A 144179-nucleotide genomic window follows, 5' to 3' on the forward strand; every position below is an offset into this window, starting at 1 on the left:
TCCGATTCCCTGCCTCTGATTCCCCGCCTCTGATTCCCCATCTCTGATTCACCACCTCTGATTCCCCACCTCTGATTCCCCATATCTAATTCCCCGCCTCTGTGTTCCCGCCTCTGATTCCCCGCCTCTGTTTCCCCATATCTGATTCCCCGCCTCTGATTCCCTGCCTCTGATTCCCCATATCTGATTCCCCGCCTCTGATTCCCCAACTCTGATTCCCTGCCTCAGATTCCCCAGCTCTGATTCCCCGCCTTTGATTCCCCCCGTCTGATTCCCAGCCTCTGAATCCACGTGTCTGATTTCCTGCCTCTGATTCCCAGCCTCTGATTCCCCATCTCTGATTCACCGCCTCTGATTCCCCACCTCTGATTCCCCATCTCTGATTCCGCACATCCAATTCCCTGCCTCTGATTCCCCAACTCTGATTCCCCACCTCTGATTCCCCAGCTCTGATTCCCTGCCTCAGATTCCCCGCATCTGATTCCCTGCCTCTGATTCCCCGCCTCTGATTCCCTGCCTCTGATTCCCCATATCTGATTCCCCGCCTCTGATTCCCCAACTCTGATTCCCCGCTTCTCATTCCCCAGCTCTGAATCCCCGCCTCTGATTCCCCGCGTATGATTCCCTGCCTCTGATTCCCCGCCTCTAATTCCCCATCTGTGATTCACAACTTCTGATGCCCCACCTCTGATTCCCCATATCTGATTCCCCGCCTCTGTTTCCCCGCCTCTGATTCCCCTCCTCTGATTCCCCATATCTGATTCCCCGCCTCTGATTGCCCACCTCTGATTCCCCGCGTCTGATTCTCTGCCTCTGATTCCCCGCCTCTGATTCCCCATATCTGATTCACCACCTCTCATTCCCGGCCTCTGATTCCCCATCTCTGATTCCGCACATCCGATTCCCTGCCTATGATTCCCCACCTCTGACTCCCCGCCTCTGATTCCCCATATCTGATTCCCTGCCTCTGTTTCCCCGCCTCTGATTCCCCACCTCTGTTTCCCCATATCTGATTCCCCGCCTCTGATTCCCCAACTCTAATACCCTTCCTCTGATTCCCCAGCTCTGATTCCCCGCCTCTGATTCCCCGCATCTGATTCCCTGCCTCTGATTCCCCGCCTCTGATTCCAGGCCTCTGATTCCCAGCATCTGATTCCGGCCTCTGATTCCCTGCTTCTGATTCTGATTCCCTGCCTCTGATTCCCCATCTCTGATTCCGCACATCTGATTCCCTGCCTCTGATTCCCCACCTCTGATTCCCCATATCTGATTACCCGCCTCTGTTTCCCCGCCTCTGATTCCCCGCCTCTGTTTCCCCATATCTGATTCCCCGACTCTGATTCCCCAACTCTGATTCCCCTCCTCTAATTCGCCAGCTATGATTCCCCGCCTCTGATTCCCTGCGTCTGATTCCCTGCCTCTGATTCCCAGCCTCTGATTCCCCTTCTCTGATTCACCACCTCTGAATCCCCACCTCTGATTCCCCATCTCTGATTCCGCACATCCGATTCCCTGCCTCTGATTCCCCGCCTCTGATTCCCCGCCTCTGATTCGCAACCTCTAATTCCCCACCTCTGATTCCCCATATCTGATTCCCCGCCTCTGTTTCCCCGCCTCTGATTCCCCGCCTCTGATTCCCCAACTCTGAATCCCCGCCTCTGATTCCCCAGCTCTGATTCCCCGCCTCTGATTCCCCGAATCTGATTCCCTGCCCCTGATTCCCCGCCTCTGATTCCAGGCCTCTGATTCCCAGCATCTGATTCCGGCCTTCGATTCCCGGCCTCTGATTCCCTGCTTCTGATTCTGATTCCCTGCCTCTGATTCCCCATCTCTGATTCCGCACATCTGATTCCTTGCCTCTGATTCCCCACCTCTGATTCCCCATATCTGATTCCCCACCTGGGTTTCCCCGCCTCTGATTCCCCGCCTCTGTTTCCCAATATCTAAGTCCCCGCCTCTGATTCCCCAAATCTGATTCCCCACCTCTGATTCCCCAGCTCTGATTCCCCGCCTCTGATTCCCCGCATCTGATTCCCTGCATCTGATTCCAAGCCTCTGATTCCCTGCCTCTGATTCCCAACCTCTGATTCCCCACCTCTGATTCCCCATATCTGATTCCCCGCCTCTGTTTCCCCGCCTCGGATTCCCCGCCTCTGTTTCCCCATATCTGATTCCCGGCCTCTGATTCCCCGCCTCTGATTCCCCGCCTCTGATTCCCTGCCTCTGATTCCCCATCTCCGATTCCGCACATCTGATTCCCTTCCTCTGATTCCCCGCCTCTGATTTTCCGCCTCTGATTCCCTGCCTCTGATTCCCAACCTCGGATTCCCCACCTCTGATTCTCCATATCTGATTCCCCGCCTCTGTTTCCCCGCCTCTGATTCCCCGCCTCTGATTCCCAACTCTGATTCCCCGCCTCTGATTGCCCAGCTCTGATTCCCCGTGTTTGATTCCCTGCCTCTGATTCCCTGCCCTGATTCCCCATCTCTGTTTCACTGCCTTTGATTCGCCACCTCTGATTCCCCATATCTGATTCCCCGCCTCTGTTTCCCCGACTCTGATTCCCTGCCTCTGATTCCCAACCTCTGATTCCACACCTCTGATTCCCCATATCTTATTCCCCGCCTCTATTTCCCCATATCTGATTCCCCGCCTCTGATTCCCCAACTCTGATTCCCCGCCTCTGATTCCCCAGCTCTGATTCCCCGACTCTGATTCCCGGCATCCGATTCCCTGCCTCTGATTCCCCGCCTCTGATTCCCCATCTCTGATTCCCCGCCTCTGATTCCCCGTGTCTGATTCCCTGACTTTGATTCCCCACCTCTGATTCCCCGCCTCTGATTCCCTGCCACTGATTCCCTGCCCCTGATTCCCCACCTCTGATTCCCCACATCTGATTCCCGGCCTCTGTTTCCCCGCCTCTGATTCCCCGCCTCTGATTCCCCATATCTGATTCCCTGCCTCTGATTCCCCAACTCTGATTCCCCGCCTCTGATTCCCCAGCTCTGAATCCCCGCCTCTGAATCCCCGCGTCTGATTCCCTGCCTCTGATTCCCCGCCTTGATTCCCCATCTCTGATTCACAACCTCTGATTCCCCACCTCTGATTCCCTATATTTGATTCCCCGCCTCTGTTTCCCCGCCTCTGATTCCCCGCCTCTGATTCCCCATATCTGATTCCCCGCCTCTGATTGCCACCTCTGATTCCCAGCCTCTGATTCCCAACCTCTGATTCCACACCTCTGATTCCCCATATCTGATTCCCCGCCTCTATTTCCCCATATCTGATTCCCCGCCTCTGATTCCCCAACTCTGATTCCCCGCCTCTGATTCCCCAGCTCTGATTCCCCGACTCTGATTCCCGGCATCCGATTCCCTGCCTCTGATTCCCCGCCTCTGATTCCCCATCTCTGATTCCCCGCCTCTGATTCCTCGTGTCTGATTCCCTGCCTTTGATTCCCCGCCTCTGATTCCCCGCCTCTGATTCCCTGCCACTGATTCCCTGCCCCTGATTCCCCACCTCTGATTCCCCACATCTGATTCCCGGCCTCTGTTTCCCCGCCTCTGATTCCCCGCCTCTGATTCCCCATATCTGATTCCCTGCCTCTGATTCCCCAACTCTGATTCCCCGCCTCTGATTCCCCAGCTCTGAATCCCCGCCTCTGATTCCCCGCCTCTGATTCCCCGCCTCTGATTCCCCGCCTCTGATTCACCGCCTCCCTTTCCGCGCAACTTTCCTGGCCTACGTTTCCCCACATCTCTTTCCCCACCTCTGATTCCACGCCTCAGATTCGCCGCCTCTGATTTCCCGCCTCTGATTCCCTGCCTCTGATTCCCTGCCTCTGATTCCCCACCTCTGATTCCCCCCTCTGATTCCCCGCCTCTGATTCCCAGCCTCTGATTCCCCACCTCTGATTCCCCGCCTCTGATTCCCTGCCTGTCTTTCCCTTCCTCTATTTCCGTGCCTCTTTCTCTGCATCTCGTTTCCCACATCTCATTTCCCCCTTCTGATAACCCGCATCAGATTCCCTGCCACAGATTCCCTGCCTCAGATTCCCTGCCTCAGATTACCTGCATCAGATTCCCTTCATCTGATTCCCTGCCTCTGATTCCCCGCCTCTGATTCCCCACCTCTGATTCCCTGCCTCAGATTCCCTGCCTTTGATTCCCTGCCTCTGATTCCCTGCCTCTGATTTCCTGCACCTGATTGCCCGCCTCTGATTCTCTGCCTCTGATTCCCCGCCTCTGATTCCCCGCCTCTGATTCGCCACCTCTGATTCCCCACCTCTGATTTCCCACCTCTGATTCCCTGCCTCTGATAACCTGCCTCTGATTCCCTGCCTCTGATTCCCGGCCTCTGAGTCCCCACCTCTGATTCCCCGTGTCCGATTCCGCACCCATGTTTCACCACCTCTGTTGCTCTGCTTCTGATTTCCCGGCTCAGATTCACCGGCTCTGATTCCGCACCTCTGATTCCACGCCTCTCTTTCTGTGTCTCTGATTCCCCGCCTCTGATTCCACGCCTCTGATTACCCGCCTCTGATACACTGCCTCTCTTTCCCTGCCTCTATTTCCGTGCCTCTTTCTCTGCATCTCGTTTCCCACATCTCATTTCCCCCTTCTGATAACCCGCATCAGATTCCCTGCCACAGATTCCCTGCCTCAGATACCCTGCCTCAGATTCCCTGCATCAGATTCCCTTCATCTGATTCCCTGCCTCTGATTCCCCGCGGCTGATTCCCTGCCTCTGATTCCCCGCCTCTGTTTACCCGACTGTTTCCCCGCCTCTGATTCACCACCTCATATTCGCCATCTCAGGTTCCCTGCCTCTGATTCCCTGCCTCTGATTCCCTGCCTCTGATTCCCTGCATCTGATTGCCCGCCTCTGATACCCTGCCTCTGATTCCCCGCCTCTGAATCCCCGCCTCTGATTCCCAGCCTCTGATTTCCCACCTCTGATTCCCCACTTCTGATTCCCCGCCTCTGATTCCCCGTCTCTGATTCCACGCCTCTGATTCCCCGCCTCTGATTCCGCGCCTCTGATTCCCCGCCTCTGATACCCCGCCTCTGATTCCCCGCCTCTGATTCCCTGCATCTGATTCCCCGCCTCAGATTCCCCGCCTCTGATTCCCCGACTCTGATTCCCCATCTCTGTTTCACCGCCTTTGATTCGCCACCTCTGATTCCCCATATCTGATTCCCCGCCTCTGTTTCCCCGCCTCTGATTCCCTGCCTCTGATTCCCAACCTCTGATTCCACACCTCTGATTCCCCATATCTGATTCCCCGCCTCTATTTCCCCATATCTGATTCCCCGCCTCTGATTCCCCAACTCTGATTCCCCGCCTCTGATTCCCCAGCTCTGATTCCCCGCCTCTGATTCCCGGCGTCCGATTCCCTGCCTCTGACTCCCCGCCTCTGATTCCCCATCTCTGATTCACCACCTCTGATTCCCCACCTCTGATTCCCCATATCTAATTCCCCGCCTAAGTTTTCCCGCCTCTGATTCCCCGCCTCTGTTTCCCCATATCTGATTCCCCGCCTCTGAATCCCCAACTCTGATTCCCTGCCTCAGATTCCCCAGCTCTGATTCCCCGCCTTTGATTCCCCCCGTCTGATTCCCAGCCTCTGAATCCCCGTGTCTGATTTCCTGCCTCTGATTCCCCGCCTCTGATTCCCCATCTCTGATTCACCGCCTCTGATTCCCCACCTCTGATTCCCCATCTCTGATTCTGCACATCCAATTCCCTGCCTCTGATTCCCCAACTCTGATTCCCCACCTCTGATTCCCCAGTCTGATTCCCCGCCTCAGATTCCCCGCGTCTGATTCCCTGCCTCTGATTCCCCGCCTCTGATTCCCTGCCTCTGATTCCCCATATCTGATTCCCCGCCTATGATTCCCCAACTCTGATTCCCCGCTTCTGATTCCCCAGCTCTGAATCCCCGCCTCTGATTCCCCGCGTCTGATTCCCTGCCTCTGATTCCCCGCCTCTAATTCCCCATCTGTGATTCACAACTTCTGATGCCCCACCTCTGATTCCCCATATCTGATTCCCCGCCTCTGTTTCCCCGCCTCAGATTCCCCGCCTCTGATTCCCTGCCTCTGATTCCCAACCTCGGATTCCCCGCCTCTGATTCCCTGCATCCGATTCCCCATATCTGATTCCCCGCCTCTGTTTCCCCATATCTGATTCCCCGCCTCTGATTCCCAACTATGATTCCCCGCCTCTGATTCCCCAGCTCTGATTCCCTGCCTCTGATACCCCGCGTTCTATTCCCTGCCTCTGATTCCCCGCCTCTGATTCCCCATCTCTGATTCACCGCCTCTGATTCCCCACCTCTGATTCCCCATCTCTGATTCCGCACATCCAATTCCCTGCCTCTGATTCCCCAACTCTGATTCCCCACCTCTGATTCCCCAGTCTGATTCCCCGCCTCAGATTCCCCGCGTCTGATTCCCTGCCTCTGATTCCCCGCCTCTGATTCCCTGCCTCTGATTCCCCATATCTGATTCCCCGCCTATGATTCCCCAACTCTGATTCCCCGCTTCTGATTCCCCAGCTCTGAATCCCCGCCTCTGATTCCCCGCGTCTGATTCCCTGCCTCTGATTCCCCGCCTCTAATTCCCCATCTGTGATTCACAACTTCTGATGCCCCACCTCTGATTCCCCATATCTGATTCCCCGCCTCTGTTTCCCCGCCTCTGATTCCCCGCCTCTGATTCCCTGCCTCTGATTCCCAACCTCGGATTCCCCACCTCTGATTCCCCATATCTGATTCCCCGCCTCTGTTTCCCCGCCTCTGCTTCCCCGCATCTGATTCCCCGCCTCTGTTTCCCTATATCTAATTCCCCACCTCTGATGCCCCAACTCTGATTCCCCGCCTCTGATTCCCCAGCTCTGATTCCCCGCCTCTGATTCCCTGCATCCGATTCCCCATATCTGATTCCCCGCCTCTGTTTCCCCATATCTGATTCCCTGCCACTGATTCCCAACTATGATTCTCCGCCTCTGATTCCCCAGCTCTGATTCCCTGCCTCTGATACCCCGCGTTCTATTCCCTGCCTCTGATTCCCCGCCTGTGATTCCCCATCACTGATTCACCACCTCTGATTCCCCACCTCTGATTCCCCATATCTAATTCCCCGCCTCTGTTTTCCCGCCTCTGATTCCCCGCCTCTGTTTCCCCATATCTGATTCCCCGCCTCTGAATCCCCATCTCTGATTCCCTGCCTCAGATTCCCCAGCTCTGATTCACCGCCTTTGATTCTCCCCGTCTGATTCCCAGCCTCTGAATCCCCGTGTCTGATTTCCTGCCTCTGATTCCCCGCCTCTGATTCCCCATCTCTGATTCACCGCCTCTGATTCCCCACCTCTGATTCCCCATCTCTGATTCCGCACATCCAATTCCCTGCCTCTGATTCCCCAACTCTGATTCCCCACCTCTGATTCCCCAGCTCTGATTCCCCGCCTCAGATTCCCCGCGTCTGATTCCCTGCCTCTGATTCCCCGCCTCTGAATCCCTGCTTCTGATTCCCCATATCTGATTCCACGCCTCTGATTCCCCAACTCTGATTCCCCGCTTCTGATTCCCCAGCTCTGAATCCCCGCCTCTGATTCCCCGCGTCTGATTCCCTGCCTCTGATTCCCCGCCTCTAATTCCCCATCTGTGATTCACAACCTCTGATGCCCCACCTCTGATTCCCCATATCTGATTCCCCGCCTCTGTTTCCCCGCCTCTCATTCCCCGCCTCTGATTCCCCATATCTGATTCCCCGCCTCTGATTGCCCACCTCTGATTCCCCGCGTCTGATTCCCTGCCTCTGATTCCCCGCATCTGATTCCCCATATCTGATTCACCACCTCTGATTCCCGGCCTCTGATTCCCCATCTCTGATTCCGCACATCCGATTCCCTGCCTATGATTCCCCACCTCTGATTCCCCGCCTCTGATTCCCCATATCTGATTCCCTGCCGCTGTTACCCCGCCTCTGATTCCCCACCTCTGTTTCCCCATATCTGATTCCCCGCCTCTGATTCCCCAACTCTAATACCCTGCCTCTGATTCCCCAGCTCTGATTCCCCGCCTCTGATTCCCCGCATCTGATTCCCTGCCTCTGATTCCCCGCCTCTGATTCCAGGCCTCTGATTTCCCGCATCTGATTCCCTGCCTCTGATTCCCCGCCTCTGATTCCAGGCCTCTGATCCCAGCATCTGATTCCGGCCTCTGATTCCCCAACTCTAATACCCTGCCTCTGATTCCCCAGCTCTGATTCCCCGCCTCTGATTCCCCGCATCTGATTCCCTGCCTCTGATTCCCCGCCTCTGATTCCAGGCCTCTGATTTCCCGCATCTGATTCCCTGCCTCTGATTCCCCGCCTCTGATTCCAGGCCTCTGATCCCAGCATCTGATTCCGGCCTCTGATTCCCAGCCTCTGATTCCCTGCTTCTGATTCTGATTCCCTGCCTCTGATTCCCCATCTGATTCCGCACATCTGATTCCCTGCCTCTGATTCCCCACCTCTGATTCCCCATATCTGATTACCCGCCTCTGTTTCCCCGCCTCTGATTCCCCGCCTCTGTTTCCCCATATCTGATTCCCCGCCTCTGATTCCCCAACTCTGATTCCCCTCCTCTAATTCGCCAGCTATGATTCCCCGCCTCTGATTTCCTGCGTCTGATTCCCTGCCTCTGATTCCCAGCCTCTGATTCCCCTTCTCTGATTCACCACCTCTGAATCCCCACCTCTGATTCCCCATCTCTGATTCCGCACATCCGATTCCCTGCCTCTGATTCCCCGCCTCTGATTCCCCGCCTCTGATACGCAACCTCTAATTCCCCACCTCTGATTCCCCATATCTGATTCCCCGCCTCTGTTTCCCTGCCTCTGATTCCCGGCCTCTGTTTCCCCATATCTGATTCCCCTCCTCTGATTCCCCAACTCTGATTCCCCGCCTCTGATTCCCCAGCTCTGATTCCCCGCCTTTTATTCCCGGCCTCTGATTCCCTGCCACTGATTCCCCGCCCCTGATTCCCCACCTCTGATTCCCCATATCTGATTCCCCGCCTCTGTTTCCCCAGCTCTGATTCCCCACCTCTGATTCCCCAGCTCTGATTCCCTGCCACTGATTCCCCGCCCCTGATTCCCCACCTCTGATTCCCCATATCTGATTCCCCGCCTCTGTTTCCCCAGCTCTGATTCCCTGCCTCTGATTCCCTGCCCTGATTCCCCATCTCTGTTTCACCGCCTTTGATTCGCTACCTCTGATTCCCCATATCTGATTCCCCGCCTCTGTTTCCCCGCCTCTGATTCCCTGCCTCTGATTCCCAACCTCTGATTCCACACCTCTGATTCCCCATATCTGATTCCCCGCCTCTATTTCCCCATATCTGATTCCCCGCCTCTGATTCCCCAACTCTGATTCCCCGCCTCTGATTCCCCAGCTCTGATACCCCGCCTCTGATTCCCGGCGTCCGATTCCCTGCCTCTGATTCCCCGCCTCTGATTCCCCATCTCTGATTCACCACCTCTGATTCCCCACCTCTGATTCCCCATATCTAATTCCCCGCCTCTGTGTTCCCGCCTCTGATTCCCCGCCTCTGTTTCCCCATATCTGATTCCCCGCCTCTGATTCCCTGCCTCTGATTCCCCATATCTGATTCCCCGCCTCTGATTCCCCAACTCTGATTCCCTGCCTCAGATTCCCCAGCTCTGATTCCCCGCCTTTGATTCCCCCCGTCTGATTCCCAGCCTCTGAATCCCCGCGTCTGATTTCCTGCCTCTGATTCCCAGCCTCAGATTCCCCATCTCTGATTCACCGCCTCTGATTCCCCACCTCTGATTCCCCATCTCTGATTCCGCACATCCAATTCCCTGCCTCTGATTCCCCAACTCTGATTCCCCACCTCTGATTCCCCAGCTCTGATTCCCCGCCTCAGATTCCCCGCATCTGATTCCCTGCCTCTGATTCCCCGCCTCTGATTCCCTGCCTCTGATTCCCCATATCTGATTCCCCGCCTCTGATTCCCCAACTCTGATTCCCCGCTTCTCATTCCCCAGCTCTGAATCCCCGCCTCTGATTCCCCGCGTATGATTCCCTGCCTCTGATTCCCCGCCTCTAATTCCCCATCTGTGATTCACAACTTCTGATGCCCCACCTCTGATTCCCCATATCTGATTCCCCGCCTCTGTTTCCCCGCCTCTGATTCCCCTCCTCTGATTCCCCATATCTGATTCCCCGCCTCTGATTGCCCACCTCTGATTCCCCGCGTCTGATTCTCTGCCTCTGATTCCCCGCCTCTGATTCCCCATATCTGATTCACCACCTCTCATTCCCGGCCTCTGATTCCCCATCTCTGATTCCGCACATCTGATTCCCTGCCTATGATTCCCCACCTCTGACTCCCCGCCTCTGATTCCCCATATCTGATTCCCTGCCTCTGTTTCCCCGCCTCTGATTCCCCACCTCTGTTTCCCCATATCTGATTCCCCGCCTCTGATTCCCCAACTCTAATACCCTTCCTCTGATTCCCCAGCTCTGATTCCCCGCCTCTGATTCCCCGCATCTGATTCCCTGCCTCTGATTCCCCGCCTCTGATTCCAGGCCTCTGATTCCCAGCATCTGATTCCGGCCTCTGATTCCCTGCTTCTGATTCTGATTCCCTGCCTCTGATTCCCCATCTCTGATTCCGCACATCTGATTCCCTGCCTCTGATTCCCCACCTCTGATTCCCCATATCTGATTACCCGCCTCTGTTTCCCCGCCTCTGATTCCCCGCCTCTGTTTCCCCATATCTGATTCCCCGACTCTGATTCCCCAACTCTGATTCCCCTCCTCTAATTCGCCAGCTATGATTCCCCGCCTCTGATTCCCTGCGTCTGATTCCCTGCCTCTGATTCCCAGCCTCTGATTCCCCTTCTCTGATTCACCACCTCTGAATCCCCACCTCTGATTCCCCATCTCTGATTCCGCACATCCGATTCCCTGCCTCTGATTCCCCGCCTCTGATTCCCCGCCTCTGATTCGCAACCTCTAATTCCCCACCTCTGATTCCCCATATCTGATTCCCCGCCTCTGTTTCCCTGCCTCTGATTCCCGGCCTCTGTTTCCCCATATCTGATTCCCCTCCTCTGATTCCCCAACTCTGATTCCCCGCCTCTGATTCCCCAGCTCTGATTCCCCGCCTTTTATTCCAGGCCTCTGATTCCCTGCCACTGATTCCCCGCCCCTGATTCCCCACCTCTGATTCCCCATATCTGATTCCCCGCCTCTGTTTCCCCAGCTCTGATTCCCTGCCTCTGATTCCCCGCCTCTGATTCCCCATCTCTGTTTCACCGCCTTTGATTCGCCACCTCTGATTCCCCATATCTGATTCCCCGCCTCTGTTTCCCCGCCTCTGATTCCCTGCCTCTGATTCCCAACCTCTGATTCCACACCTCTGATTCCACATATCTGATTCCCCGCCTCTGATTCCCCAACTCTGATTCCCCGCCTCTGATTCCCCAGCTCTGATTCCCCGCCTCTGATTCCCGGCATCCGATTCCCTGCCTCTGATTCCCCGCCTCTGATTCCCCATCTCTGATTCCCCGCCTCTGATTCCCCGTGTCTGATTCCCAGCCTCTGATTCCCCGCCTCAGATTCCCCGCCTCTGATTCCCTTCCACTGATACCCTGCCGCTGATTCCCCACCTCTGATTCCCCATATCTGATTCCCCGCCTCTGTTTCCCCGCCTCTGATCCCCCGCCTCTGATTCCCCATATCTGATTCCCTGCCTCTGATTCCCCAACTCTGATTCCCCGCCTATGTTTACCCGCCTCTGTTTACCCGCCTGTTTTCCCTCCTCTGATTCCCCACCACAGATTCCCTGCCTCAGATTCCCTGCCTCAGATTCCCTGCATCAGATTCCCTTCATTTGATTCCCTGCGTCTGATTCCCTGCCTCTGATTCCCTGCATCTGATTGCCTGCCTCTGATTCCCCGCCTCTGATTCCCCGCCTCTGATTCCCCACGTCTGATTCCCCACTTCTGATTCCCCGCCTCTGATTCCCCGCCTCTGATTCCCCACCTCTGATTCACCGCCTCTGATTCCCCGCCTCTGATTCCCCGCCTCTGATTCCCCACTTCTGATTGCCCGCCTCTGATTCCACGCCTCTGATTCCCCGCCTCTGATTCCCCACCTCTGATTCCCCACTTCTGATTCCCGACCTCTGATTCCCCGCCTCTGATTCCACGCCTCTGATTCCCCACCTCTGATTCCCCACTTCTGAATCCCCACCTCTGATTCTCCGCCTCTGATACCCTGCCTCTGATAACTTTTTACTGATTCCCTGCCTCAGATTCCCTGCCTCCGATTCCCTGCCTCAGATTCCCTGCCTCAGATTCCCTGCATCAGATTCCCTTCATCTGATTCCCTGCCTCTGATTCCCCGCCTCTGAATCCCCGCCTCTGATTCCCCACCTCTGTCTCTACGCCTCTATTTTGACTGCACTCTTTCCCCTCCACTCTTTCTGTGCCTCTCTTTCCCTCCCTCAATTTCAACAACTCTGTTTGATCTGTTCTGTGTACCTAATTTTCAACACACAAGTTCCAACCACTATGTTTCGCCCATCTCGTTCGCTGCCTCTATTTATGCAGTTATGTTTACCCGCTTCTGTTTACCCGCCTGTTTCCCCACATCTCTTTCCCCACCTCTGATTCCACGCCTCTGATTCCCCGCCTCTGATTCCCCGCCTCTGAATCCCCGCCTCTGATACACCACCTCCCTTTCCGCGCAACTTTCCTGGCCTACGTTTCCCCACATCTCTTTCCCCACCTCTGATTCCACGCCTCAGATTCGCCGCCTCTGATTTCCCGCCTCTGATTCCCTGCCTCTGATTCCCTGCCTCTGATTCCCCACCTCTGATTCCCCCCTCTGATTCCCCGCCTCTGATTCCCAGCCTCTGATTCCCCACCTCTGATTCCCCGCCTCCGATTCCCTGCCTGTCTTTCCCTGCCTCTATTTCCGTGTCTCTTTCTCTGCATCTCGTTTCCCACATCTCATTTCCCCCTTCTGATAACCCGCATCAGATTCCCTGACACAGATTCCCTGCCTCAGATTCCCTGCCTCAGATTCCCTGCATCAGATTCCCTTCATCTGATTCCCTGCCTCTGATTCCCCGCCTCTGATTCCCCACCTCTGATTCCCTGCCTCAGATTCCCTGCCTCTGATTCCCTGCCTCTGATTCCCTGCCTCTGATTTCCTGCATCAGATTCCCCGCCTCTGATTCTCCGCCTCTGATTCCCCGCCTCTGATTCCCCGCCTCTGATTCGCCGCCTCTGATTCCCCGCCTCTGATTTCCCACCTCTGATTCCCTGCCTCTGATAACCTGCCTCTGATTCCCTGCCTCTGATTCTCTGCCTCTGATTCCCGGCCTCTGAGTCCCCACCTCTGATTCCCCGTGTCCGATTCCGCACCCATGTTTCACCACCTCTGTTGCTCTGCTTCTGATTTCCCGGCTCAGATTCACCGGCTCTGATTCCGCACCTCTGATTCCACGCCTCTCTTTCTGTGTCTCTGATTCCCCGCCTCTGATTCCACGCCTCTGATTACCCGCCTCTGATACCCTGCCTCTCTTTCCCTGCCTCTATATCCGTGCCTCTTTCTCTGCATCTCGTTTCCCACATCTCATTTCCCCCTTCTGATAACCCGCATCAGATTCCCTGCCACAGATTCCCTGCCTCAGATTCCCTGCCTCAGATTCCCTGCATTAGATTCCCTTCATCTGATTCCCTGCCTCTGATTCCCCGCCTCTGATTCCCCACCTCTGATTCCCCACCTCTGATTCCCCGCCTCTGATTCCCTGCCTCTGATTCCCCATATCTGATTCCCCGCCTCTGATTCCCCAACTCTGATTCCCCGCTTCTGATTCCCAAGCTCTGAATCCCCGCCTCTGATTCCCCGCGTCTGATTCCCTGCCTCTGATTCCCCGCCTCTGATTCCCCATCTGTGATTCACAACCTCTGATGCCCCACCTCTGATTCCCCATATCTGATTCCCTGCCTCTCTTTCCCCGCCTCTGATTCCCCACCTCTGTTTCCCCATATCTGATTCCCCGCCTCTGATTCCCCAACTCTAATACCCCGCCTCTGATTCCCCAGCTCTGATTCCCCGCCTCTGATTCCCCGCATCTGATTCCCTGCTTCTGATTCCCCGCCTCTGATTCCAGGCCTCTGATTCCCTGCTTCTGATTCTGATTTCCTGCCTCTGATTCCCCATCTCTGATTCCACACATCTGATTCCCTGCCTCTGATTCCCCACCTCTGATTCCCCATATCTGATTCCCCGCCTCTGTTTCCCCGCCTCTGATTCCCCGCCTCTGTTTCCCAATATCTAAGTCCCCACCTCTGATTCCCCAAATCTGATTCCCCACCTCTGATTCCCTAGCTCTGATTCCCCGCCTCTGATTCCCCGCATCTGATACCCTGCATCTGATTCCAAGCCTCTGATTCCCTGCCTCTGATTCCCAACCTCTGATTCCCCACCTCTGATTCCCCATATCTGATTCCCCGCCTCTGTTTCCCCGCCTCGGATTCCCCGCCTCTGTTTCCCCATATCTGATTCCCGGCCTCGGATTCCCCGCCTCTGATTCCCCATATCTGATTCCCTGCCTCTGATTCCCCAACTCTGATTCCCCGCCTCTGATTCCCCAGCTCTGAATCCCCGCCTCTGATTCCCCGCATCTGATTCCCTGCCTCTGATTCCCCGCCTTGATTCCCCATCTCTGATTCACAACCTCTGATTCCCCACCTCTGATTCCCTATATTTGATTCCCCGCCTCTGTTTCCCCGCCTCTGATTCCCCGCCTCTGATTCCCCATATCTGATTCCCCGCCTCTGATTGCCCACCTCTGATTCCCAGCCTCTGATTCGCCAGCTCTGTTTCCCCGCCTCTGATTCCCCGCCTCTGATTCCGCACATCTGATTCCCTGCCTCTGATTCCCCACCTCTGAAACCCCATATCTGATTCCCCGCCTCTGTTTCCCCGCCTCTGATTCCCCGCCTCTGTTTCCCTATATCTAATTCCCCACCTCTGATGCCCCAACTCTGATTCCCCGCCTCTGATTCCCCAGCTCTGATTCCCCGCCTCTGATTCCCTGCATCCGATTCCCCAGCTCTGATTCCCTGCCTCTGATTCACCGCGTTCTATTCCCTGCCTCTGATTCCCCGCCTGTGATTCCCCATCACTGATTCACCACCTCTGATTCCCTACCTCTGATTCCCCATATCTAATTCCCCGCCTCTGTTTGCCCACCTCTGATTCCCCGCCTCTGTTTCCCCATATCTGATTCCCCGCCTCTGAATCCCCAACTCTGATTCCCTGCCTCAGATTCCCCAGCTCTGATTCCCCGCCTTTGATTCCCCCCGTCTGATTCCCAGCCTCTGAATCCACGTGTCTGATTTCCTGCCTCTGATTCCCCGCCTCTGATTCCCCATCTCTGATTCACCGCCTCTGATTCCCCACCTCTGATTCCCCATCTCTGATTCCGCACATCCAATTCCCTGCCTCTGATTCCCCAACTCTGATTCCCCACCTCTGATTCCCCAGCTCTGATTCCCCGCCTCAGATTCCCCGCGTCTGATTCCCTGCCTCTGATTCCCCGCCTCTGATTCCCTGCCTCTGATTCCCCATATCTGATTCCCCGCCTCTGATTCCCCAACTCTGATTCCCCGCTTCTGATTCCCCAGCTCTGAATCCCCGCCTCTGATTCCCAGCGTCTGATTCCATGCCTCTGATTCCCCGCCTCTGATTCCCCATCTGTGATTCACAACCTCTGATGCCCCACCTCTAATTCCCCATATCTGATTCCCCGCCTCTGTTCCCCGCCTCTGATTCCCCGCCTCTGATTCCCCAGCTCTGATTCCCCGACTCTGATTCACGGCGTCTGATTCCCTGCCTCTGATTCCCCGCCTCTTATTCCCCATCTCTGATTCCCCGCCTCTGATTCCCCGTGTCTGATTCCCTGCCTCTGATTCCCCGCCTCTGATTCCCCGCCTCTGATTCCCTGACACTGAATCCCTGCCCCTGATTCCCCACCTCTGATTCCCCATATCTGATTCCCCGCCTCTGTTTCCCCGCCTCTGATTCCCCGCCTCTGATTCCCCATATCTGATTCCCTGCCTCTGATTCCCCAACTCTGATTCCCCGCCTCTGATTCCCCAGCTCTGAATCCCCGCCTCTGATTCCCCGTGTCTGATTCCCTGCCTCTGATTCCCCGCCTTGATTCCCCATCTCTGATTCACAACCTCTGATTCCCCACCTCTGATTCCCTATATTTGATTCCCCGCCTCTGTTTCCCCGCCTCTGATTCCCCGCCTCTGATTCCCCATATCTGATTCCCCGCCTCTGATTGCCCACCTCTGATTCCCCGCCTCTGATTCGCCAGCTCTGATTCCCCGCCTCTGATTCCCCGCATCTGATTCCCTGCCTCTGATTCCCCGACTCTGATTCCCCATCTCTGATTCACCGCCTTTGATTCGCCACCTCTGATTCCCCATATCTGATTCCCCACCTCTGTTTCCCGGCCTCTGATTCCCCGCCTCTGATTCTCCATATCTCATTCCCCGCCTCTGAATCCCACTCTCTGATTCCCGGACTCTGATTCCCCACCTCTGATTACCGGCCTCTTATTCCCAGCATCTGATTCCCGGCCTCTGATTCCCGGCCTCTGATTCCCCGCTTCTGATTCTGATTCCCTGCCTCTGATTCCTCATCTCTGATTCCGCACATCTGATTCCCTGCCTCTGATTCCCCGCCTCTGAATCCCCGCCTCTGATACACCACCTCCCTTTCCGCGCAACTTTCCTGGCCTACGTTTCCCCACATCTCTTTCCCCACCTCTGATTCCACGCCTCAGATTCGCCGCCTCTGATTTCCCGCCTCTGATTCCCTGCCTCTGATTCCCTGCCTCTGATTCCCCACCTCTGATTCCCCCCTCTGATTCCCCGCCTCTGATTCCCAGCCTCTGATTCCCCACCTCTGATTCCCCGCCTCCGATTCCCTGCCTGTCTTTCCCTGCCTCTATTTCCGTGTCTCTTTCTCTGCATCTCGTTTCCCACATCTCATTACCCCCTTCTGATAACCCGCATCAGATTCCCTGACACAGATTCCCTGCCTCAGATTCCCTGCCTCAGATTCCCTGCATCAGATTCCCTTCATCTGATTCCCTGCCTCTGATTTCCCGCCTCTGATTCCCCACCTCTGATTCCCTGCCTCAGATTCCCTGCCTCTGATTCCCTGCCTCTGATTCCCTGCCTCTGATTTCCTGCATCAGATTCCCCGCCTCTGATTCTCCGCCTCTGATTCCCCGCCTCTGATTCCCCGCCTCTGATTCGCCGCCTCTGATTCCCCGCCTCTGATTTCCCACCTCTGATTCCCTGCCTCTGATAACCTGCCTCTGATTCCCTGCCTCTGATTCTCTGCCTCTGATTCCCGGCCTCTGAGTCCCCACCTCTGATTCCCCGTGTCCGATTCCGCACCCATGTTTCACCACCTCTGTTGCTCTGCTTCTGATTTCCCGGCTCAGATTCACCGGCTCTGATTCCGCACCTCTGATTCCACGCCTCTCTTTCTGTGTCTCTGATTCCCCGCCTCTGATTCCACGCCTCTGATTACCCGCCTCTGATACCCTGCCTCTCTTTCCCTGCCTCTATATCCGTGCCTCTTTCTCTGCATCTCGTTTCCCACATCTCATTTCCCCCTTCTGATAACCCGCATCAGATTCCCTGCCACAGATTCCCTGCCTCAGATTCCCTGCCTCAGATTCCCTGCATTAGATTCCCTTCATCTGATTCCCTGCCTCTGATTCCCCGCCTCTGATTCCCCACCTCTGATTCCCCACCTCTGATTCCCCGCCTCTGATTCCCTGCCTCTGATTCCCCATATCTGATTCCCCGCCTCTGATTCCCCAACTCTGATTCCCCGCTTCTGATTCCCAAGCTCTGAATCCCCGCCTCTGATTCCCCGCGTCTGATTCCCTGCCTCTGATTCCCCGCCTCTGATTCCCCATCTGTGATTCACAACCTCTGATGCCCCACCTCTGATTCCCCATATCTGATTCCCTGCCTCTCTTTCCCCGCCTCTGATTCCCCACCTCTGTTTCCCCATATCTGATTCCCCGCCTCTGATTCCCCAACTCTAATACCCCGCCTCTGATTCCCCAGCTCTGATTCCCCGCCTCTGATTCCCCGCATCTGATTCCCTGCTTCTGATTCCCCGCCTCTGATTCCAGGCCTCTGATTCCCAGCATCTGATTCCGGCCTCTGATTCCCGGCCTCTGATTCCCTGCTTCTGATTCTGATTTCCTGCCTCTGATTCCCCATCTCTGATTCCACACATCTGATTCCCTGCCTCTGATTCCCCACCTCTGATTCCCCATATCTGATTCCCCGCCTCTGTTTCCCCGCCTCTGATTCCCCGCCTCTGTTTCCCAATATCTAAGTCCCCACCTCTGATTCCCCAAATCTGATTCCCCACCTCTGATTCCCCAGCTCTGATTCCCCGCCTCTGATTCCCCGCATCTGATACCCTGCATCTGATTCCAAGCCTCTGATTCCCTGCCTCTGATTCCCAACCTCTGATTCCCCACCTCTGATTCCCCATATCTGATTCCCCGCCTCTGTTTCCCCGCCTCGGATTCCCCGCCTCTGTTTCCCCATATCTGATTCCCGGCCTCGGATTCCCCGCCTCTGATTCCCCATATCTGATTCCCTGCCTCTGATTCCCCAACTCTGATTCCCCGCCTCTGATTCCCCAGCTCTGAATCCCCGCCTCTGATTCCCCGCATCTGATTCCCTGCCTCTGATTCCCCGCCTTGATTCCCCATCTCTGATTCACAACCTCTGATTCCCCACCTCTGATTCCCTATATTTGATTCCCCGCCTCTGTTTCCCCGCCTCTGATTCCCCGCCTCTGATTCCCCATATCTGATTCCCCGCCTCTGATTGCCCACCTCTGATTCCCAGCCTCTGATTCGCCAGCTCTGATTCCCCGCCTCTGATTCCCCGCATCTGATTCCCTGCCTCTGATTCCCCGCCTCTGATTCCCCATCTCTGATTCACCGCCTTTGATTCGCCACCTCTGATTCCCCATATCTGATTCCCCACCTCTGTTTCCCCGCCTCTGATTCCCCGCCTCTGATTCCGCACATCTGATTCCCTGCCTCTGATTCCCCACCTCTGAAACCCCATATCTGATTCCCCGCCTCTGTTTCCCCGCCTCTGATTCCCCGCCTCTGTTTCCCTATATCTAATTCCCCACCTCTGATGCCCCAACTCTGATTCCCCGCCTCTGATTCCCCAGCTCTGATTCCCCGCCTCTGATTCCCTGCATCCGATTCCCCATATCTGATTCCCCGCCTCTGTTTCCCCGCCTCTGATTCCCCGCCTCTGTTTCCCCATATCTGATTCCCGCCTCTGATTCCCAACTATGATTCCCCGCCTCTGATTCCCCAGCTCTGATTCCCTGCCTCTGATTCACCGCGTTCTATTCCCTGCCTCTGATTCCCCGCCTGTGATTCCCCATCACTGATTCACCACCTCTGATTCCCTACCTCTGATTCCCCATATCTAATTCCCCGCCTCTGTTTGCCCACCTCTGATTCCCCGCCTCTGTTTCCCCATATCTGATTCCCCGCCTCTGAATCCCCAACTCTGATTCCCTGCCTCAGATTCCCCAGCTCTGATTCCCCGCCTTTGATTCCCCCCGTCTGATTCCCAGCCTCTGAATCCACGTGTCTGATTTCCTGCCTCTGATTCCCCGCCTCTGATTCCCCATCTCTGATTCACCGCCTCTGATTCCCCACCTCTGATTCCCCATCTCTGATTCCGCACATCCAATTCCCTGCCTCTGATTCCCCAACTCTGATTCCCCACCTCTGATTCCCCAGCTCTGATTCCCCGCCTCAGATTCCCCGCGTCTGATTCCCTGCCTCTGATTCCCCGCCTCTGATTCCCTGCCTCTGATTCCCCATATCTGATTCCCCGCCTCTGATTCCCCAACTCTGATTCCCCGCTTCTGATTCCCCAGCTCTGAATCCCCGCCTCTGATTCCCAGCGTCTGATTCCATGCCTCTGATTCCCCGCCTCTGATTCCCCATCTGTGATTCACAACCTCTGATGCCCCACCTCTAATTCCCCATATCTGATTCCCCGCCTCTGTTTCCCCGCCTCTGATTCCCCGCCTCTGATTCCCCATATCTGATTCCCCGCCTCTGATTGCCCACCTCTGATTCCCCGCGTCTGATACCCTGCCTCTGATTCCCCGCCTCTGATTTCCCATCTCTGAATCACCACCTCTGATTCCCGGCCTCTGATTCACCATCTCTGATTCCGCACATCCGATTCCCTGCCTATGATTCCCCACCTCTGATTCCCCGCCTCTGATTCCCCATATCTGATTCCCTGCCTCTGTTTCCCCGCCTCTGATTCCCTACCTCTGTTTCCCCATATCTGATTCCCCGCCTCTGATTCCCCAACTCTAATACCCCGCCTCTGATTCCCCAGCTCTGATTCCCCGCCTCTGATTCCCCTCATCTGATTCCCTGCCTCTGATTCCCCGCCTCTGATTCCAGGCCTCTGATTCCCATCATCTGATTCCGGCCTCTGATTCCCGGCCTCTGATTCTCTGCTTCTGATTCTGATTCCCTGCCTCTGATTCCCCATCTCTGATTCCGCACATCTGATTCCCTGCCTCTGATTCCCCACCTCTGATTCCCCATATCTGATTCCCCTCCTCTGTTTCCCCGCCTCTGATTCCCCGCCTCTGTTTCCCAATATCTAAGTCCCTACCTCTGATTCCCCAAATCAGATTCCCCACCTCTGATTCCCCAGCTCTGATTCCCCGCCTCTGATTCCCCGCATCTGATTCCCTGCATCTGATTCCAAGCCTCTGATTCCCTGCCTCTGATTCCCAACCTCTGATTCCCCACCTCTGATTCCCCATATCTGATTCCCCGCCTCTGTTTCCCCGCCTCGGATTCCCCGCCTCAGTTTCCCCATATCTGATTCCCGGCCTCTGATTCCCCGCCTCTGATTCCCCGCCTCTGATTCCCTGCCTCTGATTCCCCATCTCCGATTCCCTGCCTCTGATTCCCCAGCTCTGATTCCCCGTGTTTGATTCCCTGCCTCTGATTCCCTGCCCTGATTCCCCATCTCTGTTTCACCGCCTTTGATTCGCCACCTCTGATTCCACATATCTGATTCCCCGCCTCTGTTTCCCCGCCTCTGATTCCCCTCCTCTGATTCCCCATATCTGATTCCCCGCCTCTGATTGCCCACCTCTGATTCCCCGCGTCTGATTCTCTGCCTCTGATTCCCCGCCTCTGATTCCCCATATCTGATTCACCACCTCTCATTCCCGGCCTCTGATTCCCCATCTCTGATTCCGCACATCCGATTCCCTGCCTATGATTCCCCACCTCTGACTCCCCGCCTCTGATTCCCCATATCTGATTCCCTGCCTCTGTTTCCCCGCCTCTGATTCCCCACCTCTGTTTCCCCATATCTGATTCCCCGCCTCTGATTCCCCAACTCTAATACCCTGCCTCTGATTCCCCAGCTCTGATTCCCCGCCTCTGATTCCCCGCATCTGATTCCCTGCCTCTGATTCCCCGCCTCTGATTCCAGGCCTCTGATTCCCAGCATCTGATTCCGGCCTCTGATTCCCTGCTTCTGATTCTGATTCCCTGCCTCTGATTCCCCATCTCTGATTCCGCACATCTGATTCCCTGCCTCTGATTCCCCACCTCTGATTCCCCATATCTGATTACCCGCCTCTGTTTCCCCGCCTCTGATTCCCCGCCTCTGTTTCCCCATATCTGATTCCCCGACTCTGATTCCCCAACTCTGATTCCCCTCCTCTAATTCGCCAGCTATGATTCCCCGCCTCTGATTCCCTGCGTCTGATTCCCTGCCTCTGATTCCCAGCCTCTGATTCCCCTTCTCTGATTCACCACCTCTGAATCCCCACCTCTGATTCCCCATCTCTGATTCCGCACATCCGATTCCCTGCCTCTGATTCCCCGCCTCTGATTCCCCGCCTCTGATTCGCAACCTCTAATTCCCCACCTCTGATTCCCCATATCTGATTCCCCGCCTCTGTTTCCCTGCCTCTGATTCCCGGCCTCTGTTTCCCCATATCTGATTCCCCTCCTCTGATTCCCCAACTCTGATTCCCCGCCTCTGATTCCCCAGCTCTGATTCCCCGCCTTTTATTCCCGGCCTCTGATTCCCTGCCACTGATTCCCCGCCCCTGATTCCCCACCTCTGATTCCCCATATCTGATTCCCCGCCTCTGTTTCCCCAGCTCTGATTCCCTGCCTCTGATTCCCCGCCTCTGATTCCCCATCTCTGTTTCACCGCCTTTGATTCGCCACCTCTGATTCCCCATATCTGATTCCCCGCCTCTGTTTCCCCGCCTCTGATTCCCTGCCTCTGATTCCCAACCTCTGATTCCACACCTCTGATTCCACATATCTGATTCCCCGCCTCTGATTCCCCAACTCTGATTCCCCGCCTCTGATTCCCCAGCTCTGATTCCCCGCCTCTGATTCCCGGCATCCGATTCCCTGCCTCTGATTCCCCGCCTCTGATTCCCCATCTCTGATTCCCCGCCTCTGATTCCCCGTGTCTGATTCCCAGCCTCTGATTCCCCGCCTCAGATTCCCCGCCTCTGATTCCCTGCCACTGATTCCCTGCCGCTGATTCCCCACCTCTGATTCCCCATATCTGATTCCCCGCCTCTGTTTCCCCGCCTCTGATCCCCCGCCTCTGATTCCCCATATCTGATTCCCTGCCTCTGATTCCCCAACTCTGATTCCCCGCCTATGTTTACCCGCCTCTGTTTACCCGCCTGTTTTCCCTCCTCTGATTCCCCACCACAGATTCCCTGCCTCAGATTCCCTGCCTCAGATTCCCTGCATCAGATTCCCTTCATTTGATTCCCTGCGTCTGATTCCCTGCCTCTGATTCCCTGCATCTGATTGCCTGCCTCTGATTCCCCGCCTCTGATTCCCCGCCTCTGATTCCCCACGTCTGATTCCCCACTTCTGATTCCCCGCCTCTGATTCCCCGCCTCTGATTCCCCACCTCTGATTCACCGCCTCTGATTCCCCGCCTCTGATTCCCCGCCTCTGATTCCCCACTTCTGATTGCCCGCCTCTGATTCCACGCCTCTGATTCCCCGCCTCTGATTCCCCACCTCTGATTCCCCACTTCTGATTCCCCACCTCTGATTCCCCGCCTCTGATTCCACGCCTCTGATTCCCCACCTCTGATTCCCCACTTCTGAATCCCCACCTCTGATTCTCCGCCTCTGATACCCTGCCTCTGATAACTTTTTACTGATTCCCTGCCTCAGATTCCCCGCCTCCGATTCCCTGCCTCAGATTCCCTGCCTCAGATTCCCTGCATCAGATTCCCTTCATCTGATTCCCTGCCTCTGATTCCCCGCCTCTGAATCCCCGCCTCTGATTCCCCACCTCTGTCTCTACGCCTCTATTTTGACTGCACTCTTTCCCCTCCACTCTTTCTGTGCCTCTCTTTCCCTCCCTCAATTTCAACAACTCTGTTTGATCTGTTCTGTGTACCTAATTTTCAACACACAAGTTCCAACCACTATGTTTCGCCCATCTCGTTCGCTGCCTCTATTTATGCAGTTATGTTTACCCGCTTCTGTTTACCCGCCTGTTTCCCCACATCTCTTTCCCCACCTCTGATTCCACGCCTCTGATTCCCCGCCTCTGATTCCCCGCCTCTGAATCCCCGCCTCTGATACACCGCCTCCCTTTCCGCGCAACTTTCCTGGCCTACGTTTCCCCACATCTCTTTCCCCACCTCTGATTCCACACCTCAGATTCACCGCCTCTGATTTCCCGCCTCTGATTCCCTGCCTCTGATTCCCTGCCTCTGATTCCCCACCTCTGATTCCCCCCTCTGATTCCCCGCCTCTGATTCCCAGCCTCTGATTCCCCACCTCTGATTCCCCGCCTCCGATTCCCTGCCTGTCTTTCCCTGCCTCTATTTCCGTGTCTCTTTCTCTGCATCTCGTTTCCCACATCTCATTTCCCCCTTCTGATAACCCGCATCAGATTCCCTGACACAGATTCCCTGCCTCAGATTCCCTGCCTCAGATTCCCTGCATCAGATTCCCTTCATCTGATTCCCTGCCTCTGATTCCCCGCCTCTGATTCCCCACCTCTGATTCCCTGCCTCAGATTCCCTGCCTCTGATTCCCTGCCTCTGATTCCCTGCCTCTGATTTCCTGCATCAGATTCCCCGCCTCTGATTCTCCGCCTCTGATTCCCCGCCTCTGATTCCCCGCCTCTGATTCGCCGCCTCTGATTCCCCGCCTCTGATTTCCCACCTCTCATTCCCTGCCTCTGATAACCTGCCTCTGATTCCCTGCCTCTGATTCTCTGCCTCTGATTCCCGGCCTCTGAGTCCCCACCTCTGATTCCCCGTGTCCGATTCCGCACCCATGTTTCACCACCTCTGTTGCTCTGCTTCTGATTTCCCGGCTCAGATTCACCGGCTCTGATTCCGCACCTCTGATTCCACGCCTCTCTTTCTGTGTCTCTGATTCCCCGCCTCTGATTCCACGCCTCTGATTACCCGCCTCTGATACCCTGCCTCTCTTTCCCTGCCTCTATATCCGTGCCTCTTTCTCTGCATCTCGTTTCCCACATCTCATTTCCCCCTTCTGATAACCCGCATCAGATTCCCTGCCACAGATTCCCTGCCTCAGATTCCCTGCCTCAGATTCCCTGCATTAGATTCCCTTCATCTGATTCCCTGCCTCTGATTCCCCGCCTCTGATTCCCCACCTCTGATTCCCCACCTCTGATTCCCCGCCTCTGATTCCCTGCCTCTGATTCCCCATATCTGATTCCCCGCCTCTGATTCCCCAACTCTGATTCCCCGCTTCTGATTCCCAAGCTCTGAATCCCCGCCTCTGATTCCCCGCGTCTGATTCCCTGCCTCTGATTCCCCGCCTCTGATTCCCCATCTGTGATTCACAACCTCTGATGCCCCACCTCTGATTCCCCATATCTGATTCCCTGCCTCTCTTTCCCCGCCTCTGATTCCCCACCTCTGTTTCCCCATATCTGATTCCCCACCTCTGATTCCCCAACTCTAATACCCCGCCTCTGATTCCCCAGCTCTGATTCCCCGCCTCTGATTCCCCGCATCTGATTCCCTGCTTCTGATTCCCCGCCTCTGATTCCAGGCCTCTGATTCCCAGCATCTGATTCCGGCCTCTGATTCCCGGCCTCTGATTCCCTGCTTCTGATTCTGATTTCCTGCCTCTGATTCCCCATCTCTGATTCCGCACATCTGATTCCCTGCCTCTGATTCCCCACCTCTGATTCCCCATATCTGATTCCCCGCCTCTGTTTCCCCGCCTCTGATTCCCCGCCTCTGTTTCCCAATATCTAAGTCCCCACCTCTGATTCCCCAAATCTGATTCCCCACCTCTGATTCCCCAGCTCTGATTCCCCGCCTCTGATTCCCCGCATCTGATACCCTGCATCTGATTCCAAGCCTCTGATTCCCTGCCTCTGATTCCCAACCTCTGATTCCCCACCTCTGATTCCCCATATCTGATTCCCCGCCTCTGTTTCCCCGCCTCGGATTCCCCGCCTCTGTTTCCCCATATCTGATTCCCGGCCTCGGATTCCCCGCCTCTGATTCCCCATATCTGATTCCCTGCCTCTGATTCCCCAACTCTGATTCCCCGCCTCTGATTCCCCAGCTCTGAATCCCCGCCTCTGATTCCCCGCATCTGATTCCCTGCCTCTGATTCCCCGCCTTGATTCCCCATCTCTGATTCACAACCTCTGATTCCCCACCTCTGATTCCCTATATTTGATTCCCCGCCTCTGTTTCCCCGCCTCTGATTCCCCGCCTCTGATTCCCCATATCTGATTCCCCGCCTCTGATTGCCCACCTCTGATTCCCAGCCTCTGATTCGCCAGCTCTGATTCCCCGCCTCTGATTCCCCGCATCTGATTCCCTGCCTCTGATTCCCCGCCTCTGATTCCCCATCTCTGATTCACCGCCTTTGATTCGCCACCTCTGATTCCCCATATCTGATTCCCCACCTCTGTTTCCCCGCCTCTGATTCCCCGCCTCTGATTCCGCACATCTGATTCCCTGCCTCTGATTCCCCACCTCTGAAACCCCATATCTGATTCCCCGCCTCTGTTTGCCCGCCTCTGATTCCCCGCCTCTATTTCCCTATATCTAATTCCCCACCTCTGATGCCCCAACTCTGATTCCCCGCCTCTGATTCCCCAGCTCTGATTCCCCGCCTCTGATTCCCTGCATCCGATTCCCCATATCTGATTCCCCGCCTCTGTTTCCCCGCCTCTGATTCCCCGCCTCTGTTTCCCCATATCTGATTCCCGCCTCTGATTCCCAACTATGATTCCCCGCCTCTGATTCCCCAGCTCTGATTCCCTGCCTCTGATTCACCGCGTTCTATTCCCTGCCTCTGATTCCCCGCCTGTGATTCCCCATCACTGATTCACCACCTCTGATTCCCTACCTCTGATTCCCCATATCTAATTCCCCGCCTCTGTTTGCCCACCTCTGATTCCCCGCCTCTGTTTCCCCATATCTGATTCCCCGCCTCTGAATCCCCAACTCTGATTCCCTGCCTCAGATTCCCCAGCTCTGATTCCCCGCCTTTGATTCCCCCCGTCTGATTCCCAGCCTCTGAATCCACGTGTCTGATTTCCTGCCTCTGATTCCCCGCCTCTGATTCCCCATCTCTGATTCACCGCCTCTGATTCCCCACCTCTGATTCCCCATCTCTGATTCCGCACATCCAATTCCCTGCCTCTGATTCCCCAACTCTGATTCCCCACCTCTGATTCCCCAGCTCTGATTCCCCGCCTCAGATTCCCCGCGTCTGATTCCCTGCCTCTGATTCCCCGCCTCTGATTCCCTGCCTCTGATTCCCCATATCTGATTCCCCGCCTCTGATTCCCCAACTCTGATTCCCCGCTTCTGATTCCCCAGCTCTGAATCCCCGCCTCTGATTCACAGCGTCTGATTCCATGCCTCTGATTCCCCGCCTCTGATTCCCCATCTGTGATTCACAACCTCTGATGCCCCACCTCTAATTCCCCATATCTGATTCCCCGCCTCTGTTTCCCCGCCTCTGATTCCCCGCCTCTGATTCCCCATATCTGATTCCCCGCCTCTGATTGCCCACCTCTGATTCCCCGCGTCTGATACCCTGCCTCTGATTCCCCGCCTCTGATTTCCCATCTCTGAATCACCACCTCTGATTCCCGGCCTCTGATTCCCCATCTCTGATTCCGCACATCCGATTCCCTGCCTATGATTCCCCACCTCTGATTCCCCGCCTCTGATTCCCCATATCTGATTCCCTGCCTCTGTTTCCCCGCCTCTGATTCCCTACCTCTGTTTCCCCATATCTGATTCCCCGCCTCTGATTCCCCAACTCTAATACCCCGCCTCTGATTCCCCAGCTCTGATTCCCCGCCTCTGATTCCCCTCATCTGATTCCCTGCCTCTGATTCCCCGCCTCTGATTCCAGGCCTCTGATTCCCATCATCTGATTCCGGCCTCTGATTCCCGGCCTCTGATTCCCTGCTTCTGATTCTGATTCCCTGCCTCTGATTCCCCATCTCTGATTCCGCACATCTGATTCCCTGCCTCTGATTCCCCACCTCTGATTCCCCATATCTGATTCCCCTCCTCTGTTTCCCCGCCTCTGATTCCCCGCCTCTGTTTCCCAATATCTAAGTCCCCACCTCTGATTCCCCAAATCTGATTCCCCACCTCTGATTCCCCAGCTCTGATTCCCCGCCTCTGATTCCCCGCATCTGATTCCCTGCATCTGATTCCAAGCCTCTGATTCCCTGCCTCTGATTCCCAACCTCTGATTCCCCACCTCTGATTCCCCATATCTGATTCCCCGCCTCTGTTTCCCCGCCTCGGATTCCCCGCCTCAGTTTCCCCATATCTGATTCCCGGCCTCTGATTCCCCGCCTCTGATTCCCCGCCTCTGATTCCCTGCCTCTGATTCCCCATCTCCGATTCCCTGCCTTTGATTCCCAACCTCTGATTCCCCACCTCTGATTCCCCATATCTGATTCCCCGCCTCTGTTTCCCCGCCTCTGATTCCCCGCCTCTGATTCCCAACTCTGATTCCCCGCCTCTGATTCCCCAGCTCTGATTCCCCGTGTTTGATTCCCTGCCTCTGATTCCCTGCCCTGATTCCCCATCTCTGTTTCACCGCCTTTGATTCGCCACCTCTGATTCCACATATCTGATTCCCCGCCTCTGTTTCCCAAACTCTGATTCCCCGCCTCTGATTCCCCAGCTCTGATTCCCCGACTCTGATTCACGGCGTCCGATTCCCTGCCTCTGATTCCCCGCCTCTGATTTCCTGCATCAGATTCCCCGCCTCTGATTCTCCGCCTCTGATTCCCCACTTCTGAATCCCCACCTCTGATTCTCCGCCTCTGATACCCTGCCTCTGATAACTTTTTACTGATTCCCTGCCTCAGATTCCCCGCCTCCGATTCCCTGCCTCAGATTCCCTGCCTCAGATTCCCTGCATCAGATTCCCTTCATCTGATTCCCTGCCTCTGATTCCCCGCCTCTGAATCCCCGCCTCTGATTCCCCACCTCTGTCTCTACGCCTCTATTTTGACTGCACTCTTTCCCCTCCACTCTTTCTGTGCCTCTCTTTCCCTCCCTCAATTTCAACAACTCTGTTTGATCTGTTCTGTGTACCTAATTTTCAACACACAAGTTCCAACCACTATGTTTCGCCCATCTCGTTCGCTGCCTCTATTTATGCAGTTATGTTTACCCGCTTCTGTTTACCCGCCTGTTTCCCCACATCTCTTTCCCCACCTCTGATTCCACGCCTCTGATTCCCCGCCTCTGATTCCCCGCCTCTGAATCCCCGCCTCTGATACACCGCCTCCCTTTCCGCGCAACTTTCCTGGCCTACGTTTCCCCACATCTCTTTCCCCACCTCTGATTCCACACCTCAGATTCACCGCCTCTGATTTCCCGCCTCTGATTCCCTGCCTCTGATTCCCTGCCTCTGATTCCCCACCTCTGATTCCCCCCTCTGATTCCCCGCCTCTGATTCCCAGCCTCTGATTCCCCACCTCTGATTCCCCGCCTCCGATTCCCTGCCTGTCTTTCCCTGCCTCTATTTCCGTGTCTCTTTCTCTGCATCTCGTTTCCCACATCTCATTTCCCCCTTCTGATAACCCGCATCAGATTCCCTGACACAGATTCCCTGCCTCAGATTCCCTGCCTCAGATTCCCTGCATCAGATTCCCTTCATCTGATTCCCTGCCTCTGATTCCCCGCCTCTGATTCCCCACCTCTGATTCCCTGCCTCAGATTCCCTGCCTCTGATTCCCTGCCTCTGATTCCCTGCCTCTGATTTCCTGCATCAGATTCCCCGCCTCTGATTCTCCGCCTCTGATTCCCCGCCTCTGATTCCCCGCCTCTGATTCGCCGCCTCTGATTCCCCGCCTCTGATTTCCCACCTCTCATTCCCTGCCTCTGATAACCTGCCTCTGATTCCCTGCCTCTGATTCTCTGCCTCTGATTCCCGGCCTCTGAGTCCCCACCTCTGATTCCCCGTGTCCGATTCCGCACCCATGTTTCACCACCTCTGTTGCTCTGCTTCTGATTTCCCGGCTCAGATTCACCGGCTCTGATTCCGCACCTCTGATTCCACGCCTCTCTTTCTGTGTCTCTGATTCCCCGCCTCTGATTCCACGCCTCTGATTACCCGCCTCTGATACCCTGCCTCTCTTTCCCTGCCTCTATATCCGTGCCTCTTTCTCTGCATCTCGTTTCCCACATCTCATTTCCCCCTTCTGATAACCCGCATCAGATTCCCTGCCACAGATTCCCTGCCTCAGATTCCCTGCCTCTGATTCCCCGCCTCTGATTCCCCACCTCTGATTCCCCACCTCTGATTCCCCGCCTCTGATTCCCTGCCTCTGATTCCCCATATCTGATTCCCCGCCTCTGATTCCCCAACTCTGATTCCCCGCTTCTGATTCCCAAGCTCTGAATCCCCGCCTCTGATTCCCCGCGTCTGATTCCCTGCCTCTGATTCCCCGCCTCTGATTCCCCATCTGTGATTCACAACCTCTGATGCCCCACCTCTGATTCCCCATATCTGATTCCCTGCCTCTCTTTCCCCGCCTCTGATTCCCCACCTCTGTTTCCCCATATCTGATTCCCCACCTCTGATTCCCCAACTCTAATACCCCGCCTCTGATTCCCCAGCTCTGATTCCCCGCCTCTGATTCCCCGCATCTGATTCCCTGCTTCTGATTCCCCGCCTCTGATTCCAGGCCTCTGATTCCCAGCATCTGATTCCGGCCTCTGATTCCCGGCCTCTGATTCCCTGCTTCTGATTCTGATTTCCTGCCTCTGATTCCCCATCTCTGATTCCGCACATCTGATTCCCTGCCTCTGATTCCCCACCTCTGATTCCCCATATCTGATTCCCCGCCTCTGTTTCCCCGCCTCTGATTCCCCGCCTCTGTTTCCCAATATCTAAGTCCCCACCTCTGATTCCCCAAATCTGATTCCCCACCTCTGATTCCCCAGCTCTGATTCCCCGCCTCTGATTCCCCGCATCTGATACCCTGCATCTGATTCCAAGCCTCTGATTCCCTGCCTCTGATTCCCAACCTCTGATTCCCCACCTCTGATTCCCCATATCTGATTCCCCGCCTCTGTTTCCCCGCCTCGGATTCCCCGCCTCTGTTTCCCCATATCTGATTCCCGGCCTCGGATTCCCCGCCTCTGATTCCCCATATCTGATTCCCTGCCTCTGATTCCCCAACTCTGATTCCCCGCCTCTGATTCCCCAGCTCTGAATCCCCGCCTCTGATTCCCCGCATCTGATTCCCTGCCTCTGATTCCCCGCCTTGATTCCCCATCTCTGATTCACAACCTCTGATTCCCCACCTCTGATTCCCTATATTTGATTCCCCGCCTCTGTTTCCCCGCCTCTGATTCCCCGCCTCTGATTCCCCATATCTGATTCCCCGCCTCTGATTGCCCACCTCTGATTCCCAGCCTCTGATTCGCCAGCTCTGATTCCCCGCCTCTGATTCCCCGCATCTGATTCCCTGCCTCTGATTCCCCGCCTCTGATTCCCCATCTCTGATTCACCGCCTTTGATTCGCCACCTCTGATTCCCCATATCTGATTCCCCACCTCTGTTTCCCCGCCTCTGATTCCCCGCCTCTGATTCCGCACATCTGATTCCCTGCCTCTGATTCCCCACCTCTGAAACCCCATATCTGATTCCCCGCCTCTGTTTGCCCGCCTCTGATTCCCCGCCTCTATTTCCCTATATCTAATTCCCCACCTCTGATGCCCCAACTCTGATTCCCCGCCTCTGATTCCCCAGCTCTGATTCCCCGCCTCTGATTCCCTGCATCCGATTCCCCATATCTGATTCCCCGCCTCTGTTTCCCCGCCTCTGATTCCCCGCCTCTGTTTCCCCATATCTGATTCCCGCCTCTGATTCCCAACTATGATTCCCCGCCTCTGATTCCCCAGCTCTGATTCCCTGCCTCTGATTCACCGCGTTCTATTCCCTGCCTCTGATTCCCCGCCTGTGATTCCCCATCACTGATTCACCACCTCTGATTCCCTACCTCTGATTCCCCATATCTAATTCCCCGCCTCTGTTTGCCCACCTCTGATTCCCCGCCTCTGTTTCCCCATATCTGATTCCCCGCCTCTGAATCCCCAACTCTGATTCCCTGCCTCAGATTCCCCAGCTCTGATTCCCCGCCTTTGATTCCCCCCGTCTGATTCCCAGCCTCTGAATCCACGTGTCTGATTTCCTGCCTCTGATTCCCCGCCTCTGATTCCCCATCTCTGATTCACCGCCTCTGATTCCCCACCTCTGATTCCCCATCTCTGATTCCGCACATCCAATTCCCTGCCTCTGATTCCCCAACTCTGATTCCCCACCTCTGATTCCCCAGCTCTGATTCCCCGCCTCAGATTCCCCGCGTCTGATTCCCTGCCTCTGATTCCCCGCCTCTGATTCCCTGCCTCTGATTCCCCATATCTGATTCCCCGCCTCTGATTCCCCAACTCTGATTCCCCGCTTCTGATTCCCCAGCTCTGAATCCCCGCCTCTGATTCCCAGCGTCTGATTCCATGCCTCTGATTCCCCGCCTCTGATTCCCCATCTGTGATTCACAACCTCTGATGCCCCACCTCTAATTCCCCATATCTGATTCCCCGCCTCTGTTTCCCCGCCTCTGATTCCCCGCCTCTGATTCCCCATATCTGATTCCCCGCCTCTGATTGCCCACCTCTGATTCCCCGCGTCTGATACCCTGCCTCTGATTCCCCGCCTCTGATTTCCCATCTCTGAATCACCACCTCTGATTCCCGGCCTCTGATTCCCCATCTCTGATTCCGCACATCCGATTCCCTGCCTATGATTCCCCACCTCTGATTCCCCGCCTCTGATTCCCCATATCTGATTCCCTGCCTCTGTTTCCCCGCCTCTGATTCCCTACCTCTGTTTCCCCATATCTGATTCCCCGCCTCTGATTCCCCAACTCTAATACCCCGCCTCTGATTCCCCAGCTCTGATTCCCCGCCTCTGATTCCCCTCATCTGATTCCCTGCCTCTGATTCCCCGCCTCTGATTCCAGGCCTCTGATTCCCATCATCTGATTCCGGCCTCTGATTCCCGGCCTCTGATTCCCTGCTTCTGATTCTGATTCCCTGCCTCTGATTCCCCATCTCTGATTCCGCACATCTGATTCCCTGCCTCTGATTCCCCACCTCTGATTCCCCATATCTGATTCCCCTCCTCTGTTTCCCCGCCTCTGATTCCCCGCCTCTGTTTCCCAATATCTAAGTCCCCACCTCTGATTCCCCAAATCTGATTCCCCACCTCTGATTCCCCAGCTCTGATTCCCCGCCTCTGATTCCCCGCATCTGATTCCCTGCATCTGATTCCAAGCCTCTGATTCCCTGCCTCTGATTCCCAACCTCTGATTCCCCACCTCTGATTCCCCATATCTGATTCCCCGCCTCTGTTTCCCCGCCTCGGATTCCCCGCCTCAGTTTCCCCATATCTGATTCCCGGCCTCTGATTCCCCGCCTCTGATTCCCCGCCTCTGATTCCCTGCCTCTGATTCCCCATCTCCGATTCCCTGCCTTTGATTCCCAACCTCTGATTCCCCACCTCTGATTCCCCATATCTGATTCCCCGCCTCTGTTTCCCCGCCTCTGATTCCCCGCCTCTGATTCCCAACTCTGATTCCCCGCCTCTGATTCCCCAGCTCTGATTCCCCGTGTTTGATTCCCTGCCTCTGATTCCCTGCCCTGATTCCCCATCTCTGTTTCACCGCCTTTGATTCGCCACCTCTGATTCCACATATCTGATTCCCCGCCTCTGTTTCCCAAACTCTGATTCCCCGCCTCTGATTCCCCAGCTCTGATTCCCCGACTCTGATTCACGGCGTCCGATTCCCTGCCTCTGATTCCCCGCCTCTTATTCCCCATCTCTGATTCCCCGCCTCTGATTCCCCGTGTCTGATTCCCTGCCTCTGATTCCCCGCCTCTGATTCCCCGCCTCTGATTCCCTGACACTGAATCCCTGCCCCTGATTCCCCACCTCTGATTCCCCATATCTGATTCCCCGCCTCTGTTTCCCCGCCTCTGATTCCCCGCCTCTGATTCCCCATATCTGATTCCCTGCCTCTGATTCCCCAACTCTGATTCCCCGCCTCTGATTCCCCAGCTCTGAATCCCCGCCTCTGATTCCCCGTGTCTGATTCCCTGCCTCTGATTCCCCGCCTTGATTCCCCATCTCTAATTCACAACCTCTGATTCCCCACCTCTGATTCCCTATATTTGATTCCCCGCCTCTGTTTCCCCGCCTCTGATTCCCCGCCTCTGATTCCCCATATCTGATTCCCCGCCTCTGATTGCCCACCTCTGATTCCCCGCCTCTGATTCGCCAGCTCTGATTCCCCGCCTCTGATTCCCCGCATCTGATTCCCTGCCTCTGATTCCCCGACTCTGATTCCCCATCTCTGATTCACCGCCTTTGATTCGCCACCTCTGATTCCCCATATCTGATTCCCCACCTCTGTTTCCCGGCCTCTGATTCCCCGCCTCTGATTCTCCATATCTCATTCCCCGCCTCTGAATCCCCATCTCTGATTCCCGGACTCTGATTCCCCACCTCTGATTCCCGGCCTCTTATTCCCAGCATCTGATTCCCGGCCTCTGATTCCCGGCCTCTGATTCCCCGCTTCTGATTCTGATTCCCTGCCTCTGATTCCTCATCTCTGATTCCGCACATCTGATTCCCTGCCTCTGATTCCCCACCTCTGATTCCCCATATCTGATTCCCCGCCTCTGTTTCCCCGCCTCTGATTCCCCGCCTCTGTTTCCCTATATCTAATTCCCCACCTCTGATGCCCCAACTCTGATTCCCCGCCTCTGATTCACAAGCTCTGATTCCCCGCCTCTGATTCCCCGCATCCGATTCCCCATATCTGATTCCCCGCCTCTGTTTCCCCGCCTCTGATTCCCCGCATCTGTTTCCCAATATCTAAGTCCCCACCTCTGATTCCCCAAATCTGATTCCCCACCTCTGATTCCCCAGCTCTGATTCCCCGCCTCTGATTCCCCGCATCTGGTACCCTGCATCTGATTCCAAGCCTCTGATTCCCTGCCTCTGATTCCCAACCTCTGATTCCCCACCTCTGATTCCCCATATCTGATTCCCGCCTCTGTTTCCCCGCCTCGGATTCCCCGCCTCTGTTTCCCTGCGTCTGATTCCCTGCCTCTGATTCCCAGCCTCTGATTCCCCTTCTCTGATTCACCACCTCTCATTCCCGGCCTCTGATTCCCCATCTCTGATTCCGCACATCCGATTCCCTGCCTATGATTCCCCACCTCTGACTCCCCGCCTCTGATTCCCCATATCTGATTCCCTGATTCTGTTTCCCCGCCTCTGATTCCCCACCTCTGTTTCCCCATATCTGATTCCCCGCCTCTGATTCCCCAACTCTAATACCCTGCCTCTGATTCCCCAGCTCTGATTCCCCGCCTCTGATTCCCCGCATCTGATTCCCTGCCTCTGATTCCCCGCCTCTGATTCCAGGCCTCTGATTCCCAGCATCTGATTCCGGCCTCTGATTCCCTGCTTCTGATTCTGATTCCCTGCCTCTGATTCCCCATCTCTGATTCCGCACATCTGATTCCCTGCCTCTGATTCCCCACCTCTGATTCCCCATATCTGATTACCCGCCTCTGTTTCCCCGCCTCTGATTCCCCGCCTCTGTTTCCCCATATCTGATTCCCCGACTCTGATTCCCCAACTCTGATTCCCCTCCTCTAATTCGCCAGCTATGATTCCCCGCCTCTGATTCCCTGCGTCTGATTCCCTGCCTCTGATTCCCAGCCTCTGATTCCCCTTCTCTGATTCACCACCTCTGAATCCCCACCTCTGATTCCCCATCTCTGATTCCGCACATCCGATTCCCTGCCTCTGATTCCCCGCCTCTGATTCCCCGCCTCTGATTCGCAACCTCTAATTCCCCACCTCTGATTCCCCATATCTGATTCCCCGCCTCTGTTTCCCTGCCTCTGATTCCCGGCCTCTGTTTCCCCATATCTGATTCCCCTCCTCTGATTCCCCAACTCTGATTCCCCGCCTCTGATTCCCCAGCTCTGATTCCCCGCCTTTTATTCCCGGCCTCTGATTCCCTGCCACTGATTCCCCGCCACTGATTCCCCACCTCTGATTCCCCATATCTGATTCCCCGCCTCTGTTTCCCCAGCTCTGATTCCCTGCCTCTGATTCCCCGCCTCTGATTCCCCATCTCTGTTTCACCGCCTTTGATTCGCCACCTCTGATTCCCCATATCTGATTCCCCGCCTCTGTTTCCCCGCCTCTGATTCCCTGCCTCTGATTCCCAACCTCTGATTCCACACCTCTGATTCCACATATCTGATTCCCCGCCTCTATTTCCCCATATCTGATTCCCTGCCTCTGATTCCCCAACTCTGATTCCCCGCCTCTGATTCCCCAGCTCTGATTCCCCGCCTCTGATTCCCGGCATCCGATTCCCTGCCTCTGATTCCCCGCCTCTGATTCCCCATCTCTGATTCCCCGCCTCTGATTCCCCGTGTCTGATTCCCAGCCTCTGATTCCCCGCCTCAGATTCCCCGCCTCTGATTCCCTGCCACTGATTCCCTGCCCCTGATTCCCCACCTCTGATTCCCCATATCTGATTCCCCGCCTCTGTTTCCCCGCCTCTGATCCCCCGCCTCTGATTCCCCATATCTGATTCCCTGCCTCTGATTCCCCAACTCTGATTCCCCGCCTATGTTTACCCGCCTCTGTTTACCCGCCTGTTTTCCCTCCTCTGATTCCCCACCACAGATTCCCTGCCTCAGATTCCCTGCCTCAGATTCCCTGCATCAGATTCCCTTCATTTGATTCCCTGCGTCTGATTCCCTGCCTCTGATTCCCTGCATCTGATTGCCTGCCTCTGATTCCCCGCCTCTGATTCCCCGCCTCTGATTCCCCACGTCTGATTCCCCACTTCTGATTCCCCGCCTCTGATTCCCCGCCTCTGATTCCCCACCTCTGATTCACCGCCTCTGATTCCCCGCCTCTGATTCCCCGCCTCTGATTCCCCACTTCTGATTGCCCGCCTCTGATTCCACGCCTCTGATTCCCCGCCTCTGATTCCCCACCTCTGATTCCCCACTTCTGATTCCCCACCTCTGATTCCCCGCCTCTGATTCCACGCCTCTGATTCCCCACCTCTGATTCCCCACTTCTGAATCCCCACCTCTGATTCTCCGCCTCTGATACCCTGCCCCTGATAACTTTTTACTGATTCCCTGCCTCAGATTCCCTGCCTCCGATTCCCTGCCTCAGATTCCCTGCCTCAGATTCCCTGCATCAGATTCCTTTCATCTGATTCCCTGCCTCTGATTCCCCGCCTCTGAATCCCCGCCTCTGATTCCCCACCTCTGTCTCTACGCCTCTATTTTGACTGCACTCTTTCCCCTCCACTCTTTCTGTGCCTCTCTTTCCCTCCCTCAATTTCAACAACTCTGTTTGATCTGTTCTGTGTACCTAATTTTCAACACACAAGTTCCAACCACTATGTTTCGCCCATCTCGTTCGCTGCCTCTATTTATGCAGTTATGTTTACCCGCTTCTGTTTACCCGCCTGTTTCCCCACATCTCTTTCCCCACCTCTGATTCCAGTCCTCTGATTCCCCGCCTCTGATTCCCCGCCTCTGAATCCCCGCCTCTGATACACCGCCTCCCTTTCCGCACAACTTTCCTGGCCTACGTTTCCCCACATCTCTTTCCCCACCTCTGATTCCACGCCTCAGATTCGCCGCCTCTGATTTCCCGCCTCTGATTCCCTGCCTCTGATTCCCTGCCTCTGATTCCCCACCTCTGATTCCCCCCTCTGATTCCCCGCCTCTGATTCCCAGCCTCTGATTCCCCACCTCTGATTCCCCGCCTCTGATTCCCTGCCTGTCTTTCCCTGCCTCTATTTCCGTGTCTCTTTCTCTGCATCTCGTTTCCCACATCTCATTTCCCCCTTCTGATAACCCGCATCAGATTCCCTGACACAGATTCCCTGCCTCAGATTCCCTGCCTCAGATTCCCTGCATTAGATTCCCTTCATCTGATTCCCTGCCTCTGATTCCCCGCCTCTGATTCCCCACCTCTGATTCCCTGCCTCAGATTCCCTGCCTCTGATTCCCTGCCTCTGATTCCCTGCCTCTGATTTCCTGCATCAGATTCCCCGCCTCTGATTCTCCGCCTCTGATTCCCCGCCTCTGATTCCCCGCCTCTGATTCGCCGCCTCTGATTCCCCGCCTCTGATTTCCCACCTCTGATTCCCTGCCTCTGATAACCTGCCTCTGATTCCCTGCCTCTGATTCTCTGCCTCTGATTCCCGGCCTCTGAGTCCCCACCTCTGATTCCCCGTGTCCGATTCCGCACCCATGTTTCACCACCTCTGTTGCTCTGCTTCTGATTTCCCGGCTCAGATTCACCGGCTCTGATTCCGCACCTCTGATTCCACGCCTCTCTTTCTGTGTCTCTGATTCCCCGCCTCTGATTCCACGCCTCTGATTACCCGCCTCTGATACCCTGCCTCTCTTTCCCTGCCTCTATATCCGTGCCTCTTTCTCTGCATCTCGTTTCCCACATCTCATTTCCCCCTTCTGATAACCCGCATCAGATTCCCTGCCACAGATTCCCTGCCTCAGATTCCCTGCCTCAGATTCCCTGCATTAGATTCCCTTCATCTGATTCCCTGCCTCTGATTCCCCGCCTCTGATTCCCCACCTCTGATTCCCCACCTCTGATTCCCCGCCTCTGATTCCCTGCCTCTGATTCCCCATATCTGATTCCCCGCCTCTGATTCCCCAACTCTGATTCCCCGCTTCTGATTCCCAAGCTCTGAATCCCCGCCTCTGATTCCCCGCGTCTGATTCCCTGCCTCTGATTCCCCGCCTCTGATTCCCCATCTGTGATTCACAACCTCTGATGCCCCACCTCTGATTCCCCATATCTGATTCCCTGCCTCTCTTTCCCCGCCTCTGATTCCCCACCTCTGTTTCCCCATATCTGATTCCCCGCCTCTGATTCCCCAACTCTAATACCCCGCCTCTGATTCCCCAGCTCTGATTCCCCGCCTCTGATTCCCCGCATCTGATTCCCTGCTTCTGATTCCCCGCCTCTGATTCCAGGCCTCTGATTCCCAGCATATGATTCCGGCCTCTGATTCCCGGCCTCTGATTCCCTGCTTCTGATTCTGATTTCCTGCCTCTGATTCCCCATCTCTGATTCCGCACATCTGATTCCCTGCCTCTGATTCCCCACCTCTGATTCCCCATATCTGATTCCCCGCCTCTGTTTCCCCGCCTCTGATTCCCCGCCTCTGTTTCCCAATATCTAAGTCCCCACCTCTGATTCCCCAAATCTGATTCCCCACCTCTGATTCCCCAGCTCTGATTCCCCGCCTCTGATTCCCCGCATCTGATACCCTGCATCTGATTCCAAGCCTCTGATTCCCTGCCTCTGATTCCCAACCTCTGATTCCCCACCTCTGATTCCCCATATCTGATTCCCCACCTCTGTTTCCCCGCCTCGGATTCCCCGCCTCTGTTTCCCCATATCTGATTCCCGGCCTCGGATTCCCCGCCTCTGATTCCCCATATCTGATTCCCTGCCTCTGATTCCCCAACTCTGATTCCCCGCCTCTGATTCCCCAGCTCTGAATCCCCGCCTCTGATTCCCCGCATCTGATTCCCTGCCTCTGATTCCCCGCCTTGATTCCCCATCTCTGATTCACAACCTCTGATTCCCCACCTCTGATTCCCTATATTTGATTCCCCGCCTCTGTTTCCCCGCCTCTGATTCCCCGCCTCTGATTCCCCATATCTGATTCCCCGCCTCTGATTGCCCACCTCTGATTCCCAGCCTCTGATTCGCCAGCTCTGATTCCCCGCCTCTGATTCCCCGCATCTGATTCCCTGCCTCTGATTCCCCGCCTCTGATTCCCCATCTCTGATTCACCGCCTTTGATTCGCCACCTCTGATTCCCCATATCTGATTCCCCACCTCTGTTTCCCCGCCTCTGATTCCCCGCCTCTGATTCCGCACATCTGATTCCCTGCCTCTGATTCCCCACCTCTGAAACCCCATATCTGATTCCCCGCCTCTGTTTCCCCGCATCTGATTCCCCGCCTCTGTTTCCCTATATCTAATTCCCCACCTCTGATGCCCCAACTCTGATTCCCCGCCTCTGATTCCCCAGCTCTGATTCCCCGCCTCTGATTCCCTGCATCTGATTCCCCATATCTGATTCCCCGCCTCTGTTTCCCCGCCTCTGATTCCCCGCCTCTGTTTCCCCATATCTGATTCCCGCCTCTGATTCCCAACTATGATTCCCCGCCTCTGATTCCCCAGCTCTGATTCCCTGCCTCTGATTCACCGCGTTCTATTCCCTGCCTCTGATTCCCCGCCTGTGATTCCCCATCACTGATTCACCACCTCTGATTCCCTACCTCTGATTCCCCATATCTAATTCCCCGCCTCTGTTTGCCCACCTATGATTCCCCGCCTCTGTTTCCCCATATCTGATTCCCCGCCTCTGAATCCCCAACTCTGATTCCCTGCCTCAGATTCCCCAGCTCTGATTCCCCGCCTTTGATTCCCCCCGTCTGATTCCCAGCCTCTGAATCCACGTGTCTGATTTCCTGCCTCTGATTCCCCGCCTCTGATTCCCCATCTCTGATTCACCGCCTCTGATTCCCCACCTCTGATTCCCCATCTCTGATTCCGCACATCCAATTCCCTGCCTCTGATTCCCCAACTCTGATTCCCCACCTCTGATTCCCCAGCTCTGATTCCCCGCCTCAGATTCCCCGCGTCTGATTCCCTGCCTCTGATTCCCCGCCTCTGATTCCCTGCCTCTGATTCCCCATATCTGATTCCCCGCCTCTGATTCCCCAACTCTGATTCCCCGCTTCTGATTCCCCAGCTCTGAATCCCCGCCTCTGACTCCCAGCGTCTGATTCCATGCCTCTGATTCCCCGCCTCTGATTCCCCATCTGTGATTCACAACCTCTGATGCCCCACCTCTAATTCCCCATATCTGATTCCCCGCCTCTGTTTCCCCGCCTCTGATTCCCCGCCTCTGATTCCCCATATCTGATTCCCCGCCTCTGATTGCCCACCTCTGATTCCCCGCGTCTGATACCCTGCCTCTGATTCCCCGCCTCTGATTTCCCATCTCTGAATCACCACCTCTGATTCCCGGCCTCTGATTCCCCATCTCTGATTCCGCACATCCGATTCCCTGCCTATGATTCCCCACCTCTGATTCCCCGCCTCTGATTCCCCATATCTGATTCCCTGCCTCTGTTTCCCCGCCTCTGATTCCCTACCTCTGTTTCCACATATCTGATTCCCCGCCTCTGATTCCCCAACTCTAATACCCCGCCTCTGATTCCCCAGCTCTGATTCCCCGCCTCTGATTCCCCGCATCTGATTCCCTGCCTCTGATTCCCCGCCTCTGATTCCAGGCCTCTGATTCCCATCATCTGATTCCGGCCTCTGATTCCCGGCCTCTGATTCCCTGCTTCTGATTCTGATTCCCTGCCTCTGATTCCCCATCTCTGATTCCGCACATCTGATTCCCTGCCTCTGATTCCCCACCTCTGATTCCCCATATCTGATTCCCCGCCTCTGTTTCCCCGCCTCGGATTCCCCGCCTCTGTTTCCCCATATCTGATTCCCGGCCTCGGATTCCCCGCCTCTGATTCCCCATATCTGATTCCCTGCCTCTGATTCCCCAACTCTGATTCCCCGCCTCTGATTCCCCAGCTCTGAATCCCCGCCTCTGATTCCCCGCATCTGATTCCCTGCCTCTGATTCCCCGCCTTGATTCCCCATCTCTGATTCACAACCTCTGATTCCCCACCTCTGATTCCCTATATTTGATTCCCCGCCTCTGTTTCCCCGCCTCTGATTCCCCGCCTCTGATTCCCCATATCTGATTCCCCGCCTCTGATTGCCCACCTCTGATTCCCAGCCTCTGATTCGCCAGCTCTGATTCCCCGCCTCTGATTCCCCGCATCTGATTCCCTGCCTCTGATTCCCCGCCTCTGATTCCCCATCTCTGATTCACCGCCTTTGATTCGCCACCTCTGATTCCCCATATCTGATTCCCCACCTCTGTTTCCCCGCCTCTGATTCCCCGCCTCTGATTCCGCACATCTGATTCCCTGCCTCTGATTCCCCACCTCTGAAACCCCATATCTGATTCCCCGCCTCTGTTTGCCCGCCTCTGATTCCCCGCCTCTGTTTCCCTATATCTAATTCCCCACCTCTGATGCCCCAACTCTGATTCCCCGCCTCTGATTCCCCAGCTCTGATTCCCCGCCTCTGATTCCCTGCATCCGATTCCCCATATCTGATTCCCCGCCTCTGTTTCCCCGCCTCTGATTCCCCGCCTCTGTTTCCCCATATCTGATTCCCGCCTCTGATTCCCAACTATGATTCCCCGCCTCTGATTCCCCAGCTCTGATTCCCTGCCTCTGATTCACCGCGTTCTATTCCCTGCCTCTGATTCCCCGCCTGTGATTCCCCATCACTGATTCACCACCTCTGATTCCCTACCTCTGATTCCCCATATCTAATTCCCCGCCTCTGTTTGCCCACCTCTGATTCCCCGCCTCTGTTTCCCCATATCTGATTCCCCGCCTCTGAATCCCCAACTCTGATTCCCTGCCTCAGATTCCCCAGCTCTGATTCCCCGCCTTTGATTCCCCCCGTCTGATTCCCAGCCTCTGAATCCACGTGTCTGATTTCCTGCCTCTGATTCCCCGCCTCTGATTCCCCATCTCTGATTCACCGCCTCTGATTCCCCACCTCTGATTCCCCATCTCTGATTCCGCACATCCAATTCCCTGCCTCTGATTCCCCAACTCTGATTCCCCACCTCTGATTCCCCAGCTCTGATTCCCCGCCTCAGATTCCCCGCGTCTGATTCCCTGCCTCTGATTCCCCGCCTCTGATTCCCTGCCTCTGATTCCCCATATCTGATTCCCCGCCTCTGATTCCCCAACTCTGATTCCCCGCTTCTGATTCCCCAGCTCTGAATCCCCGCCTCTGATTCCCAGCGTCTGATTCCATGCCTCTGATTCCCCGCCTCTGATTCCCCATCTGTGATTCACAACCTCTGATGCCCCACCTCTAATTCCCCATATCTGATTCCCCGCCTCTGTTTCCCCGCCTCTGATTCCCCGCCTCTGATTCCCCATATCTGATTCCCCGCCTCTGATTGCCCACCTCTGATTCCCCGCGTCTGATACCCTGCCTCTGATTCCCCGCCTCTGATTTCCCATCTCTGAATCACCACCTCTGATTCCCGGCCTCTGATTCCCCATCTCTGATTCCGCACATCCGATTCCCTGCCTATGATTCCCCACCTCTGATTCCCCGCCTCTGATTCCCCATATCTGATTCCCTGCCTCTGTTTCCCCGCCTCTGATTCCCTACCTCTGTTTCCCCATATCTGATTCCCCGCCTCTGATTCCCCAACTCTAATACCCCGCCTCTGATTCCCCAGCTCTGATTCCCCGCCTCTGATTCCCCTCATCTGATTCCCTGCCTCTGATTCCCCGCCTCTGATTCCAGGCCTCTGATTCCCATCATCTGATTCCGGCCTCTGATTCCCGGCCTCTGATTCCCTGCTTCTGATTCTGATTCCCTGCCTCTGATTCCCCATCTCTGATTCCGCACATCTGATTCCCTGCCTCTGATTCCCCACCTCTGATTCCCCATATCTGATTCCCCTCCTCTGTTTCCCCGCCTCTGATTCCCCGCCTCTGTTTCCCAATATCTAAGTCCCCACCTCTGATTCCCCAAATCTGATTCCCCACCTCTGATTCCCCAGCTCTGATTCCCCGCCTCTGATTCCCCGCATCTGATTCCCTGCATCTGATTCCAAGCCTCTGATTCCCTGCCTCTGATTCCCAACCTCTGATTCCCCACCTCTGATTCCCCATATCTGATTCCCCGCCTCTGTTTCCCCGCCTCGGATTCCCCGCCTCAGTTTCCCCATATCTGATTCCCGGCCTCTGATTCCCCGCCTCTGATTCCCCGCCTCTGATTCCCTGCCTCTGATTCCCCATCTCCGATTCCCTGCCTTTGATTCCCAACCTCTGATTCCCCACCTCTGATTCCCCATATCTGATTCCCCGCCTCTGTTTCCCCGCCTCTGATTCCCCGCCTCTGATTCCCAACTCTGATTCCCCGCCTCTGATTCCCCAGCTCTGATTCCCCGTGTTTGATTCCCTGCCTCTGATTCCCTGCCCTGATTCCCCATCTCTGTTTCACCGCCTTTGATTCGCCACCTCTGATTCCACATATCTGATTCCCCGCCTCTGTTTCCCAAACTCTGATTCCCCGCCTCTGATTCCCCAGCTCTGATTCCCCGACTCTGATTCACGGCGTCCGATTCCCTGCCTCTGATTCCCCGCCTCTTATTCCCCATCTCTGATTCCCCGCCTCTGATTCCCCGTGTCTGATTCCCTGCCTCTGATTCCCCGCCTCTGATTCCCCGCCTCTGATTCCCTGACACTGAATCCCTGCCCCTGATTCCCCACCTCTGATTCCCCATATCTGATTCCCCGCCTCTGTTTCCCCGCCTCTGATTCCCCGCCTCTGATTCCCCATATCTGATTCCCTGCCTCTGATTCCCCAACTCTGATTCCCCGCCTCTGATTCCCCAGCTCTGAATCCCCGCCTCTGATTCCCCGTGTCTGATTCCCTGCCTCTGATTCCCCGCCTTGATTCCCCATCTCTGATTCACAACCTCTGATTCCCCACCTCTGATTCCCTATATTTGATTCCCCGCCTCTGTTTCCCCGCCTCTGATTCCCCGCCTCTGATTCCCCATATCTGATTCCCCGCCTCTGATTGCCCACCTCTGATTCCCCGCCTCTGATTCGCCAGCTCTGATTCCCCGCCTCTGATTCCCCGCATCTGATTCCCTGCCTCTGATTCCCCGACTCTGATTCCCCATCTCTGATTCACCGCCTTTGATTCGCCACCTCTGATTCCCCATATCTGATTCCCCACCTCTGTTTCCCGGCCTCTGATTCCCCGCCTCTGATTCTCCATATCTCATTCCCCGCCTCTGAATCCCCATCTCTGATTCCCGGACTCTGATTCCCCACCTCTGATTCCCGGCCTCTTATTCCCAGCATCTGATTCCCGGCCTCTGATTCCCGGCCTCTGATTCCCCGCTTCTGATTCTGATTCCCTGCCTCTGATTCCTCATCTCTGATTCCGCACATCTGATTCCCTGCCTCTGATTCCCCACCTCTGATTCCCCATATCTGATTCCCCGCCTCTGTTTCCCCGCCTCTGATTCCCCGCCTCTGTTTCCCTATATCTTATTCCCCACCTCTGATGCCCCAACTCTGATTCCCCGCCTCTGATTCACAAGCTCTGATTCCCCGCCTCTGATTCCCCGCATCCGATTCCCCATATCTGATTCCCCGCCTCTGTTTCCCCGCCTCTGATTCCCCGCATCTGTTTCCCAATATCTAAGTCCCCACCTCTGATTCCCCAAATCTGATTCCCCACCTCTGATTCCCCAGCTCTGATTCCCCGCCTCTGATTCCCCGCATCTGATACCCTGCATCTGATTCCAAGCCTCTGATTCCCTGCCTCTGATTCCCAACCTCTGATTCCCCACCTCTGATTCCCCATATCTGATTCCCCGCCTCTGTTTCCCCGCCTCGGATTCCCCGCCTCTGTTTCCCTGCGTCTGATTCCCTGCCTCTGATTCCCAGCCTCTGATTCCCCTTCTCTGATTCACCACCTCTCATTCCCGGCCTCTGATTCCCCATCTCTGATTCCGCACATCCGATTCCCTGCCTATGATTCCCCACCTCTGACTCCCCGCCTCTGATTCCCCATATCTGATTCCCTGATTCTGTTTCCCCGCCTCTGATTCCCCACCTCTGTTTCCCCATATCTGATTCCCCGCCTCTGATTCCCCAACTCTAATACCCTGCCTCTGATTCCCCAGCTCTGATTCCCCGCCTCTGATTCCCCGCATCTGATTCCCTGCCTCTGATTCCCCGCCTCTGATTCCAGGCCTCTGATTCCCAGCATCTGATTCCGGCCTCTGATTCCCTGCTTCTGATTCTGATTCCCTGCCTCTGATTCCCCATCTCTGATTCCGCACATCTGATTCCCTGCCTCTGATTCCCCACCTCTGATTCCCCATATCTGATTACCCGCCTCTGTTTCCCCGCCTCTGATTCCCCGCCTCTGTTTCCCCATATCTGATTCCCCGACTCTGATTCCCCAACTCTGATTCCCCTCCTCTAATTCGCCAGCTATGATTCCCCGCCTCTGATTCCCTGCGTCTGATTCCCTGCCTCTGATTCCCAGCCTCTGATTCCCCTTCTCTGATTCACCACCTCTGAATCCCCACCTCTGATTCCCCATCTCTGATTCCGCACATCCGATTCCCTGCCTCTGATTCCCCGCCTCTGATTCCCCGCCTCTGATTCGCAACCTCTAATTCCCCACCTCTGATTCCCCATATCTGATTCCCCGCCTCTGTTTCCCTGCCTCTGATTCCCGGCCTCTGTTTCCCCATATCTGATTCCCCTCCTCTGATTCCCCAACTCTGATTCCCCGCCTCTGATTCCCCAGCTCTGATTCCCCGCCTTTTATTCCCGGCCTCTGATTCCCTGCCACTGATTCCCCGCCACTGATTCCCCACCTCTGATTCCCCATATCTGATTCCCCGCCTCTGTTTCCCCAGCTCTGATTCCCTGCCTCTGATTCCCCGCCTCTGATTCCCCATCTCTGTTTCACCGCCTTTGATTCGCCACCTCTGATTCCCCATATCTGATTCCCCGCCTCTGTTTCCCCGCCTCTGATTCCCTGCCTCTGATTCCCAACCTCTGATTCCACACCTCTGATTCCACATATCTGATTCCCCGCCTCTATTTCCCCATATCTGATTCCCTTCCTCTGATTCCCCAACTCTGATTCCCCGCCTCTGATTCCCCAGCTCTGATTCCCCGCCTCTGATTCCCGGCATCCGATTCCCTGCCTCTGATTCCCCGCCTCTGATTCCCCATCTCTGATTCCCCGCCTCTGATTCCCCGTGTCTGATTCCCAGCCTCTGATTCCCCGCCTCAGATTCCCCGCCTCTGATTCCCTGCCACTGATTCCCTGCCCCTGATTCCCCACCTCTGATTCCCCATATCTGATTCCCCGCCTCTGTTTCCCCGCCTCTGATCCCCCGCCTCTGATTCCCCATATCTGATTCCCTGCCTCTGATTCCCCAACTCTGATTCCCCGCCTATGTTTACCCGCCTCTGTTTACCCGCCTGTTTTCCCTCCTCTGATTCCCCACCACAGATTCCCTGCCTCAGATTCCCTGCCTCAGATTCCCTGCATCAGATTCCCTTCATTTGATTCCCTGCGTCTGATTCCCTGCCTCTGATTCCCTGCATCTGATTGCCTGCCTCTGATTCCCCGCCTCTGATTCCCCGCCTCTGATTCCCCACGTCTGATTCCCCACTTCTGATTCCCCGCCTCTGATTCCCCGCCTCTGATTCCCCACCTCTGATTCACCGCCTCTGATTCCCCGCCTCTGATTCCCCGCCTCTGATTCCCCACTTCTGATTGCCCGCCTCTGATTCCACGCCTCTGATTCCCCGCCTCTGATTCCCCACCTCTGATTCCCCACTTCTGATTCCCCACCTCTGATTCCCCGCCTCTGATTCCACGCCTCTGATTCCCCACCTCTGATTCCCCACTTCTGAATCCCCACCTCTGATTCTCCGCCTCTGATACCCTGCCCCTGATAACTTTTTACTGATTCCCTGCCTCAGATTCCCTGCCTCCGATTCCCTGCCTCAGATTCCCTGCCTCAGATTCCCTGCATCAGATTCCTTTCATCTGATTCCCTGCCTCTGATTCCCCGCCTCTGAATCCCCGCCTCTGATTCCCCACCTCTGTCTCTACGCCTCTATTTTGACTGCACTCTTTCCCCTCCACTCTTTCTGTGCCTCTCTTTCCCTCCCTCAATTTCAACAACTCTGTTTGATCTGTTCTGTGTACCTAATTTTCAACACACAAGTTCCAACCACTATGTTTCGCCCATCTCGTTCGCTGCCTCTATTTATGCAGTTATGTTTACCCGCTTCTGTTTACCCGCCTGTTTCCCCACATCTCTTTCCCCACCTCTGATTCCAGTCCTCTGATTCCCCGCCTCTGATTCCCCGCCTCTGAATCCCCGCCTCTGATACACCGCCTCCCTTTCCGCACAACTTTCCTGGCCTACGTTTCCCCACATCTCTTTCCCCACCTCTGATTCCACGCCTCAGATTCGCCGCCTCTGATTTCCCGCCTCTGATTCCCTGCCTCTGATTCCCTGCCTCTGATTCCCCACCTCTGATTCCCCCCTCTGATTCCCCGCCTCTGATTCCCAGCCTCTGATTCCCCACCTCTGATTCCCCGCCTCTGATTCCCTGCCTGTCTTTCCCTGCCTCTATTTCCGTGTCTCTTTCTCTGCATCTCGTTTCCCACATCTCATTTCCCCCTTCTGATAACCCGCATCAGATTCCCTGACACAGATTCCCTGCCTCAGATTCCCTGCCTCAGATTCCCTGCATTAGATTCCCTTCATCTGATTCCCTGCCTCTGATTCCCCGCCTCTGATTCCCCACCTCTGATTCCCTGCCTCAGATTCCCTGCCTCTGATTCCCTGCCTCTGATTCCCTGCCTCTGATTTCCTGCATCAGATTCCCCGCCTCTGATTCTCCGCCTCTGATTCCCCGCCTCTGATTCCCCGCCTCTGATTCGCCGCCTCTGATTCCCCGCCTCTGATTTCCCACCTCTGATTCCCTGCCTCTGATAACCTGCCTCTGATTCCCTGCCTCTGATTCTCTGCCTCTGATTCCCGGCCTCTGAGTCCCCACCTCTGATTCCCCGTGTCCGATTCCGCACCCATGTTTCACCACCTCTGTTGCTCTGCTTCTGATTTCCCGGCTCAGATTCACCGGCTCTGATTCCGCACCTCTGATTCCACGCCTCTCTTTCTGTGTCTCTGATTCCCCGCCTCTGATTCCACGCCTCTGATTACCCGCCTCTGATACCCTGCCTCTCTTTCCCTGCCTCTATATCCGTGCCTCTTTCTCTGCATCTCGTTTCCCACATCTCATTTCCCCCTTCTGATAACCCGCATCAGATTCCCTGCCACAGATTCCCTGCCTCAGATTCCCTGCCTCAGATTCCCTGCATTAGATTCCCTTCATCTGATTCCCTGCCTCTGATTCCCCGCCTCTGATTCCCCACCTCTGATTCCCCACCTCTGATTCCCCGCCTCTGATTCCCTGCCTCTGATTCCCCATATCTGATTCCCCGCCTCTGATTCCCCAACTCTGATTCCCCGCTTCTGATTCCCAAGCTCTGAATCCCCGCCTCTGATTCCCCGCGTCTGATTCCCTGCCTCTGATTCCCCGCCTCTGATTCCCCATCTGTGATTCACAACCTCTGATGCCCCACCTCTGATTCCCCATATCTGATTCCCTGCCTCTCTTTCCCCGCCTCTGATTCCCCACCTCTGTTTCCCCATATCTGATTCCCCGCCTCTGATTCCCCAACTCTAATACCCCGCCTCTGATTCCCCAGCTCTGATTCCCCGCCTCTGATTCCCCGCATCTGATTCCCTGCTTCTGATTCCCCGCCTCTGATTCCAGGCCTCTGATTCCCAGCATATGATTCCGGCCTCTGATTCCCGGCCTCTGATTCCCTGCTTCTGATTCTGATTTCCTGCCTCTGATTCCCCATCTCTGATTCCGCACATCTGATTCCCTGCCTCTGATTCCCCACCTCTGATTCCCCATATCTGATTCCCCGCCTCTGTTTCCCCGCCTCTGATTCCCCGCCTCTGTTTCCCAATATCTAAGTCCCCACCTCTGATTCCCCAAATCTGATTCCCCACCTCTGATTCCCCAGCTCTGATTCCCCGCCTCTGATTCCCCGCATCTGATACCCTGCATCTGATTCCAAGCCTCTGATTCCCTGCCTCTGATTCCCAACCTCTGATTCCCCACCTCTGATTCCCCATATCTGATTCCCCACCTCTGTTTCCCCGCCTCGGATTCCCCGCCTCTGTTTCCCCATATCTGATTCCCGGCCTCGGATTCCCCGCCTCTGATTCCCCATATCTGATTCCCTGCCTCTGATTCCCCAACTCTGATTCCCCGCCTCTGATTCCCCAGCTCTGAATCCCCGCCTCTGATTCCCCGCATCTGATTCCCTGCCTCTGATTCCCCGCCTTGATTCCCCATCTCTGATTCACAACCTCTGATTCCCCACCTCTGATTCCCTATATTTGATTCCCCGCCTCTGTTTCCCCGCCTCTGATTCCCCGCCTCTGATTCCCCATATCTGATTCCCCGCCTCTGATTGCCCACCTCTGATTCCCAGCCTCTGATTCGCCAGCTCTGATTCCCCGCCTCTGATTCCCCGCATCTGATTCCCTGCCTCTGATTCCCCGCCTCTGATTCCCCATCTCTGATTCACCGCCTTTGATTCGCCACCTCTGATTCCCCATATCTGATTCCCCACCTCTGTTTCCCCGCCTCTGATTCCCCGCCTCTGATTCCGCACATCTGATTCCCTGCCTCTGATTCCCCACCTCTGAAACCCCATATCTGATTCCCCGCCTCTGTTTCCCCGCATCTGATTCCCCGCCTCTGTTTCCCTATATCTAATTCCCCACCTCTGATGCCCCAACTCTGATTCCCCGCCTCTGATTCCCCAGCTCTGATTCCCCGCCTCTGATTCCCTGCATCCGATTCCCCATATCTGATTCCCCGCCTCTGTTTCCCCGCCTCTGATTCCCCGCCTCTGTTTCCCCATATCTGATTCCCGCCTCTGATTCCCAACTATGATTCCCCGCCTCTGATTCCCCAGCTCTGATTCCCTGCCTCTGATTCACCGCGTTCTATTCCCTGCCTCTGATTCCCCGCCTGTGATTCCCCATCACTGATTCACCACCTCTGATTCCCTACCTCTGATTCCCCATATCTAATTCCCCGCCTCTGTTTGCCCACCTATGATTCCCCGCCTCTGTTTCCCCATATCTGATTCCCCGCCTCTGAATCCCCAACTCTGATTCCCTGCCTCAGATTCCCCAGCTCTGATTCCCCGCCTTTGATTCCTCCCGTCTGATTCCCAGCCTCTGAATCCACGTGTCTGATTTCCTGCCTCTGATTCCCCGCCTCTGATTCCCCATCTCTGATTCACCGCCTCTGATTCCCCACCTCTGATTCCCCATCTCTGATTCCGCACATCCAATTCCCTGCCTCTGATTCCCCAACTCTGATTCCCCACCTCTGATTCCCCAGCTCTGATTCCCCGCCTCAGATTCCCCGCGTCTGATTCCCTGCCTCTGATTCCCCGCCTCTGATTCCCTGCCTCTGATTCCCCATATCTGATTCCCCGCCTCTGATTCCCCAACTCTGATTCCCCGCTTCTGATTCCCCAGCTCTGAATCCCCGCCTCTGATTCCCAGCGTCTGATTCCATGCCTCTGATTCCCCGCCTCTGATTCCCCATCTGTGATTCACAACCTCTGATGCCCCACCTCTAATTCCCCATATCTGATTCCCCGCCTCTGTTTCCCCGCCTCTGATTCCCCGCCTCTGATTCCCCATATCTGATTCCCCGCCTCTGATTGCCCACCTCTGATTCCCCGCGTCTGATACCCTGCCTCTGATTCCCCGCCTCTGATTTCCCATCTCTGAATCACCACCTCTGATTCCCGGCCTCTGATTCCCCATCTCTGATTCCGCACATCCGATTCCCTGCCTATGATTCCCCACCTCTGATTCCCCGCCTCTGATTCCCCATATCTGATTCCCTGCCTCTGTTTCCCCGCCTCTGATTCCCTACCTCTGTTTCCACATATCTGATTCCCCGCCTCTGATTCCCCAACTCTAATACCCCGCCTCTGATTCCCCAGCTCTGATTCCCCGCCTCTGATTCCCCGCATCTGATTCCCTGCCTCTGATTCCCCGCCTCTGATTCCAGGCCTCTGATTCCCATCATCTGATTCCGGCCTCTGATTCCCGGCCTCTGATTCCCTGCTTCTGATTCTGATTCCCTGCCTCTGATTCCCCATCTCTGATTCCGCACATCTGATTCCCTGCCTCTGATTCCCCACCTCTGATTCCCCATATCTGATTCCCCGCCTCTGTTTCCCCGCCTCTGATTCCCCGCCTCTGCTTCCCAATATCTAAGTCCCCACCTCTGATTCCCCAAATCTGATTCCCCACCTCTGATTCCCCAGCTCTGATTCCCCGCCTCTGATTCCCCGCATCTGATTCCCTGCATCTGATTCCAAGCCTCTGATTCCCTGCCTCTGATTCCCAACCTCTGATTCCCCACCTCTGATTCCCCATATCTGATTCCCCGCCTCTGTTTCCCCGCCTCGGATTCCCCGCCTCAGTTTCCCCATATCTGATTCCCGGCCTCTGATTCCCCGCCTCTGATTCCCCGCCTCTGATTCCCTGCCTCTGATTCCCCATCTCCGATTCCCTGCCTCTGATTCCCAACCTCTGATTCCCCACCTCTGATTCCCCATATCTGATTCCCCGCCTCTGTTTCCCCGCCTCTGATTCCCCGCCTCTGATTCCCAACTCTGATTCCCCGCCTCTGATTCCCCAGCTCTGATTCCCCGTGTTTGATTCCCTGCCTCTGATTCCCTGCCCTGATTCCCCATCTCTGTTTCACCGCCTTTGATTCGCCACCTCTGATTCCACATATCTGATTCCCCGCCTCTGTTTCCCCGACTCTGATTCCCTTCCTCTGATTCCCAACCTCTGATTCCACACCTCTGATTCCCCATATCTGATTCCCCGCCTCTATTTCCCCATATCTGAATCCCCGCCTCTGATTCCCAAACTCTGATTCCCCGCCTCTGATTCCCCAGCTCTGATTCCCCGCCTCTGATTCCCGGCGTCCGATTCCCTGCCTCTGATTCCCCGCCTCTTATTCCCCATCTCTGATTCCCCGCCTCTGATTCCCCGTGTCTGATTCCCTGCCTCTGATTCCCCGCCTCTGATTCCCCGCCTCTGATTCCCTGACACTGAATCCCTGCCCCTGATTCCCCACCTCTGATTCCCCATATCTGATTCCCCGCCTCTGTTTCCCCGCCTCTGATTCCCCGCCTCTGATTCCCCATATCTGATTCCCTGCCTCTGATTCCCCAACTCTGATTCCCCGCCTCTGATTCCCCAGCTCTGAATCCCCGCCTCTGATTCCCCGTGTCTGATTCCCTGCCTCTGATTCCCCGCCTTGATTCCCCATCTCTGATTCACAACCTCTGATTCCCCACCTCTGATTCCCTATATTTGATTCCCCGCCTCTGTTTCCCCGCCTCTGATTCCCCGCCTCTGATTCCCCATATCTGATTCCCCGCCTCTGATTGCCCACCTTTGATTCCCCGCCTCTGATTCGCCAGCTCTGATTCCCCGCCTCTGATTCCCCGCATCTGATTCCCTGCCTCTGATTCCCCGACTCTGATTCCCCATCTCTGATTCACCGCCTTTGATTCGCCACCTCTGATTCCCCATATCTGATTCCCCACCTCTGTTTCCCGGCCTCTGATTCCCCGCCTCTGATTCTCCATATCTCATTCCCCGCCTCTGAATCCCCATCTCTGATTCCCGGACTCTGATTCCCCACCTCTGATTCCCGGCCTCTTATTCCCAGCATCTGATTCCCGGCCTCTGATTCCCGGCCTCTGATTCCCCGCTTCTGATTCTGATTCCCTGCCTCTGATTCCTCATCTCTGATTCCGCACATCTGATTCCCTGCCTCTGATTCGCCACCTCTGATTCCCCATATCTGATTCCCCGCCTCTGTTTCCCCGCCTCTGATTCCCCGCCTCTGTTTCCCTATATCTAATTCCCCACCTCTGATGCCCCAACTCTGATTCCCCGCCTCTGATTCACCAGCTCTGATTCCCCGCCTCTGATTCCCCGCATCCGATTCCCCATATCTGATTCCCCGCCTCTGTTTCCCCGCCTCTGATTCCCCGCCTCTGTTTCCCAATATCTAAGTCCCCACCTCTGATTCCCCAAATCTGATTCCCCACCTCTGATTCCCCAGCTCTGATTCCCCGCCTCTGATTCCCCGCATCTGATACCCTGCATCTGATTCCAAGCCTCTGATTCCCTGCCTCTGATTCCCAACCTCTGATTCCCCACCTCTGATTCCCCATATCTGATTCCCCGCCTCTGTTTCCCCGCCTCGGATTCCCCGCCTCTGTTTCCCCATATCTGATTCCCGGCCTCGGATTCCCCGCCTCTGATTCCCCATATCTGATTCCCTGCCTCTGATTCCCCAACTCTGATTCCCCGCCTCTGATTCCCCAGCTCTGAATCCCCGCCTCTGATTCCCCGCATCTGATTCCCTGCCTCTGATTCCCAGCCTTGATTCCCCATCTCTGATTCACAACCTCTGATTCCCCACCTCTGATTCCCTATATTTGATTCCCCGCCTCTGTTTCCCCGCCTCTGATTCCCCGCCTCTGATTCCCCATATCTGATTCCCCGCCTCTGATTGCCCACCTCTGATTCCCAGCCTCTGATTCGCCAGCTCTGATTCCCCGCCTCTGATTCCCCGCATCTGATTCCCTGCCTCTGATTCCCCGCCTCTGATTCCCCATCTCTGATTCACCGCCTTTGATTCGCCACCTCTGATTCCCCATATCTGATTCCCCACCTCTGTTTCCCCGCCTCTGATTCCCCGCCTCTGATTCTCCATATCTCATTCCCCGCCTCTGAATCCCCATCTCTGATTCCCGGACTCTGATTCCCCTCCTCTGATTCCCGGCCTCTTATTCCCAGCATCTGATTCCCGGCCTCTGATTCCCGGCCTCTGATTCCCCGCTTCTGATTCCCTGCCTCTGATTCCCCATCTCTGATTCCGCACATCTGATTCCCTGCCTCTGATTCCCCACCTCTGATTCCCCATATCTGATTCCCCGCCTCTGTTTCCCCGCCTCTGATTCCCCGCCTCTGTTTCCCTACATCTAATTCCCCACCTCTGATGCCCCAACTCTGATTCCCCGCCTCTGATTCCCCAGCTCTGATTCCCCGCCTCTGATTCCCTGCATCCGATTCCCCATATCTGATTCCCCGCCTCTGTTTCCCCGCCTCTGATTCCCCGCCTCTGTTTCCCCATATCTGATTCCCGCCTCTGATTCCCAACTATGATTCCCCGCCTCTGATTCCCCAGCTCTGATTCCCTGCCTCTGATTCCCCGCGTTCTATTCCCTGCCTCTGATTCCCCGCCTGTGATTCCCCATCACTGATTCACCACCTCTGATTCCCTACCTCTGATTCCCCATATCTAATTCCCCGCCTCTGTTTGCCCGCCTCTGATTCCCCGCCTCTGTTTCCCCATATCTGATTCCCCGCCTCTGAATCCCCAACTCTGATTCCCTGCCTCAGATTCCCCAGCTCTGATTCCCCGCCTTTGATTCCCCCCGTCTGATTCCCAGCCTCTGAATCCCCGTGTCTGATTTCCTGCCTCTGATTCCCCGCCTCTGATTCCCCATCTCTGATTCACCGCCTCTGATTCCCCACCTCTGATTCCCCATCTCTGATTCCGCACATCCAATTCCCTGCCTCTGATTCCCCAACTCTGATTCCCCACCTCTGATTCCCCAGCTCTGATTCCCCGCCTCAGATTCCCCGCGTCTGATTCCCTGCCTCTGATTCCCCGCCTCTGATTCCCTGCCTCTGATTCCCCATATCTGATTCCCCGCCTCTGATTCCCCAACTCTGATTCCCCGCTTCTGATTCCCCAGCTCTGAATCCCCGCCTCTGATTCCCAGCGTCTAATTCCATGCCTCTGATTCCCCGCCTCTGATTCCCCATCTGTGATTCACAACCACTGATGCCCCACCTCTAATTCCCCATATCTGATTCCCCGCCTCTGTTTCCCCGCCTCTGATTCCCCGCCTCTGATTCCCCATATCTGATTCCCCGCCTCTGATTGCCCACCTCTGATTCCCCGCCTCTGATACCCTGCCTCTGATTCCCCGCCTCTGATTTCCCATCTCTGATTCACCACCTCTGATTCCCGGCCTCTGATTCCCCATCTCTGATTCCGCACATCCGATTCCCTGCCTCTGATTTCCCATTTCTGATTCACCACCTCTGATTCCCCGCCTCTGATTCCCCATATCTGATTCCCCGCCTCTGATTGCCCGCCTCTGATTCCCCGCCTCTGATACCCTGCCTCTGATTCCCCATCTCCGATTCCCTGCCTCTGATTCCCAACCTCTGATTCCCCACCTCTGATTCCCCATATCTGATTCCCCGCCTCTGTTTCCCCGCCTCTGATTCCCCGCCTCTGATTCCCAACTCTGATTCCCCGCCTCTGATTCCCCAGCTCTGATTCCCCGTGTTTGATTCCCTGCCTCTGATTCCCTGCCCTGATTCCCCATCTCTGTTTCACCGCCTTTGATTCGCCACCTCTGATTCCACATATCTGATTCCCCGCCTCTGTTTCCCCGACTCTGATTCCCTTCCTCTGATTCCCAACCTCTGATTCCACACCTCTGATTCCCCATATCTGATTCCCCGCCTCTATTTCCCCATATCTGAATCCCCGCCTCTGATTCCCAAACTCTGATTCCCCGCCTCTGATTCCCCAGCTCTGATTCCCCGACTCTGATTCCCGGCGTCCGATTCCCTGCCTCTGATTCCCCGCCTCTTATTCCCCACCTCTGATTCCCCGTGTCTGATTCCCTGCCTCTGATTCCCCGCCTCTGATTCCCCGCCTCTGATTCCCTGACACTGAATCCCTGCCCCTGATTCCCCACCTCTGATTCCCCATATCTGATTCCCCGCCTCTGTTTCCCCGCCTCTGATTCCCCGCCTCTGATTCCCCATATCTGATTCCCTGCCTCTGATTCCCCAACTCTGATTCCCCGCCTCTGATTCCCCAGCTCTGAATCCCCGCCTCTGATTCCCCGTGTCTGATTCCCTGCCTCTGATTCCCCGCCTTGATTCCCCATCTCTGATTCACAACCTCTGATTCCCCACCTCTGATTCCCTATATTTGATTCCCCGCCTCTGTTTCCCCGCCTCTGATTCCCCGCCTCTGATTCCCCATATCTGATTCCCCGCCTCTGATTGCCCTCCTCTGATTCCCCGCCTCTGATTCGCCAGCTCTGATTCCCCGCCTCTGATTCCCCGCATCTGATTCCCTGCCTCTGATTCCCCGACTCTGATTCCCCATCTCTGATTCACCGCCTTTGATTCGCCACCTCTGATTCCCCATATCTGATTCCCCACCTCTGTTTCCCGGCCTCTGATTCCCCGCCTCTGATTCTCCATATCTCATTCCCCGCCTCTGAATCCCCATCTCTGATTCCCGGACTCTGATTCCCCACCTCTGATTCCCGGCCTCTTATTCCCAGCATCTGATTCCCGGCCTCTGATTCCCGGCCTCTGATTCCCCGCTTCTGATTCTGATTCCCTGCCTCTGATTCCTCATCTCTGATTCCGCACATCTGATTCCCTGCCTCTGATTCCCCACTCTGATTCCCCATATCTGATTCCCCGCCTCTGTTTCCCCGCCTCTGATTCCCCGCCTCTGTTTCCCTATATCTAATTCCCCACCTCTGATGCCCCAACTCTGATTCCCCGCCTCTGATTCCCCAGCTCTGATTCCCCGCCTCTGATTCCCCGCATCCGATTCCCCATATCTGATTCCCCGCCTCTGTTTCCCCGCCTCTGATTCCCTACCTCTGTTTCCCCATATCTGATTCCCCGCCTCTGATTCCCCAACTCTAATACCCCGCCTCTGATTCCCCAGCTCTGATTCCCCGCCTCTGATTCCCCGCATCTGATTCCCTGCCTCTGATTCCCCGCCTCTGATTCCAGGACTCTGATTCCCATCATCTGATTCCGGCCTCTGATTCCCGGCCTCTGATTCCCTGCTTCTGATTCTGATTCCCTGCCTCTGATTCCCCATCTCTGATTCCGCACATCTGATTCCCTGCCTCTGATTCCCCACCTCTGATTCCCCATATCTGATTCCCCGCCTCTGTTTCCCCGCCTCTGATTCCCCGCCTCTGTTTCCCAATATCTAAGTCCCCACCTCTGATTCCCCAAATCTGATTCCCCACCTCTGATTCCCCAGCTCTGATTCCCCGCCTCTGATTCCCCGCATCTGATTCCCTGCATCTGATTCCAAGCCTCTGATTCCCTGCCTCTGATTCCCAACCTCTGATTCCCCACCTCTGATTCCCCATATCTGATTCCCCGCCTCTGTTTCCCCGCCTCGGATTCCCCGCCTCAGTTTCCCCATATCTGATTCCCGGCCTCTGATTCCCCGCCTCTGATTCCCCGCCTCTGATTCCCTGCCTCTGATTCCCCATCTCCGATTCCCTGCCTCTGATTCCCAACCTCTGATTCCCCACCTCTGATTCCCCATATCTGATTCCCCGCCTCTGTTTCCCCGCCTCTGATTCCCCGCCTCTGATTCCCAACTCTGATTCCCCGCCTCTGATTCCCCAGCTCTGATTCCCCGTGTTTGATTCCCTGCCTCTGATTCCCTGCCCTGATTCCCCATCTCTGTTTCACCGCCTTTGATTCGCCACCTCTGATTCCACATATCTGATTCCCCGCCTCTGTTTCCCCGACTCTGATTCCCTTCCTCTGATTCCCAACCTCTGATTCCACACCTCTGATTCCCCATATCTGATTCCCCGCCTCTATTTCCCCATATCTGAATCCCCGCCTCTGATTCCCAAACTCTGATTCCCCGCCTCTGATTCCCCAGCTCTGATTCCCCGACTCTGATTCCCGGCGTCCGATTCCCTGCCTCTGATTCCCCGCCTCTTATTCCCCATCTCTGATTCCCCGCCTCTGATTCCCCGTGTCTGATTCCCTGCCTCTGATTCCCCGCCTCTGATTCCCCGCCTCTGATTCCCTGACACTGAAGCCCTGCCCCTGATTCCCCACCTCTGATTCCCCATATCTGATTCCCCGCCTCTGTTTCCCCGCCTCTGATTCCCCGCCTCTGATTCCCCATATCTGATTCCCTGCCTCTGATTCCCCAACTCTGATTCCCCGCCTCTGATTCCCCAGCTCTGAATCCCCGCCTCTGATTCCCCGTGTCTGATTCCCTGCCTCTGATTCCCCGCCTTGATTCCCCATCTCTGATTCACAACCTCTGATTCCCCACCTCTGATTCCCTATATTTGATTCCCCGCCTCTGTTTCCCCGCCTCTGATTCCCCGCCTCTGATTCCCCATATCTGATTCCCCGCCTCTGATTGCCCTCCTCTGATTCCCCGCCTCTGATTCGCCAGCTCTGATTCCCCGCCTCTGATTCCCCGCATCTGATTCCCTGCCTCTGATTCCCCGACTCTGATTCCCCATCTCTGATTCACCGCCTTTGATTCGCCACCTCTGATTCCCCATATCTGATTCCCCACCTCTGTTTCCCGGCCTCTGATTCCCCGCCTCTGATTCTCCATATCTCATTCCCCGCCTCTGAATCCCCATCTCTGATTCCCGGACTCTGATTCCCCACCTCTGATTCCCGGCCTCTTATTCCCAGCATCTGATTCCCGGCCTCTGATTCCCGGCCTCTGATTCCCCGCTTCTGATTCTGATTCCCTGCCTCTGATTCCTCATCTCTGATTCCGCACATCTGATTCCCTGCCTCTGATTCACCACCTCTGATTCCCCATATCTGATTCCCCGCCTCTGTTTCCCCGCATCTGATTCCCCGCCTCTGTTTCCCTATATCTAATTCCCCACCTCTGATGCCCCAACTCTGATTCCCCGCCTCTGATTCCCCAGCTCTGATTCCCCGCCTCTGATTCCCCGCATCCGATTCCCCATATCTGATTCCCCGCCTCTGTTTCCCCATATCTGATTCCCCGCCTCTGATTCCCAACTATGATTCCCCGCCTCTGATTCCCCAGCTCTGATTCCCTGCGTCTGATTCCCTGCGTTCTATTCCCTGCCTCTGATTCCCCGCCTGTGATTCCCCATCACTGATTCACCACCTCTGATTCCCCATATCTAATTCCCCGCCTCTGTTTGCCCGCCTCTGATTCCCCGCCTCTGTTTCCCCATATCTGATTCCCCGTCTCTGAATCCCCAACTCTGATTCCCTGCCTCTGATTCCCCAGCTCTGATTCCCCGCCTTTGATCCCCCCCGTCTGATTCCCAGCCTCTGAATCCCCGTGTCTGATTTCCTGCCTCTGATTCCCCGCCTCTGATTCCCCATCTCTGATTCCTCTGATTCCCCAGATCTGATTCCCCATCTCTGATTCCGCACATCCGATTCCCTGCCTCTGATTCCCCAACTCTGATTCCCCACCTCTGATTCCCCAGCTCTGATTCCCCGCCTCAGATTCCCCGCGTCTGATTCCCTGCCTCTGATTCCCCGCCTCTGATTCCCCATCTCTGATTCCCCACCTCTGATTCCCCGCGTCTGATTCCCTGCCTCTGATTCCCCGCCTCTGATTCCCCATCTCTGATTCCCCACCTCTGATTCCCCGTGTCTGATTCCCTGCCTCTGATTCCCCGCCTCTGAATCCCAGCCTCTGATTCCCCATATCTGATTCCCCGCCTCTGATTCCCTGCCTCTGATTCCCCAGCTCTGATTCCCCGCCTTTGATTCCCCCCGTTTGATTCCCAGCCTCTGAATCCCCGTGTCTGATTTCCTGCCTCTGATTCCCCGCCTCTGATTCCCCATCTCTGATTCACCGCCTCTGATTCCCCATCTCTGATTCCCCACCTCTGATTCCCCATATCTGATTCCCTGCCTCTGTTTCCCCGCCTCTGATTCCCCACCTCTGTTTCCCCATATCTGATTCCCCGCCTCTGATTCCCCAACTCTAATACCCCACCTCTGATTCCCCAGCTCTGATTCCCCGCCTCTGATTCCCCGCATCTGATTCCCTGCCTCTGATTCCCCGCCTCTGATTCCAGGCCTCTGATTCCCAGCATCTGATTCCGGCCTCTGATTCCCGGCCTCTGATTCCCTGCTTCCGATTCTGATTCCCTGCCTCTGATTCCCCATCTCTGATTCCGCACATCTGATTCCTTGCCTCTGATTCCCCGCCTCTGTTTCCCCGCCTCTGATTCCCCGCCTCTGTTTCCCAATATCTAAGTCCCCACCTCTGATTCCCCAAATCTGATTCCCCACCTCTGATTCCCCAGCTCTGATTCCCCGCCTCTGATTCCCCGCATCTGATTCCCTGCATCTGATTCCAAGCCTCTGATTCCCTGCCTCTGATTCCCAACCTCTGATTCCCCACCTCTGATTCCCCATATCTGATTCCCCGCCTCTGTTTCCCCGCCTCGGATTCCCCGCCTCAGTTTCCCCATATCTGATTCCCGGCCTCTGATTCCCCGCCTCTGATTCCCCGCCTCTGATTCCCTGCCTCTGATTCCCCATCTCCGATTCCCTGCCTCTGATTCACAACCTCTGATTCCCCACCTCTGATTCCCCATATCTGATTCCCCGCCTCTCTTTCCCCGCCTCTGATTCCCCGCCTCTGATTCCCAACTCTGATTCCCCGCCTCTGATTCCCCAGCTCTGATTCCCCGTGTTTGATTCCCTGCCTCTGATTCCCTGCCCTGATTCCCCATCTCTGTTTCACCGCCTTTGATTCGCCACCTCTGATTCCACATATCTGATTCCCCGCCTCTGTTTCCCCGACTCTGATTCCCTTCCTCTGATTCCCAACCTCTGATTCCACACCTCTGATTCCCCATATCTGATTCCCCGCCTCTATTTCCCCATATCTGAATCCCCGCCTCTGATTCCCAAACTCTGATTCCCCGCCTCTGATTCCCCAGCTCTGATTCCCCGACTCTGATTCCCGGCGTCCGATTCCCTGCCTCTGATTCCCCGCCTCTTATTCCCCATCTCTGATTCCCCGCCTCTGATTCCCCGTGTCTGATTCCCTGCCTCTGATTCCCCGCCTCTGATTCCCCGCCTCTGATTCCCTGACACTGAATCCCTGCCCCTGATTCCCCACCTCTGATTCCCCATATCTGATTCCCCGCCTCTCTTTCCCCGCCTCTGATTCCCCGCCTCTGATTCCCCATATCTGATTCCCTGCCTCTGATTCCCCAACTCTGATTCCCCGCCTCTGATTCCCCATCTCTGAATCCCCGCCTCTGATTCCCCGTGTCTGATTCCCTGCCTCTGATTCCCCGCCTTGATTCCCCATCTCTGATTCACAACCTCTGATTCCCCACCTCTGATTCCCTATATTTGATTCCCCGCCTCTGTTTCCCCGCCTCTGATTCCCCGCCTCTGATTCCCCATATCTGATTCCCCGCCTCTGATTGCCCACCTCTGATTCCCCGCCTCTGATTCGCCAGCTCTGATTCCCCGCCTCTGATTCCCCGCATCTGATTCCCTGCCTCTGATTCCCCGACTCTGATTCCCCATCTCTGATTCACCGCCTTTGATTCGCCACCTCTGCTTCCCCATATCTGATTCCCCACCTCTGTTTCCCGGCCTCTGATTCCCCGCCTCTGATTCTCCATATCTCATTCCCCGCCTCTGAATCCCCATCTCTGATTCCCGGACTCTGATTCCCCACCTCTGATTCCCGGCCTCTTATTCCCAGCATCTGATTCCCGGCCTCTGATTCCCGGCCTCTGATTCCCCGCTTCTGATTCTGATTCCCTGCCTCTGATTCCTCATCTCTGATTCCGCACATCTGATTCCCTGCCTCTGATTCCCCACCTCTGATTCCCCATATCTGATTCCCCGCCTCTGTTTCCCCGCCTCTGATTCCCCGCCTCTGTTTCCCTATATCTAATTCCCCACCTCTGATGCCCCAACTCTGATTCACCGCCTCTGATTCACCAGCTCTGATTCCCCACCTCTGATTCCCCGCATCCGATTCCCCATATCTGATTCCCCGCCTCTGTTTCCCCGCCTCTGATTCCCCGCCTCTGTTTCCCAATATCTAAGTCCCCACCTCTGATTCCCCAAATCTGATTCCCCACCTCTGATTCCCCAGCTCTGATTCCCCGCCTCTGATTCCCCGCATCTGATACCCTGCATCTGATTCCAAGCCTCTGATTCCCTGCCTCTGATTCCCAACCTCTGATTCCCCACCTCTGATTCCCCATATCTGATTCCCCGCCTCTGTTTCCCCGCCTCGGATTCCCCGCCTCTGTTTCCCCATATCTGATTCCCGGCCTCGGATTCCCCGCCTCTGATTCCCCATATCTGATTCCCTGCCTCTGATTCCCCAACTCTGATTCCCCGCCTCTGATTCCCCAGCTCTGAATCCCCGCCTCTGATTCCCCGCATCTGATTCCCTGCCTCTGATTCCCCGCCTTGATTCCCCATCTCTGATTCACAACCTCTGATTCCCCACCTCTGATTCCCTATATTTGATTCCCCGCCTCTGTTTCCCCGCCTCTGATTCCCCGCCTCTGATTCCCCATATCTGATTCCCCGCCTCTGATTGCCCACCTCTGATTCCCAGCCTCTGATTCGCCAGCTCTGATTCCCCGCCTCTGATTCCCCGCATCTGATTCCCTGCCTCTGATTCCCCGCCTCTGATTCCCCATCTCTGATTCACCGCCTTTGATTCGCCACCTCTGATTCCCCATATCTGATTCCCCACCTCTGTTTCCCCGCCTCTGATTCCCCGCCTCTGATTCTCCATATCTCATTCCCCGCCTCTGAATCCCCATCTCTGATTCCCGGACTCTGATTCCCCTCCTCTGATTCCCGGCCTCTTATTCCCAGCATCTGATTCCCGGCCTCTGATTCCCGGCCTCTGATTCCCCGCTTCTGATTCCCTGCCTCTGATTCCCCATCTCTGATTCCGCACATCTGATTCCCTGCCTCTGATTCCCCACCTCTGATTCCCCATATCTGATTCCCCGCCTCTGTTTCCCCGCCTCTGATTCCCCGCCTCTGTTTCCCTATATCTAATTCCCCGCCTCTGATTCCCCAGCTCTGATTCCCCGCCTCTGATTCCGTGCATCCGATTCCCCATATCTGATTCCCCGCCTCTGTTTCCCCGCCTCTGATTCCCCGCCTCTGTTTCCCCATATCTGATTCCCGCCTCTGATTCCCAACTATGATTCCCCGCCTCTGATTCCCCAGCTCTGATTCCCTGCCTCTGATTCCCCGCGTTCTATTCCCTGCCTCTGATTCCCCGCCTGTGATTCCCCATCACTGATTCACCACCTCTGATTCCCTACCTCTGATTCCCCATATCTAATTCCCCGCCTCTGTTTGCCCGCCTCTGATTCCCCGCCTCTGTTTCCCCATATCTGACTCCCCGCCTCTGAATCCCCAACTCTGATTGCCTGCCTCAGATTCCCCAGCTCTGATTCCCCGCCTTTGATTCCCCCCGTCTGATTCCCAGCCTCTGAATCCCCGTGTCTGATTTCCTGCCTCTGATTCCCCGCCTCTGATTCCCCATCTCTGATTCACCGCCTCTGATTCCCCACCTCTGATTCCCCATCTCTGATTCCGCACATCCAATTCCCTGCCTCTGATTCCCCAACTCTGATTCCCCACCTCTGATTCCCCAGCTCTGATTCCCCGCCTCAGATTCCCCGCGTCTGATTCCCTGCCTCTGATTCGCCGCCTCTGATTCCCTGCCTCTGATTCCCCATATCTGATTCCCCGCCTCTGATTCCCCAACTCTGATTCCCCGCTTCTGATTCCCCAGCTCTGAATCCCCGCCTCTGATTCCCAGCGTCTGATTCCATGCCTCTGATTCCCCGCCTCTGATTCCCCATCTGTGATTCACAACCACTGATGCCCCACCTCTAATTCCCCATATCTGATTCCCCGCCTCTGTTTCCCCGCCTCTGATTCCCCGCCTCTGATTCCCCATATCTGATTCCCCGCCTCTGATTGCCCACCTCTGATTCCCCGCGTCTGATACCCTGCCTCTGATTCCCCGCCTCTGATTTCCCATCTCTGATTCACCACCTCTGATTCCCGGCCTCTGATTCCCCATCTCTGATTCCGCACATCCGATTCCCTGCCTATGATTCCCCACCTCTGATTCCCCGCCTCTGATTCCCCATATCTGATTCCCGGCCTCTGTTTCCCCGCCTCTGATTCCCTACCTCTGTTTCCCCATATCTGATTCCCCGCCTCTGATTCCCCAACTCTAATACCCCGCCTCTGATTCCCTAGCTCTGATTCCCCGCCTCTGATTCCCCGCATCTGATTCCCTGCCTCTGATTCCCCACCTCTGATTCCAGGCCTCTGATTCCCATCATCTGATTCCGGCCTCTGATTCCCGGCCTCTGATTCCCTGCTTCTGATTCTGATTCCCTGCCTCTGATTCCCCATCTCTGATTCCGCACATCTGATTCCCTGCCTCTGATTCCCCACCTCTGATTCCCCATATCTGATTCCCCGCCTCTGTTTCCCCGCCTCTGATTCCCCGCCTCTGTTTCCCAATATCTAAGTCCCCACCTCTGATTCCCCAAATCTGATTCCCCACCTCTGATTCCCCAGCTCTGATTCCCCGCCTCTGATTCCCCGCATCTGATTCCCTGCATCTGATTCCAAGCCTCTGATTCCCTGCCTCTGATTCCCAACCTCTGATTCCCCACCTCTGATTCCCCATATCTGATTCCCCGCCTCTGTTTCCCCGCCTCGGATTCCCCGCCTCAGTTTCCCCATATCTGATTCCCGGCCTCTGATACCCCGCCTCTGATTCCCCGCCTCTGATTCCCTGCCTCTGATTCCCCATCTCCGATTCCCTGCCTCTGATTCCCAACCTCTGATTCCCCACCTCTGATTCCCCATATCTGATTCCCCGCCTCTGTTTCCCCGCCTCTGATTCCCCGCCTCTGATTCCCAACTCTGATTCCCCGCCTCTGATTCCCCAGCTCTGATTCCCCGTGTTTGATTCCCTGCCTCTGATTCCCTGCCCTGATTCCCCATCTCTGTTTCACCGCCTTTGATTCGCCACCTCTGATTCCACATATCTGATTCCCCGCCTCTGTTTCCCCGACTCTGATTCCCAACCTCTGATTCCACACCTCTGATTCCCCATATCTGATTCCCCGCCTCTATTTCCCCATATCTGAATCCCCGCCTCTGATTCCCAAACTCTGATTCCCCGCCTCTGATTCCCCAGCTCTGATTCCCCGACTCTGATTCCCGGCGTCCGATTCCCTGCCTCTGATTCCCCGCCTCTTATTCCCCATCTCTGATTCCCCGCCTCTGATTCCCCGTGTCTGATTCCCTGCCTCTGATTCCCCGCCTCTGATTCCCCGCCTCTGATTCCCTGACACTGAATCCCTGCCCCTGATTCCCCACCTCTGATTCCCCATATCTGATTCCCCGCCTCTGTTTCCCCGCCTCTGATTCCCCGCCTCTGATTCCCCATATCTGATTCCCTGCCTCTGATTCCCCAAATCTGATTCCCCGCCTCTGATTCCCCAGCTCTGAATCCCCGCCTCTGATTCCCCGTGTCTGATTCCCTGCCTCTGATTCCCCGCCTTGATTCCCCATCTCTGATTCACAACCTCTGATTCCCCACCTCTGATTCCCTATATTTGATTCCCCGCCTCTGTTTCCCCGCCTCTGATTCCCCGCCTCTGATTCCCCATATCTGATTCCCCGCCTCTGATTGCCCTCCTCTGATTCCCCGCCTCTGATTCGCCAGCTCTGATTCCCCGCCTCTGGTTCCCCGCATCTGATTCCCTGCCTCTGATTCCCCGACTCTGATTCCCCATCTCTGATTCACCGCCTTTGATTCGCCACCTCTGATTCCCCATATCTGATTCCCCACCTCTGTTTCCCGGCCTCTGATTCCCCGCCTCTGATTCACCATATCTCATTCCCCGCCTCTGAATCCCCATCTCTGATTCCCGGACTCTGATTCCCCACCTCTGATTCCCGGCCTCTTATTCCCAGCATCTGATTCCCGGCCTCTGATTCCCGGCCTCTGATTCCCCGCTTCTGATTCTGATTCCCTGACTCTGATTCCTCATCTCTGATTCCGCACATCTGATTCCCTGCCTCTGATTCCCCACCTCTGATTCCCCATATCTAATTCCCCGCCTCTGTTTGCCCGCCTCTGATTCCCCGCCTCTGTTTCCCCATATCTGATTCCCCGTCTCTGAATCCCCAACTCTGATTCCCTGCCTCTGATTCCCCAGCTCTGATTCCCCGCCTTTGATTCCCCCCGTCTGATTCCCAGCCTCTGAATCCCCGTGTCTGATTTCCTGCCTCTGATTCCCCGCCTCTGATTCCCCATCTCTGATTCCTCTGATTCCCCAGATCTGATACCCCATCTCTGATTCCGCACATCCGATTCCCTGCCTCTGATTCCCCAACTCTGATTCCCCACCTCTGATTCCCCAGCTCTGATTCCCCGCCTCAGATTCCCCGCGTCTGATTCCCTGCCTCTGATTCCCCGCCTCTGATTCCCCATCTCTGATTCCCCACCTCTGATTCCCCGTGTCTGATTCCCTGCCTCTGATTCCCCGCCTCTGAATCCCAGCCTCTGATTCCCCATATCTGATTCCCCGCCTCTGATTCCCTGCCTCTGATTCCCCAGCTCTGATTCCCCGCCTTTGATTCCCCCCGTTTGATTCCCAGCCTCTGAATCCCCGTGTCTGATTTCCTGCCTCTGATTCCCCGCCTCTGATTCCCCATCTCTGATTCACCGCCTCTGATTCCCCATCTCTGATTCCCCACCTCTGATTCCCCATATCTGATTCCCTGCCTCTGTTTCCCCGCCTCTGATTCCCCACCTCTGTTTCCCCATATCTGATTCCCCGCCTCTGATTCCCCAACTCTAATACCCCACCTCTGATTCCCCAGCTCTGATTCCCCGCCTCTGATTCCCCGCATCTGATTCCCTGCCTCTGATTCCCCGCCTCTGATTCCAGGCCTCTGATTCCCAGCATCTGATTCCGGCCTCTGATTCCCGGCCTCTGATTCCCTGCTTCCGATTCTGATTCCCTGCCTCTGATTCCCCATCTCTGATTCCGCACATCTGATTCCTTGCCTCTGATTCCCCGCCTCTGTTTCCCCGCCTCTGATTCCCCGCCTCTGTTTCCCAATATCTAAGTCCCCACCTCTGATTCCCCAAATCTGATTCCCCACCTCTGATTCCCCAGCTCTGATTCCCCGCCTCTGATTCCCCGCATCTGATTCCCTGCATCTGATTCCAAGCCTCTGATTCCCTGCCTCTGATTCCCAACCTCTGATTCCCCACCTCTGATTCCCCATATCTGATTCCCCGCCTCTGTTTCCCCGCCTCGGATTCCCCGCCTCAGTTTCCCCATATCTGATTCCCGGCCTCTGATTCCCCGCCTCTGATTCCCCGCCTCTGATTCCCTGCCTCTGATTCCCCATCTCCGATTCCCTGCCTCTGATTCACAACCTCTGATTCCCCACCTCTGATTCCCCATATCTGATTGCCCGCCTCTGTTTCCCCGCCTCTGATTCCCCGCCTCTGATTCCCAACTCTGATTCCCCGCCTCTGATTCCCCAGCTCTGATTCCCCGTGTTTGATTCCCTGCCTCTGATTCCCTGCCCTGATTCCCCATCTCTGTTTCACCGCCTTTGATTCACCACCTCTGATTCCACATATCTGATTCCCCGCCTCTGTTTCCCCGACTCTGATTCCCTTCCTCTGATTCCCAACCTCTGATTCCACACCTCTGATTCCCCATATCTGATTCCCCGCCTCTATTTCCCCATATCTGAATCCCCGCCTCTGATTCCCAAACTCTGATTCCCCGCCTCTGATTCCCCAGCTCTGATTCCCCGACTCTGATTCCCGGCGTCCGATTCCCTGCCTCTGATTCCCCGCCTCTTATTCCCCATCTCTGATTCCCCGCCTCTGATTCCCCGTGTCTGATTCCCTGCCTCTGATTCCCCGCCTCTGATTCCCCGCCTCTGATTCCCTGACACTGAATCCCTGCCCCTGATTCCCCACCTCTGATTCCCCATATCTGATTCCCCGCCTCTGTTTCCCCGCCTCTGATTCCCCGCCTCTGATTCCCCATATCTGATTCCCTGCCTCTGATTCCCCAACTCTGATTCCCCGCCTCTGATTCCCCATCTCTGAATCCCCGCCTCTGATTCCACGTGTCTGATTCCCTGCCTCTAATTCCCCGCCTTGATTCCCCATCTCTGATTCACAACCTCTGATTCCCCACCTCTGATTCCCTATATTTGATTCCCCGCCTCTGTTTCCCCACCTCTGATTCCCCGCCTCTGATTCCCCATATCTGATTCCCCGCCTCTGATTGCCCACCTCTGATTCCCCGCCTCTGATTCGCCAGCTCTGATTCCCCGCCTCTGATTCCCCGCATCTGATTCCCTGCCTCTGATTCCCCGACTCTGATTCCCCATCTCTGATTCACCGCCTTTGATTCGCCACCTCTGCTTCCCCACATCTGATTCCCCACCTCTGTTTCCCGGCCTCTGATTCCCCGCCTCTGATTCTCCATATCTCATTCCCCGCCTCTGAATCCCCATCTCTGATTCCCGGACTCTGATTCCCCACCTCTGATTCCCGGCCTCTTATTCCCAGCATCTGATTCCCGGCCTCTGATTCCCGGCCTCTGATTCCCCGCTTCTGATTCTGATTCCCTGCCTCTGATTCCTCATCTCTGATTCCGCACATCTGATTCCCTGCCTCTGATTCCCCACCTCTGATTCCCCATATCTGATTCCCCGCCTCTGTTTCCCCGCCTCTGATTCCCCGCCTCTGTTTCCCTATATCTAATTCCCCACCTCTGATGCCCCAACTCTGATTCACCGCCTCTGATTCACCAGCTCTGATTCCCCGCCTCTGATTCCCCGCATCCGATTCCCAATATCTGATTCCCCACCTCTGTTTCCCCGCCTCTGATTCCCCGCCTCTGTTTCCCAATATCTAAGTCCCCACCTCTGATTCCCCAAATCTGATTCCCCACCTCTGATTCCCCAGCTCTGATTCCCCGCCTCTGATTCCCCGCATCTGATACCCTGCATCTGATTCCAAGCCTCTGATTCCCTGCCTCTGATTCCCAACCTCTGATTCCCCACCTCTGATTCCCCATATCTGATTCCCCGCCTCTGTTTCCCCGCCTCGGATTCCCCGCCTCTGTTTCCCCATATCTGATTCCCGGCCTCGGATTCCCCGCCTCTGATTCCCCATATCTGATTCCCTGCCTCTGATTCCCCAACTCTGATTCCCCGCCTCTGATTCCCCAGCTCTGAATCCCCGCCTCTGATTCCCCGCATCTGATTCCCTGCCTCTGATTCCCCGCCTTGATTCCCCATCTCTGATTCACAACCTCTGATTCCCCACCTCTGATTCCCTATATTTGATTCCCCGCCTCTGTTTCCCCGCCTCTGATTCCCCGCCTCTGATTCCCCATATCTGATTCCCCGCCTCTGATTGCCCACCTCTGATTCCCAGCCTCTGATTCGCCAGCTCTGATTCCCCGCCTCTGATTCCCCGCATCTGATTCCCTGCCTCTGATTCCCCGCCTCTGATTCCCCATCTCTGATTCACCGCCTTTGATTCGCCACCTCTGATTCCCCATATCTGATTCCCCACCTCTGTTTCCCCGCCTCTGATTCCCCGCCTCTGATTCTCCATATCTCATTCCCCGCCTCTGAATCCCCATCTCTGATTCCCGGACTCTGATTCCCCTCCTCTGATTCCCGGCCTCTTATTCCCAGCATCTGATTCCCGGCCTCTGATTCCCGGCCTCAGATTCCCCGCTTCTGATTCCCTGCCTCTGATTCCCCATCTCTGATTCCGCACATCTGATTCCCTGCCTCTGATTCCCCACCTCTGATTCCCCATATCTGATACCCCGCCTCTGTTTCCCCGCCTCTGATTCCCCGCCTCTGTTTCCCTATATCTAATTCCCCGCCTCTGATTCCCCAGCTCTGATTCCCCGCCTCTGATTCCCTGCATCCGATTCCCCATATCTGATTCCCCGCCTCTGTTTCCCCGCCTCTGATTCCCCGCCTCTGTTTCCCCATATCTGATTCCCGCCTCTGATTCCCAACTATGATTCCCCGCCTCTGATTCTCCATCACTGATTCCCTGCCTCTGATTCCCCGCGTTCTATTCCCTGCCTCTGATTCCCCGCCTGTGATTCCCCATCACTGATTCACCACCTCTGATTCCCTACCTCTGATTCCCCATATCTAATTCCCCGCCTCTGTTTGCCCGCCTCTGATTCCCCGCCTCTGTTTCCCCATATCTGATTCCCCGCCTCTGAATCCCCAACTCTGATTCCCTGCCTCAGATTCCCCAGCTCTGATTCCCCGCCTTTGATTCCCCCCGTCTGATTCCCAGCCTCTGAATCCCCGTGTCTGATTTCCTGCCTCTGATTCCCCGCCTCTGATTCCCCATCTCTGATTCACCGCCTCTGATTCCCCACCTCTGATTCCCCATCTCTGATTCCGCACATCCAATTCCTTGCCTCTGATTCCCCAACTCTGATTCCCCACCTCTGATTCCCCAGCTCTGATTCCCCGCCTCAGATTCCCCGCGTCTGATTCCCTGCCTCTGATTCGCCGCCTCTGATTCCCTGCCTCTGATTCCCCATATCTGATTCCCCGCCTCTGATTCCCCAACTCTGATTCCCCGCTTCTGATTCCCCAGCTCTGAATCCCCGCCTCTGATTCCCAGCGTCTGATTCCATGCCTCTGATTCCCCGCCTCTGATTCCCCATCTGTGATTCACAACCACTGATGCCCCACCTCTAATTCCCCATATCTGATTCCCCGCCTCTGTTTCCCCGCCTCTGATTCCCCGCCTCTGATTCCCCATATCTGATTCCCCGCCTCTGATTGCCCACCTCTGATTCCCCGCGTCTGATACCCTGCCTCTGATTCCCCGCCTCTGATTTCCCATCTCTGATTCACCACCTCTGATTCCCGGCCTCTGATTCCCCATCTCTGATTCCGCACATCCGATTCCCTGCCTATGATTCCCCACCTCTGATTCCCCGCCTCTGATTCCCCATATCTGATTCCCTGCCTCTGTATCCCCGCCTCTGATTCCCTACCTCTGTTTCCCCATATCTGATTCCCCGCCTCTGATTCCCCAACTCTAATACCCCGCCTCTGATTCCCTAGCTCTGATTCCCCGCCTCTGATTCCCCGCATCTGATTCCCTGCCTCTGATTCCCCACCTCTGATCCAAGGCCTCTGATTCCCATCATCTGATTCCGGCCTCTGATTCCCGGCCTCTGATTCCCTGCTTCTGATTCTGATTCCCTGCCTCTGATTCCCCATCTCTGATTCCGCACATCTGATTCCCTGCCTCTGATTCCCCACCTCTGATTCCCCATATCTGATTCCCCGCCTCTGTTTCCCCGCCTCTGATTCCCCGCCTCTGTTTCCCAAAATCTAAGTCCCCACCTCTGATTCCCCAAATCTGATTCCCCACCTCTGATTCCCCAGCTCTGATTCCCCGCCTCTGATTCCCCGCATCTGATTCCCTGCATCTGATTCCAAGCCTCTGATTCCCTGCCTCTGATTCCCAACCTCTGATTCCCCACCTCTGATTCCCCATATCTGATTCCCCGCCTCTGTTTCCCCGCCTCGGATTCCCCGCCTTAGTTTCCCCATATCTGATTCCCGGCCTCTGATACCCCGCCTCTGATTCCCCGCCTCTGATTCCCTGCCTCTGATTCCCCATCTCCGATTCCCTGCCTCTGATTCCCAACCTCTGATTCCCCACCTCTGATTCCCCATATCTGATTCCCCGCCTCTGTTTCCCCGCCTCTGATTCCCCGCCTCTGATTCCCAACTCTGATTCCCCGCCTCTGATTCCCCAGCTCTGATTCCCCGTGTTTGATTCCCTGCCTCTGATTCCCTGCCCTGATTCCCCATCTCTGTTTCACCGCCTTTGATTCGCCACCTCTGATTCCACATATCTGATTCCCCGCCTCTGTTTCCCCGACTCTGATTCCCAACCTCTGATTCCACACCTCTGATTCCCCATATCTGATTCCCCGCCTCTATTTCCCCATATCTGAATCCCCGCCTCTGATTCCCAAACTCTGATTCCCCGCCTCTGATTCCCCAGCTCTGATTCCCCGACTCTGATTCCCGGCGTCCGATTCCCTGCCTCTGATTCCCCGCCTCTTATTCCCCATCTCTGATTCCCCGCCTCTGATTCCCCGTGTCTGATTCCCTGCCTCTGATTCCCCGCCTCTGATTCCCCGCCTCTGATTCCCTGACACTGAATCCCTGCCCCTGATTCCCCACCTCTGATTCCCCATATCTGATTCCCCGCCTCTGTTTCCCCGCCTCTGATTCCCCGCCTCTGATTCCCCATATCTGATTCCCTGCCTCTGATTCCCCAACTCTGATTCCCCGCCTCTGATTCCCCAGCTCTGAATCCCCGCCTCTGATTCCCCGTGTCTGATTCCCTGCCTCTGATTCCCCGCCTTGATTCCCCATCTCTGATTCACAACCTCTGATTCCCCACCTCTGATTCCCTATATTTGATTCCCCGCCTCTGTTTCCCCGCCTCTGATTCCCCGCCTCTGATTCCCCATATCTGATTCCCCGCCTCTGATTGCCCTCCTCTGATTCCCCGCCTCTGATTCGCCAGCTCTGATTCCCCGCCTCTGGTTCCCCGCATCTGATTCCCTGCCTCTGATTCCCCGACTCTGATTCCCCATCTCTGATTCACCGCCTTTGATTCGCCACCTCTGATTCCCCATATCTGATTCCCCACCTCTGTTTCCCGGCCTCTGATTCCCCGCCTCTGATTCTCCATATCTCATTCCCCGCCTCTGAATCCCCATCTCTGATTCCCGGACTCTGATTCCCCACCTCTGATTCCCGGCCTCTTATTCCCAGCATCTGATTCCCGGCCTCTGATTCCCGGCCTCTGATTCCCCGCTTCTGATTCTGATTCCCTGACTCTGATTCCTCATCTCTGATTCCGCACATCTGATTCCCTGCCTCTGATTCCCCACCTCTGATTCCCCATATCTGATTCCCCGCCTCTGTTTCCCCGCCTCTGATTCCCCGCCTCTGTTTCCCTATATCTAATTCCCCACCTCTGATGCCCCAACTCTGATTCCCCGCCTCTGATTCCCCAGCTCTGATTCCCCGCCTCTGATTCCCCGCATCCGATTCCCCATATCTGATTCCCCGCCTCTGTTTCCCCGCCTCTGATTCCCCGCCTCTGTTTCCCCATATCTGATTCCCCGCCTCTGATTCCCAACTATGATTCCCCGCCTCTGATTCCCCAGCTCTGATTCCCTGCGTCTGATTCCCTGCGTTCTATTCCCTGCCTCTGATTCCACGCCTGTGATTCCCCATCACTGATTCACCACCTCTGATTCCCCACCTCTGATTCCCCATATCTAATTCCCCGCCTCTGTTTGCCCGCCTCTGATTCCCCGCCTCTGTTTCCCCATATCTGATTCCCCGTCTCTGAATCCCCAACTCTGATTCCCTGCCTCTGATTCCCCAGCTCTGATTCCCCGCCTTTGATTCCCCCCGTCTGATTCCCAGCCTCTGAATCCCCGTGTCTGATTTCCTGCCTCTGATTCCCCGCCTCTGATTCCCCATCTCTGATTCCTCTGATTCCCCAGATCTGATTCCCCATCTCTGATTCCGCACATCCGATTCCCTGCCTCTGATTCCCCAACTCTGATTCCCCACCTCTGATTCCCCAGCTCTGATTCCCCGCCTCAGATTCCCCGCGTCTGATTCCCTGCCTCTGAATCCCCGCCTCTGATTCCCCATCTCTGATTCCCCACCTCTGATTCCCCGTGTCTGATTCCCTGCCTCTGATTCCCCGCCTCTGAATCCCAGCCTCTGATTCCCCATATCTGATTCCCCGCCTCTGATTCCCTGCCTCTGATTCCCCAGCTCTGATTCCCCGCCTTTGATTCCCCCCGTCTGATTCCCAGCCTCTGAATCCCCGAGTCTGATTTCCTGCCTCTGATTCCCCGCCTCTGATTCCCCATCTCTGATTCACCGCCTCTGATTCCCCATCTCTGATTCCCCACCTCTGATTCCCCATATCTGATTCCCCACCTCTGATTCCCCATATCTGATTCCCTGCCTCTGTTTCCCCGCCTCTGATTCCCCACCTCTGTTTCCCCATATCTGATTCCCCGCCTCTGATTCCCCAACTCTAATACCCCACCTCTGATTCCCCAGCTCTGATTCCCCGCCTATGATTCCCCGCATCTGATTCCCTGCCTCTGATTCCCCGCCTCTGATTCCAGGCCTCTGATTCCCAGCATCTGATTCCGGCCTCTGATTCCCGGCCTCTGATTCACTGCTTCTGATTCTGATTCCCTGCCTCTGATTCCCCATCTCTGATTCCGCACATCTGATTCCTTGCCTCTGATTCCCCACCTCTGATTCCCCATATCTGATTCCCCGCCTGGGTTTCCCCGCCTCTGATTCCCCGCCTCTGTTTCCCAATATCTAAGTCCCCGCCTCTGATTCCCCAAATCTGATTCCCCACCTCTGATTCCCCAGCTCTGATTCCCCGCCTCTGATTCCCCGCATCTGATTCCCTGCATCTGATTCCAAGCCTCTGATTCCCTGCCTCTGATTCCCAACCTCTGATTCCCCACCTCTGATTCCCCATATCTGATTCCCCGCCTCTGTTTCCCCGCCTCGGATTCCCCGCCTCTGTTTCCCCATATCTGATTCCCCGCCTCTGATTCCCCGCCTCTGATTCCCCGCCTATGTTTACCCTCCTCTGATTCCCCGCCTCTGATTCCACGCCTCTGATTCCCCGCCTCTGATTCCCCGCCTCTAATTCCCCGCCTCTGATACCGCACCTCTGATGTCCCGCATCTGATTCCCTGCATCTGATTCCCCGCCTCAGATTCCCCGCCTCTGATTTCCCGGCTCTGATTCCCCGCCTCTGAATCCCCACCTATGTTTACCCGCCTCTGTTTACTCGCCTGTTTTCCCGCCTCTGGTTCCCCAACACAGATTCCCTGCCTCAGATTCCCTGCCTCTGATTCCCTGCCTCTGATTCCCTGCCTCTGATTCCCTGCATCTGATTGCCCGCCTCTGATTCCCCGCCTCTGATTCCCCGCCTCTGATTCCCCACCTCTGATTCCCCACTTCTGATTCCCCGCCTCTGATTCACCGCCTCTGTTTCCCCGCCTCTGATTCCCCGCTTCTGATTCCCCACTTCTGATTGCCCGCCTCTGATTCCCTGCCTCTGATTCCCCGCCGCTGATTCCCCACATCTGATTCCCCACTTCTGATTCCCCGCCTCTGATTCCCCGCCTCTGATTCCCCACCACTGTCTCTATGCCTCTCTTTTGCCTGCACTCTTTCCCCTCCACTCTTTCCGTGCCTCTCTTTCCCTCCCTCAATTTCAACAACTCTGTTTGATCTGTTCTGTGTAACTCATTTTCAACATACAAGTTCCAACCACTATGTTTCGCCCATCTCTTTCGCCGCCTCAATTTATGCACCTATGTTTACCCGCTTCTGTTTACCCGCCTGTTTCCCCACATCTCTTTCCCCACCTCTGATTCCACGCCTCTGATTCGCCGCCTCTGATTGCCCCCCTCTGATTCCCTGCCTCTGATTCCCCGCCTCTGATTCCCCGCCTCTGATTCACCGCCTCCCTTTCCGTGCATCTTTCCTGGCCTACGTTTCCCCACATCTCTTTCCCCACCTCTGATTCCACGCCTCAGATTCGCCGTCTCTGATTTCCCGCCTCTGATTCCCTGCCTCTGATTCCCCGCCTCTGATTCCCCGCCTCTGATTCCCCCCTCTGATTCCCCGCCTCTGATTCCCCGCCTCTGATTCCCCACCTCTGATTCCCCGCCTCTGATTCCCTGCCTCTCTTTCCCTGCCTCTATTTCCGTGCCTCTTTCTCTGCATCTCGTTTCCCAAATCTCATTTCCCCCTTCTGATAACCCTCATCAGATTCCCTGCCACAGATTCCCTGCCTCAGATTCCCTGCCTCAGATTCCCTGCATCAGAGTCCCTTCATCTGATTCCCTGCCTCTGATTCCCCATCACTGATTCACCACCTCTGATTCCCCACCTCTGATTCCCCATATCTAATTCCCCGCCTCTGTTTGCCCGCCTCTGATTCCCCGCCTCTGTTTCCCCATATCTGATTCCCCGTCTCTGAATCCCCAACTCTGATTCCCTGCCTCTGATTCCCCAGCTCTGATTCCCCGCCTTTGATTCCCCCCGTCTGATTCCCAGCCTCTGAATCCCCGTGTCTGATTTCCTGCCTCTGATTCCCCGCCTCTGATTCCCCATCTCTGATTCCTCTGATCCCCAGATCTGATTCCCCATCTCTGATTCCGCACATCCGATTCCCTGCCTCTGATTCCCCAACTCTGATTCCCCACCTCTGATTCCCCAGCTCTGATTCCCCGCCTCAGATTCCCCGCGTCTGATTCCCTGCCTCTGAATCCCCGCCTCTGATTCCCCATCTCTGATTCCCCACCTCTGATTCCCCGTGTCTGATTCCCTGCCTCTGATTCCCCGCCTCTGAATCCCAGCCTCTGATTCCCCATATCTGATTCCCCGCCTCTGATTCCCTGCCTCTGATTCCCCAGCTCTGATTCCCCGCCTTTGATTCCCCCCGTCTGATTCCCAGCCTCTGAATCCCCGTGTCTGATTTCCTGCCTCTGATTCCCCGCCTCTGATTCCCCATCTCTGATTCACCGCCTCTGATTCCCCATCTCTGATTCCCCACCTCTGATTCCCCATATCTGATTCCCTGCCTCTGTTTCCCCGCCTCTGATTCCCCACCTCTGTTTCCCCATATCTGATTCCCCGCCTCTGATTCCCCAACTCTAATACCCCACCTCTGATTCCCCAGCTCTGATTCCCCGCCTATGATTCCCCGCATCTGATTCCCTGCCTCTGATTCCCCGCCTCTGATTCCAGGCCTCTGATTCCCAGCATCTGATTCCGGCCTCTGATTCCCGGCCTCTTATTCCCTGCTTCTGATTCTGATTCCCTGCCTCTGATTCCCCATCTCTGATTCCGCACATCTGATTCCTTGCCTCTGATTCCCCACCTCTGATTCCCCATATCTGATTCCCCGCCTGGGTTTCCCCGCCTCTGATTCCCCGCCTCTGTTTCCCAATATCTAAGTCCCCGCCTCTGATTCCCCAAATCTGATTCCCCACCTCTGATTCCCCAGCTCTGATTCCCCGCCTCTGATTCCCCGCATCTGATTCCCTGCATCTGATTCCAAGCCTCTGATTCCCTGCCTCTGATTCCCAACCTCTGATTCCCCACCTCTGATTCCCCATATCTGATTCCCCGCCTCTATTTCCCCATATCTGAATCCCCGCCTCTGATTCCCAAACTCTGATTCCCCGCCTCTGATTCCCCAGCTCTGATTCCCCGACTCTGATTCCCGGCGTCCGATTCCCTGCCTCTGATTCCCCGCCTCTTATTCCCCATCTCTGATTCCCCGCCTCTGATTCCCCGTGTCTGATTCCCTGCCTCTGATTCCCCGCCTCTGATTCCCCGCCTCTGATTCCCTGACACTGAATCCCTGCCCCTGATTCCCCACCTCTGATTCCCCATATCTGATTCCCCGCCTCTGTTTCCCCGCCTCTGATTCCCCGCCTCTGATTCCCCATATCTGATTCCCTGCCTCTGATTCCCCAACTCTGATTCCCCGCCTCTGATTCCCCAGCTCTGAATCCCCGCCTCTGATTCCCCGTGTCTGATTCCCTGCCTCTGATTCCCCGCCTTGATTCCCCATCTCTGATTCACAACCTCTGATTCCCCACCTCTGATTCCCTATATTTGATTCCCCGCCTCTGTTTCCCCGCCTCTGATTCCCCGCCTCTGATTCCCCATATCTGATTCCCCGCCTCTGATTGCCCACCTCTGATTCCCCGCCTCTGATTCGCCAGCTCTGATTCCCCGCCTCTGATTCCCCGCATCTGATTCCCTGCCTCTGATTCCCCGACTCTGATTCCCCATCTCTGATTCACCGCCTTTGATTCGCCACCTCTGCTTCCCCATATCTGATTCCCCACCTCTGTTTCCCGGCCTCTGATTCCCCGCCTCTGATTCTCCATATCTCATTCCCCGCCTCTGAATCCCCATCTCTGATTCCCGGACTCTGATTCCCCACCTCTGATTCCCGGCCTCTTATTCCCAGCATCTGATTCCCGGCCTCTGATTCCCGGCCTCTGATTCCCCGCTTCTGATTCTGATTCCCTGCCTCTGATTCCTCATCTCTGATTCCGCACATCTGATTCCCTGCCTCTGATTCCCCACCTCTGATTCCCCATATCTGATTCCCCGCCTCTGTTTCCCCGCCTCTGATTCCCCGCCTCTGTTTCCCTATATCTAATTCCCCACCTCTGATGCCCCAACTCTGATTCACCGCCTCTGATTCATCAGCTCTGATTCCCCGCCTCTGATTCCCCGCATCCGATTCCCCATATCTGATTCCCCGCCTCTGTTTCCCCGCCTCTGATTCCCCGCCTCTGTTTCCCAATATCTAAGTCCCCACCTCTGATTCCCCAAATCTGATTCCCCACCTCTGATTCCCCAGCTCTGATTCCCCGCCTCTGATTCCCCGCATCTGATACCCTGCATCTGATTCCAAGCCTCTGATTCCCTGCCTCTGATTCCCAACCTCTGATTCCCCACCTCTGATTCCCCATATCTGATTCCCCGCCTCTGTTTCCCCGCCTCGGATTCCCCGCCTCTGATTCCCCATATCTGATTCCCGGCCTCGGATTCCCCGCCTCTGATTCCCCATATCTGATTCCATGCCTCTGATTCCCCAACTCTGATTCCCCGCCTCTGATTCCCCAGCTCTGAATCCCCGCCTCTGATTCCCCGCATCTGATTCCCTGCCTCTGATTCCCCGCCTTGATTCCCCATCTCTGATTCACAACCTCTGATTCCCCACCTCTGATTCCCTATATTTGATTCCCCGCCTCTGTTTCCCCGCCTCTGATTCCCCGCCTCTGATTCCCCATATCTGATTCCCCGCCTCTGATTGCCCACCTCTGATTCCCAGCCTCTGATTCGCCAGCTCTGATTCCCCGCCTCTGATTCCCCGCATCTGATTCCCTGCCTCTGATTCCCCGCCTCTGATTCCCCATCTCTGATTCACCGCCTTTGATTCGCCACCTCTGATTCCCCATATCTGATTCCCCACCTCTGTTTCCCCGCCTCTGATTCCCCGCCTCTGATTCTCCATATCTCATTCCCCGCCTCTGAATCCCCATCTCTGATTCCCGGACTCTGATTCCCCTCCTCTGATTCCCGGCCTCTTATTCCCAGCATCTGATTCCCGGCCTCTGATTCCCGGCCTCTGATTCCCCGCTTCTGATTCCCTGCCTCCGATTCCCCATCTCTGATTCCGCACATCTGATTCCCTGCCTCTGATTCCCCACCTCTGATTCCCCATATCTGATTCCCCGCCTCTGTTTCCCCGCCTCTGATTCCCCGCCTCTGTTTCCCTATATCTAATCCCCCGCCTCTGATTCCCCAGCTCTGATTCCCCGCCTCTGATTCCCTGCATCCGATTCCCCATATCTGATTCCCCGCCTCTGTTTCCCCGCCTCTGATTCCCCGCCTCTGTTTCCCCATATCTGATTCCCGCCTCTGATTCCCAACTATGATTCCCCGCCTCTGATTCCCCAGCTCTGATTCCCTGCCTCTGATTCCCCGCGTTCTATTCCCTGCCTCTGATTCCCCGCCTGTGATTCCCCATCACTGATTCACCACCTCTGATTCCCTACCTCTGATTCCCCATATCTAATTCCCCGCCTCTGTTTGCCCGCCTCTGATTCCCCGCCTCTGTTTCCCCATATCTGATTCCCCGCCTCTGAATCCCCAACTCTGATTCCCTGCCTCAGATTCCCCAGCTCTGATTCCCCGCCTTTGATTCCCCCCGTCTGATTCCCAGCCTCTGAATCCCCGTGTCTGATTTCCTGCCTCTGATTCCCCGCCTCTGATTCCCCATCTCTGATTCACCGCCTCTGATTCCCCACCTCTGATTCCCCATCTCTGATTCCGCACATCCAATTCCCTGCCTCTGATTCCCCAACTCTGATTCCCCACCTCTGATTCCCCAGCTCTGATTCCCCGCCTCAGATTCCCCGCGTCTGATTCCCTGCCTCTGATTCGCCGCCTCTGATTCCCTGCCTCTGATTCCCCATATCTGATTCCCCGCCTCTGATTCCCCAACTCTGATTCCCCGCTTCTGATTCCCCAGCTCTGAATCCCCGCCTCTGATTCCCAGCGTCTGATTCCATGCCTCTGATTCCCCGCCTCTGATTCCCCATCTGTGATTCACAACCACTGATGCCCCACCTCTAATTCCCCATATCTGATTCCCCGCCTCTGTTTCCCCGCCTCTGATTCCCCGCCTCTGATTCCCCATATCTGATTCCCCGCCTCTGATTGCCCACCTCTGATTCCCCGCGTCTGATACCCTGCCTCTGATTCCCCGCCTCTGATTTCCCATTTCTGATTCACCACCTCTGATTCCCGGCCTCTGATTCCCCATCTCTGATTCCGCACATCCGATTCCCTGCCTATGATTCCCCACCTCTGATTCCCCGCCTCTGATTCCCCATATCTGATTCCCTGCCTCTGTTTCCCCGCCTCTGATTCCCTACCTCTGTTTCCCCATATCTGATTCCCCGCCTCTGATTCCCCAACTCTAATACCCCGCCTCTGATTCCCTAGCTCTGATTCCCCGCCTCTGATTCCCCGCATCTGATTCCCTGCCTCTGATTCCCCACCTCTGATTCCAGGCCTCTGATTCCCATCATCTGATTCCGGCCTCTGATTCCCGGCCTCTGATTCCCTGCTTCTGATTCTGATTCCCCGCCTCTGTTTCCCCGCCTCTGATTCCCCGCCTCTGTTTCCCAATATCTAAGTCCCCACCTCTGATTCCCCAAATCTGATTCCCCACCTCTGATTCCCCAGCTCTGATTCCCCGCCTCTGATTCCCCGCATCTGATTCCCTGCATCTGATTCCAAGCCTCTGATTCCCTGCCTCTGATTCCCAACCTCTGATTCCCCACCTCTGATTCCCCATATCTGATTCCCCGCCTCTGTTTCCCAGCCTCGGATTCCCCGCCTCAGTTTCCCCATATCTGATTCCCGGCCTCTGATACCCCGCCTCTGATTCCCCGCCTCTGATTCCCTGCCTCTGATTCCCCATCTCCGATTCCCTGCCTCTGATTCCCAACCTCTGATTCCCCACCTCTGATTCCCCATATCTGATTCCCCGCCTCTGTTTCCCCGCCTCTGATTCCCCGCCTCTGATTCCCAACTCTGATTCCCCGCCTCTGATTCCCCAGCTCTGATTTCCCGTGTTTGATTCCCTGCCTCTGATTCCCTGCCCTGATTCCCCATCTCTGTTTCACCGCCTTTGATTCGCCACCTCTGATTCCACATATCTGATTCCCCGCCTCTGTTTCCCCGACTCTGATTCCCAACCTCTGATTCCACACCTCTGATTCCCCATATCTGATTCCCCGCCTCTATTTCCCCATATCTGAATCCACGCCTCTGATTCCCAAACTCTGATTCCCCGCCTCTGATTCCCCAGCTCTGATTCCCCGACTCTGATTCCCGGCGTCCGATTCCCTGCCTCTGATTCCCCGCCTCTTATTCCCCATCTCTGATTCCCCGCCTCTGATTCCCCGTGTCTGATTCCCTGCCTCTGACTCCCCGCCTCTGATTCCCCGCCTCTGATTCCCTGACACTGAATCCCTGCCCCTGATTCCCCACCTCTGATTCCCCATATCTGATTCCCCGCCTCTGTTTCCCCGCCTCTGATTCCCCGCCTCTGATTCCCCATATCTGATTCCCTGCCTCTGATTCCCCAACTCTGATTCCCCGCCTCTGATTCCCCAGCTCTGAATCCCCACCTCTGATTCCCCGTGTCTGATTCCCTGCCTCTGATTCCCCGCCTTGATTCCCCATCTCTGATTCACAACCTCTGATTCCCCACCTCTGATTCCCTATATTTGATTCCCCGCCTCTGTTTCCCCGCCTCTGATTCCCCGCCTCTGATTCCCCATATCTGATTCCCCGCCTCTGATTGCCCTCCTCTGATTCCCCGCCTCTGATTCGCCAGCTCTGATTCCCCGCCTCTGGTTCCCCGCATCTGATTCCCTGCCTCTGATTCCCCGACTCTGATTCCCCATCTCTGATTCACCGCCTTTGATTCGCCACCTCTGATTCCCCATATCTGATTCCCCACCTCTGTTTCCCGGCCTCTGATTCCCCGCCTCTGATTCTCCATATCTCATTCCCCGCCTCTGAATCCCCATCTCTGATTCCCGGACTCTGATTCCCCACCTCTGATTCCCGGCCTCTTATTCCCAGCATCTGATTCCCGGCCTCTGATTCCCGGCCTCTGATTCCCCGCTTCTGATTCTGATTCCCTGACTCTGATTCCTCATCTCTGATTCCGCACATCTGATTCCCTGCCTCTGATTCCCCACCTCTGATTCCCCATATCTGATTCCCCGCCTCTGTTTCCCCGCCTCTGATTCCCCGCCTCTGTTTCCCTATATCTAATTCCCCACCTCTGATGCCCCAACTCTGATTCCCCGCCTCTGATTCCCCAGCTCTGATTCCCCGCCTCTGATTCCCCGCATCCGATTCCCCATATCTGATTCCCCGCCTCTGTTTCCCCGCCTCTGATTCCCCGCCTCTGTTTCCCCATATCTGATTCCCCGCCTCTGATTCCCAACTATGATTCCCCGCCTCTGATTCCCCAGCTCTGATTCCCTGCGTCTGATTCCCTGCGTTCTATTCCCTGCCTCTGATTCCCCGCCTGTGATTCCCCATCACTGATTCACCACCTCTGATTCCCCACCTCTGATTCCCCATATCTAATTCCCCGCCTCTGTTTGCCCGCCTCTGATTCCCCGCCTCTGTTTCCCCATATCTGATTCCCCGTCTCTGAATCCCCAACTCTGATTCCCTGCCTCTGATTCCCCAGCTCTGATTCCCCGCCTTTGATTCCCCCCGTCTGATTCCCAGCCTCTGAATCCCCGTGTCTGATTTCCTGCCTCTGATTCCCCGCCTCTGATTCCCCATCTCTGATTCCTCTGATTCCCCAGATCTGATTCCCCATCTCTGATTCCGCACATCCGATTCCCTGCCTCTGATTCCCCAACTCTGATTCCCCACCTCTGATTCCCCAGCTCTGATTCCCCGCCTCAGATTCCCCGCGTCTGATTCCCTGCCTCTGAATCCCCGCCTCTGATTCCCCATCTCTGATTCCCCACCTCTGATTCCCCGTGTCTGATTCCCTGCCTCTGATTCCCCGCCTCTGAATCCCAGCCTCTGATTCCCCATATCTGATTCCCCGCCTCTGATTCCCTGCCTCTGATTCCCCAGCTCTGATTCCCCGCCTTTGATTCCCCCCGTCTGATTCCCAGCCTCTGAATCCCCGTGTCTGATTTCCTGCCTCTGATTCCCCGCCTCTGATTCCCCATCTCTGATTCACCGCCTCTGATTCCCCATCTCTGATTCCCCACCTCTGATTCCCCATATCTGATTCCCCACCTCTGATTCCCCATATCTGATTCCCTGCCTCTGTTTCCCCGCCTCTGATTCCCCACCTCTGTTTCCCCATATCTGATTCCCCGCCTCTGATTCCCCAACTCTAATACCCCACCTCTGATTCCCCAGCTCTGATTCCCCGCCTATGATTCCCCGCATCTGATTCCCTGCCTCTGATTCCCCGCCTCTGATTCCAGGCCTCTGATTCCCAGCATCTGATTCCGGCCTCTGATTCCCGGCCTCTGATTCACTGCTTCTGATTCTGATTCCCTGCCTCTGATTCCCCATCTCTGATTCCGCACATCTGATTCCTTGCCTCTGATTCCCCACCTCTGATTCCCCATATCTGATTCCCCGCCTGGGTTTCCCCGCCCCTGATTCCCCGCCTCTGTTTCCCAATATCTAAGTCCCCGCCTCTGATTCCCCAAATCAGATTCCCCACCTCTGATTCCCCAGCTCTGATTCCCCGCATCTGATTCCCCGCATCTGATTCCCTGCATCTGATTCCAAGCCTCTGATTCCCTGCCTCTGATTCCCAACCTCTGATTCCCCACCTCTGATTCCCCATATCTGATTCCCCGCCTCTGTTTCCCCGCCTCGGATTCCCCGCCTCTGTTTCCCCATATCTGATTCCCGGCCTCTGATTCCCCGCCTCTGATTCCCCGCCTCTGATTCACTGCCTCTGATTCCCCATCTCCGATTCCCCTCGTCTAATATCCCGCCTCTGATTCTCCGCCACTGATTCACCGCATCTGATTCCACGCCTCTGATTCCCCGCCTCTGATTCCCCGCCTCTGATTCCCCGCCTCTGATTCCCCACCTCTGATTCCCCATATCTGATTCCCTGCCTCTGTTTCCCCGCCTCTGATTCCCCACCTCTGTTTCCCCATATCTGATTCCCCGCCTCTGATTCCCCAACTCTAATACCCCACCTCTGATTCCCCAGCTCTGATTCCCCGCCTATGATTCCCCGCATCTGATTCCCTGCCTCTGATTCCCCGCCTCTGATTCCAGGCCTCTGATTCCCAGCATCTGATTCCGGCCTCTGATTCCCGGCCTCTTATTCCCTGCTTCTGATTCTGATTCCCTGCCTCTGATTCCCCATCTCTGATTCCGCACATCTGATTCCTTGCCTCTGATTCCCCACCTCTGATTCCCCATATCTGATTCCCCGCCTGGGTTTCCCGGCCTCTGATTCCACGCCTCTGTTTCCCAATATCTAAGTCCCCGCCTCTGATTCCCCAAATCTGATTCCCCACCTCTGATTCCCCAGCTCTGATTCCCCGCCTCTGATTCCCCGCATCTGATTCCCTGCATCTGATTCCAAGCCTCTGATTCCCTGCCTCTGATTCCCAACCTCTGATTCCCCACCTCTGATTCCCCATATCTGATTCCCCGCCTCTGTTTCCCCGCCTCGGATTCCCCGCCTCTGTTTCCCCATATCTGATTCCCGGCCTCTGATTCCCCGCCTCTGATTCCCCGCCTCTGATTCTCCATATCTCATTCCCCGCCTCTGAATCCCCATCTCTGATTCCCGGACTCTGATTCCCCACCTCTGATTCCCGGCCTCTTATTCCCAGCATCTGATTCCCGGCCTCTGATTCCCGGCCTCTGATTCCCCGCTTCTGATTCTGATTCCCTGACTCTGATTCCTCATCTCTGATTCCGCACATCTGATTCCCTGCCTCTGATTCCCCACCTCTGATTCCCCATATCTGATTCCCCGCCTCTGTTTCCCCGCCTCTGATTCCCCGCCTCTGTTTCCCTATATCTAATTCCCCACCTCTGATGCCCCAACTCTGATTCCCCGCCTCTGATTCCCCAGCTCTGATTCCCCGCCTCTGATTCCCCGCATCCGATTCCCCATATCTGATTCCCCGCCTCTGTTTCCCCGCCTCTGATTCCCCGCCTCTGTTTCCCCATATCTGATTCCCCGCCTCTGATTCCCAACTATGATTCCCCGCCTCTGATTCCCCAGCTCTGATTCCCTGCGTCTGATTCCCTGCGTTCTATTCCCTGCCTCTGATTCCCCGCCTGTGATTCCCCATCACTGATTCACCACCTCTGATTCCCCACCTCTGATTCCCCATATCTAATTCCCCGCCTCTGTTTGCCCGCCTCTGATTCCCCGCCTCTGTTTCCCCATATCTGATTCCCCGTCTCTGAATCCCCAACTCTGATTCCCTGCCTCTGATTCCCCAGCTCTGATTCCCCGCCTTTGATTCCCCCCGTCTGATTCCCAGCCTCTGAATCCCCGTGTCTGATTTCCTGCCTCTGATTCCCCGCCTCTGATTCCCCATCTCTGATTCCTCTGATTCCCCAGATCTGATTCCCCATCTCTGATTCCGCACATCCGATTCCCTGCCTCTGATTCCCCAACTCTGATTCCCCACCTCTGATTCCCCAGCTCTGATTCCCCGCCTCAGATTCCCCGCGTCTGATTCCCTGCCTCTGAATCCCCGCCTCTGATTCCCCATCTCTGATTCCCCACCTCTGATTCCCCGTGTCTGATTCCCTGCCTCTGATTCCCCGCCTCTGAATCCCAACCTCTGATTCCCCATATCTGATTCCCCGCCTCTGATTCCCTGCCTCTGATTCCCCAGCTCTGATTCCCCGCCTTTGATTCCCCCCGTCTGATTCCCAGCCTCTGAATCCCCGTGTCTGATTTCCTGCCTCTGATTCCCCGCCTCTGATTCCCCATCTCTGATTCACCGCCTCTGATTCCCCATCTCTGATTCCCCACCTCTGATTCCCCATATCTGATTCCCTGCCTCTGTTTCCCCGCCTCTGATTCCCCACCTCTGTTTCCCCATATCTGATTCCCCGCCTCTGATTCCCCAACTCTAATACCCCACCTCTGATTCCCCAGCTCTGATTCCCCGCCTATGATTCCCCGCATCTGATTCCCTGCCTCTGATTCCCCGCCTCTGATTCCAGGCCTCTGATTCCCAGCATCTGATTCCGGCCTCTGATTCCCGGCCTCTGATTCCCTGCTTCTGATTCTGATTCCCTGCCTCTGATTCCCCATCTCTGATTCCGCACATCTGATTCCTTGCCTCTGATTCCCCACCTCTGATTCCCCATATCTGATTCCCCGCCTGGGTTTCCCCGCCTCTGATTCCCCGCCTCTGTTTCCCAATATCTAAGTCCCCGCCTCTGATTCCCCAAATCTGATTCCCCACCTCTGATTCCCCAGCTCTGATTCCCCGCCTCTGATTCCCCGCATCTGATTCCCTGCATCTGATTCCAAGCCTCTGATTCCCTGCCTCTGATTCCCAACCTCTGATTCCCCACCTCTGATTCCCCATATCTGATTCCCCGCCTCTGTTTCCCCGCCTCGGATTCCCCGCCTCTGTTTCCCCATATCTGATTCCCTGCCTCTGATTCCCCACCTCTGATTCCCCGCCTCTGATTCACTGCCTCTGATTCCCCATCTCCGATTCCCCTCGTCTAATATCCCGCCTCTGATTCTCCGCCACTGATTCACCGCATCTGATTCCACGCCTCTGATTCCCCGCCTCTGATTCCCCGCCTCTGATTCCCCGCCTCTGATTCCCCGCCTCTGATTCCCCGCCTATGTTTACCCGCCTCTGATTCCCCGCCTCTGATTCCACGCCTCTGATTCCCCGCCTCTGATTCCCCGCCTCTAATTCCCCGCCTCTGATACCGCACCTCTGATGTCCCGCATCTGATTCCCTGCATCTGATTCCCCGCCTCAGATTCCCCGCCTCTGATTTCCCGGCTCTGATTCCCCGCCTCTGAATCCCCACCTATGTTTACCCGCCTCTGTTTATTCGCCTGTTTTCCCGCCTCTGGTTCCCCAACACAGATTCCCTGCCTCAGATTCCCTGCCTCTGATTCCCTGCCTCTGATTCCCTGCCTCTGATTCCCTGCATCTGATTGCCCGCCTCTGATTCCCCGCCTCTGATTCCCCGCCTCTGATTCCCCACCTCTGATTCCCCACTTCTGATTCCCCGCCTCTGATTCACCGCCTCTGTTTCCCCGCCTCTGATTCCCCGCTTCTGATTCCCCACTTCTGATTGCCCACCTCTGATTCCCTGCCTCTGATTCCCCGCCGCTGATTCCCCACATCTGATTCCCCACTTCTGATTCCCCGCCTCTGATTCCCCGCCTCTGATTCCCCACCACTGTCTCTACGCCTCTCTTTTGCCTGCACTCTTTCCCCTCCACTCTTTCCGTGCCTCTCTTTCCCTCCCTCAATTTCAACAACTCTGTTTGATCTGTTCTGTGTAACTCATTTTCAACATACAAGTTCCAACCACTATGTTTCGCCCATCTCTTTCGCCGCCTCAATTTATGCACCTATGTTTACCCGCTTCTGTTTACCCGCCTGTTTCCCCACATCTCTTTCCCCACCTCTGATTCCACGCCTCTGATTCGCCGCCTCTGATTGCCCCCCTCTGATTCCCTGCCTCTGATTCCCCGCCTCTGATTCCCCGCCTCTGATTCACCGCCTCCCTTTCCGTGCATCTTTCCTGGCCTACGTTTCCCCACATCTCTTTCCCCACCTCTGATTCCACGCCTCAGATTCGCCGTCTCTGATTTCCCGCCTCTGATTCCCTGCCTCTGATTCCCCGCCTCTGATTCCCCGCCTCTGATTCCCCCCTCTGATTCCCCGCCTCTGATTCCCCGCCTCTGATTCCCCACCTCTGATTCCCCGCCTCTGATTCCCTGCCTCTCTTTCCCTGCCTCTATTTCCGTGCCTCTTTCTCTGCATCTCGTTTCCCAAATCTCATTTCCCCCTTCTGATAACCCTCATCAGATTCCCTGCCACAGATTCCCTGCCTCAGATTCCCTGCCTCAGATTCCCTGCATCAGAGTCCCTTCATCTGATTCCCTGCCTCTGATTCCCCATCACTGATTCACCACCTCTGATTCCCCACCTCTGATTCCCCATATCTAATTCCCCGCCTCTGTTTGCCCGCCTCTGATTCCCCGCCTCTGTTTCCCCATATCTGATTCCCCGTCTCTGAATCCCCAACTCTGATTCCCTGCCTCTGATTCCCCAGCTCTGATTCCCCGCCTTTGATTCCCCCCGTCTGATTCCCAGCCTCTGAATCCCCGTGTCTGATTTCCTGCCTCTGATTCCCCGCCTCTGATTCCCCATCTCTGATTCCTCTGATTCCCCAGATCTGATTCCCCATCTCTGATTCCGCACATCCGATTCCCTGCCTCTGATTCCCCAACTCTGATTCCCCACCTCTGATTCCCCAGCTCTGATTCCCCGCCTCAGATTCCCCGCGTCTGATTCCCTGCCTCTGAATCCCCGCCTCTGATTCCCCATCTCTGATTCCCCACCTCTGATTCCCCGTGTCTGATTCCCTGCCTCTGATTCCCCGCCTCTGAATCCCAGCCTCTGATTCCCCATATCTGATTCCCCGCCTCTGATTCCCTGCCTCTGATTCCCCAGCTCTGATTCCCCGCCTTTGATTCCCCCCGTCTGATTCCCAGCCTCTGAATCCCCGTGTCTGATTTCCTGCCTCTGATTCCCCGCCTCTGATTCCCCATCTCTGATTCACCGCCTCTGATTCCCCATCTCTGATTCCCCACCTCTGATTCCCCATATCTGATTCCCTGCCTCTGTTTCCCCGCCTCTGATTCCCCACCTCTGTTTCCCCATATCTGATTCCCCGCCTCTGATTCCCCAACTCTAATACCCCACCTCTGATTCCCCAGCTCTGATTCCCCGCCTATGATTCCCCGCATCTGATTCCCTGCCTCTGATTCCCCGCCTCTGATTCCAGGCCTCTGATTCCCAGCATCTGATTCCGGCATCTGATTCCCGGCCTCTGATTCCCTGCTTCTGATTCTGATTCCCTGCCTCTGATTCCCCATCTCTGATTCCGCACATCTGATTCCTTGCCTCTGATTCCCCACCTCTGATTCCCCATATCTGATTCCCCGCCTGGGTTTCCCCGCCTCTGATTCCCCGCCTCTGTTTCCCAATATCTAAGTCCCCGCCTCTGATTCCCCAAATCTGATTCCCCACCTCTGATTCCCCAGCTCTGATTCCCCGCCTCTGATTCCCCGCATCTGATTCCCTGCATCTGATTCCAAGCCTCTGATTCCCTGCCTCTGATTCCCAACCTCTGATTCCCCACCTCTGATTCCCCATATCTGATTCCCCGCCTCTGTTTCCCCGCCTCGGATTCCCCGCCTCTGTTTCCCCATATCTGATTTCCGGCCTCTGATTCCCCGCCTCTGATTCCCCGCCTCTGATTCACTGCCTCTGATTCCCCATCTCCGATTCCCCTCGTCTAATATCCCGCCTCTGATTCTCCGCCACTGATTCACCGCATCTGATTCCACGCCTCTGATTCCCCGCCTCTGATTCCCCGCCTCTGATTCCCCGCCTCTGATTCCCCGCCTCTGATTCCCCGCCTATGTTTACCCGCCTCTGATTCCCCGCCTCTGATTCCACGCCTCTGATTCCCCGCCTCTGATTCCCCGCCTCTAATTCCCCGCCTCTGATACCGCACCTCTGATGTCCCGCATCTGATTCCCTGCATCTGATTCCCCGCCTCAGATTCCCCGCCTCTGATTTCCCGGCTCTGATTCCCAGCCTCTGAATCCCCACCTATGTTTACCCGCCTCTGTTTACTCGCCTGTTTTCCCGCCTCTGGTTCCCCAACACAGATTCCCTGCCTCAGATTCCCTGCCTCTGATTCCCTGCCTCTGATTCCCTGCCTCTGATTCCCTGCATCTGATTGCCCGCCTCTGATTCCCCGCCTCTGATTCCCCGCCTCTGATTCCCCACCTCTGATTCCCCACTTCTGATTCCCCGCCTCTGATTCACCGCCTCTGTTTCTCCGCCTCTGATTCCCCGCTTCTGATTCCCCACTTCTGATTGCCCGCCTCTGATTCCCTGCCTCTGATTCCCCGCTGCTGATTCCCCACATCTGATTCCCCACTTCTGATTCCCCGCCTCTGATTCCCCGCCTCTGATTCCCCACCACTGTCTCTACGCCTCTCTTTTGCCTGCACTCTTTCCCCTCCACTCTTTCCGTGCCTCTCTTTCCCTCCCTCAATTTCAACAACTCTGTTTGATCTGTTCTGTGTAACTCATTTTCAACATACAAGTTCCAATAACTATGTTTCGCCCATCTCTTTCGCCGCCTCAATTTATGCACCTATGTTTACCCGCTTCTGTTTACCCGCCTGTTTCCCCACATCTCTTTCCCCACCTCTGATTCCACGCCTCTGATTCGCCGCCTCTGATTGCCCCCCTCTGATTCCCTGCCTCTGATTCCCCGCCTCTGATTCCCCGCCTCTGATTCACAGCCTCCCTTTCCGTGCATCTTTCCTGGCCTACGTTTCCCCACATCTCTTTCCCCACCTCTGATTCCACGCCTCTGATTCCCCGCCTCTGATTCCCCGCCTCTGATTCCCCGCCTCTGATTCACCGCCTCCCTTTCCGCGCAACTTTCCTGGCCTACGTTTCCCCACATCTCTTTCCCCACCTCTGATTCCACGCCTCAGATTCGCCGCCTCTGATTTCCCGCCTCTGATTCCCTGCCTCTGATTCCCTGCCTCTGATTCCCCACCTCTGATTCCCCCGTCTGATTCCCCGCCTCTGATTCCCATCCTCTGATTCCCCACCTCTGATTCCCCGCCTCTGATTCCCTGCCTGTCTTTCCCTGCCTCTATTTCCGTGCCTCTTTCTCTGCATCTCGTTTCCCACATCTCATTTCCCCCTTCTGATAACCCGCATCAGATTCCCTGCCACAGATTCCCTGCCTAAGATTCCCTGCCTCAGATTCCCTGCATCAGATTCCCTTCATCTGATTCCCTGCCTCTGATTCCCCGCCTCTGATTCCCCACCTCTGATTCCCTGCCTCAGATTCCCTGCCTCTGATTCCCTGCCTCTGATTCCCTGCCTCTGATTTCCTGCATCTGATTGCCCGCCTCTGATTCTCCGCCTCTGATTCCCCGCCTCTGATTGCCCGCCTCTGATTCGCCGCCTCTGATTCCCCGCCTCTGATTTCCCACCTCTGATTCCCTGCCTCTGATAACCTGCCTCTGATTCCCTGCCTCTGATTCCCGGCCTCTGAGTCCCCACCTCTGATTCCCCGTGTCCGATTCCGCACCCATGTTTCACCACCTCTGTTGCTCTGCTTCTGATTTCCCGGCTCAGATTCACCGGCTCTGATTCCGCACCTCTGATTCCACGCCTCTCTTTCTGTGTCTCAGATTCCCCGCCTCTGTTTCCACGCCTCTGATTACCCGCCTCTGATACACTGCCTCTCTTTCCCTGCCTCTATTTCCGTGCCTCTTTCTCTGCATCTCGTTTCCCACATCTCATTTCCCCCTTCTGATAACCCGCATCAGATTCCCTGCCACAGATTCCCTGCCTCAGATACCCTGCCTCAGATTCCCTGCATCAGATTCCCTTCATCTGATTCCCTGCCTCTGATTCCCCGCGGCTGATTCCCTGCCTCTGATTCCCCGCCTCTGTTTACCCGACTGTTTCCCCGCCTCTGATTCACCACCTCATATTCGCCATCTCAGGTTCCCTGCCTCTGATTCCCTGCCTCTGATTCCCTGCCTCTGATTCCCTGCATCTGATTGCCCGCCTCTGATACCCTGCCTCTGATTCCCCGCCTCTGATTCCCCGCCTCTGATTCCCAGCCTCTGATTTCCCACCTCTGATTCCCCACTTCTGATTCCCCGCCTCTGATTCCCCGTCTCTGATTCCACGCCTCTGATTCCCCGCCTCTGATTCCGCGCCTCTGATTCCCCGCCTCTGATACCCCGCCTCTGATTCCCCGCCTCTGATTCCCTGCATCTGATTCCCCGCCTCAGATTCCCCGCCTCTGATTCCCCGCCTCTGATTCCCCGCCTATGTTTACCTGCCCTGATTCCCCATCTCTGTTTCACCGCCTTTGATTCGCCACCTCTGATTCCCCATATCTGATTCCCCGCCTCTGTTTCCCCGCCTCTGATTCCCTGCCTCTGATTCCCAACCTCTGATTCCACACCTCTGATTCCCCATATCTGATTCCCCGCCTCTATTTCCCCATATCTGATTCCCCGCCTCTGATTCCCCAACTCTGATTCCCCGCCTCTGATTCCCCAGCTCTGATTCCCCGCCTCTGATCCCGGCGTCCGATTCCCTGCCTCTGATTCCCCGCCTCTGATTCCCCATCTCTGATTCCCCGCCTCTGATTCCCCACCTCTGATTCCCCATATCTAATTCCCCACCTCTGTTTTCCCGCCTCTGATTCCCCGCCTCTGTTTCCCCATATCTGATTCCCCGCCTCTGAATCCCCAACTCTGATTCCCTGCCTCAGATTCCCCAGCTCTGATTCCCCGCCTTTGATTCCCCCCGTCTGATTCCCAGCCTCTGAATCCCCGTGTCTGATTTCCTGCCTCTGATTCAACGCCTCTGATTCCCCATCTCTGATTCACCGCCTCTGATTACCCACCTCTGATTCCCCATCTCTGATTCCGCACATCCAATTCCCTGCCTCTGATTCCCCAACTCTTATTCCCCACCTCTGATTCCCCAGCTCTGATTCCCTGCCTCAGATTCCCCGCGTCTGATTCCCAGCATCTGATTCCCCGCCTCTGATTCCCTGCCTCTGATTCCCCATATCTGATTCCCCGCCTCTGATTCCCCAACTCTGATTCCCCGCTTCTGATTCCCCAGCTCTGAATCCCCACCTCTGATTCCCCGCGTCTGATTCCCTGCCTCTGATTCCCCGCCTCTAATTCCCCATCTGTGATTCACAACTTCTGATGCCCCACCTCTGATTCCCCATATCTGATTCCCCGCCTCTGTTTCCCCGCCTCTGATTCCCCGCCTCTGATTCCCTGCCTCTGATTCCCAACCTCGGATTCCCCACCTCTGATTCCCCATATCTGATTCCCCGCCTCTGTTTCCCCGCCTCTGTTTCCCCGCCTCTGATTCCCCGCCTCTGTTTCCCTATATCTAATTCCCCACCTCTGATGCCCCAACTCTGATTCCCCGCCTCTGATTCCCCAGCTCTGATTCCCCGCCTCTGATTCCCTGCATCCGATTCCCCATATCTGATTCCCCGCCTCTGTTTCCCCGCCACTGATTCCCCGCCTCTGTTTCCCCATATCTGATTCCCCGCCTCTGATTCCCAACTATGATTCCCCGCCTCTGATTCCCCAGCTCTGATTCCCTGCCTCTGATTCCCCGCGTTCTATTCCCTGCCTCTGATTCCCCGCCTGTGATTCCCCATCACTGATTCACCACCTCTGATTCCCCACCTCTGATTCCCCATATCTAATTCCCCGCCTCTGTTTTCCCGCCTCTGATTCCCCGCCTCTGTTTCCCCATATCTGATTCCCCGCCTCTGAATCCCCAACTCTGATTCCCTGCCTCAGATTCCCCAGCTCTGATTCCCCGCCTTTGATTCCCCCCGTCTGATTCCCAGCCTCTGAATCCCCGTGTCTGATTTCCTGCCTCTGATTCCCCGCCTCTGATTCCCCATCTCTGATTCACCGCCTCTGATTCCCCACCTCTGATTCCCCATCTCTGATTCCGCACATCCAATTCCCTGCCTCTGATTCCCCAACTCTGATTCCCCACCTCTGATTCCCCAGCTCTGATTCCCCGCCTCAGATTCCCCGCGTCTGATTCCCTGCCTCTGATTCCCCGCCTCTGATTCCCTGCCTCTGATTCCCCATATCTGATTCCACGCCTCTGATTCCCCAACTCTGATTCCCCGCTTCTGATTCCCCAGCTCTGAATCCCCGCCTCTGATTCCCCGCGTCTGATTCCCTGCCTCTGATTCCCCGCCTCTAATTCCCCATCTGTGATTCACAACCTCTGATGCCCCACCTCTGATTCCCCATATCTGATTCCCCGCCTCTGATTCCCCGCCTCTGATTCCCCGCCTCTGATTCCCCATATCTGATTCCCCGCCTCTGATTGCCCACCTCTGATTCCCCGCGTCTGATTCCCTGCCTCTGATTCCCCGCCTCTGATTCCCCATATCTGATTCACCACCTCTGATTCCCGGCCGCTGATTCCCCATCTCTGATTCCGCACATCCGATTCCCTGCCTATGATTCCCCACCTCTGATTCCCCGCCTCTGATTCCCCATATCTGATTCCCTGCCTCTGTTTCCCCGCCTCTGATTCCCCACCTCTGTTTCCCCATATCTGATTCCCCGCCTCTGATTCCCCAACTCTAATACCCTGCCTCTGATTCCCCAGCTCTGATTCCCCGCCTCTGATTCCCCGCATCTGATTCCCTGCCTCTGATTCCCCGCCTCTGATTCCAGGCCTCTGATTTCCCGCATCTGATTCCCTGCCTCTGATTCCCCGCCTCTGATTCCAGGCCTCTGATCCCAGCATCTGATTCCGGCCTCTGATTCCCAGCCTCTGATTCCCTGCTTCTGATTCTGATTCCCTGCCTCTGATTCCCCATCTCTGATTCCGCACATCTGATTCCCTGCCTCTGATTCCCCACCTCTGATTCCCCATATCTGATTCCCCGCCTCTGTTTCCCCGCCTCTGATTCCCCGCCTCTGTTTCCCCATATCTGATTCCCCGCCTCTGATTCCCCAACTCTGATTCCCCTCCTCTAATTCGCCAGCTATGATTCCCCGCCTCTGATTTCCTGCGTCTGATTCCCTGCCTCTGATTCCCAGCCTCTGATTCCCCTTCTCTGATTCACCACCTCTGAATCCCCACCTCTGATTCCCCATCTCTGATTCTGCACATCCGATTCCCTGCCTCTGATTCCCCGCCTCTGATTCCCTGCCTCTGATTCGCAACCTCTAATTCCCCACCTCTGATTCCCCATATCTGATTCCCCGCCTCTGTTTCCCTGCCTCTGATTCCCGGCCTCTGTTTCCCCATATCTGATTCCCCTCCTCTGATTCCCCAACTCTGATTCCCCGCCTCTGATTCCCCAGCTCTGATTCCCCACCTTTTATTCCCGGCCTCTGATTCCCTGCCACTGATTCCCCGCCCCTGATTCCCCACCTCTGATTCCCCATATCTGATTCCCCGCCTCTGTTTCCCCAGCTCTGATTCCCCACCTCTGATTCCCCAGCTCTGATTCCCTGCCACTGATTCCCCGCCCCTGATTCCCCACCTCTGATTCCCCATATCTGATTCCCCGCCTCTGTTTCCCCAGCTCTGATTCCCTGCCTCTGATTCCCTGCCCTGATTCCCCATCTCTGTTACACCGCCTTTGATTCGCCACCTCTGATTCCCCATATCTGATTCCCCGCCTCTGTTTCCCCGCCTCTGATTCCCTGCCTCTGATTCCCAACCTCTGATTCCACACCTCTGATTCCCCATATCTGATTCCCCGCCTCTATTTCCCCATATCTGATTCCCCGCCTCTGATTCCCCAACTCTGAATCCCCGCCTCTGATTCCCCAGCTCTGATATCCCGCCTCTGATTCCCGGCGTCCGATTCCCTGCCTCTGATTCCCCGCCTCTGATTCCCCATCTCTGATTCACCACCTCTGATTCCCCACCTCTGATTCCCCATATCTAATTCCCCGCCTCTGTTTTCCCGCCTCTGATTCCCCGCCTCTGTTTCCCCATATCTGATTCCCCGCCTCTGATTCCCTGCCTCTGATTCCCCATATCTGATTCCCCGCCTCTGATTCCCCAACTCTGATTCCCTGCCTCAGATTCCCCAGCTCTGATTCCCCGCCTTTGATTCCCCCCGTCTGATTCGCAGCCTCTGAATCCCCGTGTCTGATTTCCTGCCTCTGATTCCCCGCCTCTGATTCCCCATCTCTGATTCACCGCCTCTGATTCCCCACCTCTGATTCCCCATCTCTGATTCCGCACATCCAATTCCCTGCCTCCGATTCCCCAACTCTGATTCCCCACCTCTGATTCCCCAGCTCTGATTCCCCGCCTCAGATTCCCCGCGTCTGATTCCCTGCCTCTGATTCCCCGCCTCTGATTCCCTGCCTCTGATTCCCCATATCTGATTCCCCGCCTCTGATTCCCCAACTCTGATTCCCCGCTTCTGATTCCCCAGCTCTGAATCCCCGCCTCTGATTCCCCGCGTATGATTCCCTGCCTCTGATTCCCCGCCTCTAATTCCCCATCTGTGATTCACAACTTCTGATGCCCCACCTCTGATTCCCCATATCTGATTCCCCGCCTCTGTTTCCCCGCCTCTGATTCCCCGCCTCTGATTCCCCATATCTGTTTCCCCGCCTCTGATTGCCCACCTCTGATTCCCCGCGTCTGATTCCCTGCCTCTGATTCCCCGCCTCTGATTCCCCATATCTGATGCACCACCTCTCATTCCCGGCCTCTGATTCCCCATCTCTGATTCCGCACATCCGATTCCCTGCCTATGATTCCCCACCTCTGATTCCCCGCCTCTGATTCCCCATATCTGATTCCCTGCCTCTGTTTCCCCGCCTCTGATTCCCCACCTCTGTTTCCCCATATCTGATTACCCGCCTCTGATTCCCCAACTCTAATACCCTGCCTCTGATTCCCCAGCTCTGATTCCCCGCATCTGATTCCCCGCATCTGATTCCCTGCCTCTGATTCCCCGCCTCTGATTCCAGGCCTCTGATTCCCAGCATCTGATTCCGGCCTCTGATTCCCCGCTTCTGATTCTGATTCCCTGCCTCTGATTCCCCATCTCTGATTCCGCACATCTGATTCCCTGCCTCTGATTCCCCACCTCTGATTCCCCATATCTGATTACCCGCCTCTGTTTCCCCGCCTCTGATTCCCCGCCTCTGTTTCCCCATATCTGATTCCCCGACTCTGATTCCCCAACTCTGATTCCCCTCTTCTAATTCGCCAGCTATGATTCCCCGCCTCTGATTCCCTGCGTCTGATTCCCTGCCTCTGATTCCCAGCCTCTGATTCCCCTTCTCTGATTCACCACCTCTGAATCCCCACCTCTGATTCCCCATCTCTGATTCCGCACATCCGATTCCCTGCCTCTGATTCCCCGCCTCTGATTCCCCGCCTCTGATTCGCAACCTCTAATTCCCCACCTCTGATTCCCCATATCTGATTCCCCGCCTCTGTTTCCCTGCCTCTGATTCCCGGCCTCTGTTTCCCCATATCTGATTCCCCTCCTCTGATTCCCCAACTCTGATTCCCCGCCTCTGATTCCCCAGCTCTGATTCCCCGCCTTTTATTCCCGGCCTCTGATTCCCTGCCACTGATTCCCCACCCCTGATTCCCCACCTCTGATTCCCCATATCTGATTCCCCGCCTCTGTTTCCCCAGCTCTGATTCCCTGCCTCTGATTCCCCACCTCTGATTCCCCATCTCTGTTTCACCACCTTTGATTCGCCACCTCTGATTCCCCATATTTGATTCCCCGCCTCTGTTTCCCCGCCTCTGATTCCCTGCCTCTGATTCCCAACCTCTGATTCCACACCTCTGATTCCCCATATCTGATACCCCGCCTCTATTTCCCCATATCTGATTCCCCGCCTCTGATTCCCCGCCTCTGATTCCCCGCCTCTGATTCCCCAGCTCTGATTCCCCGCCTCTGATTCCCGGCATCCGATTCCCTGCCTCTGATTCCCCGCCTCTGATTCCCCATCTCTGATTCCCCGCCTCTGATTCCCCGTGTCTGATTCCCAGCCTCTGATTCCCCGCCTCAGATTCCCCGCCTCTGATTCCCTGCCACTGATTCCCTGCCCCTGATTCCCCACCTCTGATTCCCCATATCTGATTCCCCGCCTCTGTTTCCCCGCCTCTGATTCCCCGCCTCTGATTCCCCATATCTGATTCCCTGCCTCTGATTCCCCAACTCTGATTCCCCGCCTCTGATTCCCCAGCTCTGAATCCCCGCCTCTGATTCCCCGCGTCTGATTCCCTCCCTCTGATTCCCCGCCTTGATTCCCCATCTCTGATTCACAACCTCTGATTCCCCACCTCTGATTCCCCATACCTGATTCCCCGCCTCTGTTTCCCCGCCTCTGATTCCCCATATCTGATTCCCCGGCTCTGATTGCCCACCTCTGATTCCCCACCTCTGATTCGCCAGCTCTGATTCCCCGCCTCTGAATCCCCGCATCTGATTCCCTGCCTCTGATTCCCCGCCTCTGATTCCCCATCTCTGATTCACCGCCTTTGATTCGCCACCTCTGATTCCCCATATATGATTCCCCACCTCTGTTTCCCCGCCCCTGATTCCCCGCCTCTGATTCTCCATATCTCATTCCCCGCCTCTGAATCCCCATCTCTGATTCCCAGACTCTGATTCCCCACCTCTGATTCCCGGCCTCTTATTCCCAGCATCTGATTCCCCATATCTGATTCCCCGCCTCTGTTTCCCTGCCTCTGATTCCGGCCTCTGTTTCCCCATATCTGATTCCCCTCCTCTGATTCCCCAACTCTGATTCCCCGCCTCTGATTCCCCAGCTCTGATTCCCCGCCTTTTATTCCCGGCCTCTGATTCCCTGCCACTGATTCCCCGCCCCGGATTCCCCACCTCTGATTCCCCATATCTGATTCCCCGCCTCTGTTTCCCCAGCTCTGATTCCCCACCTCTGATTCCCCAGCTCTGATTCCCTGCCACTGATTCCCCGCCCCTGATTCCCCACCTCTGATTCCCCATATCTGATTCCCCGCCTCTGTTTCCCCAGCTCTGATTCCCTGCCTCTGATTCCCTGCCCTGATTCCCCATCTCTGTTTCACCGCATTTGATTCACCACCTCTGATTCCCCATATCTGATTCCCCGCCTCTGTTTCCCCGCCTCTTATTCCCTGCCTCTGATTCCCAACCTCTGATTCCACACCTCTGATTCCCCATATCTGATTCCCCGCTTCTATTTCCCCATATCTGATTCCCCGCCTCTGATTCCCCAACTCTGATTCCCCGCCTCTGATTCCCCAGCTCTGATTCCCCGCCTCTGATTCCCGGCGTCCGATTCCCTGCCTCTGATTCCCCGCCTCTGATTCCCCATCTCTGATTCACCACCTCTGATTCCCCACCTCTGATTCCCCATATCTAATTCCCCGCCTCTGTTTTCCCGCCTCTGATTCCCCGCCTCTGTTTCCCCATATCTGATTCCCCGCCTCTGAATCCCCAACTCTGATTCCCTGCCTCAGATTCCCCAGCTCTGATTCCCCGCCTTTGATTCCCCCCGTCTGACTCCCAGCCTCTGAATCCCCGTGTCTGATTTCCTGCCTCTGATTCCCCGCCTCTGATTCCCCATCTCTGATTCACCGCCTCTGATTCCCACCTCTGATTCCCCATCTCTGATTCCGCACATCCAATTCCCTGCCTCTGATTCCCCAACTCTGATTCCCCACCTCTGATTCCCCAGCTCTGATTCCCCGCCTCAGATTCCCCGCATCTGATTCCCTGCCTCTGATTCCCCGCCTCTGATTCCCTGCCTCTGATTCCCCATATCTGATTCCCCGCCTCTGATTCCCCAACTCTGATTCCCCGCTTCTGATTCCCCAGCTCTGAATCCCCGACTCTGATTCCCCGAGTCTGATTCCCTGCCTCTGATTCCCCGCCTCTAATTCCCCATCTGTGATTCACAACCTCTGATGCCCCACCTCTGATTCCCCATATCTGATTCCCCGCCTCTGTTTCCCCGCCTCTGATTCCCCGCCTCTGATTCCCCATATCTGATTCCCCGCCTCTGATTGCCCACCTCTGATTCCCCGCGTCTGATTCACTGCCTCTGATTCCCCGCCTCTGATTCCCCATATCTGATTCACCACCTCTCATTCCCGGCCTCTGATTCCCCATCTCTGATTCCGCACATCCGATTCCCTGCCTATGATTCCCCACCTCTGATTCCCGCCTCTGATTCCCCATATCTGATTCCCTGCCTCTGTTTCCCCGCCTCTGATTCCCCACCTCTGTTTCCCCATATCTGATTCCCCGCCTCTGATTCCCCAACTCTAATACCCTGCCTCTGATTCCCCAGCTCTGATTCCCCGCCTCTGATTCCCCGCATCAGATTCCCTGCCTCTGATTCCCCGCCTCTGATTCCAGGCCTCTGATTCCCAGCATCTGATTCCGGCCTCTGATTCCCGGCCTCTGATTCCCTGCTTCTGATTCTGATTCCCTGCCTCTGATTCCCCATCTCTGATTCCGCACATCTGATTCCCTGCCTCTGATTCCCCACCTCTGATTCCCCATATCTGATTCCCCGCCTCTGTTTCCCCGCCTCTGATTCCCCGCCTCTGTTTCCCCATATCTGATTCCCCGCCTCTGATTCCCCAACTCTGATTCCCCTCCTCTAATTCGCCAGCTATGATTCCCCGCCTCTGATTCCCTGCGTCTGATTCCCTGCCTCTGATTCCCAGCCTCTGATTCCCCTTTTCTGATTCACCACCTCTGAATCCCCACCTCTGATTCCCCATCTCTGATTCCGCACATCCGATTCCCTGCCTCTGATTCCCCGCCTCTGATTCCCCGCCTCTGATTCGCAACCTCAAATTCCCCACCTCTGATTCCCCATATCTGATTCCCCGCCTCTGTTTCCCTCCCTCTCATTCCCGGCCTCTGTTTCCCCATATCTGATTCCCCTCCTCTGATTCCCCAACTCTGATTCCCCGCCTCTGATTCCCCAGCTCTGATTCCCCGCCTTTTATTCCCGGCCTCTGATTCCCTGCCACTGATTCCACGCCCCTGATTCCACACCTCTGATTCCCCATATCTGATTCCCCGCCTCTGTTTCCCCAGCTCTGATTCCCCACCTCTGATTCCCCTGCTCTGATTCCCTGCCACTGATTCCCCGCCCCTGATTCCCCACCTCTGATTCCCCATATCTGATTCCCCGCCTCTGTTTCCCCAGCTCTGATTCCCTGCCTCTGATTCCCTGCCCTGATTCCCCATCTCTGTTTCACCGTCTTTGATTCGCCACCTCTGATTCCCCATATCTGATTCCCCGCCTCTGTTTCCCCGCCTCTGATTCCCTGCCTCTGATTCCCAACCTCTGATTCCACACCTCTGATTCCCCATATCTGATTCCCCGCCTCTATTTCCCCATATCTGATTCCCCGCCTCTGATTCCCCAACTCTGATTCCCCGCCTCTGATTCCCCAGCTCTGATTCCCCGCCTCTGATTCCCGGCGTCCGATTCCCTGCCTCTGATTCCCCGCCTCTGATTCACCATCTCTGATTCCCCGCCTCTGATTCCCCGTGTCTGATTCCCTGCCTCTGATTCCCCGGCTCAGATTCCCCGCCTCTGATTCCCTGCCACTGATTCCCTGCCCCTGATTCCCCACCTCTGATTCCCCATATCTGATTCCCCGCCTCTGTTTCCCTGCCTCTGATTCCCCGCCTCTGATTCCCCATATCTGATTCCCTGCCTCTGAATCCCCAACTCTGATTCCCCGCCTCTGATTCCCCATCTCTGAATCCCCGCCTCTGATTCCCCGCGTCTGATTCCCTCCCTCTGATTCCCCGCCTTGATTCCCCATCTCTGATTCACAACCGCTGATTCCCCACCTCTGATTCCCCATATCTGATTCCCCGCCTCTGTTTCCCCGCCTCTGATTCCCCATATCTGATTCCCCGGCTCTGATTGCCCACCTCTGATTCCCCGCCTCTGATTCGCCAGCTCTGATTCCCCGCCTCTGAATCCCCGCATCTGATTCCCTGCCTTTGATTCCCCGCCTCTGTTTCCCCATCTCTGATTCACCGCCTTTGATTCGCCACCTCTGATTCCCCATATCTGATTCCCCACCTCTGTTTCCCCGCCTCTGATTCCCCGCCTCTGATTCTCCATATCTAATTCCCCGCCTCTGAATCCCCATCTCTGATTCCCAGACTCTGAATCCCCACCTCTGATTCCTGGCCTCTTATTCCCAGCATCTGATTCCCGGCCTCTGATTCCCGGCCTCTGATTCCCCGCTTCTGATTCTGATTCCCTGCCTCTGATTCCCCATCTCTGATTCCGCACATCTGATTCCCTGCCTCTGATTCCCCACCTCTGATTCCCCATATCTGATTCCCCGCCTCTGTTTCCCCGCCTCTGATTCCCCGCCTCTGTTTCCCCATATCTAATTCCCCACCTCTGATGCCCCAACTCTGATTCCCCACCTCTGATTCCCCAGCTCTGATTCCCCGCCCCTGATTCCGCACCTCTGATTCCCCATATCTGATTCCCCGCCTCTGTTTCCCCAGCTCTGATTCCCCACCTCTGATTCCCCAGCTCTGATTCCCTGCCACTGATTCCCCGCCCCTGATTCCCCACCTCTGATTCCCCATATCTGATTCCCCGCCTCTGTTTCCCCAGCTCTGATTCCCTGCCTCTGATTCCCTGCCCTGATTCCCCATCTGTGTTTCACCGCCTTTGATTCGCCACCTCTGATTCCCCATATCTGATTCCCCGCCTCTGTTTCCCCGCCTCTGATTCCCTACCTCTGATTCCCAACCTCTGATTCCACACCTCTGATTCCCCATATCTGATTCCCCGCCTCTATTTCCCCATATCTGATTCCCCGCCTCTGATTCCCCAACTCTGATTCCCCGCCTCTGATTCCCCAGCTCTGATTCCCCGCCTCTGATTCCCGGCGTCCGATTCCCTGCCTCTGATTCCCCGCCTCTGATTCCCCATCTCTGATTCACCACCTCTGATTCCCCACCTCTGATTCCCCATATCTAATTCCCCGCCTCTGTTTTCCCGCCTCTGATTCCCCGCCTCTGTTTCCCCATATCTGATTCCCCGCCTCTGATTCCCTGCCTCTGATTCCCCATATCTGATTCCCCACCTCTGTTTCCCCAACTCTGATTCCCTGCCTCAGATTCCCCAGCTCTGATTCCCCGCCTTTGATTCCCCCCGTCTGATTCCCAGCCTCTGAATCCCCGTGTCTGATTTCCTGCCTCTGATTCCCCGCCTCTGATTCCCCATCTCTGATTCACCGCCTCTGATTCCCCACCTCTGATTCCCCATCTCTGATTCCGCACATCCAATTCCCTGCCTCTGATTCCCCAACTCTGATTCCCCACCTCTGATTCCCCAGCTCTGATTCCCCGCCTCAGATTCCCCGCGTCTGATTCCCTGCCTCTGATACCCCGCCTCTGATTCCCTGCCTCTGATTCCCCATATCTGATTCCCCGCCTCTGATTCCCCAACTCTGATTCCCCGCTTCTGATTCCCCAGCTCTGAATCCCCGCCTCTGATTCCCCACGTATGATTCCCTGCCTCTGATTCCCCGCCTCTAATTCCCCATCTGTGATTCACAACTTCTGATGCCCCACCTCTGATTCCCCATATCTGATTCCCCGCCTCTGTTTCCCCGCCTCTGATTCCCCGCCTCTGATTTCCCATATCTGATTCCCCGCCTCTGATTGCCCACCTCTGATTCCCCGCGTCTGATTCCCTGCCTCTGATTCCCCGCCTCTGATTCCCCATATCTGATTCACCACCTCTCATTCCCGGCCTCTGATTCCCCATCTCTGATTCCGCACATCCGATTCCCTGCCTATGATTCCCCACCTCTGATTCCCCGCCTCTGATTCCCCATATCTGATTCCCTGCCTCTGTTTCCCCGCCTCTGATTCCCCACCTCTGTTTCCCCATATCTGATTCCCCGCCTCTGATTCCCCAACTCTAATACCCTGCCTCTGATTCCCCAGCTCTGATTCCCCGCCTCTGATTCCCCGCATCTGTTTCCCTGACTCTGATTCCCCGCCTCTGATTCCAGGCCTCTGATTCCCAGCATCTGATTCCGGCCTCTGATTCCCTGCTTCTGATTCTGATTCCCTGCCTCTGATTCCCCATCTCTGATTCCGCACATCTGATTCCCTGCCTCTGATTCCCCACCTCTGATTCCCCATATCTGATTACCCGCCTCTGTTTCCCCGCCTCTGATTCCCCGCCTCTGTTTCCCCATATCTGATTCCCCGACTCTGATTCCCCAACTCTGATTCCCCTCCTCTAATTCGCCAGCTATGATTCCCCGCCTCTGATTCCCTGCGTCTGATTCCCTGCCTCTGATTCCCAGCCTCTGATTCCCCTTCTCTGATTCACCACTTCTGAATCCCCACCTCTGATTCCCCATCTCTGATTCCGCACATCCGATTCCCTGCCTCTGATTCCCCGCCTCTGATACCCCGCCTCTAATTCGCAACCTCTAATTCCCCACCTCTGATTCCCCATATCTGATTCCCCGCCTCTGTTTCCCTGCCTCTGATTCCCGGCCTCTGTTTCCCCATATCTGATTCCCCTCCTCTGATTCCCCAACTCTGATTCCCCGCCTCTGATTCCCCAGCTCTGATTCCCCGCCTTTTATTCCCGGCCTCTGATTCCCTGCCACTGATTCCCCGCCCCTGATTCCCCACCTCTGATTCCCCATATCTGATTCCCCGCCTCTGTTTCCCCAGCTCTGATTCCCTGCCTCTGATTCCCCGCCTCTGATTCCCCATCTCTGTTTCACCGCCTTTGATTCGCCACCTCTGATTCCCCATATCTGATTCCCGGCCTCTGTTTCCCCATATCTGATTCCCCTCCTCTGATTCCCCAACTCTGATTCCCCGCCTCTGATTCCCCAGCTCTGATTCCCCGCCTTTTATTCCCGGCCTCTGATTCCCTGCCACTGATTCCACGCCGTTGATTCCACACCTCTGATTCCCCATATCTGATTCCCCGCCTCTGTTTCCCCAGCTCTGATTCCCCACCTCTGATTCCCCTGCTCTGATTCCCTGCCACTGATTCCCCGCCCCTGATTCCCCACCTCTGATTCCCCATATCTGATTCCCCGCCTCTGTTTCCCCAGCTCTGATTCCCTGCCTCTGATTCCCTGCCCTGATTCCCCATCTCTGTTTCACCGCCTTTGATTCGCCACCTCTGATTCCCCATATCTGATTCCCCGCCTCTGTTTCCCCGCCTCTGATTCCCTGCCTCTGATTCCCAACCTCTGATTCCACACCTCTGATTCCCCATATCTGATTCCCCGCCTCTATTTCCCCATATCTGATTCCCCGCCTCTGATTCCCCAACTCTGATTCCCCGCCTCTGATTCCCCAGCTCTGATTCCCCGCCTCTGATTCCCGGCGTCCGATTCCCTGCCTCTGATTCCCCGCCTCTGATTCACCATCTCTGATTACCCGCCTCTGATTCCCCGTGTCTGATTCCCTGCCTCTGATTCCCCGGCTCAGATTCCCCGCCTCTGATTCCCTGCCACTGATTCCCTGCCCCTGATTCCCCACCTCTGATTCCCCATATCTGATTCCCCGCCTCTGTTTCCCCGCCTCTGATTCCCCGCCTCTGATTCCCCATATCTGATTCCCTGCCTCTGAATCCCCAACTCTGATTCCCCGCCTCTGATTCCCCATCTCTGAATCCCCGCCTCTGATTCCCCGCGTTTGATTCCCTCCCTCTGATTCCCCGCCTTGATTCCCCATCTCTGATTCACAACCTCTGATTCCCCACCTCTGATTCCCCATATCTGATTCCCCGCCTCTGTTTCCCCGCCTCTGATTCCCCATATCTGATTCCCCGGCTCTGATTGCCCACCTCTGATTCCCCGCCTCTGATTCGCCAGCTCTGATTCCCCGCCTCTGATTCCCCAGCTCTGATTCCCTGCCTCAGATTCCCCGCGTCTGATTCCCTGCATCTGATTCCCCGCCTCTGATTCCCTGCCTCTGATTCCCCATATCTGATTCCCCGCCTCTGATTCCCCAACTCTGATTCCCCGCTTCTGATTCCCCAGCTCTGAATCCCCGCCTCTGATTCCCCGCGTCTGATTCCCTGCCTCTGATTCCCCGCCTCTGATTCCCCAGCATCTGATTCCCCGCCTCTGATTCCCTGCATCCGATTCCCCATATCTGATTCCCCGCCTCTGTTTCCCCGCCACTGATTCCCCGCCTCTGTTTCCCCATATCTGATTCCCCGCCTCTGATTCCCAACTATGATTCCCCGCCTCTGATTCCCCAGCTCTGATTCCCTGCCTCTGATTCCCAGCGTTCTATTCCCTGCCTCTGATTCCCCGCCTGTGATTCCCCATCACTGATTCACCACCTCTGATTCCCCACCTCTGATTCCCCATATCTAATTCCCCGCCTCTGTTTTCCCGCCTCTGATTCCCCGCCTCTGTTTCCCCATATCTGATTCCCCGCCTCTGAATCCCCAACTCTGATTCCCTGCCTCAGATTCCCCAGCTCTGATTCCCCGCCTTTGATTCCCCCCGTCTGATTCCCAGCCTCTGAATCCCCGTGTCTGATTTCCTGCCTCTGATTCCCCGCCTCTGATTCCCCATCTCTGATTCACCGCCTCTGATTCCCCACCTCTGATTCCCCATCTCTGATTCCGCACATCCAATTCCCTGCCTCTGATTCCCCAACTCTGATTCCCCACCTCTGATACCCCAGCTCTGATTCCCCGCCTCAGATTCCCCGCGTCTGATTCCCTGCCTCTGATTCCCCGCCTCTGATTCCCTGCCTCTGATTCCCCATATCTGATTCCACGCCTCTGATTCCCCAACTCTGATTCCCCGCTTCTGATTCCCCAGCTCTGAATCCCCGCCTCTGATTCCCCGCGTCTGATTCCCTGCCTCTGATTCCCCGCCTCTAATTCCCCATCTGTGATTCACAACCTCTGATGCCCCACCTCTGATTCCCCATATCTGATTCCCCGCCTCTGATTCCCCGCCTCTGATTCCCCGCCTCTGATTCCCCATATCTGATTCCCCGCCTCTGATTGCCCACCTCTGATTCCCCGCGTCTGATTCCCTGCCTCTGATTCCCCGCCTCTGATTCCCCATATCTGATTCACCACCTCTGATTCCCGGCCGCTGATTCCCCATCTCTGATTCCGCACATCCGATTCCCTGCCTATGATTCCCCACCTCTGATTCCCCGCCTCTGATTCCCCATATCTGATTCCCTGCCTCTGTTTCCCCGCCTCTGATTCCCCACCTCTGTTTCCCCATATCTGATTCCCCGCCTCTGATTCCCCAACTCTAATACCCTGCCTCTGATTCCCCAGCTCTGATTCCCCGCCTCTGATTCCCCGCATCTGATTCCCTGCCTCTGATTCCCCGCCTCTGATTCCAGGCCTCTGATTTCCCGCATCTGATTCCCTGCCTCTGATTCCCCGCCTCTGATTCCAGGCCTCTGATCCCAGCATCTGATTCCGGCCTCTGATTCCCAGCCTCTGATTCCCTGCTTCTGATTCTGATTCCCTGCCTCTGATTCCCCATCTCTGATTCCGCACATCTGATTCCCTGCCTCTGATTCCCCACCTCTGATTCCCCATATCTGATTCCCCGCCTCTGTTTCCCCGCCTCTGATTCCCTCCTCTGTTTCCCCATATCTGATTCCCCGCCTCTGATTCCCCAACTCTGATTCCCCTCCTCTAATTCGCCAGCTATGATTCCCCGCCTCTGATTTCCTGCGTCTGATTCCCTGCCTCTGATTCCCAGCCTCTGATTCCCCTTCTCTGATTCACCACCTCTGAATCCCCACCTCTGATTCCCCATCTCTGATTCTGCACATCCGATTCCCTGCCTCTGATTCCCCGCCTCTGATTCCCCGCCTCTGATTCGCAACCTCTAATTCCCCACCTCTGATTCCCCATATCTGATTCCCCGCCTCTGTTTCCCTGCCTCTGATTCCCGGCCTCTGTTTCCCCATATCTGATTCCCCTCCTCTGATTCCCCAACTCTGATTCCCCGCCTCTGATTCCCCAGCTCTGATTCCCCACCTTTTATTCCCGGCCTCTGATTCCCTGCCACTGATTCCCCGCCCCTGATTCCCCACCTCTGATTCCCCATATCTGATTCCCCGCCTCTGTTTCCCCAGCTCTGATTCCCCACCTCTGATTCCCCAGCTCTGATTCCCTGCCACTGATTCCCCGCCCCTGATTCCCCACCTCTGATTCCCCATATCTGATTCCCCGCCTCTGTTTCCCCAGCTCTGATTCCCTGCCTCTGATTCCCTGCCCTGATTCCCCATCTCTGTTTCACCGCCTTTGATTCGCCACCTCTGATTCCCCATATCTGATTCCCCGCCTCTGTTTCCCCGCCTCTGATTCCCTGCCTCTGATTCCCAACCTCTGATTCCACACCTCTGATTCCCCATATCTGATTCCCCGCCTCTATTTCCCCATATCTGATTCCCCGCCTCTGATTCCCCAACTCTGAATCCCCGCCTCTGATTCCCCAGCTCTGATTCCCCGCCTCTGATTCCCGGCGTCCGATTCCCTGCCTCTGATTCCCCGCCTCTGATTCCCCATCTCTGATTCACCACCTCTGATTCCCCACCTCTGATTCCCCATATCTAATTCCCCGCCTCTGTTTTCCCGCCTCTGATTCCCCGCCTCTGTTTCCCCATATCTGATTCCCCGCCTCTGATTCCCTGCCTCTGATTCCCCATATCTGATTCCCCGCCTCTGATTCCCCAACTCTGATTCCCTGCCTCAGATTCCCCAGCTCTGATTCCCCGCCTTTGATTCCCCCCGTCTGATTCGCAGCCTCTGAATCCCCGTGTCTGATTTCCTGCCTCTGATTCCCCGCCTCTGATTCCCAATCTCTGATTCACCGCCTCTGATTCCCCACCTCTGATTCCCCATCTCTGATTCCGCACATCCAATTCCCTGCCTCCGATTCCCCAACTCTGATTCCCCACCTCTGATTCCCCAGCTCTGATTCCCCGCCTCAGATTCCCCGCGTCTGATTCCCTGCCTCTGATTCCCCGCCTCTGATTCCCTGCCTCTGATTCCCCATATCTGATTCCCCGCCTCTGATTCCCCAACTCTGATTCCCCGCTTCTGATTCCCCAGCTCTGAATCCCCGCCTCTGATTCCCCGCGTATGATTCCCTGCCTCTGATTCCCCGCCTCTAATTCCCCATCTGTGATTCACAACTTCTGATGCCCCACCTCTGATTCCCCATATCTGATTCCCCGCCTCTGTTTCCCCGCCTCTGATTCCCCGCCTCTGATTCCCCATATCTGTTTCCCCGCCTCTGATTGCCCACCTCTGATTCCCCGCGTCTGATTCCCTGCCTCTGATTCCCCGCCTCTGATTCCCCATATCTGATGCACCACCTCTCATTCCCGGCCTCTGATTCCCCATCTCTGATTCCGCACATCCGATTCCCTGCCTATGATTCCCCACCTCTGATTCCCCGCCTCTGATTCCCCATATCTGATTCCCTGCCTCTGTTTCCCCGCCTCTGATTCCCCACCTCTGTTTCCCCATATCTGATTACCCGCCTCTGATTCCCCAACTCTAATACCCTGCCTCTGATTCCCCAGCTCTGATTCCCCGCATCTGATTCCCCGCATCTGATTCCCTGCCTCTGATTCCCCGCCTCTGATTCCAGGCCTCTGATTCCCAGCATCTGATTCCGGCCTCTGATTCCCCGCTTCTGATTCTGATTCCCTGCCTCTGATTCCCCATCTCTGATTCCGCACATCTGATTCCCTGCCTCTGATTCCCCACCTCTGATTCCCCATATCTGATTACCCGCCTCTGTTTCCCCGCCTCTGATTCCCCGCCTCTGTTTCCCCATATCTGATTCCCCGACTCTGATTCCCCAACTCTGATTCCCCTCCTCTAATTCGCCAGCTATGATTCCCCGCCTCTGATTCCCTGCGTCTGATTCCCTGCCTCTGATTCCCAGCCTCTGATTCCCCTTCTCTGATTCACCACCTCTGAATCCCCACCTCTGATTCCCCATCTCTGATTCCGCACATCCGATTCCCTGCCTCTGATTCCCCGCCTCTGATTCCCCGCCTCTGATTCGCAACCTCTAATTCCCCACCTCTGATTCCCCATATCTGATTCCCCGCCTCTGTTTCCCTGCCTCTGATTCCCGGCCTCTGTTTCCCCATATCTGATTCCCCTCCTCTGATTCCCCAACTCTGATTCCCCGCCTCTGATTCCCCAGCTCTGATTCCCCGCCTTTTATTCCCGGCCTCTGATTCCCTGCCACTGATTCCCCACCCCTGATTCCCCACCTCTGATTCCCCATATCTGATTCCCCGCCTCTGTTTCCCCAGCTCTGATTCCCTGCCTCTGATTCCCCACCTCTGATTCCCCATCTCTGTTTCACCACCTTTGATTCGCCACCTCTGATTCCCCATATTTGATTCCCCGCCTCTGTTTCCCCGCCTCTGATTCCCTGCCTCTGATTCCCAACCTCTGATTCCACACCTCTGATTCCCCATATCTGATACCCCGCCTCTATTTCCCCATATCTGATTCCCCGCCTCTGATTCCCCGCCTCTGATTCCCCGCCTCTGATTCCCCAGCTCTGATTCCCCGCCTCTGATTCCCGGCATCCGATTCCCTGCCTCTGATTCCCCGCCTCTGATTCCCCATCTCTGATTCCCCGCCTCTGATTCCCCGTGTCTGATTCCCAGCCTCTGATTCCCCGCCTCAGATTCCCCGCCTCTGATTCCCTGCCACTGATTCCCTGCCCCTGATTCCCCACCTCTGATTCCCCATATCTGATTCCCCGCCTCTGTTTCCCCGCCTCTGATTCCCCGCCTCTGATTCCCCATATCTGATTCCCTGCCTCTGATTCCCCAACTCTGATTCCCCGCCTCTGATTCCCCAGCTCTGAATCCCCGCCTCTGATTCCCCGCGTCTGATTCCCTCCCTCTGATTCCCCGCCTTGATTCCCCATCTCTGATTCACAACCTCTGATTCCCCACCTCTGATTCCCCATACCTGATTCCCCGCCTCTGTTTCCCCGCCTCTGATTCCCCGCCTCTGATTCCCCATATCTGATTCCCCGGCTCTGATTGCCCACCTCTGATTCCCCACCTCTGATTCGCCAGCTCTGATTCCCCGCCTCTGAATCCCCGCATCTGATTCCCTGCCTCTGATTCCCCGCCTCTGATTCCCCAGCTCTGATTCACCGCCTTTGATTCGCCACCTCTGATTCCCCATATATGATTCCCCACCTCTGTTTCCCCGCCCCTGATTCCCCGCCTCTGATTCTCCATATCTCATTCCCCGCCTCTGAATCCCCATCTCTGATTCCCAGACTCTGATTCCCCACCTCTGATTCCCGGCCTCTTATTCCCAGCATCTGATTCCCCATATCTGATTCCCCGCCTCTGTTTTCCTGCCTCTGATTCCGGCCTCTGTTTCCCCATATCTGATTCCCCTCCTCTGATTCCCCAACTCTGATTCCCCGCCTCTGATTCCCCAGCTCTGATTCCCCGCCTTTTATTCCCGGCCTCTGATTCCCTGCCACTGATTCCCCGCCCCGGATTCCCCACCTCTGATTCCCCATATCTGATTCCCCGCCTCTGTTTCCCCAGCTCTGATTCCCCACCTCTGATTCCCCAGCTCTGATTCCCTGCCACTGATTCCCCGCCCCTGATTCCCCACCTCTGATTCCCCATATCTGATTCCCCGCCTCTGTTTCCCCAGCTCTGATTCCCTGCCTCTGATTCCCTGCCCTGATTCCCCATCTCTGTTTCACCGCATTTGATTCACCACCTCTGATTCCCCATATCTGATTCCCCGCCTCTGTTTCCCCGCCTCTTATTCCCTGCCTCTGATTCCCAACCTCTGATTCCACACCTCTGATTCCCATTATCTGATTCCCCGCTTCTATTTCCCCATATCTGATTCCCCGCCTCTGATTCCCCAACTCTGATTCCCCGCCTCTGATTCCCCAGCTCTGATTCCCCGCCTCTGATTCCCGGCGTCCGATTCCCTGCCTCTGATTCCCCGCCTCTGATTCCCCATCTCTGATTCACCACCTCTGATTCCCCACCTCTGATTCCCCATATCTAATTCCCCGCCTCTGTTTTCCCGCCTCTGATTCCCCGCCTCTGTTTCCCCATATCTGATTCCCCGCCTCTGAATCCCCAACTCTGATTCCCTGCCTCAGATTCCCCAGCTCTGATTCCCCGCCTTTGATTCCCCCCGTCTGACTCCCAGCCTCTGAATCCCCGTGTCTGATTTCCTGCCTCTGATTCCCCGCCTCTGATTCCCCATCTCTGATTCACCGCCTCTGATTCCCACCTCTGATTCCCCATCTCTGATTCCGCACATCCAATTCCCTGCCTCTGATTCCCCAACTCTGATTCCCCACCTCTGATTCCCCAGCTCTGATTCCCCGCCTCAGATTCCCCGCATCTGATTCCCTGCCTCTGATTCCCCGCCTCTGATTCCCTGCCTCTGATTCCCCATATCTGATTCCCCGCCTCTGATTCCCCAACTCTGATTCCCCGCTTCTGATTCCCCAGCTCTGAATCCCCGACTCTGATTCCCCGAGTCTGATTCCCTGCCTCTGATTCCCCGCCTCTAATTCCCCATCTGTGATTCACAACCTCTGATGCCCCACCTCTGATTCCCCATATCTGATTCCCCGCCTCTGTTTCCCCGCCTCTGATTCCCCGCCTCTGATTCCCCATATCTGATTCCCCGCCTCTGATTGCCCACCTCTGATTCCCCGCGTCTGATTCACTGCCTCTGATTCCCCGCCTCTGATTCCCCATATCTGATTCACCACCTCTCATTCCCGGCCTCTGATTCCCCGCCTCTGATTCCCCATATCTGTTTCCCCGCCTCTGATTGCCCACCTCTGATTCCCCGCGTCTGATTCCCTGCCTCTGATTCCCCGCCTCTGATTCCCCATATCTGATGCACCACCTCTCATTCCCGGCCTCTGATTCCCCATCTCTGATTCCGCACATCCGATTCCCTGCCTATGATTCCCCACCTCTGATTCCCCGCCTCTGATTCCCCATATCTGATTCCCTGCCTCTGTTTCCCCGCCTCTGATTCCCCACCTCTGTTTCCCCATATCTGATTACCCGCCTCTGATTCCCCAACTCTAATACCCTGCCTCTGATTCCCCAGCTCTGATTCCCCGCATCTGATTCCCCGCATCTGATTCCCTGCCTCTGATTCCCCGCCTCTGATTCCAGGCCTCTGATTCCCAGCATCTGATTCCGGCCTCTGATTCCCCGCTTCTGATTCTGATTCCCTGCCTCTGATTCCCCATCTCTGATTCCGCACATCTGATTCCCTGCCTCTGATTCCCCACCTCTGATTCCCCATATCTGATTACCCGCCTCTGTTTCCCCGCCTCTGATTCCCCGCCTCTGTTTCCCCATATCTGATTCCCCGACTCTGATTCCCCAACTCTGATTCCCCTCCTCTAATTCGCCAGCTATGATTCCCCGCCTCTGATTCCCTGCGTCTGATTCCCTGCCTCTGATTCCCAGCCTCTGATTCCCCTTCTCTGATTCACCACCTCTGAATCCCCTCCTCTGATTCCCCATCTCTGATTCCGCACATCCGATTCCCTGCCTCTGATTCCCCGCCTCTGATTCCCCGCCTCTGATTCGCAACCTCTAATTCCCCACCTCTGATTCCCCATATCTGATTCCCCGCCTCTGTTTCCCTGCCTCTGATTCCCGGCCTCTGTTTCCCCATATCTGATTCCCCTCCTCTGATTCCCCAACTCTGATTCCCCGCCTCTGATTCCCCAGCTCTGATTCCCCGCCTTTTATTCCCGGCCTCTGATTCCCTGCCACTGATTCCCCACCCCTGATTCCCCACCTCTGATTCCCCATATCTGATTCCCCGCCTCTGTTTCCCCAGCTCTGATTCCCTGCCTCTGATTCCCCACCTCTGATTCCCCATCTCTGTTTCACCACCTTTGATTCGCCACCTCTGATTCCCCATATTTGATTCCCCGCCTCTGTTTCCCCGCCTCTGATTCCCTGCCTCTGATTCCCAACCTCTGATTCCACACCTCTGATTCCCCATATCTGATACCCCGCCTCTATTTCCCCATATCTGATTCCCCGCCTCTGATTCCCCGCCTCTGATTCCCCGCCTCTGATTCCCCAGCTCTGATTCCCCGCCTCTGATTCCCGGCATCCGATTCCCTGCCTCTGATTCCCCGCCTCTGATTCCCCATCTCTGATTCCCCGCCTCTGATTCCCCGTGTCTGATTCCCAGCCTCTGATTCCCCGCCTCAGATTCCCCGCCTCTGATTCCCTGCCACTGATTCCCTGCCCCTGATTCCCCACCTCTGATTCCCCATATCTGATTCCCCGCCTCTGTTTCCCCGCCTCTGATTCCCCGCCTCTGATTCCCCATATCTGATTCCCTGCCTCTGATTCCCCAACTCTGATTCCCCGCCTCTGATTCCCCAGCTCTGAATCCCCGCCTCTGATTCCCCGCGTCTGATTCCCTCCCTCTGATTCCCCGCCTTGATTCCCCATCTCTGATTCACAACCTCTGATTCCCCACCTCTGATTCCCCATACCTGATTCCCCGCCTCTGTTTCCCCGCCTCTGATTCCCCGCCTCTGATTCCCCATATCTGATTCCCCGGCTCTGATTGCCCACCTCTGATTCCCCACCTCTGATTCGCCAGCTCTGATTCCCCGCCTCTGAATCCCCGCATCTGATTCCCTGCCTCTGATTCCCCGCCTCTGATTCCCCATCTCTGATTCACCGCCTTTGATTCGCCACCTCTGATTCCCCATATATGATTCCCCACCTCTGTTTCCCCGCCCCTGATTCCCCGCCTCTGATTCTCCATATCTCATTCCCCGCCTCTGAATCCCCATCTCTGATTCCCAGACTCTGATTCCCCACCTCTGATTCCCGGCCTCTTATTCCCAGCATCTGATTCCCCATATCTGATTCCCCGCCTCTGTTTTCCTGCCTCTGATTCCGGCCTCTGTTTCCCCATATCTGATTCCCCTCCTCTGATTCCCCAACTCTGATTCCCCGCCTCTGATTCCCCAGCTCTGATTCCCCGCCTTTTATTCCCGGCCTCTGATTCCCTGCCACTGATTCCCCGCCCCGGATTCCCCACCTCTGATTCCCCATATCTGATTCCCCGCCTCTGTTTCCCCAGCTCTGATTCCCCACCTCTGATTCCCCAGCTCTGATTCCCTGCCACTGATTCCCCGCCCCTGATTCCCCACCTCTGATTCCCCATATCTGATTCCCCGCCTCTGTTTCCCCAGCTCTGATTCCCTGCCTCTGATTCCCTGCCCTGATTCCCCATCTCTGTTTCACCGCATTTGATTCACCACCTCTGATTCCCCATATCTGATTCCCCGCCTCTGTTTCCCCGCCTCTTATTCCCTGCCTCTGATTCCCAACCTCTGATTCCACACCTCTGATTCCCATTATCTGATTCCCCGCTTCTATTTCCCCATATCTGATTCCCCGCCTCTGATTCCCCAACTCTGATTCCCCGCCTCTGATTCCCCAGCTCTGATTCCCCGCCTCTGATTCCCGGCGTCCGATTCCCTGCCTCTGATTCCCCGCCTCTGATTCCCCATCTCTGATTCACCACCTCTGATTCCCCACCTCTGATTCCCCATATCTAATTCCCCGCCTCTGTTTTCCCGCCTCTGATTCCCCGCCTCTGTTTCCCCATATCTGATTCCCCGCCTCTGAATCCCCAACTCTGATTCCCTGCCTCAGATTCCCCAGCTCTGATTCCCCGCCTTTGATTCCCCCCGTCTGACTCCCAGCCTCTGAATCCCCGTGTCTGATTTCCTGCCTCTGATTCCCCGCCTCTGATTCCCCATCTCTGATTCACCGCCTCTGATTCCCACCTCTGATTCCCCATCTCTGATTCCGCACATCCAATTCCCTGCCTCTGATTCCCCAACTCTGATTCCCCACCTCTGATTCCCCAGCTCTGATTCCCCGCCTCAGATTCCCCGCATCTGATTCCCTGCCTCTGATTCCCCGCCTCTGATTCCCTGCCTCTGATTCCCCATATCTGATTCCCCGCCTCTGATTCCCCAACTCTGATTCCCCGCTTCTGATTCCCCAGCTCTGAATCCCCGACTCTGATTCCCCGAGTCTGATTCCCTGCCTCTGATTCCCCGCCTCTAATTCCCCATCTGTGATTCACAACCTCTGATGCCCCACCTCTGATTCCCCATATCTGATTCCCCGCCTCTGTTTCCCCGCCTCTGATTCCCCGCCTCTGATTCCCCATATCTGATTCCCCGCCTCTGATTGCCCACCTCTGATTCCCCGCGTCTGATTCACTGCCTCTGATTCCCCGCCTCTGATTCCCCATATCTGATTCACCACCTCTCATTCCCGGCCTCTGATTCCCCATCTCTGATTCCGCACATCCGATTCCCTGCCTATGATTCCCCACCTCTGATTCCCGCCTCTGATTCCCCATATCTGATTCCCTGCCTCTGTTTCCCCGCCTCTGATTCCCCACCTCTGTTTCCCCATATCTGATTCCCCGCCTCTGATTCCCCAACTCTAATACCCTGCCTCTGATTCCCCGCCTCTGATTCCCCATATCTGATTCACCACCTCTCATTCCCGGCCTCTGATTCCCCATCTCTGATTCCGCACATCCGATTCCCTGCCTATGATTCCCCACCTCTGATTCCCGGCCTCTGATTCCCTGCTTCTGATTCTGATTCCCTGCCTCTGATTCCCCATCTCTGATTCCGCACATCTGATTCCCTGCCTCTGATTCCCCACCTCTGATTCCCCATATCTGATTCCCCGCCTCTGTTTCCCCACCTCTGATTCCCCGCCTCTGTTTCCCCATATCTGATTCCCCGCCTCTGATTCCCCAACTCTGATTCCCCTCCTCTAATTCGCCAGCTATGATTCCCCGCCTCTGATTCCCTGCGTCTGATTCCCTGCCTCTGATTCCCAGCCTCTGATTCCCCTTTTCTGATTCACCACCTCTGAATCCCCACCTCTGATTCCCCATCTCTGATTCCGCACATCCGATTCCCTGCCTCTGATTCCCCGCCTCTGATTCCCCGCCTCTGATTCGCAACCTCAAATTCCCCACCTCTGATTCCCCATATCTGATTCCCCGCCTCTGTTTCCCTCCCTCTGATTCCCGGCCTCTGTTTCCCCATATCTGATTCCCCTCCTCTGATTCCCCAACTCTGATTCCCCGCCTCTGATTCCCCAGCTCTGATACCCCGCCTTTTATTCCCGGCCTCTGATTCCCTGCCACTGATTCCACGCCCCTGATTCCACACCTCTGATTCCCCATATCTGATTCCCCTCCTCTGTTTCCCCAGCTCTGATTCCCCACCTCTGATTCCCCTGCTCTGATTGCCTGCCACTGATTCCCCGCCCCTGATTCCCCACCTCTGATTCCCCATATCTGATTCCCCGCCTCTGTTTCCCCAGCTCTGATTCCCTGCCTCTGATTCCCTGCCCTGATTCCCCATCTCTGTTTCACCGTCTTTGATTCGCCACCTCTGATTCCCCATATCTGATTCCCCGCCTCTGTTTCCCCGCCTCTGATTCCCTGCCTCTGATTCCCAACCTCTGATTCCACACCTCTGATTCCCCATATCTGATTCCCCGCCTCTATTTCCCCATATCTGATTCCCCGCCTCTGATTCCCCAACTCTGATTCCCCGCCTCTGATTCCCCAGCTCTGATTCCCCGCCTCTGATTCCCGGCGTCCGATTCCCTGCCTCTGATTCCCCGCCTCTGATTCACCATCTCTGATTCCCCGCCTCTGATTCCCCGTGTCTGATTCCCCACCTCTGATTCCCCATATCTGATTCCCCGCCTCTGTTTCCCTGCCTCTGATTCCCCGCCTCTGATTCCCCATATCTGATTCCCTGCCTCTGAATCCCCAACTCTGATTCCCCGCCTCTGATTCCCCATCTCTGAATCCCCGCCTGTGATTCCCCGTGTCTGATTCCCTCCCTCTGATTCCCCGCCTTGATTCCCCATCTCTGATTCACAACCGCTGATTCCCCACCTCTGATTCCCCATATCTGATTCCCCGCCTCTGTTTCCCCGCCTCTGATTCCCCATATCTGATTCCCCGGCTCTGATTGCCCACCTCTGATTCCCCGCCTCTGATTCGCCAGCTCTGATTCCCCGCCTCTGAATCCCCGCATCTGATTCCCTGCCTTTGATTCCCCGCCTCTGTTTCCCCATCTCTGATTCACCGCCTTTGATTCGCCACCTCTGATTCCCCATATCTGATTCCCCACCTCTGTTTCCCCGCCTCTGATTCCCCGCCTCTGATTCTCCATATCTAATTCCCCGCCTCTGAATCCCCATCTCTGATTCCCAGACTCTGAATCCCCACCTCTGATTCCTGGCCTCTTATTCCCAGCATCTGATTCCCGGCCTCTGATTCCCGGCTTCTGATTCCCCGCTTCTGATTCTGATTCCCTGCCTCTGATTCCCCATCTCTGATTCCGCACATCTGATTCCCTGCCTCTGATTCCCCACCTCTGATTCCCCATATCTGATTCCCCGCCTCTGTTTCCCCGCCTCTGATTCCCCGCCTCTGTTTCCCCATATCTAATTCCCCACCTCTGATGCCCCAACTCTGATTCCCCACCTCTGATTCCCCAGCTCTGATTCCCCGCCCCTGATTCCGCACCTCTGATTCCCCATATCTGATTCCCCGCCTCTGTTTCCCCAGCTCTGATTCCCCACCTCTGATTCCCCAGCTCTGATTCCCTGCCACTGATTCCCCGCCCCTGATTCCCCACCTCTGATTCCCCATATCTGATTCCCCGCCTCTGTTTCCCCAGCTCTGATTCCCTGCCTCTGATTCCCTGCCCTGATTCCCCATCTGTGTTTCACCGCCTTTGATTCGCCACCTCTGATTCCCCATATCTGATTCCCCGCCTCTGTTTCCCCGCCTCTGATTCCCTACCTCTGATTCCCAACCTCTGATTCCACACCTCTGATTCCCCATATCTGATTCCCCGCCTCTATTTCCCCATATCTGATTCCCCGCCTCTGATTCCCCAACTCTGATTCCCCGCCTCTGATTCCCCAGCTCTGATTCCCCGCCTCTGATTCCCGGCGTCCGATTCCCTGCCTCTGATTCCCCGCCTCTGATTCCCCATCTCTGATTCACCACCTCTGATTCCCCACCTCTGATTCCCCATATCTAATTCCCCGCCTCTGTTTTCCCGCCTCTGATTCCCCGCCTCTGTTTCCCCATATCCGATTCCCCGCCTCTGATTCCCTGCCTCTGATTCCCCATATCTGATTCCCCACCTCTGTTTCCCCAACTCTGATTCCCTGCCTCAGATTCCCCAGCTCTGATTCCCCGCCTTTGATTCCCCCCGTCTGATTCCCAGCCTCTGAATCCCCGTGTCTGATTTCCTGCCTCTGATTCCCCGCCTCTGATTCCCCATCTCTGATTCACCGCCTCTGATTCCCCACCTCTGATTCCCCATCTCTGATTCCGCACATCCAATTCCCTGCCTCTGATTCCCCAACTCTGATTCCCCACCTCTGATTCCCCAGCTCTGATTCCCCGCCTCAGATTCCCCGCGTCTGATTCCCTGCCTCTGATACCCCGCCTCTGATTCCCTGCCTCTGATTCCCCATATCTGATTCCCCGCCTCTGATTCCCCAACTCTGATTCCCCGCTTCTGATTCCCCAGCTCTGAATCCCCGCCTCTGATTCCCCACGTATGATTCCCTGCCTCTGATTCCCCGCCTCTAATTCCCCATCTGTGATTCACAACTTCTGATGCCCCACCTCTGATTCCCCATATCTGATTCCCCGCCTCTGTTTCCCCGCCTCTGATTCCCCGCCTCTGATTCCCCATATCTGATTCCCCGCCTCTGATTGCCCACCTCTGATTCCCCGCGTCTGATTCCCTGCCTCTGATTCCCCGCCTCTGATTCCCCATATCTGATTCACCACCTCTCATTCCCGGCCTCTGATTCCCCATCTCTGATTCCGCACATCCGATTCCCTGCCTATGATTCCCCACCTCTGATTCCCCGCCTCTGATTCCCCATATCTGATTCCCTGCCTCTGTTTCCCCGCCTCTGATTCCCCACCTCTGTTTCCCCATATCTGATTCCCCGCCTCTGATTCCCCAACTCTAATACCCTGCCTCTGATTCCCCAGCTCTGATTCCCCGCCTCTGATTCCCCGCATCTGTTTCCCTGACTCTGATTCCCCGCCTCTGATTCCAGGCCTCTGATTCCCAGCATCTGATTCCGGCCTCTGATTCCCTGCTTCTGATTCTGATTCCCTGCCTCTGATTCCCCATCTCTGATTCCGCACATCTGATTCCCTGCCTCTGATTCCCAACCTCTGATTCCCCATATCTGATTACCCGCCTCTGTTTCCCCGCCTCTGATTCCCCGCCTCTGTTTCCCCATATCTGATTCCCCGACTCTGATTCCCCAACTCTGATTCCCCTCCTCTAATTCGCCAGCTATGATTCCCCGCCTCTGATTCCCTGCGTCTGATTCCCTGCCTCTGATTCCCAGCCTCTGATTCCCCTTCTCTGATTCACCACTTCTGAATCCCCACCTCTGATTCCCCATCTCTGATTCCGCACATCCGATTCCCTGCCTCTGATTCCCCGCCTCTGATACCCCGCCTCTAATTCGCAACCTCTAATTCCCCACCTCTGATTCCCCATATCTGATTCCCCGCCTCTGTTTCCCTGCCTCTGATTCCCGGCCTCTGTTTCCCCATATCTGATTCCCCTCCTCTGATTCCCCAACTCTGATTCCCCGCCTCTGATTCCCCAGCTCTGATTCCCCGCCTTTTATTCCCGGCCTCTGATTCCCTGCCACTGATTCCCCGCCCCTGATTCCCCACCTCTGATTCCCCATATCTGATTCCCCGCCTCTGTTTCCCCAGCTCTGATTCCCTGCCTCTGATTCCCCGCCTCTGATTCCCCATCTCTGTTTCACCGCCTTTGATTCGCCACCTCTGATTCCCCATATCTGATTCCCGGCCTCTGTTTCCCCATATCTGATTCCCCTCCTCTGATTCCCCAACTCTGATTCCCCGCCTCTGATTCCCCAGCTCTGATTCCCCGCCTTTTATTCCCGGCCTCTGATTCCCTGCCACTGATTCCACGCCCCTGATTCCACACCTCTGATTCCCCATATCTGATTCCCCGCCTCTGTTTCCCCAGCTCTGATTCCCCACCTCTGATTCCCCTGCTCTGATTCCCTGCCACTGATTCCCCGCCCCTGATTCCCCACCTCTGATTCCCCATATCTGATTCCCCGCCTCTGTTTCCCCAGCTCTGATTCCCTGCCTCTGATTCCCTGCCCTGATTCCCCATCTCTGTTTCACCGCCTTTGATTCGCCACCTATGATTCCCCATATCTGATTCCCCGCCTCTGTTTCCCCGCCTCTGATTCCCTGCCTCTGATTCCCAACCTCTGATTCCACACCTCTGATTCCCCATATCTGATTCCCCGCCTCTATTTCCCCATATCTGATTCCCCGCCTCTGATTCCCCAACTCTGATTCCCCGCCTCTGATTCCCCAGCTCTGATTCCCCGCCTCTGATTCCCGGCGTCCGATTCCCTGCCTCTGATTCCCCGCCTCTGATTCACCATCTCTGATTACCCGCCTCTGATTCCCCATGTCTGATTCCCTGCCTCTGATTCCCCGGCTCAGATTCCCCGCCTCTGATTCCCTGCCACTGATTCCCTGCCCCTGATTCCCCACCTCTGATTCCCCATATCTGATTCCCCGCCTCTGTTTCCCCGCCTCTGATTCCCCGCCTCTGATTCCCCATATCTGATTCCCTGCCTCTGAATCCCCAACTCTGATTCCCCGCCTCTGATTCCCCATCTCTGAATCCCCACCTCTGATTCCCCGCGTCTGATTCCCTCCCTCTGATTCCCCGCCTTGATTCCCCATCTCTGATTCACAACTTCTGATTCCCCACCTCTGATTCCCCATATCTGATTCCCCGCCTCTGTTTCCCCGCCTCTGATTCCCCATATCTGATTCCCCGGCTCTGATTGCCCACCTCTGATTCCCCGCCTCTGATTCGCCAGCTCTGATTCCCCGCCTCTGAATCCCCGCATCTGATTCCCTGCCTCTGATTCCCCGCCTCTGATTCCCCATCTCTGATTCACCGCCTTTGATTCGCCACCTCTGATTCCCCATATCTGATTCCCCACCTCTGTTTCCCCGCCTCTGATTCCCCGCCTCTGATTCTCCATATCTAATTCCCCGCCTCTGAATCCCCATCTCTGATTCCCAGACTCTGAATCCGCACCTCTGATTCCTGGCCTCTTATTCCCAGCATCTGATTCCCGGCCTCTGATTCCCGGCCTCTGATTCCCCGCTTCTGATTCTGATTCCCTGCCTCTGATTCCCCATCTCTGATTCCGCACATCTGATTCCCTGCCTCTGATTCCCCACCTCTGATTCCCCATATCTGATTCCCCGCCTCTGTTTCCCCGCCTCTGATTCCCCGCCTCTGTTTCCCCATATCTAATTCCCCACCTCTGATGCCCCAACTCTGATTCCCCACCTCTGATTCCCCAGCTCTGATTCCCCGCCCCTGATTCCCCACCTCTGATTCCCCATATCTGATTCCCCGCCTCTGTTTCCCCAGCTCTGATTCCCCACCTCTGATTCCCCAGCTCTGATTCCCTGCCACTGATTCCCCGCCCCTGATTCCCCACCTCTGATTCCCCATATCTGATTCCCCGACTCTGTTTCCCCAGCTCTGATTCCCTGCCTCTGATTCCCTGCCCTGATTCCCCATCTGTGTTTCACCGCCTTTGATTCGCCACCTCTGATTCCCCATATCTGATTCCCCGCCTCTGTTTCCCCGCCTCTGATTCCCTGCCTCTGATTCCCAACCTCTGATTCCACACCTCTGATTCCCCATATCTGATTCCCCGCCTCTATTTCCCCATATCTGATTCCCCGCCTCTGATTCCCCAACTCTGATTCCCCATATCTGATTACCCGCCTCTGTTTCCCCGCCTCTAATTCCCGGCCTCTGATTCCCTGCTTCTGATTCTGATTCCCTGCCTCTGATTCCCCATCTCTGATTCCGCACATCTGATTCCCTGCCTCTGATTCCCCACCTCTGATTCCCCATATCTGATTACCCGCCTCTGTTTCCCCGCCTCTGATTCCCCGCCTCTGTTTCCCCATATCTGATTCCCCGACTCTGATTCCCCAACTCTGATTCCCCTCCTCTAATTCGCCAGCTATGATTCCCCGCCTCTGATTCCCTGCGTCTGATTCCCTGCCTCTGATTCCCAGCCTCTGATTCCCCTTCTCTGATTCACCACCTCTGAATCCCCACCTCTGATTCCCCATCTCTGATTCCGCACATCCGATTCCCTGCCTCTGATTCCCCGCCTCTGATACCCCGCCTCTAATTCGCAACCTCTAATTCCCCACCTCTGATTCCCCATATCTGATTCCCCGCCTCTGTTTCCCTGCCTCTGATTCCCGGCCTCTGTTTCCCCATATCTGATTCCCCTCCTCTGATTCCCCAACTCTGATTCCCCGCCTCTGATTCCCCAGCTCTGATTCCCCGCCTTTTATTCCCGGCCTCTGATTCCCTGCCACTGATTCCCCGCCCCTGATTCCCCACCTCTGATTCCCCATATCTGATTCCCCGCCTCTGTTTCCCCAGCTCTGGTTCCCTGCCTCTGATTCCCCGCCTCTGATTCCCCATCTCTGTTTCACCGCCTTTGATTCGCCACCTCTGATTCCCCATATCTGATTCCCCGCCTCTGTTTCCCCGCCTCTGATTCCCTGCCTCTGATTCCCAACCTCTGATTCCACACCTCTGATTCCCCATATCTGATACCCCGCCTCTATTTCCCCATATCTGATTCCCCGCCTCTGATTCCCCAACTCTTATTCCCCGCCTCTGATTCCCCAGCTCTGATTCCCCGCCTCTGATTCCCGGCATCCGATTCCCTGCCTCTGATTCCCCGCCTCTGATTCCCCATCTCTGATTCCCCGCCTCTGATTCCCCGTGTCTGATTCCCAGCCTCTGATTCCCCGCCTCAGATTCCCCGCCTCTGATTCCCTGCCACTGATTCCCTGCCCCTGATTCCCCACCTCTGATTCCCCATATCTGATTCCCCGCCTCTGTTTCCCCGCCTCTGATTCCCCGCCTCTGATTCCCCATATCTGATTCCCTGCCTCTGATTCCCGGCCTCTGATTCCCGGCCTCTGATTCCCCGCTTCTGATTCTGATTCCCTGCCTCTGATTCCCCATCTCTGATTCCGCACATCTGATTCCCTGCCTCTGATTCCCCACCTCTGATTCCCCATATCTGATTCCCCGCCTCTGTTTCCCCGCCTCTGATTCCCCGCCTCTGTTTCCCCATATCTAATTCCCCACCTCTGATGCCCCAACTCTGATTCCCCACCTCTGATTCCCCAGCTCTGATTCCCCGCCCCTGATTCCCCACCTCTGATTCCCCATATCTGATTCCCCGCCTCTGTTTCCCCAGCTCTGATTCCCCACCTCTGATTCCCCAGCTCTGATTCCCTGCCACTGATTCCCCGCCCCTGATTCCCCACCTCTGATTCCCCATATCTGATTCCCCGACTCTGTTTCCCCAGCTCTGATTCCCTGCCTCTGATTCCCTGCCCTGATTCCCCATCTGTGTTTCACCGCCTTTGATTCGCCACCTCTGATTCCCCATATCTGATTCCCCGCCTCTGTTTCCCCGCCTCTGATTCCCTGCCTCTGATTCCCAACCTCTGATTCCACACCTCTGATTCCCCATATCTGATTCCCCGCCTCTATTTCCCCATATCTGATTCCCCGCCTCTGATTCCCCAACTCTGATTCCCCATATCTGATTACCCGCCTCTGTTTCCCCGCCTCTAATTCCCGGCCTCTGATTCCCTGCTTCTGATTCTGATTCCCTGCCTCTGATTCCCCATCTCTGATTCCGCACATCTGATTCCCTGCCTCTGATTCCCCACCTCTGATTCCCCATATCTGATTACCCGCCTCTGTTTCCCCGCCTCTGATTCCCCGCCTCTGTTTCCCCATATCTGATTCCCCGACTCTGATTCCCCAACTCTGATTCCCCTCCTCTAATTCGCCAGCTATGATTCCCCGCCTCTGATTCCCTGCGTCTGATTCCCTGCCTCTGATTCCCAGCCTCTGATTCCCCTTCTCTGATTCACCACCTCTGAATCCCCACCTCTGATTCCCCATCTCTGATTCCGCACATCCGATTCCCTGCCTCTGATTCCCCGCCTCTGATACCCCGCCTCTAATTCGCAACCTCTAATTCCCCACCTCTGATTCCCCATATCTGATTCCCCGCCTCTGTTTCCCTGCCTCTGATTCCCGGCCTCTGTTTCCCCATATCTGATTCCCCTCCTCTGATTCCCCAACTCTGATTCCCCGCCTCTGATTCCCCAGCTCTGATTCCCCGCCTTTTATTCCCGGCCTCTGATTCCCTGCCACTGATTCCCCGCCCCTGATTCCCCACCTCTGATTCCCCATATCTGATTCCCCGCCTCTGTTTCCCCAGCTCTGGTTCCCTGCCTCTGATTCCCCGCCTCTGATTCCCCATCTCTGTTTCACCGCCTTTGATTCGCCACCTCTGATTCCCCATATCTGATTCCCCGCCTCTGTTTCCCCGCCTCTGATTCCCTGCCTCTGATTCCCAACCTCTGATTCCACACCTCTGATTCCCCATATCTGATACCCCGCCTCTATTTCCCCATATCTGATTCCCCGCCTCTGATTCCCCAACTCTTATTCCCCGCCTCTGATTCCCCAGCTCTGATTCCCCGCCTCTGATTCCCGGCATCCGATTCCCTGCCTCTGATTCCCCGCCTCTGATTCCCCATCTCTGATTCCCCGCCTCTGATTCCCCGTGTCTGATTCCCAGCCTCTGATTCCCCGCCTCAGATTCCCCGCCTCTGATTCCCTGCCACTGATTCCCTGCCCCTGATTCCCCACCTCTGATTCCCCATATCTGATTCCCCGCCTCTGTTTCCCCGCCTCTGATTCCCCGCCTCTGATTCCCCATATCTGATTCCCTGCCTCTGATTCCCCAACTCTGATTCCCCGCCTCTGATTCCCCAGCTCTGAATCCCCGCCTCTGATTCCCCGCGTCTGATTCCCTCCCTCTGATTCCCCGCCTTGATTCCCCATCTCTGATTCACAACCTCTGATTCCCCACCTCTGATTCCCCATACCTGATTCCCCGCCTCTGTTTCCCCGCCTCTGATTCCCCGCCTCTGATTCCCCATATCTGATTCCCCGGCTCTGATTGCCCACCTCTGATTCCCCGCCTCTGATTCGCCAGCTCTGATTCCCCGCCTCTGAATCCCCGCATCTGATTCCCTGCCTCTGATTCCCCGCCTCTGATTCCCCATCTCTGATTCACCGCCTTTGATTCGCCACCTCTGATTCCCCATATCTGATTCCCCACCTCTGATTCCCCGCCCCTGATTCCCCGCCTCTGATTCTCCATATCTCATTCCCCGCCACTGATTCCCCGCCCCTGATTCCCCACCTCTGATTCCCCATATCTGATTCCCCGCCTCTGTTTCCCCAGCTCTGATTCCCTGCCTCTGATTCCCTGCCCTGATTCCCCATCTCTGTTTCACCGCCTTTGATTCGCCACCTCTGATTCCCCATATCTGATTCCCCGCCTCTGTTTCCCCGCCTCTGATTCCCTGCCTCTGATTCCCAACCTCTGATTCCACACCTCTGATTCCCCATATCTGATTCCCCGCCTCTATTTCCCCATATCTGATTCCCCGCCTCTGATTCCCCAACTCTGATTCCCCGCCTCTGATTCCCCAGCTCTGATTCCCCGCCTCTGATTCCCGGCGTCCGATTCCCTGCCTCTGATTCCCCGCCTCTGATTCACCATCTCTGATTACCCGCCTCTGATTCCCCGTGTCTGATTCCCTGCCTCTGATTCCCCGGCTCAGATTCCCCGCCTCTGATTCCCTGCCACTGATTCCCTGCCCCTGATTCCCCACCTCTGATTGCCCACCTCTGATTCCCCGCCTCTGATTCGCCAGCTCTGATTCCCCGCCTCTGAATCCCCGCATCTGATTCCCTGCCTCTGATTCCCCGCCTCTGATTCCCCATCTCTGATTCACCGCCTTTGATTCGCCACCTCTGATTCCCCATATCTGATTCCCCACCTCTGTTTCCCCGCCTCTGATTCCCCGCCTCTGATTCTCCATATCTAATTCCCCGCCTCTGAATCCCCATCTCTGATTCCCAGACTCTGAATCCCCACCTCTGATTCCTGGCCTCTTATTCCCAGCATCTGATTCCCGGCCTCTGATTCCCGGCCTCTGATTCCCCGCTTCTGATTCTGATTCCCTGCCTCTGATTCCCCATCTCTGATTCCGCACATCTGATTCCCTGCCTCTGATTCCCCACCTCTGATTCCCCATATCTGATTCCCCGCCTCTGTTTCCCCGCCTCTGATTCCCCGCCTCTGTTTCCCCATATCTAATTCCCCACCTCTGATGCCCCAACTCTGATTCCCCACCTCTGATTCCCCAGCTCTGATTCCCCGCCCCTGATTCCCCACCTCTGATTCCCCATATCTGATTCCCCGCCTCTGTTTCCCCAGCTCTGATTCCCCACCTCTGATTCCCCAGCTCTGATTCCCTGCCACTGATTCCCCGCCCCTGATTCCCCACCTCTGATTCCCCATATCTGATTCCCCGACTCTGTTTCCCCAGCTCTGATTCCCTGCCTCTGATTCCCTGCCCTGATTCCCCATCTGTGTTTCACCGCCTTTGATTCGCCACCTCTGATTCCCCATATCTGATTCCCCGCCTCTGTTTCCCCGCCTCTGATTCCCTGCCTCTGATTCCCAACCTCTGATTCCACACCTCTGATTCCCCATATCTGATTCCCCGCCTCTATTTCCCCATATCTGATTCCCCGCCTCTGATTCCCCAACTCTGATTCCCCATATCTGATTACCCGCCTCTGTTTCCCCGCCTCTAATTCCCGGCCTCTGATTCCCTGCTTCTGATTCTGATTCCCTGCCTCTGATTCCCCATCTCTGATTCCGCACATCTGATTCCCTGCCTCTGATTCCCCACCTCTGATTCCCCATATCTGATTACCCGCCTCTGTTTCCCCGCCTCTGATTCCCCGCCTCTGTTTCCCCATATCTGATTCCCCGACTCTGATTCCCCAACTCTGATTCCCCTCCTCTAATTCGCCAGCTATGATTCCCCGCCTCTGATTCCCTGCGTCTGATTCCCTGCCTCTGATTCCCAGCCTCTGATTCCCCTTCTCTGATTCACCACCTCTGAATCCCCACCTCTGATTCCCCATCTCTGATTCCGCACATCCGATTCCCTGCCTCTGATTCCCCGCCTCTGATACCCCGCCTCTAATTCGCAACCTCTAATTCCCCACCTCTGATTCCCCATATCTGATTCCCCGCCTCTGTTTCCCTGCCTCTGATTCCCGGCCTCTGTTTCCCCATATCTGATTCCGCTCCTCTGATTCCCCAACTCTGATTCCCCGCCTCTGATTCCCCAGCTCTGATTCCCCGCCTTTTATTCCCGGCCTCTGATTCCCTGCCACTGATTCCCCGCCCCTGATTCCCCACCTCTGATTCCCCATATCTGATTCCCCGCCTCTGTTTCCCCAGCTCTGGTTCCCTGCCTCTGATTCCCCGCCTCTGATTCCCCATCTCTGTTTCACCGCCTTTGATTCGCCACCTCTGATTCCCCATATCTGATTCCCCGCCTCTGTTTCCCCGCCTCTGATTCCCTGCCTCTGATTCCCAACCTCTGATTCCACACCTCTGATTCCCCATATCTGATACCCCGCCTCTATTTCCCCATATCTGATTCCCCGCCTCTGATTCCCCAACTCTTATTCCCCGCCTCTGATTCCCCAGCTCTGATTCCCCGCCTCTGATTCCCGGCATCCGATTCCCTGCCTCTGATTCCCCGCCTCTGATTCCCCATCTCTGATTCCCCGCCTCTGATTCCCCGTGTCTGATTCCCAGCCTCTGATTCCCCGCCTCAGATTCCCCGCCTCTGATTCCCTGCCACTGATTCCCTGCCCCTGATTCCCCACCTCTGATTCCCCATATCTGATTCCCCGCCTCTGTTTCCCCGCCTCTGATTCCCCGCCTCTGATTCCCCATATCTGATTCCCTGCCTCTGATTCCCCAACTCTGATTCCCCGCCTCTGATTCCCCAGCTCTGAATCCCCGCCTCTGATTCCCCGCGTCTGATTCCCTCCCTCTGATTCCCCGCCTTGATTCCCCATCTCTGATTCACAACCTCTGATTCCCCACCTCTGATTCCCCATACCTGATTCCCCGCCTCTGTTTCCCCGCCTCTGATTCCCCGCCTCTGATTCCCCATATCTGATTCCCCGGCTCTGATTGCCCACCTCTGATTCCCCGCCTCTGATTCGCCAGCTCTGATTCCCCGCCTCTGAATCCCCGCATCTGATTCCCTGCCTCTGATTCCCCGCCTCTGATTCCCCATCTCTGATTCACCGCCTTTGATTCGCCACCTCTGATTCCCCATATCTGATTCCCCACCTCTGATTCCCCGCCCCTGATTCCCCGCCTCTGATTCTCCATATCTCATTCCCCGCCACTGATTCCCCGCCCCTGATTCCCCACCTCTGATTCCCCATATCTGATTCCCCGCCTCTGTTTCCCCAGCTCTGATTCCCTGCCTCTGATTCCCTGCCCTGATTCCCCATCTCTGTTTCACCGCCTTTGATTCGCCACCTCTGATTCCCCATATCTGATTCCCCGCCTCTGTTTCCCCGCCTCTGATTCCCTGCCTCTGATTCCCAACCTCTGATTCCACACCTCTGATTCCCCATATCTGATTCCCCGCCTCTATTTCCCCATATCTGATTCCCCGCCTCTGATTCCCCAACTCTGATTCCCCGCCTCTGATTCCCCAGCTCTGATTCCCCGCCTCTGATTCCCGGCGTCCGATTCCCTGCCTCTGATTCCCCGCCTCTGATTCACCATCTCTGATTACCCGCCTCTGATTCCCCGTGTCTGATTCCCTGCCTCTGATTCCCCGGCTCAGATTCCCCGCCTCTGATTCCCTGCCACTGATTCCCTGCCCCTGATTCCCCACCTCTGATTCCCCATATCTGATTCCCCACCTCTGTTTCCCCGCCTCTGATTCCCCGCCTCTGATTCCCCATATCTGATTCCCTGCCTCTGAATCCCCAACTCTGATTCCCCGCCTCTGATTCCCCATCTCTGAATCCCCGCCTCTGATTCCCCGCGTCTGATTCCCTCCCTCTGATTCCCCGCCTTGATTCCCCATCTCTGATTCACAACCTCTGATTCCCCACCTCTGATTCCCCATATCTGATTCCCCGCCTCTGTTTCCCCGCCTCTGATTCCCCATATCTGATTCCCCGGCTCTGATTGCCCACCTCTGATTCCCCGCCTCTGATTCGCCAGCTCTGATTCCCCGCCTCTGAATCCCCGCATCTGATTCCCTGCCTCTGATTCCCCGCCTCTGATTCCCCATCTCTGATTCACCGCCTTTGATTCGCCACCTCTGATTCCTCATATCTGATTCCCCACCTCTGTTTCCCCGCCTCTGATTCCCCGCCTCTGATTCTCCATATCTAATTCCCCGCCTCTGAATCCCCATCTCTGATTCCCAGACTCTGAATCCCCACCTCTGATTCCTGGCCTCTTATTCCCAGCATCTGATTCCCGGCCTCTGATTCCCGGCCTCTGATTCCCCGCTTCTGATTCTGATTCCCTGCCTCTGATTCCCCATCTCTGATTCCGCACATCTGATTCCCTGCCTCTGATTCCCCACCTCTGATTCCCCATATCTGATTCCCCGCCTCTGTTTCCCCGCCTCTGATTCCCCGCCTCTGTTTCCCCATATCTAATTCCCCACCTCTGATGCCCCAACTCTGATTCCCCACCTCTGATTCCCCAGCTCTGATTCCCCGCCCCTGATTCCCCACCTCTGATTCCCCATATCTGATTCCCCGCCTCTGTTTCCCCAGCTCTGATTCCCCACCTCTGATTCCCCAGCTCTGATTCCCTGCCACTGATTCCCCGCCCCTGATTCCCCACCTCTGATTCCCCATATCTGATTCCCCGACTCTGTTTCCCCAGCTCTGATTCCCTGCCTCTGATTCCCTGCCCTGATTCCCCATCTGTGTTTCACCGCCTTTGATTCGCCACCTCTGATTCCCCATATCTGATTCCCCGCCTCTGTTTCCCCGCCTCTGATTCCCTGCCTCTGATTCCCAACCTCTGATTCCACACCTCTGATTCCCCATATCTGATTCCCCGCCTCTATTTCCCCATATCTGATTCCCCGCCTCTGATTCCCCAACTCTGATTCCCCATATCTGATTACCCGCCTCTGTTTCCCCGCCTCTAATTCCCGGCCTCTGATTCCCTGCTTCTGATTCTGATTCCCTGCCTCTGATTCCCCATCTCTGATTCCGCACATCTGATTCCCTGCCTCTGATTCCCCACCTCTGATTCCCCATATCTGATTACCCGCCTCTGTTTCCCCGCCTCTGATTCCCCGCCTCTGTTTCCCCATATCTGATTCCCCGACTCTGATTCCCCAACTCTGATTCCCCTCCTCTAATTCGCCAGCTATGATTCCCCGCCTCTGATTCCCTGCGTCTGATTCCCTGCCTCTGATTCCCAGCCTCTGATTCCCCTTCTCTGATTCACCACCTCTGAATCCCCACCTCTGATTCCCCATCTCTGATTCCGCACATCCGATTCCCTGCCTCTGATTCCCCGCCTCTGATACCCCGCCTCTAATTCGCAACCTCTAATTCCCCACCTCTGATTCCCCATATCTGATTCCCCGCCTCTGTTTCCCTGCCTCTGATTCCCGGCCTCTGTTTCCCCATATCTGATTCCCCTCCTCTGATTCCCCAACTCTGATTCCCCGCCTCTGATTCCCCAGCTCTGATTCCCCGCCTTTTATTCCCGGCCTCTGATTCCCTGCCACTGATTCCCCGCCCCTGATTCCCCACCTCTGATTCCCCATATCTGATTCCCCGCCTCTGTTTCCCCAGCTCTGGTTCCCTGCCTCTGATTCCCCGCCTCTGATTCCCCATCTCTGTTTCACCGCCTTTGATTCGCCACCTCTGATTCCCCATATCTGATTCCCCGCCTCTGTTTCCCCGCCTCTGATTCCCTGCCTCTGATTCCCAACCTCTGATTCCACACCTCTGATTCCCCATATCTGATACCCCGCCTCTATTTCCCCATATCTGATTCCCCGCCTCTGATTCCCCAACTCTGATTCCCCGCCTCTGATTCCCCAGCTCTGATTCCCCGCCTCTGATTCCCGGCATCCGATTCCCTGCCTCTGATTCCCCGCCTCTGATTCCCCATCTCTGATTCCCCGCCTCTGATTCCCCGTGTCTGATTCCCAGCCTCTGATTCCCCGCCTCAGATTCCCCGCCTCTGATTCCCTGCCACTGATTCCCTGCCCCTGATTCCCCACCTCTGATTCCCCATATCTGATTCCCCGCCTCTGTTTCCCCGCCTCTGATTCCCCGCCTCTGATTCCCCATATCTGATTCCCTGCCTCTGATTCCCCAACTCTGATTCCCCGCCTCTGATTCCCCAGCTCTGAATCCCCGCCTCTGATTCCCCGCGTCTGATTCCCTCCCTCTGATTCCCCGCCTTGATTCCCCATCTCTGATTCACAACCTCTGATTCCCCACCTCTGATTCCCCATACCTGATTCCCCGCCTCTGTTTCCCCGCCTCTGATTCCCCGCCTCTGATTCCCCATATCTGATTCCCCGGCTCTGATTGCCCACCTCTGATTCCCCGCCTCTGATTCGCCAGCTCTGATTCCCCGCCTCTGAATCCCCGCATCTGATTCCCTGCCTCTGATTCCCCGCCTCTGATTCCCCATCTCTGATTCACCGCCTTTGATTCGCCACCTCTGATTCCCCATATCTGATTCCCCACCTCTGATTCCCCGCCCCTGATTCCCCGCCTCTGATTCTCCATATCTCATTCCCCGCCTCTGAATCCCCATCTCTGATTCCCAGACTCTGATTCCCCACCTCTGATTCCCGGCCTCTTATTCCCAGCATCTGATTCCCCATATCTGATTCCCCGCCTCTGTTTCCCTGCCTCTGATTCCGGCCTCTGTTTCCCCATATCTGATTCCCCTCCTCTGATTCCCCAAGTCTGATTCCCCGCCTCTGATTCCCCAGCTCTGATTCCCCGCCTTTTATTCCCGGCCTCTGATTCCCTGCCACTGATTCCCCGCCCCGGATTCCCCACCTCTGATTCCCCATATCTGATTCCCCGCCTCTGTTTCCCCAGCTCTGATTCCCCACCTCTGATTCCCCAGCTCTGATTCCCTGCCACTGATTCCCCGCCCCTGATTCCCCACCTCTGATTCCCCATATCTGATTCCCCGCCTCTGATTCCCGGCGTCCGATTCCCTGCCTCTGATTCCCCGCCTCTGATTCCCCATCTCTGATTCACCACCTCTGATTCCCCACCTCTGATTCCCCATATCTAATTCCCCGCCTCTGTTTTCCCGCCTCTGATTCCCCGCCTCTGTTTCCCCATATCTGATTCCCCGCCTCTGAATCCCCAACTCTGATTCCCTGCCTCAGATTCCCCAGCTCTGATTCCCCGCCTTTGATTCCCCCCGTCTGATTCCCAGCCTCTGAATCGCCGTGTCTGATTTCCTGCCTCTGATTCCCCGCCTCTGATTCCCCATCTCTGATTCACCGCCTCTGATTCCCCACCTCTGATTCCCCATTTCTGATTCCGCACATCCAATTCCCTGCCTCTGATTCCCCAACTCTGATTCCCCACCTCTGATTCTCCAGCTCTGATTCCCCGCCTCAGATTCCCCGCGTCTGATTCCCTGCCTCTGATTCCCCGCCTCTGATTCCCTGCCTCTGATTCCCCAACTCTGATTCCCCGCTTCTGATTCCCCAGCTCTGAATCCCCGACTCTGATTCCCCGAGTCTGATTCCCTGCCTCTGATCCCCGCCTCTAATTCCCCATCTGTGATTCACAACCTCTGATGCCCCACCTCTGATTCCCCATATCTGATTCCCCGCCTCTGTTTCCCCGCCTCTGATTCCCCGCCTCTGATTCCCCATATCTGATTCCCCGCCTCTGATTGCCCACCTCTGATTCCCCACGTCTGATTCACTGCCTCTGATTCCCCGCCTCTGATTCCCCATATCTGATTCACCACCTCTCATTCCCGGCCTCTGATTCCCCATCTCTGATTCCGCACATCCGATTCCCTGCCTATGATTCCCCACCTCTGATTCCCGCCTCTGATTCCCCATATCTGATTCCCTGCCTCTGTTTCCCCGCCTCTGATTCCCCACCTCTGTTTCCCCATATCTGATTCCCCGCCTCTGATTCCCCAACTCTAATACCCTGCCTCTGATTCCCCAGCTCTGATTCCCCGCCTCTGATTCCCCGCATCAGATTCCCTGCCTCTGATTCCCCGCCTCTGATTCCAGGCCTCTGATTCCCAGCATCTGATTCCGGCCTCTGATTCCCGGCCTCTGATTCCCTGCTTCTGATTCTGATTCCCTGCCTCTGATTCCCCATCTCTGATTCCGCACATCTGATTCCCTGCCTCTGATTCCCCACCTCTGATTCCCCATATCTGATTCCCCGCCTCTGTTTCCCCGCCTCTGATTCCCCGCCTCTGTTTCCCCATATCTGATTCCCCGCCTCTGATTCCCCAACTCTGATTCCCCTCCTCTAATTCGCCAGCTATGATTCCCCGCCTCTGATTCCCTGCGTCTGATTCCCTGCCTCTGATTCCCAGCCTCTGATTCCCCTTTTCTGATTCACCACCTCTGAATCCCCACCTCTGATTCCCCATCTCTGATTCCGCACATCCGATTCCCTGCCTCTGATTCCCCGCCTCTGATTCCCCGCCTCTGATTCGCAACCTCAAATTCCCCACCTCTGATTCCCCATATCTGATTCCCCGCCTCTGTTTCCCTCCCTCTGATTCCCGGCCTCTGTTTCCCCATATCTGATTCCCCTCCTCTTATTCCCCAACTCTGATTCCCCGCCTCTGATTCCCCAGCTCTGATTCCCCGCCTTTTATTCCCGGCCTCTGATTCCCTGCCACTGATTCCCCGCCCCTGATTCCCCACCTCTGATTCCCCATATCTGATTCCCCGCCTCTGTTTCCCCAGCTGTGATTCCCCACCTCTGATTCCCCAGCTCTGATTCCCTGCCACTGATTCCCCGCCCCTGATTCCCCACCTCTGATTCCCCATATCTGATTCCCCGCCTCTGTTTCCCCAGCTCTGATTCCCTGCCTCTGATTCCCTGCCCTGATTCCCCATCTCTGTTTCACCGCCTTTGATTCGCCACCTCTGATTCCCCATATCTGATTCTCCGCCTCTGTTTCCCCGCCTCTGATTCCCTGCCTCTGATTCCCAACCTCTGATTCCACACCTCTGATTCCCCATATCTGATTCCCCGCCTCTATTTCCCCATATCTGATTCCCCGCCTCTGATTCCCCAACTCTGATTCCCCGCCTCTGATTCCCCAGCTCTGATTCCCCGCCTCTGATTCCCGGCGTCCGATTGCCTGCCTCTGATTCCCCGCCTCTGATTCACCATCTCTGATTCCCCGCCTCTGATTCCCCGTGTCTGATTCCCTGCCTCTGATTCCCCGGCTCAGATTCCCCGCCTCTGATTCCCTGCCACTGATTCCCTGCCCCTGATTCCCCACCTCTGATTCCCCATATCTGATTCCCGCGCCTCTGTTTCCCCGCCTCTGATTCCCCGCCTCTGATTCCCCATATCTGATTCCCAGCCTCTGATTCCCCAACTCTGATTCCCCGCCTCTGATTCCCCAGCTCTGAATCCCCGCCTCTGATTCCCCGCGTCTGATTCCCTCCCTCTGATTCCCCGCCTTGATTCCCCATCTCTGATTCACAACCTCTGATTCCCCACCTCTGATTCCCCATATCTGATTCCCCGCCTCTGTTTCCCCGCCTCTGATTCCCCATATCTGATTCCCCGGCTCTGATTGCCCACCTCTGATTCCCCGCCTCTGATTCGCCAGCTCTGATTCCCCGCCTCTGAATCCCCGCATCTGATTCCCTGCCTCTGATTCCCCGCCTCTGATTCCCCATCTCTGATTCACCGCCTTTGATTCGCCACCTCTGATTCCCCATATCTGATTCCCCACCTCTGTTTCCCCGCCTCTGATTCCCCGCCTCTGATTCTCCATATCTCATTCCCCGCCTCTGAATCCCCATCTCTGATTCCCAGACTCTGATTCCCCACCTCTGATTCCCGGCCTCTTATTCCCAGCATCTGATTCCCGGCCTCTGATTCCCGGCCTCTGATTCCCCGCTTCTGATTCTGATTCCCTGCCTCTGATTCCCCATCTCTGATTCCGCACTTCTGATTCCCTGCCTCTGATTCCCCACCTCTGATTCCCCATATCTGATTCCCCGCCTCTGTTTCCCCACCTCTGATTCCCCGCCTCTGTTTCCCCATATCTAATTCCCCACCTCTGATGCCCCAACTCTGATTCCCCACCTCTGATTCCCCAGCTCTGATTCCCCGCCTCTGATTCCCCGCATCCGATTCCCCATGTCTGATTCCCCGCCTCTGTTTCCCCGCCTCTGATTCCCGGCCTCTGTTTCCCCATATCTGATTCCCCGCCTCTGATTCCCCAGCTCTGATTCCCTGCCTCTGATTCCCCGCGTTCTATTCGCTGCCTCTGATTCCCCGCCTGAGATTCCCCATCTCTGATTCACCACCTCTGATTTCCCACCTCTGATTCCCCATATCTAATTCCCCGCCTCTGCTTGCCCGCCTCTCATTCCCCGCCTCTGTTTCCCCATATCTGATTCCCCGCCTCTGAATCCCCCACTCTGATTCCCTGCCTCTGATTCACCTAGCTCTGATTCCCCGCCTTTGATTCCCCCCGTCTGATTCCCAGCCTCTGAATCCCTGTCTGATTTCCTGCCTCTGATTCCCCGCCTCTGATTCCCCATCTCTGATTCACTGCCTCTGATTCCCCACATCTGATTCCCCATCTCTGATTCCGCACAACCGATTCCCTGCCTCTGATTCCCCGACTCTGATTCCCCACCTCTGATTCCCCAGCTCTGATTCCCCGCCTCTGATTCCCCGCGTCTGATTCCCTTCCTGTGATTCCCCGCCTCTGATTCCCCATCTCTGATTCCCCACCTCTGATTCCCCGTGTCTGATTCCCTTCCTTTGATTCCCCGCCTCTGATTCACCGCCTCTGATTCCCTGCCACTGATTCCCCGCCCCTGATTCCCCACCTCTGATTCCCCATATCTTATTCCCCGCCTCTGTTTCCCCCCCTCTGATTCCCAGCCTCTGATTCCCCATATCTGATTCCCCGCCTCTGATTCCCCATATCTGATTCCCCGCCTCTATTTCCCCATATCTGCTTCGCCGCCTCTGATTCCCCAACTCTGATTCCCCGCCTCTGATTCCCCAGCTCTGATTTCCCGCCTCTGATTCCCGGCATCCGAATCCCTGCCTCTGATTCCCCATCTCTGATTCCCCGCCTCTGATTCCCCGTGTCTGATTCCCTGCCTCTGATTCCCCGCCTCTGATTCCCCATATCTGATTCCCCGCCTCTGTTTTCCCGCGTCTGATTCCCTGCCTCTGATTCCCCATATCTGATTCCCCGCCTCTGATTCCCCAACTCTGATTCCCCGCCTCTGATTCCCCAGCTCTGAATCCCCGCCTCTGATTCCCCACGTCTGATTCCCTGCCTCTGATTCCCCGCCTCTGATTCCCCATCTGTGATTCACAACCTCTGATGCCCCACCTCTGATTACCCATATCTGATTCCCCGCCTCTGTTTCCCCGCCTCTGATTCCCCGCCTCTGATTCCCCATATCTGATTCCCCGCCTCTGATTGCCCACCTCTGATTCCCCGCGTCTGATTCCCCGCCTCTGATTCCCCGCCTCTGATTCCCCATCTCTGATTCACCACCTCTGATTCCCAGCCTCTGATTCCCCATCTCTGATTCCGCACATCCGATTCCCTGCCTATGATTCCCCACCTCTGATTCCCCGCCTCTGATTCCCCATATCTGATTCCCTGCCTCTGTTTCCCCGCCTCTGATTCCCCACCTCTGTTTCCCCATATCTGATTCCCCGCCTCTGATTCCCCAACTCTAATACCCCGCCTCTGATTCCCCAGCTCTGATTCCCCGCCTCTGATTCCCCGCATCTGATTCCCTGCCTCTGATTCCCCGCCTCTGATTCCAGGCCTCTGATTCCCAGCATCTGATTCCGGCCTCTAATTCCCGGCCTCTGATTCCCTGCTTCTGATTCTGATTCCCTGCCTCTGATTCCCCATCTCTGATTCCGCACATCTGATTCCTTGCCTCTGATTCCCCACCTCTGATTCCCCATATCTGATTCCCCGCCTGGGTTTCCCCGCCTCTGATTCCCCGCCTCTGTTTCCCAATATCTAAGTCCCCGCCTCTGATTCCCCAAATCTGATTCCCCACCTCTGATTCCCCAGCTCTGATTCCCCATCTCTGTTTCACCGCCTTTGATTCGCCACCTCTGATTCCCCATATCTGATTCCCCGCCTCTGTTTCCCCGCCTCTGATTCCCTGCCTCTGATTCCCAACCTCTGATTCCACACCTCTGATTCCCCATATCTGATACCCCGCCTCTATTTCCCCATATCTGATTCCCCGCCTCTGATTCCCCAACTCTGATTCCCCGCCTCTGATTCCCCAGCTCTGATTCCCCGCCTCTGATTCCCGGCATCCGATTCCCTGCCTCTGATTCCCCGCCTCTGATTCCCCATCTCTGATTCCCCGCCTCTGATTCCCCGTGTCTGATTCCCAGCCTCTGATTCCCCGCCTCAGATTCCCCGCCTCTGATTCCCTGCCACTGATTCCCTGCCCCTGATTCCCCACCTCTGATTCCCCATATCTGATTCCCCGCCTCTGTTTCCCCGCCTCTGATTCCCCGCCTCTGATTCCCCATATCTGATTCCCTGCCTCTGATTCCCCAACTCTGATTCCCCGCCTCTGATTCGCCAGCTCTGATTCCCCGCCTCTGAATCCCCGCATCTGATTCCCTGCCTCTGATTCCCCGCCTCTGATTCCCCATCTCTGATTCACCGCCTTTGATTCGCCACCTCTGATTCCCCATATCTGATTCCCCACCTCTGATTCCCCGCCCCTGATTCCCCGCCTCTGATTCTCCATATCTCATTCCCCGCCTCTGAATCCCCATCTCTGATTCCCAGACTCTGATTCCCCACCTCTGATTCCCGGCCTCTTATTCCCAGCATCTGATTCCCCATATCTGATTCCCCGCCTCTGTTTCCCTGCCTCTGATTCCGGCCTCTGTTTCCCCATATCTGATTCCCCTCCTCTGATTCCCCAAGTCTGATTCCCCGCCTCTGATTCCCCAGCTCTGATTCCCCGCCTTAAATTCCCGGCCTCTGATTCCCTGCCACTGATTCCCCGCCCCGGATTCCCCACCTCTGATTCCCCATATCTGATTCCCCGCCTCTGTTTCCCCAGCTCTGATTCCCCACCTCTGATTCCCCAGCTCTGATTCCCTGCCTCTGATTCCCCGCCTCTGATTCCCCATCTCTGATTCCCCGCCTCTGATTCCCCGTGTCTGATTCCCAGCCTCTGATTCCCCGCCTCAGATTCCCCGCCTCTGATTCCCTGCCACTGATTCTCTGCCCCTGATTCCCCACCTCTGATTCCCCATATCTGATTCCCCGCCTCTGTTTCCCCGCCTCTGATTCCCCGCCTCTGATTCCCCATATCTGATTCCCTGCCTCTGATTCCCCAACTCTGATTCCCCGCCTCTGATTCCCCAGCTCTGAATCCCCGCCTCTGATTCCCCGCGTCTGATTCCCTCCCTCTGATTCCCCGCCTTGATTCCCCATCTCTGATTCACAACCTCTGATTCCCCACCTCTGATTCCCCATACCTGATTCCCCGCCTCTGTTTCCCCGCCTCTGATTCCCCGCCTCTGATTCCCCATATCTGATTCCCCGGCTCTGATTGCCCACCTCTGATTCCCCGCCTCTGATTCGCCAGCTCTGATTCCCCGCCTCTGAATCCCCGCATCTGATTCCCTGCCTCTGATTCCCCGCCTCTGATTCCCCATCTCTGATTCACCGCCTTTGATTCGCCACCTCTGATTCCCCATATCTGATTCCCCACCTCTGATTCCCCGCCCCTGATTCCCCGCCTCTGATTCTCCATATCTCATTCCCCGCCTCTGAATCCCCATCTCTGATTCCCAGACTCTGATTCCCCACCTCTGATTCCCGGCCTCTTATTCCCAGCATCTGATTCCCCATATCTGATTCCCCGCCTCTGTTTCCCTGTCTCTGATTCCGGCCTCTGTTTCCCCATATCTGATTCCCCTCCTCTGATTCCCCAAGTCTGATTCCCCGCCTCTGATTCCCCAGCTCTGATTCCCCGCCTTTTATTCCCGGCCTCTGATTCCCTGCCACTGGTTCCCCGCCCCGGATTCCCCACCTCTGATTCCCCATATCTGATTCCCCGCCTCTGTTTCCCCAGCTCTGATTCCCCACCTCTGATTCCCCAGCTCTGATTCCCTGCCACTGATTCCCCGCCCCTGATTCCCCACCTCTGATTCCCCATATCTGATTCCCCGCCTCTGTTTCCCCAGCTCTGATTCCCTGCCTCTGATTCCCTGCCCTGATTCCCCATCTCTGTTTCACCGCATTTGATTCGCCACCTCTGATTCCCCATATCTGATTCCCCGCCTCTGTTTCCCCGCCTCTTATTCCCTGCCTCTGATTCCCAACCTCTGATTCCACACCTCTGATTCCCCATATCTGATTCCCCGCTTCTATTTCCCCATATCTGATTCCCCGCCTCTGATTCCCCAACTCTGATTCCCCGCCTCTGATTCCCCAGCTCTGATTCCCCGCCTCTGATTCCCGGCGTCCGATTCCCTGCCTCTGATTCCCCGCCTCTGATTCCCCATCTCTGATTCACCACCTCTGATTCCCCACCTCTGATTCCCCATATCTAATTCCCCGCCTCTGTTTTCCCGCCTCTGATTCCCCGCCTCTGTTTCCCCATATCTGATTCCCCGCCTCTGAATCCCCAACTCTGATTCCCTGCCTCAGATTCCCCAGCTCTGATTCCCCGCCTTTGATTCCCCCCGTCTGATTCCCAGCCTCAGAATCCCCATGTCTGATTTCCTGCCTCTGATTCCCCGCCTCTGATTCCCCATCTCTGATTCACCGCCTCTGATTCCCCACCTCTGATTCCCCATTTCTGATTCCGCACATCCAATTCCCTGCCTCTGATTCCCCAACTCTGATTCCCCACCTCTGATTCCCCAGCTCTGATTCCCCGCCTCAGATTCCCCGCGTCTGATTCCCTGCCTCTGATTCCCCGCCTCTGATTCCCTGCCTCTGATTCCCCAACTCTGATTCCCCGCTTCTGATTCCCCAGCTCTGAATCCCCGACTCTGATTCCCCGAGTCTGATTCCCTGCCTCTGATCCCCGCCTCTAATTCCCCATCTGTGATTCACAACCTCTGATGCCCCACCTCTGATTCCCCATATCTGATTCCCCGCCTCTGTTTCCCCGCCTCTGATTCCCCGCCTCTGATTCCCCATATCTGATTCCCCGCCTCTGATTGCCCACCTCTGATTCCCCGCGTCTGATTCACTGCCTCTGATTCCCCGCCTCTGATTCCCCATATCTGATTCACCACCTCTCATTCCCGGCCTCTGATTCCCCATCTCTGATTCCGCACATCCGATTCCCTGCCTATGATTCCCCACCTCTGATTCCCGCCTCTGATTCCCCATATCTGATTCCCTGCCTCTGTTTCCCCGCCTCTGATTCCCCACCTCTGTTTCCCCATATCTGATTCCCCGCCTCTGATTCCCCAACTCTAATACCCTGCCTCTGATTCCCCAGCTCTGATTCCCCGCCTCTGATTCCCCGCATCAGATTCCCTGCCTCTGATTCCCCGCCTCTGATTCCAGGCCTCTGATTCCCAGCATCTGATTCCGGCCTCTGATTCCCGGCCTCTGATTCCCTGCTTCTGATTCTGATTCCCTGCCTCTGATTCCCCATCTCTGATTCCGCACATCTGATTCCCTGCCTCTGATTCCCCACCTCTGATTCCCCATATCTGATTCCCCGCCTCTGTTTCCCCGCCTCTGATTCCCCGCCTCTGTTTCCCCATATCTGATTCCCCGCCTCTGATTCCCCAACTCTGATTCCCCTCCTCTAATTCGCCAGCTATGATTCCCCGCCTCTGATTCCCTGCGTCTGATTCCCTGCCTCTGATTCCCAGCCTCTGATTCCCCTTTTCTGATTCACCACCTCTGAATCCCCACCTCTGATTCCCCATCTCTGATTCCGCACATCCGATTCCCTGCCTCTGATTCCCCGCCTCTGATTCCCCGCCTCTGATTCGCAACCTCAAATTCCCCACCTCTGATTCCCCATATCTGATTCCCCGCCTCTGTTTCCCTCCCTCTGATTCCCGGCCTCTGTTTCCCCATATCTGATTCCCCTCCTCTTATTCCCCAACTCTGATTCCCCGCCTCTGATTCCCCAGCTCTGATTCCCCGCCTTTTATTCCCGGCCTCTGATTCCCTGCCACTGATTCCCCGCCCCTGATTCCCCACCTCTGATTCCCCATATCTGATTCCCCGCCTCTGTTTCCCCAGCTCTGATTCCCCACCTCTGATTCCCCAGCTCTGATTCCCTGCCACTGATTCCCCGACCCTGATTCCCCACCTCTGATTCCCCATATCTGATTCCCCGCCTCTGTTTCCCCAGCTCTGATTCCCTGCCTCTGATTCCCTGCCCTGATTCCCCATCTCTGTTTCACCGCCTTTGATTCGCCACCTCTGATTCCCCATATCTGATTCTCCGCCTCTGTTTCCCCGCCTCTGATTCCCTGCCTCTGATTCCCAACCTCTGATTCCACACCTCTGATTCCCCAGCTCTGATTCCCCGCCTCTATTTCCCCATATCTGATTCCCCGCCTCTGATTCCCCAACTCTGATTCCCCGCCTCTGATTCCCCAGCTCTGATTCCCCGCCTCTGATTCCCGGCGTCCGATTGCCTGCCTCTGATTCCCCGCCTCTGATTCACCATCTCTGATTCCCCGCCTCTGATTCCCCGTGTCTGATTCCCTGCCTCTGATTCCCCGGCTCAGATTCCCCGCCTCTGATTCCCTGCCACTGATTCCCTGCCCCTGATTCCCCACCTCTGATTCCCCATATCTGATTCCCGCGCCTCTGTTTCCCCGCCTCTGATTCCCCGCCTCTGAT

The sequence above is a fragment of the Narcine bancroftii genome, chromosome 8 (assembly GCF_036971445.1).
Source record: "Narcine bancroftii isolate sNarBan1 chromosome 8, sNarBan1.hap1, whole genome shotgun sequence".
Lineage (NCBI taxonomy): Eukaryota > Metazoa > Chordata > Chondrichthyes > Torpediniformes > Narcinidae > Narcine > Narcine bancroftii.